The sequence below is a fragment of the Glandiceps talaboti genome, chromosome 8 (genome assembly GCF_964340395.1).
Source record: "Glandiceps talaboti chromosome 8, keGlaTala1.1, whole genome shotgun sequence".
Classification (NCBI taxonomy): domain Eukaryota; kingdom Metazoa; phylum Hemichordata; class Enteropneusta; family Spengelidae; genus Glandiceps; species Glandiceps talaboti.
In genome coordinates this window covers 17,660,229-17,791,141 of record NC_135556.1, presented here as the reverse complement: position 1 = coordinate 17,791,141, position 130,913 = coordinate 17,660,229, and the positions used below count along the sequence as shown (strand labels likewise).

At 35.0% G+C, this 130,913-nt stretch overlaps 1 protein-coding gene across 1 annotated transcript; it reads left to right on the top strand.

The window, feature by feature from the left end:
• The first annotated feature begins 72,927 nt into the window (after nt 1-72,927).
• Nucleotides 72,928-129,337, top strand: LOC144438621 (glycine receptor subunit alpha-2-like). Its single transcript, XM_078127723.1, has 8 exons — nt 72,928-73,061; nt 73,474-73,568; nt 113,217-113,284; nt 118,750-118,970; nt 119,813-119,895; nt 123,192-123,326; nt 126,269-126,621; nt 126,893-129,337. The coding sequence occupies exons 1-8, from the start codon at nt 72,979-72,981 to the stop codon at nt 127,145-127,147; spliced, it is 1,293 nt and encodes a 430-aa protein (XP_077983849.1). The 5' UTR covers nt 72,928-72,978; the 3' UTR covers nt 127,148-129,337.
• Nucleotides 129,338-130,913: the final 1,576 nt, after the last annotated feature.

Sequence of the window (130,913 nt, the reverse complement as noted above, 5' to 3'; positions counted from 1 at the left end):
TAGCTATCGCGTTTGTCCGTGTTGACATTTTGCGATCTACGGTAATGACTGACAAGAAGGGGACTGGTGAGTTTAAGATATCGATCTTAATTTAGTCGAACTGTATCATCCTACTATTAAAATCTCCTACTTTTCCTTTAGTGAATGTAATGATTTTACTTACCCAGCCATACGTTTGGTCTATCATCAGTACATTCGTCTGTTGAATAAATTGACAAGAGTGGCAATGTTAATAATATATTACTTTTTCTGATTTATTACCCTAAAACGATGACAACAACAACAACAACAACAACAACAACAACAACAACAACAACAACTACTACTACTACTACTACTACTACTACTACTACAAACAACAGCAACAGCAACAACAAGTTTTCCTATAAGTTATAATGAGACTTGTTCAACGATTTACATACCTGGCAATGGCTCTGGAGTTGGATATGTAACAGGGTCCAAAATTGCAGAAGAGAAATCAAAACGACCCAACACTGCATAATGATCGGAAAGGTCTGTTATATTCATTGCCAGTCGACAGGAATCTTGGTATGGGTAGTGATGACTTCCAAACTCGATAGGAATCTCAATCAATGGAGGGAATGGAGCAGGAGGAATTCTGAGAGGTTCTTCCCTTTGCTGAATAGGCAACGCACGCATACACACTTCAAATGGATTCTCATTCACGAATTTGATAGATTCTTGACTAGCATTGTTCGGCATCAAATGTTGGTTGCTGTAGACGACATAATCAATCCACGTCCCTCCTTCACCTGGATTGACCCTGACGTCATTGTTTTCGTAGTCAGAGGTCACATTTAGATCCCCGACAATAGCTGGCATATTTGCTTGGAGGATCTCTAACATTTGGTCCCATCTCCCTTCAGTGCCATATAGATTGGTATTCAAATCACCGGCATAGATAACTGGTTCTTCAGCTGGTATATTGTGATCTTCCATGAGCATCTGCATTTCTTTGGCTTGAAGAGCTCTTATCCTATCTCCTTCACCACCTTGAAATCCAGCCTGCAAATGAGTTCCCAGGATGTGATATATTCTTTTCTCAAAATCAACCTCTTTTTCGATTTTAGCGTACATCGCTCCCTTGTTGGACAAACTATCTGGAGAAGGTTGTACAGAGTTTTCATATACTCTTTCACCCTCTTCTACTATTGGCCATCGAGAAGCGATAAAGACACCTCCATTTTCAGCACCTTCTGTATCCCCAAGGGATGGCGGCAATGCTGGCTGAACTGGAAGAAGAGCTGTGTCTTCGCCAACTGTCTTCGTAAAATGTTCAAAACCATATTGAGTCAACATGTCGCGGAAAGATATACCATCGTAGGAAAAACATCCACCCATGAAGGCTTCATTGAACACAATAACGTCAACGTCACCATACAGGTCAAAGATTTGCTGTGGGATACGACAAGTTCGCTCATGTTGACCATTCTGGTAGTACGTATACCGAAGCTCCCAAACATTGTATGCCAACACTTTAAGAGTTGTAGCCGGCGTTGCTGGGGCTAGAATTTTGTCAGGGGAGTAACAAATAACATTCTGGCCCTTGTCTCTGCATGTGTGTGTGCTTCCGTAATCCTCCGTACAGACAACGTCTAATCCGAACATAGCACAATAGGACTCGTCCAGATCGCATTCTGACAAGGCATCACCTAAATAGGGCGAGAATTAGAATGCAAATTAAACTCTGTTGTTCAGAATCATTGCCCACATTGTGATCACATGTTTTGGGTGATGGTGGTGGGGGTGGGGTGAGGGTGGGGTGGGTGTGGTGGTGGTTCATACTGTATGCTTTAATTCATTCATGAATAAAGTTAATACAGCAATATACTCATAGTACATCTTCGAGGACGAAAAGAGATGAGAAAAGAAAGCACACATGGTATCGCAGGATAATCATAACATTTAGTTATGATAGTAGTACTTACCTAACGAAACTTGTGGTTTCCCACTTTCACACGATTGACCATCTGTAAATGGATAATGAGAAAAACTGTGATTACATACACTTTGTTTATATCTGACAGAAGATTGCTGTCAGTTAGAACTTCTGAAATACCACCTGGAATTCTTATTGTGATGAAAAGTGATCACATGTAATTGAATGAGGAATTCAGAAATTAACTTTTTATCAAAGTAAATAAGCATTCTTCTAATATTGCATACATGTAAATCCTGGTCATTCATTAATTCTAGGTGACATTAAATTAGAGAAATCTGAAGGACTTTTAATAATAATTATTCAGTATAAAATAGTATTTAGATTAAATTTGTGCTCTTAATTTAGACCAACCGATAGGGACACTGGTTTAGTTTTGGTGTACGCTATAGTCATAAATAGACTAAAACAGTATATATCTTAGTTGATTTGTGAATATAGGAAAAACAGTTTGCGGTTCCCCTTTTTGGATCGTGTCAACATTTGGCTATAAGTAGCCATGACTTGTGTAAAAAGGTAAATTGATATATTATACGGGTATTTCAATACCTTTAGTAATACACATACTGGTTTCATTAGTTCCACCCTATGCCCAATTCAGTCTAGATCCACTCCAGCCCAATTTCTAGTTCTTCCTTATTGCACATGCTCTGTTCTAATATATGTTACATATCTCAGTTTCTACGAATACTGGTTGAATAAAATCCTACGATGATTATGAAAATTGATTATGAATAATTAAAATCTGAACGCATGGCAAAAGATTACAATTATATTATAGCACGTTTGTCTCTAAGTAAATTTAAACATTGTGAAAAGTTTTGTCTCCATTAACTAAATGACATGTTTTAAATTCAACAATCGAGAATATCACGCATTTTTATCGTAATACAGAAAATGATATGACGTAGTAACGGTCACTGTAACCTATTTATCTAACTTGAAATGGGAGTCAAAGGGCACAAGGCAACCATTGAACAGAGCTTCAAATTTTGGACCTATACAGATTACAACTGAAAATTATTAAAACATCCACCCATGCGGTCTGATGACAGATATATCCAGTGTGGTAAAGTATCCATTTTACCCCCTTTCTATGAGACACTGACTAATAATTATTTGAATGTGTACAAGATGGATAGTTCAAATATCTTTTAAAAAAAAGACCATATACGCCATAACGTTAAAACTGCATCATATCAAAATAATGTGCTAATCACAACACACACTCGATATTCATGAAGTGTTATAGAGCCCCATATATCATCATATAAATATATGAAGTGTCAATTTGATGAGAAATGGGATTAGACTTACAGCATATTGCAGGTAATAGCAGACAGAGCACCGTTGCAATAAAGATTACGCACTTAGTTGTTTCCATGACCGCAAGAAATGCGCTCCAATTGTACGAGATGACTTCTTCTTGGCCCAGTGTAGCCTGGTTTAGAATGAACGTTAAACTTCACCAGATTTGTATTCATTAAATTAATTCTATTGGTGTAGAAAATCATGTGATACAAACAAGATGGCCCAATTAGTTAGACTGTAACATTTGTAATCAGTTTAACTTTTTTTCCCATGGTACAGATGGTACGGACTGACACTATGACAATATGGCTATTTAGAGCATTGTTACCGCTTGTGTTGTAACGGACACCTTAATACAAAGGTGAGATTGTCCTGGCAATATGATAAAGGTACGGAACATATCGAGATGGGACGATTGTATACGACCACTAGTGCACTGGCGACTAGACTGGTAATCACGATGAGTACACATCACAAAACAGTGTTCGAGCCTTTGACGTGACAAAGAAGTTGTGAAAGATGGAGAATTTCCTACTACCTAGAGAGTTATGGTGAGTACCCGATTTATGTACGTTTGAGATGCCATATTTCATTTAGTAGATGCTACGTACCTTTCGTAAGTGATATTAGACGAAAAGAGCTATTTTTTTTTTAGAAAATGAGGAAATGTTTACATGTGACAGATTAGTCCTTAATTTTTTCTTTCAAATTCGAGTTTCTGATCTAATATTTTTGTTCAAGTTTTATCTCGTATCTTAAGTGTGTGTACATAGCTACTTGTCATAGTTATCGTATGCAATCGACGGAAGTCACGGTGTTTCATCCTAATCTGTACACATCATTTCTTTTTGGCTATTATAAATCCTGACTAATAGACATTCACTGGCTAGAATAGGTATCATAAGTATTCGAGTACATTTCAGATCTCAAATATCCAACTTGTGTTGTCGTATTTATTAATCTTTTTTACAATATCAAATTCTCAGAGAAAAAGATGGCAAAATACTTATAGGAAATTTCTTTGTAAACAATCGATTCATGTTTGGATATTTATAGTTTATCATCAGATAGAATTGCTAATATCAATATTAAGATTAAAACAGGTGTCTGAGAGTTTACGTTCAACATGACGGTGTATTCAAACTATTGATAATTTCCATTGATAATACCTGGAAGGAATATATATTACTAGTAAATCAGTTTGAACTTGACAGGGCGAAAAAAATAGGTAATTGTGAGTGTCCGATAACATGGCCTCAGAAAAGAGGGTAGGTAAGTCGGGATTTTAGTTTTAAATTTAAATGTTTATATTTTTGAAAGATATTGCTTCGACCTAAAAACAAAGACATTTCGGTCAGAATACCCCTTCTGTGGTACTTTGGTGAAATATATAAAGACGTCACTTGGGAAATGAGAAAACAGAGCTACACGAAGTTCAGGAAGAAAAAGAACCCTACTTTTTTGTTTTAAATGTTAAATGTAAAAAAAAAAATGTTTAGGGTCGGCGGCTTAAACTTGAGTCGGTTAGGTTATCGCAAACACACATTTTTTTACTTGGCCTACTAACATATCACATTGGTGGATATTCATCTTGAGTATGTTTGCTTGCATGCATCAATATCCAGTGACACATTATATTTTTATTTCAAATTGTGGGCTGGAGGGCGTGTTTGTAAAATGACCAAGGATGGAGTCTTATGAATTAAAAACTTACTGCCATGTCATTGCGGCGATTCTATTTATTCTGTTACATTGCTATTTATTTCACTGATACAATTCTAAATTGGAAGATATCGAGACAAGTGTCTGTACTAACTATAACAAATAAAGATAAGAAATTATAATAGCTATGTTTTTCCAGTAATATTTTTACGAGTTGTTCATGAAATTTAAGGTTTTAGGGTGGCTCACCACCATGTTACCATTACAATGTAATATGCTTCTTCTCCTTTGGTCAACCCTATGTATAATATTGAATACTAGTACACTGTACAAATATAATTACCCGATAGCACGGTAACCAATACAATGTATTATCAGTTAATGTGCATTAGGTACATTTGATACAGAAGCAAGCAAACAGGGATTAGCTCGTTATCTTTTAATAGACCGAATGGATTTTGTACCACGATTATAAAGTCCGCTATTGAAGGTAAAGGGTCGTGAGAGACAACATGGCTCAATTTTGATACTTCGAGTAAAACTAAATTAAAAACGTTAAAAAGTTGATGTCATCAGTGACTTGTACGAAATTAATTTGGCAATTGGTACTTGATTACTTCAAATAATTATCTCTATATTTGTTATAACACCTATGATTGAACGAAGAAAATGTAGACTAAATAATGAAACTACCTTTTCGAAATACCATTACAATACTATATTAACATAGATTAACGTGTATAATTATTCTTACAACGTTCAGAGGATACACCGTTCTAGATCTGTTTGCATATATGTAACACAGGGCTCGTTAAAACTTAGCTTGAACCACAGACCTGGTGTGGAAGCATTCCTATCCATACCACTTTACCATTAATTACAGAAAAACTCACGTGATTAAAATGTTCAAAACGATCGAGTCTGTTACCATGATGTTGTCATTTATAAAAAATAGTCTTTTTATTGAGAGGCGAAATTGTCCCATTCGATGACACCATCAACATTCTAACAAAGGCGTCATATTGTCATTAAATTGACTGGAGTTTTATCATCATTTGGCTCAGTAAAATAAGATTGACAGGAAGACAGTAACTAGCAAAGCGACTGTGGAAAATTCCATTCCTGGAGAGGATGATACTTCTTCCGTGGCATAATCAAATGTACCGAGGACAGCATAGTGATCGGACAAATCTGTAATCGTGTTCGGTGTGTTGCATCTGTCAGAATACGGATACTGGTGGAAACCTAGTGGTTTGATACCATCCATACATACAGTGAATGCAGGTTCGTCTACATACTTGATGGATTCTTGACTTGATGTGAAGGGTAATACATGTGAGTAGCTGTACAGGACGTAGTCAATCCAACTGCCTGGTACCCAATCACGGTCTTCGTTGCAGTCCGGATCAAAGTCATTTTTATTGATATCGTTGAAACACTTATCACTTGTAACGTTGATGCTCCCTACTCTGTCAGGCAATTCGGCCTTGAGTGCTTCCAGCATGGCTTCAAGCTTTTCTTTGTCGTTACCATAAAGATTAGTATTCAAATCTCCGCCATAAATCACTGCTTCATCTTTAGGAACATTTTGTTTAAGCATCAAATTGTGCATCTCGATAGTTTGGTTCAGTCGTACTTCATTACCACCACGGTCACTATCCCCTGCCTGCAGATGAGTACCAAGTACATGGTATTTCCTTTTTTCGCCATCAACCGACTTCTCGATCTCTGCATAAATAGCTCCTTTGGCTGACATTGAGTCATCGGATGGTGCAACTTTACTGTCGTATACAACTTGATCCCAACTAATTATGGGCCAACGTGAAGCTATAAAGACGCCGCCATTCTCAACTGGGAAGACTGGAGGAGGGAGCAGACCCATGATATCTTCTCCAACAGTACCAGTGAAATACTGAAAACCATAGTATTTCATGATGTCGCGGAAAGATGCCCCATCGTTAGGAAAGCAGCCTCCCATAAAAGCTTCATTGAAGATGATAGCATCGACATCTCCATGGCGAGTAAAGATCTGAGTTAGAATTCTGCAGGTGCGTTCATGTTGACCACTTTGATAGTAGAGATATCGTAACTCATACACGTTGTAGGCAAGTACCTTAAATGTAGTGGCTGGTGTAGGATTTGATAACGTGATCTTTGGTACGGCACAGAGAATATTTCGTTCAGCTTTCACGTAACAGAAATCCCATGTCTTGTAATCCGCGGTACACACCTCTTCCAGTCCAAACATCTCACAATATGCTGCCGTTACATCACACTCACTTGTTGCATAGCCTGGAAACATAGTAAAGTGTCAAATATGATTATGGTTTTGTCATCCGAAATCATATATCATATTAGCATAAGAATTTTAATCTTTTTACTGCCAAACCCGTTTTTCAAAGGGTCAACCTGTTCATCCTCTCCATAGACAGTAGACGGACAGATATATTTTGACAGAAAAGTACAAAGTGAGAGAGAGAGAGAGAGAGAGAGAGAGAGAGAGAGAGAGAGAGAGAGAGAGAGAGAGAGAGAGAGAGAGAGACAGACAGACAGACAGACAGACAGACAGACGTCGACAGCAACAGAGACAGAGGCAGAAAGACAATGAGACTCACCTAGCCATACTTGAGGTCTGTCATCTTCACATTCAGGGCCTATAGATGAAAATATTAATTTCTCTTGCATGATTGATTGATAGATTAAAATATACCGACATATTTTGACAGTTTACTTGTTTGGTATATCAAAATTAATGTTAAAGGGTGTCCTGCTTTCCAGTTTAATACTTATAAAACAAGATTGATGTATTGTCACCAATAACACATCAGCAATATTCGGCCAATAGATAAAACACCTCATTCAAAGTTCAGTAGATAAGGCTGCGACATAAAGGCCACGATTTGCCCTTAGGCAAAGGTTGAAACATCCTTTTTATGCATGTTTTGAATAGCCAAGAGTTCATGTGAGTCCAAAGGAATTGGCCAACTTACTAGTATCACAATTGTCATCAAGATGAACAATGATAAGCAACTGATGTTAGTTCTTGATGTAGACATGATTTGAATTGGCTTCTATGTTATCATTTCTCAACCGTACGTTAGTTTGAGATTGACAAAACGCAATGGAGCGCCCGTTCTGAGTCAATAGTTGAATTCATGGTATTAAAGTGGCCATATGGATGAGGATTGGGTATTTATTTTTGTTTTTTAATTTATAAATTAATTTTACCATGGCTTCCTACTACTCCTAATCAATAAATTGTTAAATTTTTAGACTTCGTCTGTAGAAGTGACCCCAGTCTAGTTTATGTACATTGTGATACGCTGAATAAGGATTACTGCAAAGTTACTGGTTAAGCTTCCGAAGACTGGAGTAACACCATTTTGTTGCAGAAAATGGAAACCTATGATTTAACCATCACTTAAACCCTTAACATGCTAGTTTACGAAATTTCAGGGAAATATATTTTACTAATATTCTTTCTGGTCCCTATATCCCATATTAGCGCAAGTTTTAGGCTTGGACTCGTCTGCGCAAAGATTAAAAAAAAAAAAAAACTGGTGGAATATAAATACGCCAAGCTATAATTATAATATATGATGTATCCAGCTTATTGAATGTGAACACGACTTAGATTGAAATAGTTACCAATGTTATGTGTTAGTTGAACGAGTGCCAGTCTGGTATATGTTCACATGCATGACAGGTTTGCCTCAAAAGTTAGATTTTATTTATGAGATGTTTTTTTTACGTACCCGGTATTGGTTCCTGAGTTGGGTTCTGAACAGGTTGGGTAGGATTAGCGAAATCAAATACTCCCAATACAGCATAGTGATCAGCTAAATCTGTTATGTTTTTTGCTTGTCGGCAAGAGTCTTGGTAAGGATAATGGTGATGGCCAAACTCAATTGGAATCTCAATATAAGGAATAGGTATCGGACCAGGGGCTGGACCTATTTCAAAAGGCTCGTCCCTTAGTTGAATTGGTAAAGCACGCATACACGCTTCAAATGGACTATCAGCCACAAATTTGATAGACTCTTGACTACTGTTGCTAGGCATCAAATGTTGATTACTGTAAACGACATAATCAATCCATTTTCCTCCGACACCGGGGTTTTTAACATCGTTGTTCTCATTGTCAAATGTATAGTTGAGTTCACCAACAATATCTGGCATACTTGCTTCAAGTACTTCTAGCATCTGATCCCATCTCCCCTCAGTGCCGTACAAATTCGTATTCAGATCACCGGCATAGATAACTGGTTCGTCAGCTGGTATGTTTTCGTCTTGCATGAGCATCTGCATTTCTTTGGCTTGAAAAGCTCTCGCCTTATCTCCCTCACCGCCATCAAATCCAGCCTGCAGATGAGTTCCCAGGATATGGTAGATTTTCGTTTCGCTTCCAACTGTCTTTTCGATTTTGGCATACACTGCACCCTTATTAGAAATTGCATCTGGAGAAGGCGTAGCAGCATTTTCGTATATCTTTTCGTCTTCTGCCACTATCGGCCATCGGGATGCAATGAAGACTCCCCCGTTTTCTGCACCTTCCAATTGCGGAAGAGATGTGGGTAGGGGTGGGAACTGAATAGGTGGTGGAAATTGAATTGGGAGAAGGGCAGTATCCTCGCCGATTGTTTTTGTGAAATGTTCAAACCCGTATTGCTCTAGCATATCACGGAATGATATGCCGTGGTATGGGAAGCACCCTCCCATAAAAGCTTCGTTGAAAACAATAACATCCACGTCACCATATCGGTCGAAAATCTGTTGTGGGATACGACACGTACGTTCATGTTGACCGCTCTGGAAATAGGTGTAACGCAGCTCCCATACATTGTACGCTAAGACCTTGAGTATATCGACTGGAGATGTTGGAAGAAGATTCTTCTGTGGTGATTTGCATCGTACGTTTACACCTTTGCCATTACAGGTGTGAGAGGAGGTGTAGTCGAATGAACAGACATATTCTAAGCCGAACATGTCACAATACGACGCATCCAGGTTGCACTCTGTCGTTGCATCGCCTATAGAAAGATTAATAATATGGTATGCATATCAGTTACTCGTATATTTCACTAGAATAATTGATAAACGGGGGACTGCCAATCCAGACTGAGTATGCTCAGACGCGAAGAACTATAAAATCTGTAGTTATCGTAAAACCGAATCTAGATCCATCGATAGAATACGGACCTCGTACACTGGTCAGCGTATCCGTGACTAGATTATTTATGTTTACAAACAATGTAACAAGGTTGTTTACAATACTGATTGATTCATATTTATCATCACATTTCCCATGATGCAACATTCATGATATTCAAGATGGCGGGTTTGCAAGTTCCCTATTGAATATATAATTTAGACGAATTTGAAGATTCTGAATAATTTAGTGTGTCGTATATCAATTGTTTTGTACTTACCTAAATCAACATAAGGCTCTGATACAGTACACTCATCTGTAATTGAATATAGAATGACAACATATAATATGTGATATTAACTTTTTGATAGAAGTATGGGCCAAAAAAAGAAGCATTGTTTCTTATCAGGAAATATAAAGTGGTGCGACGACACGAATTTTCTTTAATTCTCAACATGGCAGTTGCTGTTCTTTTTATTTAGTAATTTATAGCAAGTGGGTATGAGGGGCAGATACCATTTGCTTGTTCATGATTAGTTCTGCATGCAGTTGTCGTCACTGAAGTAGCAATTAATGTATGGAGGGTTGTTTTTGTGTTCCCCCCTCCCCGGATCTGCAGACTGCATGAGCTGGACAAACGCACAACACACACACAAAAGATCGCCGCGAAGTATTGAAGTGATGCGCGCTGACCCGAAACAATTTTTAAGACAGGTGATATCTCATCAGAAGATAACTAAAAGGCAAAATAAAAAAAAGCCTGTAATCCGACCGACCCTAGTTTAAGCCACCGACTCTAAACATTTTAAAAACATTTTACACAAAACGATAAGAAATTCTTTGTCTCCTTGACCTTCGTGCAGGTTTGTTTTCTTTGCCTATAAATATTTCATCAAGCTATCTCACAGAAGGGGTATTCTGACGACATTTCGTTTGGTTTTGGGTCGAAGCAATATTATTTCAAAAATAAAACAATTTAAAAATATAAAATGAAATAAAATCCCAGCCTACGTGTACCTTCCCTATATTCCGAGGTCATGTTATCGGAAACACACACTTATGTTTGTCCGCCTAAACAGTTAGATCCTCGTATTTATGATATGATTAATGGGGTGCGGGTTGTCTGATTGTTAAATTGTGAGGGCAAATCGGAATAGACATTTACTCCAAATATTCAGTTAAACCGAGTACCCATTAAACTAATATGTCAGCACGTTTTCTTCCAAATTTGTTCATAGCTTAATGGTTGAGTATTTGGTCTAATGATTGGGTGTTCATCCTTGGTTCACATTCAAGTTGAGGGTAACACGAATGAGGTCGACACTTTCACTGCTGGTTCACAATTTTGCGGACACTTTTCTCAATTAATACAGTTCATAATAAATTAGGCAAAAATGACATGTTAACGAAAATAAAGATATTACTTGAGCAATGTGTCAAGATGAAGAAGGGTTTGAACAAGACGAAGAGGAATATAATAGTATACGCCCCTTCGTCACGTCCTATTGCACAAGTAACTAACGTCGGAGAACTAAAGTTGATGAACTAAAGATTGGTGTCATGCGAGATTCGTGTACAGCGCCCTCGACTCCCGGTACGTACAAGCCACATCCCTGACGAGACATGTCAAATTTCCTGGACATGTGCACGCATGTACTTTTGTTACACATGATTTTTTTAATTTTTTTTATTTGAGATGTCTACAGGATTACCCATTTACAGACACTCTGAAATTGGAAAGACTAAAATACCGATAGGGACCCACAATTATAAATCATTGAATTATATTTCACTTCAATATGCTGTGCAAGCAGTTATTGTGATTTAAAGTCTTCCCTCCTTGCATCTACATATTTACCCATCCAGTGCTATGTATATTAGTTCGTCGAAGAACGGGGAGTGAGGGTAGGGGTAGAGGGGATTGCAAACATTGTGTCGATAGCAGTAGTCTGTAAGGTACGTCGTGACGGGCGCCCTCAGTCATCAGCCAACTTCTTTCAATAAAGACCGACGCATCTTATAATTACATTCTAAAGGTAGCTTCTGTTCGCGGTAACAGTTGTGGTTGTTAAAGAAGTGGGGACTCGCAGGCTTGTAATTATCTGGTGTCCCTATAATTACAAAAGTCAAGGCGAGACGTTGAAGTTTTTGTCTTAGTGGATAGCACTTACTAGTATGTTACGGATACACGTAAATTAACGACTGACAATGATATTTGAATAAAAGATGACTGTTTTTAATGTCTTATATTTTTATCTGTTAGTTTTACCGGCAGGTAGTGGAATTGAAGATTACATTTTACACGGTTGACCCTTTGCGTTTACTTCTTCACGTATTACAGTCTAAAGCGACCCATAATCTCACACCATACCACGCCACAAACTGCTGTTGTTAATAAGGGTGAATGAGCTGAAAATCCGCACTGGAAGATGCCATGTGAACGAATCTTGCAAACCGATCGTCTGGCATACCTGGAAAGATCTTACTACTGACAAAAAAACTGACTGACTGGCTGTAGCTCAGTGGGACAATAGTAAATGTGTATGGATGTGAAGAACTGTAGGTACAATGTACACATTTGAAATGTTTTGTTTTTTTCGACTGTGTGTCACATATCCTATTAGACATCAGGGGAAAAAAAGTAAAGGCCATGTTAACGGGAACCGCGCACGCTGGTAGGAGGCGTTGAGCCACGACCTAGCCCTTGTTAGAAGTACCTTTAAATTATTGGTAACAGTATCTTTTTCCATCACGAACACTTCCTATTCTAAAGTGTATCACAAACCCTTTTAATAAAAAGACAAAATCTTGAATTCACACCGCACCAAAATGAGCATGATCTTCTTTCTTTTATGCTTTGTAATAATTCGACAAAATGTTAAACTTGGACACCATATTGTAGTATATAGCACGAACACGTCATGCGCATTGAATGGTAAAGTAGTTTATTTCAAAAAGAACAAAGTGAAAATATACGTGTAACCTTTCATTTTTAGAATAGTTTTAATAAATTATAACAAGTAACACAAAAAGTTGGAATTACCTACCACAAAGTGCTGCGCCGTAAAGGGATAAGACGACCGTAATGAGAAGACAAGAGCGATTAATCACCGCCATTGTAAATGAGAAGCTCTGATAAGCCACAGTTGTACAAGTGCTGTGAAATCTCCTCTTGACTGAAGCATAGAGACGAACCCAAATAATGCTTACGATAGACTACATTATCTGATGACACGAAAACTATGCAATCAGTAGGTCCACCATTCCACGCGATGAACGGGGATATCAATCATGGGGCAAAGGGACATTTTTGAAGGAGACTAGGACAATCAGTTGTCAATCTACAGAAATTTGCATTTTATGAAATTAGAAAAAAAAGCAGAGCACAAACAGCTGCAGAGAAACGAAAAAAAAAACTTATCTGATAACCCCTAACAAAAAAACAAACATGCAAACAGATGAAAAGAAGAACAGAAATAAGATTAAAATCCTGCGTTTCCATATTCCTAGCAACAACAACTTGTGACCAACAGGAGTCACAGTGACGTCACACTTATAGACACACATTCGACTAGGGCAGAATAGAATGACTGCCAATGCCTCAATAACGGTGAGGAATTGATAACATAGCAAATTACTTCATTTCAATCCTAATTGATTAGTTTTACAAAACAGACCAAGTCAGTTAAATTCATACTTCAATGACAAATGTAATGCTATTTGTTCAGTGTAGCAATCGATTTTGATGTATGGGTTTTATAGAACAAACCACGTCTGACTCAGTCCAATATACACTTAAAGATAACGTGGGATAGATCTTGCTGTGACATAATCGCGATAGCTTTGAATACAAAAGTCTAGCTGGTATGTCTTATCACCACAATAATTAATATATCTTGTCATTCATTTAGGTTAGAAACTTACTCAGGGTACAGTGTGGTACATGGGTCTTCAGATTAAAGTGACTCTGGCCTGTCACTAGAACTCGGACAAGAATACACTGACTTGTCAAATATGATAAGAGTGTTGTCTCACATCAGGTCATGATGTCATCCAAGCCATTTCATCAATAACTGTACATGTGTTATTATACTATAGCTATTTTAAAAAAATGAAGCATATCTCTAACGAATGCTTTCCATAGACGTCCACGAAATACGAAACTGACAGTCCATGGCATCAAGGGCAACATACACGAAGGTTATGGTCAGAGATACACAGTATGAATCTAATCGGCCATAGTAACTGCTTCTTCGGCGTACTTGAAAAAATAACACACAACCCGAGTCACTAGAAAACGAATGAACACATACGTATATATATATATATATATATATATATATATATATATATATATATATATATATATATATATATATATATATATATATATATATATATATATATATATATATATATATATATATATATATATATATATATATATATATATATATATATATATATATATGCACAAATCTACTTGATAAAACTTTGACAGTATTAATCTGTTTTCTTCGATGTTTTGGTTGTTGGTGTCTGCAATATTTACATTATACTAAAGTATTGATTTAGAAGAAGTACCGTGATATAATTTATCTGCGTCTCAGTCGTCGCAACCTTTGCCCCGCATTGATACTGTGTCCATACACGTACGCCACATTTAAATTTGTCAATCTATGTTAGTCCGTAGGACTTGAATTGACCGGGAATCCCGTCAGTATGTATTATTTCTTTCACCATACATGTGGCATGATGTGCGCCCCGAGTACTCCTTCGGCAATCTTCGGAGCAGAGACCCGAGGTCTTAGTACAAGACTAATGAACTACCTGTTCGCGTACCAAAAGAAGACAAACTGTAGTTGACTATAATACTCACAGAACACTCCATATTCAACTAATTTAAAGTCGACGTCCAAAAACTTTGCTAAACTTTGCTAGCGTATTTATCTTACAGTGCTAACAGCTGATTCGTAGATCATCTGCAATGAGTCTGTCCTTGACTACTCACGTTAGACCGCTGATTGTGTCAGGTGCAGTGAATGAGTCTTTTTTTCTGAAATGTTTCGAAAACGTGAAACAGATGTTAATAGACTATGGTGACACAGTTTTAGGTTTTATTGCTGATTAAAAAAGTGACAGTTAATATGTTCATATATATACCCTCCCACTGCAACATCTCACATAACGCTCGTCTGCTGGATCCACAAGCCTAGTGCCAAACATATCTTTGTCTCGAACGTAAAGCGTCCATTACTCCAGCATTTGCTCATAACTTGTTACATATTGTGTCATATTTGCAAACACATAGTGAGTGTTGTCTATCTTTCTGCCATTACATCACTATATTTTGCCCAACCGCCATCAGTTTCAGGAAAACTTGTTGAAGTCTTGAGCCAGATGCTATGCAAGCAAAGTTTAGGCTTGGTCTACTGTGATGATATGACGGACCCATTATGGAATGTAAAGTCACGCCATGGATAACAATGTGATCTTTGACGAGTACAATGTTCACCTCAATATCAACACAAGTTATCGAAACAAACAACAAACAAACAAACAAACAAACAAACAAACAAACAGACAGACAGACAGACACACACACAGACGAATAAACACGACCAGACTTTGTGCGTGCGCGTGTGTATATATGTGTTTGTTTGTTTGTTTGTGTGTGTGTGTCTGTGTGTGTACTTGTGCGTTTAAAATAATAACATTCTTTAATATGACTCACTTGACAGCATACGTAATACACACAGCCTGAATGTTCAAAGCGTTTGTTTGATGTCAATTTTGCAAATTATATATCTTTATTAATGAATTGATTCGTCGATGTGGAAGCTTATATTGGTAACCTCTTCAATATGATATAACGTTTTGATTTGCTGAAGTACGAGACGATGAAAGAGATATCAAGACACCATCAATTATCATCTTTATGTACTACAGTTGATCATTACAAGTATACACACTCATATTGCCCTTGATACAACTAGTTCACATACATCAATATGTAACGGTTGCCGAATTTCTAACCAATCACGGTGGTCATGGTATCTCTGCAAAACTATAGTAAGTATAAAGAGGGCGCCCTAATCTTGGCTTCGTAATTACAACCAAACTTCCAACACTAGATGGCGCTATATAAAAAAAAATCTGTACTCGGTATAAATGGATACACGAGAGATTTTTTAAAGTCCACCATAACAAATTGAAATCAAAACGGATGGGCTCAGTCTTGTCTTGAATTACGAATAATTATTTCATAGTAATCATGAAAGTTAACAACTAATTCCACAATATATTATTACCACTACAGTAAAAATAAGTTACATTATATATCATTGTTATATCAACTATTAAATAAATTTATATTTGAACAAGAAAATTAATTTTGCCAGAACGCCTTCAAATTTGAAGCACTTTTGACTAGAATTGTGTGTAAATTCTACACACCCAAATCATTCGCATTTATGACAAGAGTATAGTGAGTTAATATGAAGTCAGTTTGGTACTTTAACCTTTTCAACTAAACTGCTTAAAGTGACCTTCACAATTTAGTTGTCTCAATTTAGTTGTATCAATTTTGACATCTTTTAATAGTTCAGTGACGAATTCGTGTCGTTTTTATTCCATTAGGAATGGAGATGGATTTGACCTAAATCGGCAAAATTAAAAGACACCACTTTGAGCAAAAACATGAAGATTACTTTATTTTGAATCATCTCTTAATTCCTACCTGTGCATTAAGGTCACCCACTCGGCCTAAATCGTACATCGATTTGTGTTCCCGACTCCTTAGAATCGTACATGTTATCCTTCAGGTGGTGGATGTTGAGCTGGGTGTGGGCTGTATATTTGGCAAAATGTAAAGCCTGGATTAGTATAAATCTAATTTCTGACTGACTGACTGACTGACTGACTGATTGACTGACTGACTGATTGACTGACTGGTTGGTTGGTTGGTTGGTTGGTTGATTGACTGACTGACTGACTGACTGACGGACTAACTATCTGACTGGCTGGTTGGTTGGTTGGTTGGTTGGCTGGCTGGTTGACTGGTTGACTGACTGACTGACTGACTGACTGACTGACTGACTGAGAATTAGTTCAGTGGATTTTGCGCGTGAGAATTAGTACAGTGGTGCGTTTATTTGTGAGAATTAGTACAGTGGTGCGTTTGTTCGTGAGAATTAGTACAGTGGTATCTGTACTTGGGAATTAGTACAGTGTGGTGTTTGTATGTGAGAATAAATACAGTGGTGTACGTGTGTATGTGCGAATTAATCAGCGAATTCACCAACATTCTAGTACCGACAATGAAAGAATCATCACCAGAATTCGTGAGTTTGGTTTGCATTACGGAAAACAACGCTGGCACATTTCTTTCATAATATAGGGCGTTACACAAACACAATAAGCAAAATGTCAATGTGTCCACCTTCTTACGTGTGTGAAGGCCTTCTTAAACATGCATAGCAAAGTCCGCTGTTCAAGTGTTTCCCTTTAAGGCAGTTATTAAGGCATACTTTTATTGCATCAAAGAGTTCTACCATGTAGGTTAAATTTAAAAACCTAATTTCATAAGCATTTCGTTTCAAATTCATCATGAAGGCTTAACTTACAACAATGTATGACTTCTCCAGTTTATTGTTGAGTATTACATTTCAGAGTATTCAATAAGCTTCACTTTACAAAGTCGTATCTAGTAATAATGATTTCCTTAACTTCAATACAAAAGAGCGACATAATAAACGCAGTATAACCACTGCACTGTGCAAATATAATTTGAGAGTGCAAAATACTTTATATCAAACATAGCAGTCGAATGAATATTAGCATGTATATCGGATAACTGTAGAAATTGAGTTATTCGTCGTGTAATTTCATTAAGAAGGTAATTCAAAACGCTGGTAATACAGATGTGCTCACACTTTCATCTGTTGTTGTTGCAATTAAATTTCAGAGCGCTTAAAACTATACATTTTGTACACACATGTGTTAACTTTCTGTTTGCTCTTAGAATGTCAATTTTTTTTCTCTCTCTCTCGAAATTTTGTGAAAAAGTTGACTACCTTTAGCCTCACTGTCATTTCTTATTAGTTTATCCGATCACGTGACGGAAATAAGAGATATACTAGCATGCTGCACCGTCACTTCTATAATTTATTTACTACACAGTTGTCCCCGTGAGACCTAGCGTGGTTGATGTCACACATAACCTGAATTGGCAAGCAATATCTGAACTCGTGATAGATAAATATACAATGTGTGCATGTTTTTTAGAAATAAGCACGCTACTCGCCTTTCGGCTCGCATAGGATATATACAATGTGGGACAGTCAAGCTTACGTCACCCTGTTTTCTCTACTCGGTATTATAGCGTGCGTGGAATTCTTCCTCTCCCATTAAGTTACAGTTTCTGTATACATTTTACTGACAGCCTAGACGCAGATTATATTAACGCAGAGAGAAAAGTAACACCACCAAATCGATAAACTACTTAAAATTGGTAATCTGCAATCGGGTTTCGGTAATTTGATTCTATGTGTACTTGTAAAAGCCAGACTGTCAAAAAAAGAAGATGTGTACTGCTCATAGGTTTATATATTGATTCATGTTTGAAATGTGTTACATGTAGGTTCTCATTTGAGAGATTTGAACAAAATTAGATGGTGCAGACAAAAGTCTTTTAGAATTTCTCCTGTGATTGAAAAAACCGTAAAGACACCGAGGCTTTTGGGTTTAAAGAAAGAAAGAAAGATAAGGAAATTGTGGTCTGTTTTATCTTTTTACCCAATGCATCTATGGGATCAAAAGCGAATTCCCACACTACTCATCCACACTAAATGGCAAAAAACAATCTAGATTCCAGTGCTTGACTTCAGCTGTACTGCTGCAGGTGATGACTGTAACATAACTTCAGACATCGAGTCATATAGAGTTACTGATTCATTGAATCCTATTAAATGGAATGACTCGCTCTGAAGAGACTGCTGGAGCCATTACTAGAAACCAAGACATATACAGATAATTGAAGACAGTTTGGAAGTTTGTACATCAGCAAAAAGTTCGTACTCGATCGACTCGAAGAAGTTACTCCAATGATCACAAGGCCAACTTAAACGCAATGCATCATAGCATTCTACAAGTACGGATCATATACGACTGTAGTAGTATACAGCGTACTTTGCAAAATCACAGTATACCAAAATACCACATCATACTTTCTATTCTACCCACACCATTCCACAATTAATCGCCCACCGTATCATTTCACATATGTACCATACACAGCAAATCGTGTCATGCCATGCTGTATATTTAGTTTTCAATATAAAACCCATTTGCTTGTTTGTTTGTTTGCTTGTTTGTTTGTTTGTTTGTTTGCGTGTGTGTGTGTGTGTGTGTGTGTGTGTATGTATGTATGTATGTATGTATGTATGTATGTATGTATGTATGTATGTATGTATGTATGTATGTATGTATGTATGTATGTATGTATGTATGTGTGTGTATGTATGTATGTATGTATGTATGTATGTGTGTGTGTTTGTTTGTGTATGTATATGTAGGAGGGAGGACAATTTGTATTTAATACGTATCAATGTTGAAGTCTGGGGATGAATATTTTATGGAGGAAAAGGAAATCCAATTTTTTAAAAGTTAAAGCATCAGCCCCAGTACATAAAACTAAAATCCTCAAGCCTACATCTTAGCTATAGTATTATGATTTGTGTTTCAGTACAGCAACACATGAACAGTTGTATGCCTCAAAATTCAATGTCGCTTGACTTCCCTGACCTTTAAGTTTGAATATCTAAAATACTAAAATCTATGCCAAACTATGATATTTTAGTATCATTTTGTTTGTCCATTACGTCGTACCAGATTCGTAAGAGCTAATCAGTAAAATCTGTTAAGTCACAAGGGAGGCATTGGCGACCAACGATGTGTATAATCTGATTATGTAGTTGTTAGCTTTGACATGTACAACTCAGGTACAAGAGTATGTGGTAATGGATGTGAAAAAGTATGCTCTTATAAAAACACAAGGTTCTGTCATATGTCTATATGAATATATACATGTATGCATGAACACAGACACACACGTGCATGTATACATGTACGCACACACGCACGCACGCACATACATACATACATACATACATACATACATACATACATACATACATACATACATACAGGAACACCTCCCCTCCCTCTCTACCTACCTGCCTACCTACAGCAATTCAGAATTATGTATACTTGTATACATCAACAGATTATCACGGTTACCATAGAATTCTATCTTCATTGGGTCGTTATTTCAATACTTTGATGCTGTAGGGAACGAAAGACCCACGCTAGTTTCACATCAATATCATTTGCGACGGATAAAATATTAGCCGGGGGTGTGTAACTATGTCATTAGTTCTAAACAATGATAACATGTAAACTGCTCTAGGTAAAACTTGGATATTGCAATCTAAGAATAGATTCCGGCAAAGAACACTGCTCCGCATTACAGAACAGTGGAGATGAAAAACGTATTAGCTATCCATATCCCCCGCACTGCTTGAAGCATAATCTGAAAGTCGGAATGCATCTGTTATATCAATATGTTAAGAACTCTTTAATGTTGTAAATAACTGTTATTTCATAATATCTAAAGGCCAGGTACACACAGTCTCTGAATCTTAATCTTGGAATCATTTGGGGGGACAGGTCGAGCGTCTCTAAGAGAGAAACATGACAGTCGATCGATGCAGTAATTATAGTGATCGTTATTCTTCACAACTTTCACATTTAGAAGACGAAGACGACGACGACGACGGCGATGGCGACGACGACGATGACAACGACGACGACAACAACAACAACAACAACAACAACAACAACAACAACAATAATAATAATAATAACGACGACGACGACGGTGGGCACTTTTTTATACTCCCATAGCAAGGTTACGATACGACAGTCGGGGTATACTAATGTGAAATTCAACAATCTGATATATCTTGTCATTTAACATTCTAAATTTGAGAAATTATTATCACTGTCGATAATGAAAACATCAAATATGAAGGCTTTAATTACCCACATCTTGTAATGAACAGAGTAGACTAATTTGATACTACAAGTATTATCTAGATATCGACATGTATAAGTGCTTGATGAAAACAAGTGAAGAGATGATATCAATATTAATGGGAATGGATCATTAGAAACAACAGACAACTCCAATCAATGTGATGACAGAAAACATATACTGTCTACACTAGTTACGGCGAATTCTAAGTCATCACCGGATTCCATTAAATGTAGTACTCAGGAACACAGGCCCAAGCACTGTTCCTTCGGAGATAATGGCCGAAGTATGCGCCTGCGTGAAGTGCATGTTTGGAGTTCATACACAGCGTTCTAAAGACGTGCCCTTTCAATGTTAAATCAAATAATGAGGTCTGAGCAGTATTCCTTAATCTTGAAATGATGCCAACTTTTTTTTTATTAATCTGGGAAAGTTTTCAGTAATACAAAGAATGATTTTAAGCTTAGCTACATATTGTGTGTTTGCATTGTGGTATACGAGATATAAACAGTATCGCACAGTAACGTTGTATTTGTACTTTGTCTTTATATATACATTCCTAGTATCTTGTTGCGCAAACTAAAGTCCCTCAGCTCAGGTTAAAACAGTTTAACCTGTGTACTGTAGGTAAAAAAACTTATGTGCTTAATGCCAAGTTTATAGGTTGAATCCGGTAGGCCAATACAGCAGCCAACATTTAACTCCATGTTACACCATATGGAAGCTAATTCTTTCAAACTATACACGTAGTTAGGATTGACACGTAAAGTGAACTTACACATGTATTAATCAAGTTAAGGTTATCTCTAGTAACTCAAGACGATGTCCTGTTCAGTGTAATCCTCACGTAAGTGTTTCAGGATTGTGGTTGTAAATCAGTCGTCAATCCACTACGACTTTCGTACTTTTCCAATGGGGATATCGACAAGGGGATTTACCTCTTCAGGATCGAAAGTACGCCCATTATGTTTCTCATCAAGGGGAAAGTCAGTTTCTGATAGTGGGCCTAGTATGTTGATTCTTAGGGAATGGTCAGTTGCTACAGGAGGCGTGGGATGGTACTCCGATGGATTTTTCCATCTGACCTCATGATGGTTGTCTGAGATATGGTTGACATAAAGTACATTGTATCTGACCTTCTCTCTGTAAAGCCCCAAACATGATAACCTCCATCCATACACCACTTACATTTGAATCTATATCTCGCATTAATATACTTGAAATGACAACACCATCACATATCACAAATTAATATTTACATGCATACATCGGGTTTAAGTAATAAAACAAAGTTTAACAGCATGATAAAAGTGCAGTGTATCTGATATTGTGTCACTTTAAAAAATACTTTGTCAACTATAACTTTGACACACATAAAACGTTCATATTTTTTTCTAAATTTCTTGTTGTACGTTGGCCAATGGACAATACATGTATTCTATATGTATTAACCCACTGTTTACAATAACACTGAAGGTATTAGGCGATTTAAATTTTTTCCAAAAAAATCAGCTCATCGTTACTTTACTGTCTCAGCAGACCATTACTCGTTGTTTACATCATCAAATGCTTGGATAAACCAAGGACCCTAGTAGAGACAAGTTAGTCGGCTTTTAGGTTACATTCTCATAGTTTTTGAAAGGGGTCACTATATTGACATAGGTTATAACCCTAGATATGCGAATAAAAAGACAATGTCAATTCATTCTCGTGACCTCTTGACTTAAATGTATGGTTGACACACAGTGAGTGATATGCATGTAAATGTGAGTAGCAAACAAATTGGTCTGATATTGTGGTTCATCTTGTCAGAAGATATATAGCCCTATGTCAAGACAGAGATATCCGCTACAGTAATAAGCTTTTCACTGATGTAATAACACTAAAATGTGTCACGGACTTGTAAATTATTTTCAGACTTACTTACAGATAAAATTTGCTAGCAATCAACCACTCTCATTAATTACGACTATAAAGGCATTTAACATGATACCGTCTCGAAATTTATGTAAGACGAATCATCATAGGAATATTAATACTTCTTCACTACTTTGGAGGGAAATCGAAGAAAAAGTTCACGGTTATCGTTTCCCGTTTTGTTCGTATAAACACTACATACTATTTAGAAGACATTGGAGTTTACCATTTATTGTCGTGTAGACTCCACAGAGCTAAGTCTCGGTGTATTCCCTAGCACGACTGTCTTCTCCATTCTCTCTATTTTATTTATATTAATATGAGTTGATGTTTTCTTTTCTAGTAGCGTTAAAGGGCACAAGCTGAGTTGTATGTGTTTAGACGTAGTTTGTACTGTATATTTAAAAGATACTCGCATTAGTTTACCTACGTACTGAAACATATGTACTTAACCACCACTTGCAATTGACTGAACTCAAACCTGATATAACTAATAAATGATGACGTAATTTATCATACTTATAAAAAATGATCAGGAAATCCATAATATGCAATCAACTGTTCCAGCAATGACAGAAGACAATTATCGTAATGTTACAGATGACATTAACAAACTGGAATGTGGTTTTATGTACTAAGTATTTTTTGCTTGAGTAAAAAACTTATACACTCTGCCTGTGTCACTTTAAAACAGTACATACTATAGAAAGACAACGCGAGATTTTACCAGGTGTTTTCGTGAACACTTCACATAATCTGAGATCAACCCGTCCATGTTCTTTCTTTTCCATTCTTTTTAAGTGTAAACAGAGAACATGAATTTGCCGTATTTCATTTGTACGCTACAGGGAACATTAGATTTTGTCAAAGTTTTTTTTTGTGTGTAGTACACGATTCCTTGTCTGTGAACTACAAAGTAGACCCTAACGAATTAATACTAATTTTATCCATTTACACACGTCAATTGTTTATTCACATTTTGTTGAATCCTGAACAGCAGCTAATCTGAACATAAAAGAAAAAAGTCGTGCGGAACGCTAAAACTGACTATCAATATCTTAGTATGATAAAGGAAATTTGGTCGTATTCTTTTACAGCTTTTCTACAATTTAGACGCGTGTGTCTCATCGTAGTTCAGTCTGAGTGACAAAAGAGTAATTTCGGCCATTTCAAAGACATTTCTTCCAGTGATATATAGCCATACGTATTGCCCCCGACGTTTGAATTAATAAATTGACAGTTTCAGTAGTATCAGCGTAATCTTATCTGTGTACCGACTGTTTTTATTCCGACAAGAACGTTGTCATTCCAACGTTACCTTTATTTCCCTGTTCAATATTGCATGTCCACTAGCTCCTGACCTCGTAAGACCATCACTAATCGTCATTTGGGTTTAGTTTCTATGGTAACACATTGTCGATCGACGGTAACGATCTTGAAAATCACCGAAAAATGCGATAAATTACGGCGATAAACTTAAAATCATATTCTTTAATTATCTATCAATTAGAGGTAATGTGATATCGAACTCATCACTTTGTTATCAGCATCGATTGCTAATGCTATTGAAGTATAAACCTAAATGGACACGTTTTCTTGCAGCTATTCAGTTTAGGATTCCCAGTATCAGGGCAGATGGCAACGAGGGAAAGCAGATCTCGTATACTCTTCACGAAGAGAACAATCAAACAAGCAAAGCTGAAACTACATTTACTTTTTTTTTACTTGCAACTGTATCGACCAGTTGTAATTCATTATCTGTCTTAGATTTTTTTCCAATAGAAACAGAAACTTTGAGAGGCTGACATTAATGATTAAGAAGCAGGAAAAACACGCAAGTCGACTGATTTGTTAATTGAAAGTAGACACTGGAATCGATAGAAATGAGACTCTCTGGAGTCTATGGTTAACTACATCTATTCCCTGCACACAAACAAATACGGCAAACGAACGTATAATCCTAGTAACTTGACATACATTTTAGGATTAAGGAACTTCCTGTAAATAGCAGTTGAGCATGTCCATTTCCTTTTCTAGTACATTTACTTCAGTGACCTTTGCCCACTTTGTGAGTCTATTACGCTTTGTAGCTACCTTTACTTCAGTGACCTTTGCCCACTTTGTGAGTCTATTACGCCTTGTAGCTACCTTTAGTTCAGTGATCTTTGCCCACTTTGTGAGTCTATTTACGCCTTGTAACTACCTCGTTAACACAACTGCAAAATAATATTAGTACAATCGATAGGTTTGACGCAAGTTGCATCCAAAATTCACTCAATACGGAGGAAATACCCTCCACTGAAGAGACGTCCAATTGACTGAGCAACGGATACGTCGGAAAGTGGAATCAGCGGAACCCGATTGCTAATGTCTTGGGCTGTTTCGTTTTCACAACGTTGAGAATAAATTGATCGGTAAAAGTATCCGTTCTAAATTGACAAGTTATGTCTCTAATTCATTTAGGATGTTAAGTAGGGTTTATGAATGGATATTTCATCAGGGACAGAAATAAAGGAACTCGCCTTGTTGTGATGAGTTGCGTGTGTGTGTGAGGGACAGGGCATAACTTCGTTTTAAGTAAGAGCATACTTTTTACCGTTATCACAGACGACAATGTCAGAATAAATTGAATGATGTTGAAATCGTTTAATCGATCCATTAACAGCGGTTATCATTTCTATGTGAATGTTTCTACATTGATTTGTCTGTTCTCTATACCTTTAGTCTGAAACCTTTGCCAATAATCCATAATACTATATTTGCTGGACTGCATCCAACAGTTTTTAGCTTCAAGCGCAAACATCTGTTATACTTTCAGGGTCTACTACACTTCTAACCCAAGGGGCACACCATTTATGGACTCCTGACGTCTGGAGATACAGGTTCATTGATCAGGTTTGAAAACTTGCATTTCTGATTCAGTAAGATAAACGTGCGTACTTGGTTTAGCTTGTCATTAGATAACTCTAGCATCCATACCACGTCTCCCGATGAACTGTATGTAGAACTGTCTTGTAAAATGCAGAATAAGTCAGTGATGAAAACGCTATCAGTCGTATCTATTTACTTCTATTTTCAAATATCGTCGATATTTAGGTAGCAATAGGGAACTTGCAATTTAGACTGAGCATGCTCAGACGCAAAGGACTATGGGATTATCTGAGGTTATCGTAATACTATAATCTGGAGCTACCGATAAAATAAACCTCCCACAATGGTCAGGGTAACTATGAATTGATTATTTGTGGTTACAAACAATGTATCAACATTGTTTATAATGCTAATTGATGAGTATTTATTATCACATTTCCCATGATGCAACATTCAACATGGCGGATTTGCAAGTTCCATATTGCTTTACCAGCAACGTTTACGTTATCACTCGACTGCTTATTATCGAGTTCAGACAGACACCGTTCTTCGCAACATGCAATGCCTATGTTGAAAACGATACTGACTACATATTTATACACTATTGATTAAAGTTTTCGGGTTGATTAAAGTTCCTTTTCCTCAAACTGTCTGACAACAATTTATCATAGACATCTTTACCCAAGCCTTTCAAGGTTAGTTTCCTGGCAATAGATATACCTAATCTACAATTGCCTAAAACATCTCCGTTAAGAATCACAGGTGCAAGATGGATAACATTTTACAAAATCAATATGTCGTCTGCCTAATTTGAATAAAAGTAATATTTTGTTCACCATTCTTTAAAAATTTTTTGGATAAAAGTTAGCAAATCATCACCATCATTGTCAGTGGTTGTCTAACCATTACAGTAAATGTCTGCTAAAGCAAGGAACAAATTGTGCACTTTATACAATAGTAATAAGGAGTGAATACAATGTCACTGGGTACAACTGTATTAGAAAGAAGGCGATTTGAGTCAATGCTATCTAGATGGACGACTACAATCTAATGATTCCCAAATGAGTTTTTATATTACATGCCATCGTGCTCAAAGGATGATCTGTAACACCGACATTATATTAAGCATGTTCGTATCTATTTCAATTTCCGACATCCAAGTAATATGTTAGAATGAAATTGACCAAGTTTTCTTTCGAATTTGAAAGCGCATCATACCCTTGAATGAAATGTGCGTTATTTGTTGTTCAGACGATATCCCTCCTCCGAGATTGGCTTTTACTAATTTGATGTGTTTTCCTTTAAACTGTTTGCGCACGGAAACAAAACAAGCTTATTGCTTCTACATCAGTTATCAATACTGAACTTACATTGCAGATCTTTTAAACCCCCCCCCCCCCAGCACTCATTATGAATAATGGCTTATTCAACATAAAAACGGTGGTATTTTATATGAAAAGCTTAAAAATGACTATTATGAGTGTTTATCTATATATTCGTATCTAATGAAATTTTTAATCCCAAACATAGAATCCGACTGTTTGACTGTTGAGTACAACAAGTTCTCAAATGACACAACAATCAGAAGAATCGATCTGTAAATCTCTAAAAAGCGGTTTAGAGTATTCCCCTCTGGTAACACAGTGATAACTAAATAGAACATCTGTTTTTGACCATGTCTATTACACGGAAGGAGCAAGTCCAAAAAGAACCTTTAAAGAGCTCAGTATGATAGAGAAATGTATGTATTATTTTTGACAATCAAGGAAGCATTTGTAATACCTCAAATATTCGTGGGAAGGTATTATGGAAAACCGACATGATCAATTTATTGATTCGATTTCGCTATGCACGAATATCTATTTTGAAACAAATGTAATGATATTTCCCAGTTGTATCTGACAGTGAAGTCATATTACAGGCTATAGGCAATACATGATTGAAGCCGACTATCAAAGCGTCACTTTCACATTATGTATTCATAGGGAGTATGCGTATGAAAAGGTGTACAGAAAGTTGAGTTTATGAAAGCTAGCAATTATCATCTAAATAATATGCACACTGGCTTACATATGATGATAACACCAGTGAAGCATAAGATTACTGTGCAGACAGAATGAACCTTATCTGAATAGGCTGGTTAAGCTTTAACACGCGGTCAGCACCTCTAGATCACAATTTTCTGAAAGAAATGTCATCGAATAACTTTTTTAATCTTAGAAAATACATTGATATGCAAGGTTATAAGAGACAATATATAAATGCAGACACTTTACAAATTATGGATGCGGTCTCAAAGATCCGATAATCCTCGTTCGCAGCAAATTTAAAGTTCTCGTCAAACATATTAATTCTCTTTGAACTTCACATAATATCAGAGTGAAACTAGTCGGATTTTACTATAGGAATTATAATTGCAGTCCTGAAAGCCAAGAATGATCTGATATTTTCACTACTACAAAATGTGTCACTATTTCCTGATTTGATTCTAGCTACAACGAAATAAATCTTCAAACGTTACCAAAAGAATAACTTCACATGTTCATTGAACTGATATGTACTCAGATATACTGACCATGGGGATTTGTCTTATAGCCTGGAGTATATTCAAAATGAAGGTGAAACAATTCTGCATTGCAACGTGGTACAGAAAATATGTATTATTAAATCATGTTCAACATATAAGATAAGTCTGTCTTATTTGGGGTTATCTTTAAAAATCTCATTTTTTAAGTTATTCACAGCAACGTAAAAGGGAATTCTTCTCTTACTGACATTCTGCTAAATTCCCAGGCTGCAGAAATGGATTTAGTATTGACAATATTCTAATTCGTCAGACAGCCATGCACCAAATTCTATTTTCAATCAATTCCAAGAGGTTATGTCTAATGTAAGCGTACTCTCGAATTCGACTAACTGATGATTTTCAAAGCAAAATGACTGATTACGCAGATGGCATCAGATGTTCATTTTATTTTATGAGAAAGATTATTTACTGTCAATGAAAGGATCACCGTTGATCCTTAAGAACCGAATTCTGTATCGTACACTTAACTATTTAGCCTTTCAAAAACATATAAAACATGCCCCAAAGGTTAACAATTGAACAAAGAACTTGTGATCAATTCCAGTCCTAAAATACATCCTATCGACCATTTGATTTTGAGTATGTCCAATAAATTTATAGATGCCTTCATTGCAAGATTAACCGGGACCTTAACGTTGACAATAAATCACCAGCAATACATAAGTCTTTTTCCTAAACGACAACAGTTTAATTACATCGGCTGTAAAGATATCCGGAAGTGATATCCGTATGTTTGGCAAGTATAAGTGTAAGCGTGTGTTGGTACTGCCGTCAGTACATTTTGGCATCCCACCTGCGCGGAATGATGTAGTTCATTCTGATAAATCATTTTCGTGCTACTGGGGTTTTGATTAGGTTTGAGATAGAAGAACATTTAGAATTGAGTTTCACAGTATTACGTTATGAAATAGTCAGAGAGCTGTAACTTAATGTAATTAATCATAAATTTCCCAACCACATTTACCACCCATTGTTCATTACCACTTCCATGACCACCGTCATCGTGATATCCTACCTGCCACTAACGTACTTAGTAAATATACAGAGATTCCAGTCAATAATTAATTGAATGGAATAACTTGATTTAATTTAGTACAAAGTGAATTCATGGGCAAACAAATGGTTTTCATACTGTGCAAAATATCCGCCAGCTCACAAAAATAGATTTACCCAGTAGTTGTTGTTCATAGTGTGGTCCGTGATCGAGCAACAAGTAAACCCCTCACGATTGTTTGACTTCACAAAAACAAGCAGGACACAAACAATCTAATTACCTGTGAATATAACAACACTCATCGATATCTTAAAACAAATAAGCTACCATTGTCATGTTAAATTGGAGGTGAACAAAAAACCCAAACAGGTTTACAGAGTCAACCAAAGTCAAAGAACACAGTACACAACTGATATCTCCTTCTCAGCATTGCAATTTCAATTATTGAAACATCACACACCATCAAAACTTTGAAGCCAGACTGAAGCTTTCATCCACCCCCTGTCACATCCTCTTACATTGAATATCATGTGGAAACAAACTAACAAGGCATTTTGATACCTTTAATAGTTTCGGTATTACAGCCATGTGCCGTAGGCAATAGCTTAGATGTGTTTTATAGCAATTTCTGTACATTGCTAATGGCTACCCAAGCTGTAACCTAATCCAACGTCCGCCTAAGGGAATAAATTACGTGTAGGAACGTCATTCCTTTGAGGCACTTAACCTCCCAAGAACAACACATCAAGTTTTTAAAAACCGTGTTATATTCAACAGTAAGAGTCAACACAGGAATAATTTGCTGAAGTGTTGGGTTGCTGTCATGACCGTTGTATATCAACTAGGGAATGCACTTACACACACTAAGCATAGAACAGTTGGAAATTAGATTTGGGATACCCTCAAATTGTCTGGGTGTGAATTTTTATAGTCTGACTAAATGTTCTGATTGATTAATGATGTGGGACATTACATTTTCTTTTATCGATATTCTGGAGGGGGAAACAATTAACTAGAAAATTAAGATCATTACAAAATAGTGACATTTTTATCGTGGAAGGTAATGGCAATGAATATCAAACACAGATATTCGGTCATTAAATCGGTCAGTCAGTCATAAAATCTGTCAGTCAGTCAGTCAGTCAGTCAGTCAGTCAGTCAGTCAGTCAGTCAGTCAGTCAGATAGGCAGACAGACAGAAAGACAGACATACAGACAGACAGACAGACAGACAGACAGGCAAGCATACATACACACAGACTGACAGACTGATCGATAGACGAACTGGCGGGTGGATAGACACACACAGACTAGCAGACGGACGGACGGACAGACAGACAGACAGACAGACAGACAGACAGACAGACAGAAGTCAGTCAGTCAGTTAGTCAGTCAGTCAGTCAGTCAGTCAGTCAGTCAGTCAGTCAGTCAGTCAGTCAGAAAGACAGACAGACAGACAGACAGACAGACAGACAGAAAGACATACATACAGACAGACAGACAGACTGACAAACAGGCGGAAAACATAAGAATATAATCATGCACAAGAACAACCCTTGGAACTGCTTGAACTCCTTCAATAAGCATTTGGTGTTATGATATTAAACGTAATGTAATGTATATTTCGTTTGTTGCGAAATTGTCACTTTAAAGTAAATTGCAGAAATAGTATCACTTTACGAATGGCATGAAGTCTGTTTGAATAGTATATAGCGAAAACATACTTTACCACGCTATATGACGTGTGCCAGAAGGATTCCTTACAATACCACACTGTCAGCGATTTTGCTATTGGACTCAAGATCGTTCAAATTGTTCAAATCTCTCTCTCCCCCCCCTCTCTCTCTTTCTTTCTCTCTCTCTCTCTCTCTCTCTCTCTCTCTCTCTCTCTCGTCTATCTCTCTATCTCTCTATCATGCGATCAAAGCGTTCATGAGCACACTATTATTCATACGTACGAGCTCTTTACAGTCAATAGAATGTTACTAATGATTGTGTTCGCTGTTACTTTTGAAAGAGCTTAACTTGAGCATTATCAACAGCATAGAGAAGGCATCACCTCTTCGTGATCAAACATTGGCATTTAAAGACTATGTATGACTTGTAATGACGTTACAGAGCAGTGTGTTATGATTGTAAAACTAAAGAACTTAGCAAGAAATCGGTATTCATGATTTTACCCTTGCATGCCTTGTACATGTAGATCTTAATACGTCTACAAGACATGGAATATACATAATGATGATGGATATTTGATGTGTTACCTAATGGACACCTTTACCAGATAGGTGCACTCTCCCCTGAGGTGAATGGAGAGCATTGAACTAGTCTGGTTTTATGTGTGTTTGAAATTACCATTCAAAACAAAGCTTTAATAGATAGGTGCACCATCATCTAAGGTGACTAGAGAATATTGAACAAATCTAGTTATGTGTTATGAAATTACCCTTCAAAGTAAACCAAACAACTAATATAGTTCATTATATTGTTATACATCATATTACATGGTAATCAACTCATCTGCAGTCGCCCACGTCTCGTTGTCTGCTATCTTTCACCTGTCTATATGCTGTTGGAGGGAATAAAAACATTCTCCCAATTTCAAGCGATATGGTTTGCGAATCTTGGTTCTTAGTGACATAGCTAGTACGGTAACTGCGAGTAGCCATATATGTCATCGCCGATAAAAGAAGAATTTAGAGATGTTTTAGAACGTTTAAAAAAATGAACATCACTAATACCATCTTCAATTTTGAATGGTAAACGTATATACTTGATAACAGCTTAATGTTTAAATACACCAATTTGCCATGATTGCACCTTCACCTGGAATGTTTAACTACGAGATAGCAGTTTCCTGTAAATGCTGGAGTGTCATTGTCTCAGCTTAGTTCTCAGTATTCACATTTTCTCCCAAGGTATACATTAACGCTGTGATATCAAAACTGTTCGTTCCCTACACAGTCTGCTTTGAGAGAAATAGTAGTTATGATGATGTAAGAACATGATTGTCAATATGAACATTTGAGCAGACTTTGCTAGCGTCGTTGTGTTTTTGCAAAGTTGCTATTCTTATATTAACAAACCGACTCAAAATGACTACTCGAAATGACCTACCAAAACGTCGGTCAGAATACATAGAATACTTCCGTTTGACAGATATAGACTCTACTACTAACACAGAGCATATCATTTCTAGCCATCTCCAGGTTAGTTTGATTTTGAGTGACAGAGTCACGAAAGAAAGGGCTGGGGGCACCTGACCCGTCACATTTAAAGGGTCACTTGTTTTTGTCATGTTTAAAAATATTTACAAGGTGAGATTGTCAGACAAGGGGCCACTGGTGACGCTAATTATTTTCGATATCATCTGATTGAAGCGGAAAGATCAGAAAAAGATTCATGTAAATTTTATCCAAAACAATAATCAAATGAAATATATTGCTTGCGTGTGATGACAACAAAATAAATGAAATGTTTAGCACTACAATGCGATTTCTTTTTATCCGTCAGCTATATTTCATGACACGTTGACAATTGAAGATAATCGACTACATTAGCAAATTATCTTTATCTCTTCTAAATGTAAGCAATTACATAATTACCGTTATTGCTAAGCTTTTTCGTCATGACAAACGTGTAAGGACTGTTAAATTGTCACTTATATCGTGGAAACATAGCTCTAACAACCACTTTCGTGGACAAAAACGAATAGTGGATTGGAAATTTAGACAAGTGAATAACGCAGTATAAGGTTATTTAGTTAATGTGGTAATTGGATTGCATCAATTTACATAACCGACGTCTTCAGAAATGGTAGCAATTTAGTTGGTAACTGAATATATGTATTTGATTATGTCGCCCCGTATATGCATTATTCATACACAGTGAGCAATGAAAGCAGAAACGTTTCCCCTTTCAGGTAAAATTCGAGTCTGTCACGCAATCTGTCTCTTTATGTCGACTGTGATCTTGACAGATGTATATTTGAAAGAGAGCCATCCTGCATCACGTATATTCTTAACATCTATTACACCCATGTGTTCAACTATCACACCCAACCGTGAATGAATCATCGACAGGTAAAGAATGAGAAAATTCCAGTTAGGGGGCATTTATAGTGTAATATCAATTTCACAGAGGACGTTTTTTCGCAGTGGTGAGACCGTGGTAGTTATTGCCTAAATCACTATGAAGTACACGGAAAGGTGTTTAGCACTTCCTTTGATTCACAAAAATCGACTATTAACTCTACAAAGGTCATAACCTCAACCAATATTTGTTTATATATGTAGTATTACCGTGGAGCGTTGAATTATACCACATGTAGAATTGACAAGTGATACGAAAGGAATAATTTTGATGAAGATGTGGTTGTCTTGTCTCACGTTAGGAATCGAATGGGATTGGGGGAATGGATAGTGTCTTAGAAACAAAACAAAAATGTATTCTGGTAATAAGGCACACTTAATGTACACACACACACACACACACATATACGTATATTGAACTCATTTGAACTATGAAGCCAGTATTGTCAAATATATCAGTTATCAGATATTTACCACTTAGCTCTGTCTCTGCTTCGTAAATTATCAATGCACATCAGTAATGGACATACCATTAGGGTGTGATCAAGGTTCGTTTCAGACAAAGAAATCATTTCAACATAAATATTGTTTTGCAATACTCCGTCAAACCAAAAAATGTTTTAAAGAATTCATTTATTATACGGTCGCTACATGTGTGCAAATTTACTATGATCAATGATTGACTTGTTTAATATGTTAGTAAAATTGAAACACGCTTCTGTTGTTCATGCTTGACAGAATGTAGACGTAATTGCATTGGAAAGCAAGGTAATGTTGTTCACTAAAACACAAGCATTATGGCACGCATTTCGGAGTTAAAGTTGATTACACGCATGGCACAGTGGGCGTGGCTTAGCATGACTACTTAAATACACCGCTAGGACATAGTAGAGTGTGTGAACGTATTGCTGTGATTTTGCCTGATTGATTGGCGTGGGTATCAATGACTTGATATGAGGCTATAATGAATCGACACCAAAGACTTTCAGAGTGTGTCTAAGCAGATGTGTGAGAAAAGCCAAAGAAAGCAAGCAGATATACAGTATCGCCATAGTCACGTGTGGACAGAACAAGTCGACGTGCATGATTGTTGATAACTTCCATGATATATTTTCCACATGGCACCAACGTATCATATTCTGTTACTGCTAATGCTGTCTTTAATGCCACCAGGAATTCAGTCATACGGGTAAGTGGTTATATTTATATCTATGACATTTTTCTGATTTTCATTCAGCTCGCTATGCAATTGCATCGATATCATCATTTAATTCTCCTTTATCAAAGTTTAACATAACTACCTTGACATACAACAGCGAACCAAACGCCTCCTATACAAATCAAAACACTAAAAATAGCACTTTGAAGGCAATATACCTGACGTATAATTGTGACAACGCAAACAAACTCACAAAACAAGTCATTATTCTAATTGAATAAATGACAGAACTTGCATAGCTCATGCTATGCAACATTTCACTTTATCAAAATTATATTAAATCAAAACTTCAAAACAATTCCCATTGGTGTTTTATCAATAGTACACTATGACTGTGAAGGCTGAGTCGGTATGATATTCCTGTTAGTTCACATTAATTACACGTTACAAATAACGAACCGTGAAAGTGAAGGCTGTTAAGCGAAGCATTAAAATGAAAGGCATGATTGAGCACGAAACTATTCAGCCGTGGAGAAAATCTATAGGCCGGACAATAATCAAACTATCAAATAATAGCGATATTGCAATAGCTTCGGTCCAATATTATCATAATATGTTCAAAACACTACCCGTGTTGTCATTTTTGACAGTGTAACTAGAACCCAATCACTCCTTAGGACCACGGATCTGAGAGGTTGCAAAGTCAACGTGTTCAATTACCCATCAATCAATCAGGTTTCATCCAACTCATCGAACATATCTCTGGTGCATTATAGATTCTTTTTGATTGCGCGATTGATAGCACACTCGTCATATTACGTTTAAACACACAGATGCAATACAAACCAATGGGAATGATATCGAGGGAAGTGAAAAGGGAAATCAAAGTTTGTAACCTCCGTGTGTATTTACTCCCTAGGGTTTGGTAACATAAATCTTGTTTGCACTTAGAATGGCTCACTGATTGCCAAGTTGAACAGTGAGACCGTTGAACATATCAAATAACATACATAGTGTTCTGTGCATACAAATCAAATGTTGTCTATGCAACTGATTTTATTTTGCAATTCTCAGTGACAGATCGACTTTTCGTTAGTCTATTCTTGAAAATGTCAGTTGTAATAGTGTATTCTTCTCATTAACCATTGAAACATATCTTTACTGGTTCCATGTGACATATCATGCTCAAATTATAAGGCTTAGAACAAACTAAATGCACGCAAACACACATTATACATGCATACATACATACATACATACATGCATACATGCAATACATACATACATACATACATACATACATACATACAGAAAGACAGACATACATGCGTACATACATACATACATACATACATACATACAGACAGACAGACAGACATACATACAGAAAGACAGACAGACAGACAGACATACATGCGTACATACATACATACAGACAGACATGCACACATGCAAGCATCCATGCATGCTTATGCACGCGCACACGCGCACACACATACATACATACATACATACATACATACATACATACATACATACATACATACATACGTGCATGCATGCATACATGCATACATACATGCATACATACATACATACATACATACATACATACATACATACATACATACATACATACAACGCTTAAACATAGTATACGTATTTGTGTGAAGAACGTATTAAACACTAATATACAGAAAACTAATTTGCAACCATGAGATGCGCGCTTGAATGTAAAATAACACGGTTTTTGCACACAATTCGCAATTGGTGTAGTGCATACTTTATGTAACTGTGCATATGACAAGTCGAGGTCGCCGGAAAGCATCAGTATCGCACCAAAATAATTGCTGTAGCCGTGGTGAACGATATGTATAGTAACAATTACCATCTTAATTCACTATGAATACTTTTATACTAAATACCTTGGGGGTTGAATAACAATTTCAACAAATAAAACATTTATTACTTAGGTTGGTAATTTTAGAGAGCAAAATCAGTGCTTGAAAGCTATAACCCAGACTATATTATACCACAAGAAAGCTTTCGGACAACGATAAACCTTCGTCGTTACCACGGCAATGTGTATAGACACTTTTAATGCTTCTGGAAAGCCTTAAGCGTTAAGGTTGGTTAACATTCGGCATATATAATAAAATAATTCCTGTACACAAATGGAAGTGTTAATAACAGCAGGAGGCGAACGAATGATGCATATTCAACTTCCTATAATCGAAAGACTGAATATCGATATCTTTATGCCCTTGGCTCTATATTTTAGTGTCCATGGAACCGATGTTATCTTTTGTTTTAATTGCAATTTCAAAGATACGTAACTAAAAAGAGTTATTTTTATTGATGCATTGCGTCATACAATCAAAGAATTAATGAAAAACGTTTTGAAAGAAATGATTGCAATACAAGAATTAGACACTGCATACAAATGAATGGATCTTCACGTTTCAACATTATAGGATACATGAAATTATCTCTGGATAAAAATTAAGAGAAATAAACCAAGTGAAGAACATGTAAACAATTTGAAGACACAACAGGTTGACGGTTCATGAACCTGGGCTGATTTTTTAAGTCACCAGCTTACAGCTTATTTGGTCATACATATCTTCTCTGCTCCAGAGTGCCATTTAATGTAACTAACATTAGAAAAATACTCTATGTTTAAAATCATTACATGTGTATAACTGCTATGAAAGAGGCACACACTCTGTAATGTACAATATGGAGGTCATGCCAGGCCTTTGAAGTGAAGAGAAACGTCACCATGTCAAGTCATGCGCATAACATGACTAGAGTTAGGGCATCAACATCATATTACCATTATTACATATTAAAAGTACATTTTGAAATCGTGCAATACCAGCTCCTCATCTGCACTGCGTCGAAACAAAAGTAATTGCCAGCATGGGTACTTACATAATCAAACTGTATTTACCTATAAAGACTAAAGTGATTTATCGTTAGGTATAACTCATATCATATTAAATGTGTTTTGCATCATTTGTATGTATGTATGTATGTGTGTATGTATGTATGTATGTATGTATGTATGTATGTATGTATGTATGTATGTATGTATGTATGTATGTATGTATGCATGCATGCATGCATGCATGTATGCATGTATGTATGTATGTATGTATGTATGTATGTATGTATGCATGTATTGTGTGTATGCATGTATTGTGTGTGTGTGTATATGTATGTATGTATGTATGTATGTATGTATGCATGTATGTATGTATGCATGCATGTATGGTGTGGCTTCTCTCAACGCCAATTCAATTTTACAGTGACTTTGACTCTGTTATTGGGAAATTCTCAAAAAACCGCCTTTTTGATCTAAAAAGGTATATGGTAAAGCTACCTCCCGGCATGGTTTTTATACTGTTTTATTACCAAACAAAGTGTTAGCCAGCACTGTTGTTGCTAGAAACATGTTTTATTTCTCATATCATTTTACGAGTCAGTCAAATGTTCATATTTCCTGAACTGGATTTCATTAAAGGGAACTGTAATTAAACTTGTATAAAATGGAAATATGATAAATTTGAAAAAGGAAAAATCTCATTTGGCAGTGTATATGTGGCATATCAATGTGCTTGATGAAGAAAAAAATGATAATCTAAGCTAAAGTTGAAATATCTGTGAATTTGAAATTGTATTCATTGCTATTACAGAACAATTTTGCAGATTCCATTTTGAGGAAAAACATAAAAAACGAAGAAGAAAAGTTTAAGTTAGTTCTTCAAGACATGACTGGGCATGAGAAAACATTAATTAAAAAACTGATCAATATTTCACATAGATACCCGTTGTATTTTTTGTAATGGTGCATTTAATAAAATGAAAAGATAACAAAAATACCACTATCACAGTAGTGTTTATTCTTTACTTTCAAATTCTATAAGTAGGAAAAATACAACGTGTCATGTTAACACCAGTAAAACAGCCGACTGCCGAATGGAGTGATGTAGCGATGACTTCCTGTGGTTTTCTAAGTGATGAAAAACGCCCCCTTGTGCGCAATAATATAACACTTTCAACTGGGATTAGTGTGCATTTCGTCAACTCAAATGTGCTGCTACTAAGGATTTAAAATATGTACGTGTTTGAGATGTTCGGAATGTTATTTGGAAGGTGATTATTACAGGAAGGCGTGAGGGCAATTACGACGCTATCACTTTGTTGTACTTACTAATGGTTAGACAGCATGTGCCACAAGTATTTGCATATATATCACTTATACATCGTTTGTCCATTTTCCTTATCCACAATATATCCCATCACATTTAAGCAGTTAGATTTTCAAATGTTTCAAACGAAAAGGAAAATGTTTCATACGTTTTCGATAAACAGGTCTCATGGGTGCTGTTGTTTCAAGGTTACAGTGAACCTTGATAAGGAAGGATTTTGATTACGACTATCAGCATATGTATTAATTCATCATGATGGAACATATCAGTATGTGGTGCAACATTAAGTGACGGTAAAAGCCATCTTGCGTCATAAGCCCTGCCTTGTTATTTTTACATACTAGGTAAAAGCAAACAAAATGACTCGCCTTGTGGAATACAGACATCTCATATGGATTGCAAACCACTGTAATTCTAGCATGCATGCTGTATTGTCCTGGTCAGTGTTGTCATTCTTGATGTAATGCACAAACAAGATAATCACATACGTGTTGTGTGTGTGTGTGTGTGTGTGTGTGTGTGTGTGTGTGTGTGTGTGCGTGCGTGCGTGCATGCGTATGTCTGTCTGTCTGTCTGTCTGTCTGTGTGTGCGTGTGTGTGTGTGTATGTATGTATGTATGTATGTATGTATGTATGTATGTATATGTGTGTGTGTGTATGTATGTATGTATGTATGTATGTATGTATGTATGTATGTATGTATGTATGTATGTATGTGTGTGTGTGTTTGTGCGTATGTCTGTGTGTGTATGTGCGTGCGTGCGTGTGTGTATGTGTGTATGTATGTATGTATGTATGTATGTATGTATGTATGTATGTATGTATGTATGTGTGTGTGTGTGTGTGCGTGTGTGTGTGCGTGCGTGCGTATGTCTCTCTGTGTGTATGTGTGTGTGTATGTATGTATGTATGTATGTATGTATGTATGTATGTATGTATGTATGTATGACTTGGTTTTCTCACTTTTCTACATTAGAAAAGACAAAATGTAAACGATATCGATTATATAAACATTGAAATATATTATGTCGTTACAAACTTTTAACCTTCAAATTCATACATGCATTGCAGTTTAGTAACTACTTAAATATACTTAGAATTCCATATAGATCGTTTCGTACTGCAAGGTATGCGAGGACACGCGCATGCGCTATTAAATCGTTCAACTGCGTGTGACACTTATACCTTTTTAAAATTTGCAATCGGGTAGTTTAGAAGTCTACAATATTATAGTCAACATATAACTAGAATTGTCGTTCATTCAAGATTAGTTAGACATGCATCAACAAATGTACGTATAGAGCAGCGGAGTTCACTTCACAAATATAGTCCCATATATAGTAGTTTTTTGAACGTTTAACTTCAGCAAAACATATCTAGGAAAAGCCTTGTCAATTTGTAAATCGATATGTGTGTACAGTGCACCAGCCATCACATCTAATGAAGTGAACGGGTTTTCTAACAACATAACGTGCGTTAAGTAACTCTAAAAATGAATTAAGTTTACCAAAAATTATCATAACTTAATTGCCTGCACTTAAAAGAGTTCTATAGTCATCACAATATATGATATCAATACTACAAGCACTCATATTTTTTGTACTATATGTCAATGAATCTATGGAACAGTCAAATTTCATATAAATCATCTCATTGCATGAGGAATTTTTCATAATACCACGTAATTTATATGAAAACTGAGTTTACGATAAACTGTAGTGTGATTTTCTGCTTGTGGGAATCACAGTGGGCTTAATCGTCTAGAATGAATTGCTAATAAAATAACCAATGCAACGAAAGATTGAATTATAAATTTACAGTAGTTTTACTTTGTGTAGTTAGTTTCATGCTTATGCTTATAATTAGATATGACACCACTTTGCAGCGAGTTGTAAGTGTAACACGTTTAAAAACAGAAATACCTACACATTTGCTCTCACCATCAATCAACTCATTATTCCCTCCGTCTCCTCCCTCCCTCACGCCCTCCCTTCTTCATTCCTTTATTCACTCACTCACTCACTCCTTCACTCCATCACTCATTCACTCACTCCTTCACTCACTTCTTCACTCATTCTTTCACTCACTCACTCACTCACTCACTCACTCACTCACTCACTCACTCACTCACTCACTCACTCACTCACTCACTCACTCACTCACTCACTCACTCACTCACTCACTCACTCACTCACTCACTCAATTGATTTTTTAGGTCCGCACCGAAACATGAAATGGAACACGATTTCAACTTAAAACTACACTACTTATAGATAAAATTGACCTCCAAGTGATCAAGTACAATGTCTAATTATTGGTATTTTAAGAGTTTTGAATGAATATATTGTTGGTTGTCTGATCAAAAAAATAATACCCCAGATGCAGCAAGTGCAAGTTGCTCTTTAGGTAAATAATATCTTTAGGTGAAATCATCAACTCACATTGTCAACCCATGAAATATTGTTAACATCATAAGAAATGAGTAGTTTATGTGCAAACTGAGAGAATCCCTTGGACTATAACTAAAGAGATTCATGTACATGTCCATAAAATAAAATAAAGTAGCGATATACTAATGATAAGATGTTCCGAAATAACATATACTTAATCATTTATGTAGTATATTGATGAAGGCACCAGAAAATGCACCAGTCTTCCGTGGCTTGTGTAGCCATCTAATGTATATATACATTATATTGAATTCTGTGTTGTTGCCAATGTCATACCCTCATTCATTATGTCATTGCATGAATTTATTGATATCTTGGGATGTAATGTGATCAAAAGCAGAGATACACTTCTCTTCCTAAATAACGTTTTCAAAATAGGGTGAAGGGATTAGGTCCAGATTGTATCTGTAGTGATTTCTAATAGCTAATAGTATACCTCGTTAGTTTTGTCATGATGTTCTATTCGTCAATTCACTTGAGAAAGGTGGAGAATTTGATGTACTTTGCGACTTTATTCAAATATACATAACCACTCCTGGACAAAAAACAATCCACAAGCCATACAGATCTCGACTACAGTATTTCTTTGTGCGGGTATACAATACAATGTTTTTGAGATACAAATTCTTGTGCTTGATACACTCGCTACTAAAGTGCATATCATTCCAACGCCTGATTGCATTTTCAGATGATTTCATCGTCAAACATTCAATTGTAATGCAAGACAACATTGCTAGATTAGGTCTTTAAGAGAATGAAACTAGTAAGGCCCAATGATGTAGGAACTTGGCAAATTATTGGTTGTATGTAATGGCTATGCATTATTCATATCTTTTAGACGTCTTATGGGGTATGAGGTCGTCGTGCTTTTTGTTCTCATTAGTGTGTAAGATTCCAGCTATTCATTGACTTTCCGGCAGTAATAACCCCCTAAATACCTCATTCGAATGTTGTTAATTTGGTAAAACTCTTTCAAGTTGGTAATATACAGTTGATAACCTGGAATGTATTGACATCCTGGTTCAACTATTGATTGTTTTATCTTTTGTAGCAATCAGCTTAATATAAATTCAACTATCAACCGTTACTCTTTGTCGTAGAATTGATTAAAAATGCTTCTCCTTAAGTTTGACATCGGATGGCCCTTTAAAACCCAACTGTAATGTCAGACACCAGTGTTTAGCTTCAAACTGACGGACAGAATATTCATTACTTCATATTGTGCACTTATGCATGTCTAACAATGTCCGATTTCTTCGAATTTCTAGGATACAGTTACCTTTACCCTTCTCTGACATCTTTGATCCATTTCTATATAATACTGTTCACTTAAAGAGGAACAGATTACTTAGTTTTTTTTTGCCTGTGATTGATCGAATTCTTAACTTGGTTAATATGGATTGAATTTCTAACAGTGGTATGGACATGGTCTTTTCCACAGCAGTTACTAGAATAACATCAATTCGAACCATTGTGGAAATGTAAAATAGCTCAGTCCGACTTTAATGAAAGTGAGCCCCAAGAGATAAGAGCGTAGGAGACTCTGTACACAAAGACAAATGAATTCAACTGTGCACTTGGAAGAGACGGACGTGTCCTTGCCTTTAACCATTATCAGAGTGACAGATGAAACCATGGGATGTAAAACAAATATTTTCACCATTCAAACAATAATATTTACAGGGGTAAAATAAGCACTATTGATTCAAGAAGTTGAGTTTGATTCGTATGGGGTCATCATTAATCATCTCAAGTGTTTACGTACATTTCATTGGTTAGCTTTTAATTCAAACGAACACTTGCTATAAATGCAGGGTATTGGATGGCAATATTCTCCCATAAATACTCCTTGTAAAGTCACGTTGATTTATATATAATAACGATACGAAAGTGAAGTTTAGTATCCCCTCTCTCCTGACCTGTTGATAGAAAGTTAAAATGAATTTACTTGAAATGAAAGGTTCTGACTCTTGGTGCCGACTAAGGAATGTGACTGACGATAGAATTTCGCTCACATATTGTAATTAGTGGGTGTTAGAAAGGTTTATTCCGTTGCGACTTGAAAGACACCTCATTTACGAGTTATTCTTTTCTTTCAAAACCATTGACACTAACACTGTAACACAGACATGTAGCACCATATTTCACAAATCTTTGCTTTGTGTCAATCTCCAGTAAACAAGTACGAACACGGTTTGAATATTCACTACTTTGAAATTCGCATCTCAGCATTTCCTTCCAATGACGTTTGAATCGTTTTACAAAATCAAATCATTTATGTGTCGAGTGTTTCTTACTTCACAACTACCAGGTTGTGAGAGGAATCCGTGTTTTTATTGTTTGTTTGTTTGCTTTTAGGGGCAGGTTCCCCCAAAGTACTTCTAATACGTACACATACATATTACCGTGACTATGTTAATGTTTCATCAGTGTCTTGAACACAATCTAAAGTAATATGATAAATAGTAAGCTTATTCTTTGTTAACCTTCTGAAACAAAGTTTCCTCATTAAAATTGATTTGCCGAAACCCTGGAATGTCAGATTTGGTTTACATTGCCCAAAGCTAAAATATTTTTAGCTTATAAAGACAACACAGCCACGGACATGGGGATTTCTCTTTTGATGAGTATGCTTTTTATCAGGTTACCAAAAGCTATGGAGTTTGGTTTACAATCAGGAAAGTAACAATGCACCATAGAGATAAACACAACTAGAAACCATTTGACTAAAACGTGACACCATAGAGTTCGATAAGTCATTGTGTTATGGCAATGTTCAGGTAACAAAAATGAGCACCTTGAGGTAAAAACAATAGACAATGTAGTGATAGATAGATAGATAGATAGATAGATAGATAGATATATATATATATAGATAGATAGATAGATAGAACCGTTCTGTGCAATTTTACTCTTTACTTTTACCAATTTATGCAGAACCCATTGCACTTATCTACCAGATATATAAATTGTATCAAATGTATTTGTTACACTAATGTAGCTTATGGAGGGTTATCATTGGTCGTTAATGCTTTGTTATTACCATCATAATTTCGACAAATACAACATCTGCCTCTATCTGTCTGTCAGAATAAGCGGACAGAGAAAGATTACAGCTGGCAAATGTATACTTGAAAATACAGACTTACAGTCATACTGTAAAAAGAAATGTTGGCGTTTGAAACTGGTTAGACTGATTTACTTTTACGAGTCAAGTAATGAATAGGCTGCACTGATCAACCCGGAAAGAGTTTTTATTCAGCTGTCTAGAAAGTAAAATTATTGGGACATATCTGGTAGCAATATCCTCTCTGGATGTTAAGAAACGGAAGTACTTATCCTTTAATTACAGGGTTATTAGAGTCTCAAATAGCCTGACAATATTTGTCAGGTGTATGATTACTGTCCCTGAGCAATTGTACGACTAACGGGAAACATGATTATTATTGAATAACTTCCTTTTAGCATGTCAGGTAATGGTTATTTTCCCCTGAACAGTTCTGGAACGCCATTTGGGAATCATGACTTCTATCAAACAACTTCCTTTTAAGTATACAGCATGTTTTTGAAAACATCGACTGGACGGCTAAGAATATGTCACGGAGTAATGAGTTTCCAGTTCGTAAATGTATGAATATTTCCGGCAGAGAAGGGTCAAACAAAGTGCGATGTCTCTTAAGCCTATTAAGAAATTGTTGTTATGTGAAAGACACATTAGAATCAATTTACGAAGTAAAAAGACTTATAAAGTATGAAATATTTTAAAGGCTTGCGTTATATATTAGAAAATGAAAGGTTCCTGTCAGCCTTTGACTTGAGTTGCCATGACGTGATGGATGATACTGGTTCGTTAACTCAAAACTACAGTCAATATAGAATCTCAAAGTAGTTATCTTACAATCAGAGACAATAATTCATTGAAATCCTGACATAGTTAACTTATTTTACATTCAGTTACATAATTAATAGAAATGCATTCTGCTGCTCTCTCTATATCAGTTTATTAATATTTAAACATTTTAATGTGTAATTCTGACCTTGTCTCTAAAAAGAAGCACGATTTCCCCACTACATAAAAAGATGTTTCTGAATTCTTTTACATGACCTTTTTGCTTCGCCAGGTACATATTAAACAGTAACAAGTATCTTCCAAGTTGGTTTATTTAGCCACGAGAAATTATTCCTCTTTGAGTCTGTATAGCGGGCGACGACCAAATTGAGTGATGACGCACACAGTAAATTAAATCTTAAATTGAATTGTGAATCCATGTATATTTGCCTACGGTTAGTGACCGGTTTAGATATACCACTAACGGACTCGATCTCAACGGAGGTCTTCTTCTTCAAATAATGGGAAATGTTAACTTTGGTGTCAGGTTGCACTCCGTACTGGTATAATTACTTAATGAAGCAATACAAATATTGGAAGAGTAGGTACACACGAAAATTGAAACTCAACTTGATTACTAAAAATATACGTTCAGAGGTTAATGCATTGCTGCAATAATAGAAAGAAAAACATAATCTAAAGTGGTATCAGGAAATCTGGAGTTACTAAGTAGAGTGTCATGATGAAATTTAGGTGAGACGTACTGTTTACATTAACATCACGAAGGTATTCCTGTAGTATTTGTCTGTATGTTTACAAACTAAGTGCAAACAATGTTACTGATCATTTTAAAATTCTTTCGGTAACGTATGTAGTGTGCGTTTTGAAACAAAATAGTAAGATTTCGCTAATACTTTGTTCAATTAAGCCGAAACCCGGTGTAAAACATAAAATCAAGAAAAGGAAAATCGAGACCACCATGCCATTTTTTGAAGTTAAGGTCACACTGATCATCTCAATACAGCTATTTCAGAATCCAATATGGCCTCTAAATACTGTGCTAAGTTTATGAAAAGATTTCAAGACTCGATTTCCTCGAAAAGAAGATGACAGCATTTAGATTTATTTCAATGCCAATATTTAAAAAGTGCCATGAACGAACCTGTATCTGGCATTATTTAGAGATATTTGAACAATTTTTATTTTCAGAGAAATTTGTAGACGAACTGTATTCCATTTTAAGTATAATAATTGATTTTCAATTTTACTCCCTTGTCCGAAAGTTGAAATTTGAAAGATAAAAACAAAACGACGACAACAGCAACAACGACAGCAGCAGCAGCAACAACAACAACAACAACAACAACAACAACAACAACAACGGCAACAAAATGGTACTCTATGTTGATGATAATGACAATATTGAACAGAGTATTTTGAAAAAAACCGAAATGACTATGACTACACTTGATAATACTGGTTATTAAAGCTCACGACGGCTATTCTCTGCACTTGTAAAGTTGAAGAATGTTAGTTCAATCACGTACGGTCGACTCATGTTCTAATGGTTTCAACTCTAGTAATGGCTAGAGAAACAAAACCAAAAGCAATACTGAAGAGAGTCATACCCTTTGTTGAATCTATGGAGTTATACACTTTTCTAAATCTAGAGCGATCCAATACGATTATTCTAAGTATGTATAGCGGTTAAATCAGATCATCTGCTATACTTCCTTCTCTCTCTGACATTTGGAAAAGCAATCAGCTATGAATTCCCCTGAATCGCAATATTTGATACGCGTGAATACTTTTTCAAAGCAAAATCAGTGAATGATGCTAAATAGGGAATGATGATTACGTCGTTATACCTACTTTGCATAAAAATGAATTCGTCCAACTTGTTGTGGTGATTTTGAATAAACAATGATCACTTATCGTAGCACTCGTATCATACGTGATCATGATGTTTTCTATTATCAATTTAAATTCAAACAGACAAAAATCTCACCCACAGGACTCATAGTTGTTAAAAAGTGAAACAATCAAACCACAATAAAGACATAACATATAAAAAAGACACCTTAGAATACCACGTAAATGTACACAAAGAAGGTATTTATCACTTACTACTGAAATACAGATCTGCTATTAAAAATATGCATACACTCACTGCAATCATGCGCGTTGAGGATTGTGATCTTGATAAGAATTAATTCAAATTAGGTCCACTGTCTAGGAGCTAGCATCATAGCAAACCAGTATTATTACAAGAAAAAACATTTTTGCTTTGTTCTTTTTGGAGAAATGGCTGGGAGTTGATGTACATTTTTACTGTACTTATTTTCAAGATCCATACTGATTTCCCATCATAATGAAATATAACAATAACAATGTCACATAGTTATGGATTTATGTTGAATATATCAAGACATGTTTTCTCATATATTAATAAGCCCCATAATTACCCCATTAAATCATCTTCCTGGTTCATTAGATATGCATGGACATTTTAAAACAAAGATGTCAACCAATCTTCTAGTTAATTGCCCCTGAAATTTAGAAATCAAATTATGTCAGGCAATGAGAAAAGTCGACTCTATTTCTTGCTATTTTATAATTGCATGTGGTAATAATACCGAGTTCATTTATCATATTTACCGTTACGTTAACAGGGTTAGACTGATTTTTCAATGTAATGCAATCAAGCATGAAACCAAGGCAATTAACTGCAGACTATCTTCAAATCAGTGCAAAGTTAACTAGGAACATTGATTCAAAAAGGATATTGAAAATTAGCTGCATGAGTTGCGATTCAGGTTAACATATTTATTCAAGTGATCACAATACCGTGAAATTGTCCTTAGTCATGTCCATGTTACTATGAACACATTATTCCATACTGACAAATTTCTACGTTTGGACCTTCAAGTCCAACGCAATCCGTCTACGTATGCCAGTAAACAATTTAATCTCAGCTGAATTCCCTGCTGATTATTCTTAGACAAGTTGGAAAGGTTATTCAAGAATGCTCATAAATAATAAAACCAAGATTTATATTTTTATGATAACAAAGTCAATGTAAGCTATATAATCCTCAAGATCAACATAAATAAATACATGGACTAATTCGTCATCGTGAAAAGAAATCTTAGGTCCATTAGTTTAATTAAAAACATCACCGTGGTCTTCGTCAACAACTGATTTATATCATTTTACTAAATACTGAAACGGAAAAGGTAATGATTCATTTATTCATTAAGGATATGACAAAGTGAATTTATAAACTTTAAGTCCGGGATGAAATATTCTGAGAACTAATGTTGTAAAAACAAAACATAACGAGCTTTTTATCAAATTTTACCAAACATATTGACAATAAAATATACGTTGCCCAAAGCTGAAATAGATTCATCTTGGCTCTTATGTCTATGATTTTTAATAGAGATGTTTTTAGCTCTTTACGACATAACGTTTTATCACTTCATAAGACAACACAGCCACGGACATGGGGATTTCACTTTTTATTAGTATGATTTTTATCAGGTTACCAAAAGCTACGAAGAATTTTTTAAAACGTATGTTCAGTAATTATATAAAATGAGTGAGTGAGTGAGTGAGTGAGTGAGTGAGTGAGTGAGTGAGTGAGTGTGTGTGTGTGTGTGTGTGTGTGTGTGTGTTGGGGAGGAGTGGGGAGGAGAGGTGTTATATTCTAACAACAAATATATTAGTTAACAACCGATTAACAAGTCTGTTACTAGAGAAACCTTGAACCATATACTTCAGTAGAGTTAAACAAAGCAATCGGCAATATACAATCATTTTTAGATGAAAGCATTCAAAATCTAAGTATACATACTTCTCTGAGGGGTATCATTCAACAACCATTGATGGATTGTAAGGAAACATACTGCAATTGAAATATGACATTCAGAGTGGATATTAAATGAAAGTACCGAAACGGTTCTTTCAATTGAAAAAAGGGGTTAAGTATCTCGCATTGCAATAAAAGTTCAGTGATTTAATTTCATTTTTAAAGATGTGACTTTACTTGTCCCTAAATGCTCAGCAAACAAATAAGATGGATTTTGATTCATTACCATTGACAGTCCCATTGAGATTGTCCAAGCTACAGTGGTTATTAACCGCAACATCAATAACTTTGAACAGTTCCTGATTCTGCGTGAAAATGATGATATCACGATACTTTACAAAATCAATAAATACTACATATCTTATTAAATGCATGTTTGCTTTGACATATACAGATGAGACTGCATTTCAAGTCGCAAATATTTAGGGTTCCTATGGAAACCTTCACGTTGCATCTATTAATTCAATTTCGAGTTAAATTTGACATCTTAGTATGTCACGTGACCACGGATAATATCATCCTGAATGATTATATTAATGTTTCACAGATTTTAATATAGTCAAGTCTGATAAGTCAAACCAAAGAAATCATATTTGGTTACCTTAATTGAATACAAAGAGAGATGAGACTCTACTCTGTATAAAAGATATAGAAACTGTACATTAGAGTTGTTTTTCGTTACGAAAATGATTAGATGTGTCTAGTACTGGGTATAAAATTAGAATGTGGGGCGTCAGGAAAATGCTTCTTTAAGCAAGATAAGATATTTTAATATAGTCGATTCGTTCAGTGAAAAAGGGAGGAGTTAAATTGCAGACTCAAACAAAAATGTTCTTTTAGTCCAAATGAAATAAAAGCCTTTGGTATAAATAACAGAATACTGTTAATTAGTACAGCTCCAGGCTACCTAAAGTAGGATTACCTTACATTTTATCAATTTATCATCCCTCTGATAAATCTTGTATCTACCAGTGTTCATGAAAACCAATCATAAGTGAAATGGCTTAACAACATCGAATGAAATTGTATTTATGTCGACTTTTAATGTGCACAGACTTTCCTTGCTTTATTAAATACGATGCATTTACAGTTTAATTACTTAGCGACGTTTCCGTGTTCAGATGTATCTGTTTAACATTTGTATGTATGTATGTATGTATGTATGTATGTATGTATGTGTTGTTTTTACAATAAAGTGTGGATGCACTGTTTCCATTTATTCACGGGTCTTAAGCTTCTCCACATCATTTACTTAAAACGGGGATGGCAGACGTGTGCGATAACATGTTCAGTGTGCTATTTGATTGCATTGGTAGATTATCTCTACCAATGGAATGAGGTGATAATGATCACAATGAGACAAATCCGGGTGCTTCTGTAGAGATACATGCCCCTTTGGTGTCATTGTCTGTTACATAAAAATAACATTCATAATGCTTGTTTTCAAGCCTCCGTTTTTGTCAAATTAATCACAACATTATGGATCTTAATAATTTCAATTGTGTATCTGACGAACATGCTTCATTTATCTTTAAACATGGTTTTATTTAAAATGTATAATTCATTTGTGTCATTATTGTATCCACTCAAAAATGAAATGCTTATTGTATATCGTATTTGTGGAGTGGATTATAATGATTTGTGAGATATATCCATTATGAAATATTGTCCTCTTAGATCACAACCACTAGATGGTGCCTTATATTTGTCCATATGACTGTGAGTGTATTTCTTGAACCACGCAAAGAAGTCAACATAGTTTGATTATAGTATTGATTGAAGCAATATACACATGATTAATTTAGCCGCTTCATTTCTTTGTATATATCATTTGCCACTGTGTACCACATGTTGGTTGATTTTTCGGCGAATAAGTCATATGTATACGGGGTTCAAGTTCAATTTGTTGAGACTAAAAGTATTCACCCGCTTTCCTACATTTGGTATGAAATGAAGACTTTACACGTTTTACCTTTATTACGTTAACGAGTATAATATTCAAAGAATTGCAAATTCAAACTGTGAATTGCAAATTAATGTAAAACTTGGCCCCAAACCTTGATTAGTTTTGCGACACCACCATCCAAGTCTGTAGTGCATATATACAGTCAAATATTAAGTATGGGAAATCAAATTAAACTGTACGACTATCATACATATGAGCCATGGACCAAGCAAAGTGCTCACCGAATGTCAGTTAAGCAGACTGGTTACGACTTGTAAAAAGATGTGCCCATCGTGTTCAAAAATTGGAATACAAATTAGTTGAATCCAGTAAATTCCATAACATTGATCAGGGCCATTATCAGACATTAAAATGTTCACACTTTTAACACGAGCATACTAAAACATTCATATCGCCTAAATAAATATGAAATATGGTTGACATATTAAGTACTAATACTTTCATAATAACATTTAGTTACATCCACAATTTCTATTGCCCTTGTACTCTATGTTACAATACACAATCATGTATGTATATTACCAAAGTGTTCTTCGATGGTGGTGACTCCCTACCGTGTACCATTACAGAAATGATTGCAATATTCAGTATTGAACTTTTCAATCACTGAGGAGAATGTTTTAAATTTCTGTTGATATTAAGCGGCGTGTATTGATCTGGAAACTCTGTCACTGTCTCTGGTATTGGAATACACGGGATATACAAGGGATACAAAGGATATATTTGGGCAAGTGTGATCTGAATGCTTGAATAGTGTAATTTAAATATGATCAACACAACATGTCTCCATCTCTGTGCAAAGTTCGAAGCAAAGAGGGACCCATATGTGAAATCTACTATTTATTTTTGATTTTGCAATCTGTCGAATTGAGTATGAGTAGAATTGAATGAGTAGAATTGAACATTTACAGGAAACAAGATTGAGTCTAATTATGATACTCGTATTATATGTATATACACATAGCTTAGAGTTCCAAAGTATTTTCCCACCACTTATAAGAATAACTAACGTGTGTGCCAAACTTGGAATACTCAGATGCTATGGGATTAAACGCCGATGTAGCGTTACCGGAAATTATCTCCATTCACTAGCTTCCGCTTCCGGTCTAACGGTTCGCTGTATATAGTAGCAGCCATTTTGGATTTTTCATTACATAAATGAAAAACAGAATCATGCACATTCTATTGGATAATCTACGAGACACTTATAACTGTTGAGATGGAATAGACATCATTGATATAATTATATCATTGTAATTTGTTTATGGTTTACCCATCCATCATGTCTGTTAATGATACAATCCAAGTTTATGGGAAAGGAAGTGCAGGCTACATAAAACTATGAAGTGCTGCATATCACCATCATGTTTACAAGTAACCAATCAAAACTTGAATATGGTCACTACTGATGACAATTGCGATACACTTATGGGTATTGATAAGTTAAAGTTTAGCAATGGGCTGTGTAATTAGTTGTAGTTGTGGTGGTTGAACTAATATTGAGTGATGGGAAAGAGATCTCTCCTGTCCTGTTAGGTTTTTTTGTGGTCAAGAGTAGACTATTTGTGGTTAGGAATAACGTGATATCGATTTGATTATGTCTTCAAAATAGTACACGTCTACTTTCAGTATTCTCTTTCTTCATTGATCTGTTGTTGTCCATGATTAGACACAGCGGGTAATACGTGTTGGTCGCTATAGAATACATTCTGTTCTAAACATACAAATAATATTATTATCAAAGACAGCCATAAAAAACACATTCGGAACGAAGACAATTGTCTATTTGATAACAACTCTGAGTTTTATTGACTGTGTAAAGTATAAAAGTTGATGTGTAGTGTTAGGGACCGCGAATTAATGTAAACATTAAAATGACATACTCGGCCAGAGATAAGGTGAATAAATGTCATAATATTATATCAGATATACATAAATGTTTGTAACCAATACATCGATAATGCGATAAATGGAAGGTCGACCATTTCATGTATGATGTGAGTGACTGATGTTACACTTAGCTTGTCACCGAACAATAGTTCAACCTTTAAAAACGATGAGCCAATACGATTGCAAAGACTTGACTATAACATGATCATACCAAACAAGTATTAACAACGTTGGGGTTAAAATGATCATTTTTCTTGAAGGTAATAATGTTGGATTGACGTAACATAAAAGATCAACCGGAATGATCATATTCTTTGCAGGAATGAATACACCATGGCTGTAAGCATTGTAAACATTTGTTACCCAGACTAACTCACTTATCAATCTTTCAAACTCAAAATTTCTGATTACCAAGCAGTCAAGAAATACAACGCATTCACAAACTCATGAATCTTACCAGTAAATCAAACAATTGGTTCAGTTATTAAAACATAAATCAACTTTATTCAATACAACAACTGATCAAACGATCTTTTGGTTTATACGATCGATGTTATTATTTAAAAAATTGCCAAATGCTCAATGTTAAACACAACCAGAGTATATCTGAGTTTAGACAATACATTACACACTGATACATTCAGTTACTTTCCATTCCTCGCCTTCTCCTTCCGGAATAAGGATGATTAAAAAATGAAGGCTCATGTCCTTCCCTACATTATTCCATCAGAACAGGCATTCTAATGAAACCAAATCCACTGAATTCCCCGGGAACGATATTAGAAAGTAATCTTACAAATCGAAATGTCTACAAAAAGGCGTCACTGTTTCAATAACAAAATCTCCGAGACGTAAACTCCCATATCTCCCTACACCATTAAGATTACATTTCTTCCGATAAAACGTGCATTTATCAGTTTTGTTTAATAATACATCATTACAATTTCCTGGAAGAAAAGCTACGATGTCGTCTTGAGTGAATCGTATACATATAGCCTTCATTATCAAAGGTTTGACGAACGGAAAACGAATACGACATTGAGTTGAAGTAATCCCATGATTAATGCGCTGATGTCGCTGAATCTAGTTTGCGTGTTGTTGGTGTCCTTACCATCTGTGTTCCAATCGTCTCATGAATGCCATTACGTATTGAGGATATGTATCAGATGAATTAGAGATGCGCCCTGTCTTTGATTATATGTAGACGGTGTTGTATTGCTCATTTTATTTAACGCTTCAAATAACTTATGATTGTCTTATCCATTTATATTCCAAACAGCCGATCTTTAGAATTTTAAGTGTCCTTTTTATTTTAGACGTCTGCGGACAAACATATTAGTTTAGTTCTACCTTAAATCTTGACACTTGAAGGCGCTCGTCACACCATTCACGTGATCGAGTGGACAATCGGGATGGTATTATGATCGTATAACACCCCCCCTCCTCAGATAGTCAACCTTTTTAAAGTGACGGGTCCATTTTTAAGATGCTTTAGCGATGGTGTAAAAAGAAAATGAAGATTACTAGGTAGCAGTGTAGTGTAGTGTAGTGTAGTGTAGTGTAGTGTAGTGTAGTGTAGTGTGGCGTGAACCACTACTTCAAAGGTACATTATACATATTTTTCGATCATTCTGTATCGTCAATTCGACAGTAGTGAACCACAGAAAATTGAAAATATTAGTACATAAATATGAAACCACAACTTCTATTGCTATGCTTCTATTTCACCACTTTGAGTACAAATTGACAATACAAACTTGTGGGTAATGATACCAACAATGAACAGTATATGGGCATAATACATAACGATTCCTTGTACATATTAGATAGTATTGCCGTAACTTGTTTTACTTTGTCTAACTTTCCGCAATGATATATGGATTCCTAATGGCGCGTCTTCTTACATTCGAAACCAATTGGGGATTATGGTTCACGTAACAACACTAATTTGTACCATAAAAGTGTATTCTTTCGGAAATGATGGATTTACTCCGTGCCGAGGTATGGGAGCTGTTACAAAATAGTGACATGATTACAAGGTGTCATGAATTTCAATGAGTGATTCATATTGCATGAACGAACATGTCTGTAAGTTGGCAATGGGTGGTTTATAGCCACGTTCTGTAACATGTTGTCATATGTTATGCATTCGTAGATATATAAATATATACAAAATATAGTAACTTCTCGTCCTTTGGAGTAGAAACGTCTTCAGTTTATTTGCAAAGGAATCAATGAGAAGTAAAATATACAATCGCATTTCATTTCATTTCATGAATTTAATCACAACGTATGATCAAAATGATTTATCATTTCTGTATGTCTTCAGGATCTTTGCACGAGATATATCATTTCCATAACACCTCAAAGGAAATTAATTCTGATCTTAACTTCCAATGAACATGAGTTCTAATCATGTACTTTCATAATATTTTCCTTTACATTTGCAATATTTTCAATATCTATACTGCCCTCATTCATTAACTATATTTATTATTTTTTTACAAACTTATCCAATTTCCAATGTCGCAAAACAACGGAACACTTTTACGGCACTGTCAAAAGACTAATTACCAAAAATGAAAAATTAACATATTGTATTTAAACCTAATTTACGTGAAGTGGACAGGAGCGTCTCGAAACTTTGATGTCTTTCTGTATCATTAGTCACAATTTTCTTTGGTATTGTTAAACAGTTGTTCTAGACCGCTTAATATAAAATGCTATATTATTACATACAATAGCATACAGCACGCACGATTAGTAGTATCAGTGGGTATGCATTACCTTAATTCTCGAAAACTCACCAATCGCACTGCTCACGGTCTACTCCATATAGACATAGGTATAGAACGGTTATATATAATTTTGCGATGCCTCGTTCAATCCTCAAAAACAACCTTTATTTCTCTCAAAATTATCCAAGGAACCTGAAACTCCGTCAGAAATAGTTAAGACATGTACTACACGGAAGTTGACGATTGTATGTGATAATACTTATAATGCTGGCATGTATAGCCAGAGATTAATGCATATGACCATGATAATATCTTCGATACCTTCCCTCTGGTTACAGAAAGGCGTCTGTATGACGCGTTGCTGGTCTCCAGGCGTGCTAGGATGATACCTCTATAAGGGCTAATTGTGATTTTTGACAACGAAGGCAAACTTCTACTTAAACGTGTTTAGCCTCACACGGACAATGCTCTAGGGTCTGTCGTGAGCATTGGCTTCGTCCGCCTGTATACATGCCCTTATACGCGATTGCATGTGAAAGAAAATCTGATAATAATTTGGGGAAAAGATGAGATACAGTATATAACAGTTTACTTAATAATCATTAATATTTAATGAAAGACGAACTCATTTGTCGATAACATTTAGAATTTGCACAATAACAAATATCACAGGGTACGATTTCCATAGTAATGGTTTAATTTTACCTTAGCAATCTATGCCAAGGTCAAATTGGTTTCCTTCCTTACGTATCAATTTCATTGTATGACGGCAGATTGATGATGTTGACAGCAAATTTAGTCGCGTGTACATAAATTTAATAATCAAATTTGTCTTATTCGAATCAGAGTTGTACAAATGTGTTATTTAACAGAGTATACACGTAACACATACACGATCTTTCCGCTTAAAATATCGAGTTTGTCATTATAATTCGGTCAATATTTGTCGGAAAAAGTTCAGGTACCTCAAACAGTATAGAAAATTTGCCTGTCGAATGTGGTATAATTGTTCTCTGTTGGAATTTTATTTTCAAGGTCAAAAGCCTTTCCAATACGGAATCCATGTAATATCTGAGTGTCAATTAGTCAAGTAAACAAGTCAAATAGTAGCATACTTATCGTTCCAATCTAGCTAAAATGCAGCAATTCTTTCCATCTCACAGATTTGCATAGATATAAATCCATGCCAGGGGTAATAATTGTAAAGCGCTTTGAGCACAAAGTGGGAAAGTGCTATATAAAAACTAACATTATTATTATTATTTCAAATACAAATGAAATGTTAATTTTGGTTTCTGTTAATACACTTGGACATGGATCATGCTTTTTTCACCAAGAAGTGTCTTCATTGAAATTTCGTATGTGTCTTCATCAATGAATTTTAATTCTTTTAGTGATAACAAAAACCATTAACTTAAAGTCAAAAACAAGCAAACGTGACTAAATTGGTACAATATATTATGAACTCTAGGTGGCTAACTGTCATTATTTCACACCTTGTTCTTTGTGGAGATATATTGTCTCATAGTTTGTTATCCTGTATTCTACAAGTGTAAGATGGAAAACATAACAATTATTAGGGCTTGGAAAGGCACAGACACCGCCAGTGTTCCTAATTAACGTTCCCAAAGATTACATTGTGTTTGATATCATATATTATGATAATCTGTTATTTCTCTAAATACACCTTACATGCAAACACAAATTGTGAAGATGATGCAATAAATGATACATGAAAATATATGTTATATTCAATGATTAGGAACCAACAATCAACGCTTTGTTTCCTATTAACACTAAATGTAAGTTTTGAATTTCATCACAGTTTGGACAATGAATGAAATGAATCAACTGAAAGTGAAATATTAATGAAGAAATCAACATAAAATAATAAACATATTTATTCATCTTGGATTTAGATACAAGGTACATATTTTTGTACGATGTGCTATAGTGCAAGGCATTGGAATTAATTTGCTTAGGTACCCTATTCACACAAAATTATTGATTGCTTTACACTTAATGTTAAATGAGTGAAACACTTGTGGTATGTTGATTTATTATTATTATTATTATTATTATTATTTATTTCTTGTAAGTAAACGCGCTACACATGCGTCTCAGCGCGTTGTACAGACTGTAGTTTAAAAAAAATTGCAATAAAGTAAAGAAAATAACAACACACAAAAAGGGGCTAGGTGTAAAACTGGCCAATTAAAATAATTCACAATGTATAAAAACTGACAAGTTAAAATCAATCACTTAAAATGTTGTCTAAAAAGATATGTCTTTAAACTACGTTTAAAAATGTCAACAGTCATTATATTTACATATTTACATATTATATTGGCTTGAAGAAACAATTTGGCGTAACATGTTCTGTGGCGATGGGAAAAAAACGAAAACGAGGCTGTCACGAAATAGAGCTAATGCCAACATTGATCTTTCTCAAAGTAGATACTGCAGTATTATATACCTATCCTATTGATTCTCTTGAGGGCGATATTTTGTACACCTTTGATCGTTCAAACATGTTGTGAAATCAATACATTCTCGCTAAATGACTTATGTAGCATGTATTGCTCGGGTACACTATCACGCTAGGACAATCTACTTTAAGAAGAAATGCATGAATCAAACATCAGAACTCATTACCTTAGACCACCTGTTTAAATAAAAAGTGCTTTGGTCGTTTAATATTACTCCCGAGAACGTACGAATTGTGTGTTTTTACTTTAAATGACTACTGACCCACGATACCATAGTATCAATTTCAACGATACAACACATTAAACTTTTTGGCTAAGTGCATAGTATTTTAGTCTAAGATTACCAATAAATGGATTGGGCTCCGGCCAAAATGATTATGTTACTTTGTTAAATTACAAATCACGAAATGTATTTACATGTACTTATATTTGTTGCACTTCTTACATATATCGCAGTTCTATATCGAATATAAAAGTGAAAATGGTCAATGCCTTTTTCCTCTTTTAACCGGCTTCTTCACATCGGAAACACTACTTTGAATATAGATAGTAACATTGTTCAGACTTGTGTCAAGTTGTGAAGGTTGACGGGATGATCTGACGTCATTGCAATTGTAATCTCATAAAAGGTTCATCGCACGCTAGAGACTTGCTTACATAACAAATCATCAATCCATTATATAATTGTAATAACGGTCCAACGTTTCAGAGTCTAATTAGTGCAGACCAATTTGGTAATTTTACTTCTGTGACAATTCGTTTTAATCATTCCTGGCCTCTATCTGAACACTTCTTCTGAATTACTATCACATTTGTCTGTTCATGAAATACAAAGTTCAGCTAAGCCGGTCGTCTAGATAAATGGACGTCGATGTAGCAAAGTGTAAGTTTTATATCGGTATATAAAAACAGGGGCATCACAGACTAATATTTGGGATGATGTCCATACCAGGTGTACGTCACACGTCTTTTAAATTATTTGCATACCTGAATACAAATTACCATGCCATTTAAACGCATATTGAAACTTTTTTGTTTCAATATGTGACTTGAACATTATAGTTTCTACAAACTATTTAGTTGCAATGTTATCGTATTTGGTACTATCTAGCAAGCAATCCATTTATCTGACTATTTACTCAAGTTGCTAGGAGACACTAAGTGTATTTACCATGATAATGTGATAGTTTCGTTTGGACTACAAGTAATCATCTTTATATAGTTACTTAGTTTATCTCATTCTACTGACGACATAGATTTGACTTGAATTGTCTGATCATGACTTCATCAATGTCTGTAAATGATGACAGTGTTTGAATTCGGATGTTGATTTTAATCACTAGGTTTTATAGACAAATAACACAAACAAGTGATGCAAAAATAATAGCACGCCGTGTTTGAGAATACACAAATATAGAGAATATATTGTTCATGGTTCCAAGAATCAATAGGACAGTAGAATATAGTTACTTTGGAATGGTAAATTGGAAACGAATACGAAGTTTCAATCCGCCTACTATACGGCCCTTGATCACGCAATGGTTTAATTATTCATCGTTGATGTCTCTCTCTGGATGTTGATGTCTCTCTCTCTCTCGTTGATGTCCCCTTCGCACAAATGTAATTTTTGGTATTTCTCAGTCAAGGTCCTTCTCATAAAGGATGAGCATGAGTACCATAAATAGTTTTCCATTTGTTGATGTTCAGAGGTAAAATAGATTGATTCTTGCATTAGATTGTACGTACTACCAAAATACTTCCAGGGTTTCAAAGCAACCATCGTGTGAAATGGCTTCATTTTAGGGTTAATTTCAAAGTGAAATAACTTGCCCAGATTGGTCATATTTAATAATATGGATGTACTTAAATTGTGTCGAAATTCTAAATCTTTTGGATGTGAGTCGCACTGCTACTTTGTTATAACAAAGCGTGAGTCTGTAAATAGAAGTAAATTGTTACCGTTTATCCTTTTGCATAAAAAAAATGTTTAGGGTCGGAGGAATTAAACTAAGGTCGGTCGGGTTATCGGAAATACGCTCTCATTTTTATTTGGCCTTACTGCAGAAAGAGTTTTAATAGTGGTCCAATCATGAAATGTGACGTTACCACAGACACTCTACTTGTACCCTAGGTAACCATTTACGCCTTTATTACATAGTTTGAGTTCTCAGGGCTACTAAATTGTCATCGTTATGCCGCACAACGTAATCACCAATACTTTATCATTAAGAACGAAAACAATCTAAAGACATTATGACTGTTTGATTCGATATCATATTGCTCAGAGCATTCGAAATTGGAAACCCTTGATTATCAATAAAGTTATTTGTGTTAGTTGCAGTGAATAACATGGTTACTACTGAAGTCAATTAAAGCTTTTACTCATGAATTATTAATTAACACACAGTTGACATTCTATGTAAATGAATTCCGTTAGGTAATCGATATATATATATATATATATATATATATATATATATATATATATATATATCAAAATAGATATGTATTGACCAACTTCCACTGTGGCACCCATATCCCGTGAAATGGAATTTTAGAACTTGGAAATTGGAACTTCATAGACCTATACCGTTAGTCGTCTGATGATCGCAACAGCGTGAAACACTGAGTAACGGCTCCTGTGTATCTTACCTGATACTGTGTTATTTATACCGGTCTACGTACATTATGTATTGAATACTGTTTACTCCAGTATTGGCATATCACACACACACACACACACACACACACATACATACACACACACATACACACACACACACACTAATATATATATATATATATATATAGTTTTGGATAACTATTACGCTCTGCCACTGCGGTATAGAGCACTGTCTTAGCAGATTGATACTCACCGAGTTATATATATATATATATATATATATATATATATATATATATATATATTCATTATGTGTTGATGCCAGTGTCCATTGTATATACTTCGACCTTGTAACGAGGCCGCGATATGTTTAACATTCACGTTACTCTATGTTGCATACTTCAATAGTGACGTCATAGTTCGTCATTAGTAATTGTCGCAAGCTATATTGCAACTGGCTACCCCAAATTACACCTGAAACGTAACACGCCCAGTTGTCCAAAGGAAATTATTAATTTTAGTCGAACAAAGAAATATGCTACCATTCACCTATTAGTACTAGACGGTGCATATGCTTTCCATATAAACATGGCCACTTGGCGTGAAAACTATGAACGTGTCTTGCTTTAGACAAACACAAGGAAAAGACGTTTCACTTATGTCAAAAACATGCGGATATTTGCAGCACAAGTTAAAATAACTAAAGTGAAGTAATATAGGATGTACCTGCCTATCTCATTCATAGTACGCTAGTTACGTGTACAAACTCTCAGGAAATTGCAACCGCGAAATAGAACAGCCTACGCATGCGGACCAGCTCGTGTTTAATGTTTGTTGTCTTACACATATACAAATGTGCACTTCTTTGACAGTGCTGTAATTGTAGTGTTTCTGATCTTAAGGGATGGCGTATATGTAAAATTGGTTAATATCGGAATATGCACATAAACTGTAGATAAATTCAAGAAGGACATCAAGTCACATCTGTTTGCAAGAGCTTTCTAACTTTTTTACAATGATCTACTATTGTTCCTGTTCAGCGCCATAGAACATTACGTCATATTGGATTTCGGCGCTATACAAATTCTTGATTGATTGATGTACATGAACAAACTATATACAATGAAAGCAATACAGCAAGATTTGAATTCCTATATTCGGATAGAAATAATGGAAAATATATCTCATTTATTGGCATGTATCAGTACATATCAGAAATGCAGATAGACAGAGATTAAACACAGCTTGAAATAGCTGTACCTACATGCATCGGTTTCAGTATTTTGCCTATGTGTATTTGAGTTTGTGATATCACATTAATTTCAAAAGTAAGTGGTATACTCATATCATCGCAGATGTTTTACATTATCAGTGACGATAGCATGAATCACGTAGGCAATATTTCAACCAACCTTATCTATTACCCAGGCAAAGACAGGCACTTTGTAATTTTCAAAGACTAAGTCCCATTACTTGGCTGCTAATTGCAACTGTCAAGTCCCCTAAGAGTGCTTAAGAGTCACTAATGATTGTGCATGGCAGCGTTTCCTCTAATTAATATCTCATACAAACGAGAAAGAGTCCCACAAATAGCCGATACAAGTAAAATGTAACCATGGCTACTTACAAAACACTCTTTTTAGTATCAAATGTATCTCCCATGTTGCCTTATATAGCAGTTAGTATGAATATGATACGCACTTGTGTACTATATGATTAATGATAGTACAGTATATCATCTTTCTGACAACCATACAATTTTATAATGTATCAAAATTCTTTTCAACCTTGGCCTCGCTAAGTCTTATAAAATGTGTATTATATTTTATATCTTACACACACCCTTGCGTTGTTTGTGGATGTTAACCTTGACTGGCATAGAAAGGGTGACAGTTAAAATCATAATTGCTGCATCAAAGATATCACAAATTGATGTGATTTATGATAATGTAATAATATTAAGCGGTGATTACCTTGTTTTTGAATATTGTAGCTATCAGCAAAGATGCTGACCGCAATATATATCTTAAGCTACAGAGTTTTAGGAACTAGTTGTTGACACAATTTTCCAATCTATCGATTCGGAACTGGGCCTTTCTGACAACACCCGTTAGAAAGTTTTTTTTTTAAATTTAGGCATGCGTGTAATCTAACATATTCTAATTTGATTTTTTCCAGATTGCAAAAATGGATTCGATACCATTTCTAAGAGAAACATATAGAATACAATTTATAATGCAATAATCTTTCTGTGATATATATTTCGCTGGTGATGAGGCGGAGGTACTCTAACACTGTAACTATAATATTAATAATAAGGATATCTAAAAATAAAAGACAAGACGACATAGTCTGGCACTAGGCCTGCATAAGACGAATTGCTTATTGAGTTGTTACAGTCATTGTGTCTGTATCTGCCCTGGTTGTAATTCTTCCCATCAAATATTTCAACTGCAAGCAGTTACGTGGAGCAGAAACTAATGTGATGTATGTCTCTGTAAAGATGACCGAGCTTCAGAAATACGAGATAAGGGAATATAATAGCAAATAGTTATCTTAAGTAAATAATGTACAAATTCAATGTTCGTCATTTAGTCGTCTTAAATAAACCGATATGTATGATAGCCGCAGGAGAAGGATACATGTGTGTGATGAATGCAGTAGAGAATGATAGTGAGAAGGTTGAAATGCCATGCGACTACCCCTGTTGTTATTTGCCACGAATCAACTAGAGGTCTGTTTTATTTTTTATTGATGTCAACTGTGCATACACATCTGTCGTTGTTCAAACTCAAATTGTTTGGTAAAAACGGTTTGATACACGTTTGTGTAAAATAACACGGAGAGAGAATGACCATTTTTATTTGAAATGTTATCATGTTTACTCAAATTCGTCAATTTAATATGTTGCTTTAAAACAACGCAAAAGCCAACAGACAGTGGAAAAATAGAAACGCCCCATCTTTGAATTTGAGATGAAATTCTCGAGGATTATAGAATTATTCCTTTCTTTTACATCCATATCCTGTTGGAATTTGAAATATCCTGAAACGTTGCATGAGCATCCAAAGTAAGAATATTTCCATTACATATTAATCAACTTGTGACATATGCATTGACACACATACACATCGACAAACTGTACTTAGTTGGCGTCATGCGTCAATTGCAGTATGATTACCCCTGTGTATTAAAACTGAATGCCTTCAGCCGGGACAAAACACAACAACAACATGTTTTGATTGTTGTGCCTTCGCGCATCACCTGTTCACGAGCACATGTGTAGTGAAGTGAGAAGGAATGGTAATAGAACCTGAAACTAGCTAGCAGACGGATAGCTGAAATTATACTAAAATAAGGCAATATGTATAATGATGAAGACTCGTCTGTACAGATTAGTATTTGAAAAATATATTGGGCCAAAATACTGCTTTTAACCTAAGCCATCAGGTCTTCTTCAGGGATATTAGCATTGTTTACGTATGCTTGACTTTAAAATATTGTTTCAGACAGGCGGTAGAGTGTATCGGCTTGTATCTCAGTTTAGCGATGGTTGTAATGTTTTGATGTATATGGCTTCTTTGTTTCCCCTGACAGTTTGAAAGCTAGGATTTAAGTATTTTAATGCAGTGCAAGGTTGTTTTCTTAATCTGTAAATACAATATACGTCATGTTTTTCAACTGACGAGACTTCAAAGTCACCATGATATGATAACAAATACCACGTTCCATGATTCTCCGATCATCAATCAAAGTGCTTAAGCTGACAACGCTGTCAATCTTACCCATTATGCAAATTATTGTGAAAATATGCAATCCAAACAATTAATCATATATAAGATACATAAGTCATCAATATATCCACCGGGGTTGACACAGACACACGGTGGGACAGACAAAGCTATGCCTTTCATTGTGGTGGGTAACAATACCCAATTTCTGTCTGTTCTATTTTCATTGTATAACAATATGTGGCGAGTAATACATATTGCCACAGTACCCTTTCAAGAACAAATCCACTTCTATTGGCATCTATATATAGGTCTTCCTTTTTTCTCATTCCACAAGAGACACCTCGATGTAAATCTCTCTGGATCACACAGAGGTTATGGAAGTGGCTTATTTGTCATTAAGGAAAACTATAAATTATTACAATCCCGTGGATTATATATTTCACAAAGTTGTACTAATCCCAAATTATAATCCCATGGCTTTCAGCATTTCCTAGTAGATTTGTAATGTTTTGATGTTATCATTTGAACACGAGTATTTTGTTGTTACATTTACAATGATAGATTCCGAGATCAATTATTTCGTACCTGTTACAGTCCATGATAAATATATATTTTTACATATAACTCCAAGTTGAATATAAACACAACCCAGTGTTTTCGAAAAATGTGATTATTAGTTAAGCCTCGTGAGCAGAATTAAACGTAAATAGCAAAGGCCTTCATTTCGTAGTGCCTAGATGTGATGACCTGATGTATTTTACAACCGATGATATCAGACCTTGGACGCACAGAACCTGTTACAAATAGGGAAAGTAAGCAACTGATGAATTTGATTAATAACACTTGGCACTGAATGTATTGGAAGTACATAGACTTGTATTACATTCTACCATTTGATAAGAGCAGATTATGACCACTTTCTATAATAGGCGACGTTCACAAACAAATATCCAGTTCCCGTGGCATTACATATACACATAAAGAATCATAAACCTGTTCTTCTCAAACCATTATGTGCAATGCAGGTCTCTGCTGTGTCAAGTGTTATCAATCCAATTCATCTGTTTACTTTCCCTGTTTGTAACAGGTGTCATTCGTCAACGACCTGATGTCGGCAGTTGTACGTTCAATTGTCACCAATCATCATTTTATGAGTATACAGTGACTGAAAATTGCTTTAGACAGTTTAATAAAGGTTTTCCCTTTACAGCGAGGATACTTGCAAACTAAATGTATTTATATTTTCTCCCTTTATTTTTTCTTCTTGTCTTGTAAAGTATTGTCAATTCTAAAACATAAAAGAGAGGAAACCTACCGTTACTTATAAACGCCTTTACTAGATATTTGATATTAATTATTACGTAAAAAATATCATATCAAATCCCTTTATCTTAGTAAAAGATGGTATATTAATATGTATTCATAGAGTAAGATGCATGAATTACTATATTCATCACAATACATACCCGTACATGTAATACATAATATATATAGTGCATTGCCAGATGTTCAGAAAATTTCCAAAGTAACAAGAGTGATATCAATAATAAATGTAGATAGTATACATGCCATTTATGAAATATATTCATCAAGTAAATTTGAAGGCCTTCATGTTTTGAAAAATAATATTTCGTATTGGGAGTTTTTTATCGAACGTAATGACAATTCTGAACGCAAAGTTGTCAAGAAAAATAATAGATTACCAAGCAATCATTATTTATTCATTAACTTCAATTACGGAAGTTAATAAACATGTATTCCTGGCGGGGTTACCCTTTCAGACGTCATGTCATACAACCTTCTAGAATCACACTTCAAATATCAAACATGTGGCCACATTGGCGATGAGATTGAGAAGGGTATCTTTTCACTATGGGAGAGGCTTTAGCTGTAGTTATAACCGAGGGTATTTTGAATATGATATTTGTATTTGTTTGTTGTACATAACAGGGTGTAATCTAATAAATCTCAATTCTTACTTCGAATGTGCATTATATCCAGTTTTAATAGAATTAAAAAAAAACCCACTATAGTCTTAAAGCTTCTACGAGAACGTTCTTTTTGAAAATCGTTTGTTAGGTACAATAACATACTCGTAGGGTTGTACACCGTGAACAGTACTGCATCACTTGTTGGGTAAATATATTATTTGTATCTTTATACTCGATAAATCATATCAAATTAATTTTGGACCCGCACCCCTCAACAGCGTTCACGATTTCACCCTGTTTCTGTACTGCTTATGAATAATATTGGCCACTGATCAACTTATACATTAGGTCTAATTATTGGTCAAAACGTAAACTTGCCACTACACAAACCACAACTAATATTGACCACTAGTTACCAGATACAATGTCTGTTTATAAGTAATTGACCAATTTTTAGTACTCTTCTTTTTAGTAATCTTTGGTTATTTGTAGATGTTTCAGTTGCAGCTACAAGGTTTAAATATTCAACAATTCATTTCATGCACACTCACTGTCAGATTGGGATTGATCTACCACTAAGACATACCTAATTTGAATATCAAAGTCGGCGAATCTGTGTCTGAATAGAAAGCAGAACATGTACATAAATTTGTTTATTTTAGTAATAGCTGATATATCTCTAAGTTTCATAGCTATAGGGCAAATTATTCAATAACACGTCGCATCAATTCCTATATTTAAAACTGCTCAAGAATTCACGACAAACATGTATGCGATCATCGTTTCAGAGAGAACCCATAAGCACAGTTCGTGTTTGACACTATTTTAGTGACATTTGTTTGTAATTCGTGAGCTGTTGTGTTTACTTGATTGATTAGCTGTGTGTTAAGGTCAACATTATTCAATATGATAGCATGTCATATGCATATGAGCTTTAGGAAAGACATACATTTAGTGTCAGGACAATCAAATTTTATTCTGGTAAAAGAAAAAACGTTTCCTCTCTTTACAATACTATAACATAAAGATGATAATAACAATAAAATTCCAATAAGAGGTCAAAAGAAAAGTTATCAAAATTTTTCTGGAATTTGGGCTAATTTAGTTAGAAGGGGGAGCCTATGTATAAGAATTTAGATGCGAGCTAACTTTGGAGACTTTTACCATTCACGTATACCTTCAGGGCTAATTATCAAAATCAATCCTGCCTATCACAGGCATACTGTAGTGTTTACATATTGCAATTTCTTTTAAATCATGTTTACAAGTAATATGGAAGAAAAAAAGAAAAACTATACACAAGCATTAGTTTTGGTGCTCATGTAATTTGTACCCATCTTTGTAGTAAACAATCACTATATTACAATACTGCATAACTAAACAACTTCATTTATAGACTCATAGAACCATCAAAATTAAGCTATTACATACATATTGAAGATAATTTGTAGCCATTATGTGTGGCTAATGTCTTTTAGATCATGTTCCACCGGTGTCTATTGTATACTTAGATTATGTCTATATATAATGCAGAACCAGATAAACATACACATGCATTATTTATGGTGCTTATATCCCAAATTACTCAATGGCAGCCATATCTGTAGTGAACAATCATGATTTCCCAATTAACTCATATTGCCAGGTTCAAACTAAGTCTTTCTTTTTAGACATTGACCTTTAACCTAGGCCTGGATCTTCTGGTTCAGTTACTGAAATTCAGCAATTCCCTTCATTATCAGGGACACTTTGTAGTATTTATTTGTTGCCCCTAATTTCTTTTTAAATCATGTCTCTATTCAGTCATATTTAAGGGGTCCATGTCTTCTACGAAGACTTGTTTATTCTAGATCTCGCCTCTTGTTTGTTCAAGAAAACATACACAGACAAGACGTAAGTTTTTCTGAATTGAAACTCGAGGCACATGTGTTCTGCTTTGACAATGATTAAGTATTTTTCGCAATAAAATAAGTTTTAACGGCACAGGTTTGGGACAAATCTCTTTGGAGTAAAATTAAGTAGAACTGTGTATTTCAAACTGTCAATGCCAAATGTTTATATTGTAAGTAGTGAAAATCGTGGAACCATTCTGGGGATTAACGAAAACAATTTTTAAAAAAGAGTGTCCATGTTGATCATGCAGTTGAGTGAATACATTCCTGTGTTGTGTGTTTTATTGCTCCCTTTGGATTACGGCGAATTAAATATTCGAAAAATAACCAATTCGAATGAATTAGTGTATTAAAGGAGATTGAGTAAGCGATCTTACCAACCTAGAGTGTGTATGTGTGTATGACTGACAGTATGTATACATGTATATATATATATATATATATATATATATATATATATATATATATATATATATATATATATATATATTTATATATATACACATACACATATATATATATATATATATATATATATATATATATATATATACAAACATATATATACATATATATATATACACTCACACACACACACACAGATATATATATATATATATATATATATATATATATATATATATATATATATATATATATGTATGTATCTAGGTATGTATGTATGTATGTATGTATGTATGTATGTATGTATGTATGTATGTATATAGGTATGTAGGTATGTATCTAGGTATGTATCTATGTATATATGTATCTATGTATATATCTATGTGTACATGTGTGCGAGCATAACACTATAACTTTATTTGCGTAAAATACATATCAGAATGTAATGATAAATATTTAACCAGAGGATTGCCGCGTTTGCATTTTTACTCGCCGACGTCACGTAAAGGGAAGGCAATCATCTTTCAAGCAAACGTTAAACTATAATTGAGTCCTACTCTTAATTTGATATGCCTTGTGTGTGTGTTTGCCCGGTAAGTGTATAATGAGAGTATGTAGAGGTACTTTTGCAACTGCAGCCAAACAAAGACATTACAGCTAAAATACGCTGTCCAATGTCAGCTGACCGTGGCTTTCTTTCAACCTCACCGCAACGATTTTATTTAATACGACCAAAAAGCCGAACCCCCCCCCGCAATATTGCATTCCATTGGACGGTTTAATCGCACAGTTACCCAAGTAATTTTATTTTATGTTGGTCTGCTGATGATAAACATGAATAAATTATTTAATAGTTTTTAAACACCGGATGTCAGTTTTGTAGAATAAAATAGTTATGATCATGATAATGATGTAAACCAATTTGCTTCGGGTTCTAGCTTAAATAATTAAACTGGAGTTTAAGTTCGAATAAAGAAAACATAACACAAAAGCAGTGCTAAAGCTGCATTAGCTCTTAAAGTAAAGTATTATTTTAAAGATCAGCCAACAAACAATATTATACATCCTTTGGAAATTGTTAAAATACCAATAACTAGACACTGTGCATGTTAATTAACGATATATTATATACATAAAAAGGTACAGTAATAGTGTACTTATTTTTAGGTGCGGACCACAAAAATAAATTTGATTCGATTTTTTACCATATTATGTGTACAAGTACAACAAATAACTTTACTCACATTTGATTCAATACTATTCTGGATGTACGAGGTTATCAGTAAATCATTATATTACAAAACAGTATCGGAAAAAAAGTCTTAATTGTAGCTAGCCCAGCTGTAAGTACAATGATACGAAAACACACTGACTACACCATTATAAAGAATGTCCAAAATTACTAGTGTAGTCATATTTACTTTGCCAGATTAAAATCTGACCTTTTTACCTTACAGACAGAATCAGCTACAATCATTCACATTAATGTACACTATTCATAGCGTCTATGGTGTCAACAATAAGTGATTCGAAGTAAAAGTATGACATTCATAGATAGGGATGTGTATCTACATACTGACAATCATATTAAAACACTGTACATCTTCGTGTCCCATTCTGATATTAGCCCATGTTTTTAAATTTGTGGCATTAACAACGTCCCTGATGATTCAATTGCTTAAGGTGGCCAAACATTATAATTCATTGCCATTATCTGTCCATGCCATGATGGGAATGGACAATTAAGGCACTTAAGATTAATTCACATGGACAGATAGTATATGGCTGCTCTGTAATTGTCTTCAAAGATAATCTGTTTCTTGGCGTAGGATTCCATGTCGATATCTAGCCGTCATAATGATGTCCATTTGTCATTTTACACGCAGTGATAAATGATTACAGTATGCCGTCCACGTTTCTACAATTCATGGTGTCTTTAGTAGTAGTACGTATGTTGCGTTACATGTGTTTGTGAATTATACGGAACAAAGGAGCAAGCAGAATTTACGGAGAGCAGGCTGAGGAGAAAATAGGGATCACGAAACAATGGAGGGGGGAAGCTGGACATTCTGATGGTTTGGAAAGAGGGGGGGGGGCATGAAATATTTTGCTCTTGATTTGAACAAAATTAAAACTCAATTTTGATCGTAAACCTTACAATTGAAAAGGGTGACCACCGGTATGTATGTATGTATGTATGTATGTATGTATGTATGTATGTATGTATGTATGTATGTATGTATGTATGTATGCATGCATTATGTATGTAATGTATGTATGTATGTATGTATGTATGTATGTATGTATGTATGTATGTATGCATATCATGTACGGGGTGGTTGTTAGCAAAAGGCAAAAGCGTGTATACAATATGTACAATATTGATATTCTCTAGTCTGCTGATTAACATTGAAAGGAGGGAATGATTCATATATATGTTACTGTCTTCGCATGCCTTGATTTATTAATTTCACTTCAAGAGATATAAGCTTAATGTAGTTGGATATCTTTTTCTTTGATGCACATGCCACGCTAATATGGCCATCAAAGTTCTATTAATATCCCTTTCTGACCACACACGTTCAGTATATTTGGTGATTAAACACGGTATCTTGAATGCGAGGTTATGGTATAGCTATTACGACATTGATGTGTTTTATTCCCTATCATATCATTAATGTATAGGACGTGACCTGGGCCCGCTGTGATGACGTTTGGGAGAGATAAGCGAAGTAAGAGATGTACCAGTATAAAATATATATTTCAAAACGTGTTACTTTAAAGTTGTATTCTGTAATGTTAGACCCAGGTTTTGCTTCAAACAAAACTACACAACGGGCAAACATATATAATACAAACACACTTATTGAGAAGTAAATGTTAGTCAAAGCAGTGTAATGGAGATGACAGCGACGTTCTGCTGGTGATGTTTTCGAAATTATTATTTACCAAAAATGATGTCATTTTTATGATAATACGTCTGAATTTCTAGTTTGCTTATAGTGTCTAGCCAACATTCAATATATTTAATAAGTTGCATTAATACTCTTTTAAGACTGTTTCATTAATAAGTTACCGCCAAAACCCACACATTTAAATATTTGGTTTCTTGAACATTTACCTAGGATATATAACACGAAAATCAAGACACGATTTCCTAATCTTTGACTGACTGTACTGTAATTGTAATTGAATGAAAAAAAACCCGTTATTTGTAGAAGTGAATACAAACCCTCAGGGTCTAAATATACAATGCATAGCACGTACTGTGAGAAGAAGGTCAGCATAAAGTTTAACGCAGGACTTCAGGGCCATGGTTAAATTATTGATTTAATAATAAACGGCTACAGTTTAACCAATCTTCCTCGAATGTATTTATCTAGATACTTTTTTTTTTCTAAATGTGCGAATCAATAAATTCATAGTGCATACTTCGAAAACAAGTCTAATGTATAGGTACTCTGTTTCGGGGTAATATAATACTGATAGACAGAATGCTGCGCTGCTCGGCAAGCTATAGATTCATGGTCATGTTAAATTATGGATTTTCTCTCCTCTATTCTATCGTACAATAGTTTGACCCTCAACCGCTGTATAGTTGATACTTTGGAAAACATGAAATAAATGTAGTCTATTTCCGATTCCACTTAGAGTGAATTAATTAGTCAAGTTTGGTTTGTCTTTTTTTTTTGGTAAATCCCCCTTCCTATTTCTCATTTTATTTACATGATATATTACAAAGATTTTTGCAACGCGCGATGTATCCGGCCAATCACAGTGGAAATTATGTAGACTTTCGCCACCAGTGTTAGCATTTCATGATAAGTTGCATTTATAATTAGCCTCCATATTCGTCTAAATTTTGTGTTATACATTGAGCGATAGTAATTAATTATGTATATAATCTTAATCTATGTTTAGAAATAATTTTTTCAACAAGGAAATGAGCCTACAGGGATGGCACAAAACACGTAAGAGATTGTCATTAGGATCTTTACATTGTGTTATATTTCCTGGTCACGTGATGCCATGCAAAGTTCAAAATAGCTTTACACGTATAAAGCGGATTTGGTATGTGCGTGTTGGAGATAGCGAGACAGTCGACGAACGAGCTACATGTGTTACCCGAAGCGAATACTTAACGGGTATTCATGGATGCTTCCGTGCGTTTTCTCCTGCTTTCATTCTGGGCTACCTTGGTTTTCATTCCCAACATTACCGATGCGGCAGCAGTGTAAGTAATCGAGTCTCCGGGCTTACGTCGTCAATATATCCCTGTAACGAATGTGGAGTCTCCAACGTTGTAATGAAGGGAACTGTTGTTTACATCTGCTCCCTATTTTCAGCACCAATATATATTTAAAAACAAAAACAAATACGAGTTATGGTAGTCGGCTGGCCGTACGAATGGATGCTATAATATTGATGTTGAAAGCCAAGATTGACGTTTGAATTGATCGTTAAAACGAACTGTTTCAAACACGAAGTAAAATAGACGTGTATGGAATTTATATTACGGTACCGTTCAAAATGCACTATTGCAATATCAGTTTAACGATATCTGTACAATACAGGCTTAACACAATAAACAATGGTTTCCTATTTAAATTCATTGTGTTCAATAAATTTAATTTGCTTTGTTGTAGGATTATGAGCCAAGATGAGCAGAACCAGCGTCAGTTTTTGGATAATTTGTTCAACACCAGCAATTACGACAGTAGAATCCGACCTAATTTTAACGGTAAGTGGTAAACTGATTGTGTTGTTCACTCTCGTTCTATAATATGCGTTACAATTGTATAGAAATTAATTGTGTAACTACAATATGGTTTTTAGAAGTAAATAACGCATATTGTTTCCACCACTAATTTGAATTGCTTATTTGCGTGCAATGATGTAGTCCTGTGCAAATATAAATTCACAAGCAGAGACAAAGAAAGGACTAAGGTAAATATTTGGAATTCATTGAATACGAGCTAATGAAATTTGAATTTCGGTGCTTTTAATATTTTCCTTCCACTGTATTGATTACATTATCAAGCTCGTAAATACGAAATTGGAATCCTTGATGATATTCATGTCGGTGATGACACCAGATGTTTTTAGATATACTGTACGCCTTTTATCTCTGAACTAATTTCCTGAAAGGGGGACAAACACCTTCCTCTAGGCAGTTGACAATATATCAACTTCGCAGTCGTCCGGATATGTCCTATTACTGCTGCCACAAGAATTCAATTTTATGTCAACACGCATCTTTCAGTCAGATTGAGATGTTTCTTGACAGAGACAGTCTTATTGAAGATGCCTTCTCTGAAGGGAAACAGGGATATGCACTAAATCTATGGTTTCATGAGAAATATTGATCAAAAGGGTAATCACTTAGTAATTCCTGTAAGTGACAAATGGTTATTTGTAAAAAAAAAAATCACTGTTCTCGTGAATTATTATATCCTTCCGAATTCTAAGTTGTCAATGGTGGTCAGCTTGTTTGCGATCGGTATGTTTTGTTGAAGAGGAGTAAATTATACATGACAGTACGTACACAGGGTAAGCAATTTTACGACGTTCCCTTCTTCCGTGAGATGTATCCTAGCCACCTGCGACTAATCAGTCAATACGTGAGTCGCAGATCCATACTTTTCAAACCACATCTGGAAGTAGTTAATCTGTAAAGCATTTAATCTGGCCATGGCCATAGTCATATAATACATGTGTATTTGAACTTCCTTGAATTTTAACCAGTTTGCAATTTCGCCCATTTTGTGTTCCATGATTTGAATATAAAGTGACACGTATTTTCCAATCGTTATCTGTATTAGAATTGATCACATGGAAACTTAATCTGATTTCATTATTACTAAAAACACAATTGTGACACTTTACGGTCTATCAATTAGTAAATTAATATGTAGGAATTTAAATGTAACATAATATGATATTTGATATTTTGTGTTGTGCGACAGTAAATCAGTACTCAAAAAATGACTACAGCAAACATAAAACCCCGACTTGTTCTGCAGTTAGTGCTTTCACGCTTAGGATATAAGGAACACGGGAAGATCAATTTCAGGTTCTGTCAACAAAACAATTTCAAGTTTAAGTTCCTAATTGAAATTCCTGGTAGTAAATCATTTCATACTAATAACTTTCTCCTTGAAATATAACCCACAGAGAAAACATCAATCAATAACTCATATATATATATGAGAAAATATAATGAAAATATCAGCGAGGTTACACATTACCTTTTACGTAATGGTGATTAATGGGGTTATAATTGTTATTGAATTAGAAGCATGGAATATTTTGATGAATGGCATATTGCTGTTCAAGTAAATGGATTTAATGCTTTAACAGTTAGCTAACAAAGCAAATCAATTGTCGACCACTAAACCAATATGCAATGACGCAAACGAATCATCGCATTCTCACACTTGGTTGCTTTACAAGAGTCATTTCATGCCTAACAGAGAGATATGATTGATGAGGTGATCAAAGGTGATTAATCCAAGAAAATTGAAAACATATCACAAACAAAAAAATACACATTCATGAATCCTTAGTTGCTATAATTCCATACAAAATATATCGACGATTCGATACAAAACATATCGACGATTTCAAGATTTGAAAATATGCATTTTTTTGTCAAGATATTTGGGATACCGTACTGTTTAATTTGATATGTTACAACTCTCATATAGAACTCCACAGAGAATTAACTAAATAACCTTTCGTACGCGTACGATGGAAATTAATTAGCACATGAACTTCATTTTACGTTGCTTCTATGGCCCCTTCTATGAGCTATTCGACTCATCAAATCATTATGATTTGTGCAAGATTTAAAAACCAATTCTTGATGTTTGGAATAAAATTTGTCAGTTCGAAAAAATCCGCAAAGATTTGGCTTCGAATATAGATAGGTCAAATCTTCGGATCACATATTTCTATAATAACCTAACTCAAATTCAATCATGTATTTCATATGTATGTCATTACTGCTTGAAAATATGTGTAAGGTTTTCCCTTATGGTTAATCTGTGCCCCAATTGTATCTGATAAATTTAACAAGACACGGTGTTTGTTTTTTATGTTCTTCTTCGGCCTATAACCTTTTGTCTATTTTCTATTTGATATCGGGAAAGTTCATTGGACGTGTTTTGTAATTTGGCTGGGTAATTGATGCAAACGTTTTCTGTAGACGTTCGCGAAACTGATCATTGTTTTTCGGAAATAATTTTGTTGCTATATTTGGTACATCTAATAAGGTTTTGAATACAAAGATGATTTCACATCATTACGAATGCAGTAATCGACTTCGATAACCACTTACCATATACTTAGCTTACTGGTAATAGTACGAAGACGGGAGGTTTTGACAGAAAGTCTTCATAGTATGTACTCAACTAACCATGCACTACTTTAATCACTACTCTTGTAAGATTAACTCGCATAGAGTTCCGTTCAAATAAGCAGGAAAATTACTATGGAGGATACATGAGAGAATGAGAGAGAGGGAGAAAGAGAGACAGACAGACAGACAGACAGACAGACAGACAGACAGACAGACAGACAGACAGACAGACAGACAGACAAATAGAACGTACACATAGTTATCACAGTGGGCTTACAAATTAATCTTAGCTGTAGTTTGACGATTTCGACATCACGTAGATATTTTCTAGTTTATTATAGACTTTTAGTGTACATACATGTATGACTAAAGGAAGGAGTATTATAGCATAACCGTATGTCATAATCTGTCACAGAAAGAAGTAACGAAACATCAGTTCATTTTTTAACGTTCTGATTGCAATATGCCATATTCCCCCTGCTACTGACTAATTACTAGTGTAGACACATTGTCTGCCTTCAGGGGTTATCTGTGTCTCTGTCCAATGTTATCTTTTTTTTATTTTACGTTATTACATGTATTCATGAATTCAGAGTATTGAATGATAAAAGTTAATGAGACAGCATTGCATTACCCCTGGTAAATATTTCAAAACATTCACATGACCTAGAAACGTTGTAGCAATACCAATGTTTTGAGCACATATGGCAGGATGCTTCAGATATGTGGAAATGTAGCCACACGGACAAACTTTATCGCCAGAGTAAATGTGTATATGTTATACCGGTGTATGTGGAACCCCCATCATAATGACATATACCCTTTCCGACATACATACATACATACACGATATGTTTCTGACAAGACAACATAAAAGATAGACTTTATCAAATTGTGACCGAATCAGACTTAAATAATGCGGCTATGGTGAACTACCTGTTTGATTTAATTATAGCATGTCGAAATTTAATTTGACTGCTAGAGTTTTTAGATTGGTTGAGTTAATTTTAAGAAATGTAGTCTTTATATTGAGAACAGCAGGAGGGCTTTGTTGGAATATTAAGATAGATCAATACTTTCCTATTGACTCGATTAAAATGAGACATTTTCTAAATTACTGCTTTGAGACATTGATGAAAGCATTGCCACTTCTGCAATTGATCAAACAAGTCTTTCTTTCTAATTTAATTGCTTGAATGTTTAACGGAGGGACAACCACACACCAGAACAGTCAATGTCCTTTTCATGTTTTAATTTGATCTCAGTGACCTCAGTTTGTAAAATGCAATATTTTTAACAAAATATTTAGATATTCATTAGTTTATTTCTGATGACAACGTAATTTATCTCGTTGCCGATCAATGTTCACAAATACGGGGCAAAGGCCTTGAGGAGTGAAGCTAATTTGAAATGTCCCATGGTATGAAGACTTGCGCTACACGTTTATTAGTTTTCTACCTCCAATATCCTGGTAGTTTGTCTGGAAAATGTGTGTGTAGGTGTCTGTCTGTCTGTCTGTCTGTCTGCCTGTCTGTACATTCTTTGTATAGGCATGACGTCGGCAACGGTTGATTGATATTTCTCTATTTTTTGAATATTGTTTTGATGCACACATAGTGTCTATACTGATTTGTACTTCGAATTCTTACAACTAGAACAATAAAACCGTAAATATAGACATTTAAGATGCCAGCAAGAAGAGAATGAGGAAAGCGAACATCAACAATTCAACAAATCTGACATTACATTCTTAATCAATAGCGTTATAACGTCGTCGTGTTTACATTTTTGTCAAACATTGTATTTAGTTGGTCACCAAGGAACTGACATAAAATCACTATCCCAGCCAAACTAAGATTTCTAATATTGCTACTAATATTAATTTACAAATTTTGGTGTTTCAATTGTTTTAAATGAGTATTTATAATACCAGTGTGCTTGGATACCTTGTGTAATGACAACAATCCTGTTTTTACATTACAATTTTAGACAACCAAAGCACAATACGGTGGTCTGAGATACTATGTATACTTTGCCCTGACGTTTCTCTGCAACCGTGAAGGTTTCTCATATAACTCAAGCCTTATCAGTTTGAAAAACGGCTACCTTAGATTCTACTTCTGTAAACGTTCATCTAATAAGTACCAACTGTGCATTTCATAATCTGCAATGTCCCTGAAGAACATTCCCATGCTCTTGCTTATCACTCTTTGTAAACCTTCAAGAGAAATTTTCTTAAATATATATTCATGCTGATAAATTTAAAACACTCTGAAATGACTGGTATCATCAACAAAAACATTTGTTCATAAATTCTACTCTTCGTTCAGGCACATTTATTATCGTTCACATTGACAGAATGTGTTTATGAAGCGAAAAAATCATTATTATTTCTCTAATTCATTCTAATTTAGATTAATTTCAGAACAGTTAATAAGTGTATATAACCATTTAGCTGACGCTAACTCTATGACTGTCATCTTTGACAACATACAACATATAGCTACCCAAAACGCGCCATATAATTAGAAGTTCAAGTCTGTTTTTTTTAGTTACTTTAATGATGTTCTTGACGTCATTGTGGTATTTTTGACATGTATGTCGGTTAAGTATGATTTGATTCAAAAATTGTAGAGACACATCATGCATTAAATACACGTCTATTAAATTAAAAGTGGTTTTGTAGTTATATCTATGCCAGTTTGGCGCCCTAACTTGTTACTCTGAAGTCATGATGACCAATCTGTCAGTATTAACCAACCAATATTTCAATTCTGGATAAATCTAGCCCAAGAAACATCCATCGCAATGTCTACCAATTAACTGTAGATGTCATATTGCCCAAAGGGGGCATTTTGTAATTCGACGGTCGTCGACGTTAAAGTATTGATCCATATTCCCTGGAATCTGATTGGCAAAGCATGGATTTGCATAAATAAGAGATTTATGGCTGGTAACTAAATTATTACTTTGACCCCTGAAAGATGAATCATGGCACAAGTGTCATAATAACTAAATATATCATACATGCATCACCTTTTCAAATGGACAAATTCTGCACTGTATGTGTATTTGGTTGTTATTTATGGTATTCGGGTATTCTTATGTTATTCAAACTACTAAGAATGTTCTTGGGTCATGTCTAGCAATTGACAAAGCCGGTGTAAAAATGACATTATTGCAGAATTGTTGGTACCAAGAAATATAATAAACACCACTAACGGGTACCACGTCTCCATGTGCTTATGCTAAATAACTATGTCGACATTTATTTGCACATATAGACGTTTAAATGTGTCATTGAGTACGTCGAGTACTCTGTGCATTGACTTCAGGCTAAAACTGTACCACAATCACTTACATCGCCACTTCAAACGACGTGACATTTGCGCTAAAACTGAACCAATTTAACCTTGCCTTGCCACAAAATATGTTCGCACAAGCAGAACGTGAATGTTGTGCTTCAACTCGCCGTACTATATATAATCGAGTATGTTTACATGGACAATATTCATGCAAATCAAGTTTTGTTAACAGTGCCTCTGACTCACTTGTATTTATTTTTTGCAAATGAATTTCACCAACTACTGGCAACATCAACCGCTAATTATGATTGCTAACGATTTTGCTGTTTATGCATTGTGTTTGAAACGATACAATTAATAGCCATGCCATATATAACATTGAATGGCAACCATCTATATAAACCCTTGTGTGAACTGTACAATCGTTTCAAACGCAATGCATAAACAGCAACAAAATCGTTAACACTGAATAGCAACCACCCTATACACACTCTTGTGCGAGGGAGACGGGATTCTTATTTGACAATGATAAATAATCTGGCATGCTGCTCATTAAAAGTCAGACTTTTAAAGACATTCGATGTTTAAGACTATTTAAAATTCGTGCGATCATCAAAATTAATTACACGTCTCAGTGCACTAAATGACAGCCATTAGAAATTAGACAATCAATCGATCATGTCGCGGTATATAATTATTACGTACCACTCTGCATTCAATCAGCAATTCTAAGTACAAAATAAGGTATTTCTACAAGTACCTTGCTAAATTTCGACATGATAACCTGCCAAATTTGAGGATAATTCATCTCTCATTAATCATAATTCATACGCCGGGAACACTTGTCCCTATAAAGCTGAACTCATTTCGAAAATGTCTGTCCAAACACATGTTGTAACGTTAATGTTGACGTACAATTTACTAAATCCAACATTCACGTGTGTTTGAATGAATCTAACATTCACACATTAACTAAACCTAACGTTCACGACTGTGTAATTTGCTAAATCTAACATTCACATATAATTGACTAAGTCTAACATTCACGTATAATTGACTTAGTCTAACATTCACGTATAATTTACTAAGTCTAACGTCCATGTATGATTTACTCAACCTATTATCCAAACATAATATTATACATTCACTTATAATTTATGAAGTCTACCATGGTATTATATTACCGTTCGTATTTGGTGGTTTTCATAATTAATCTAGGACACAACAAAGCACTTCAAATTGCAAAGGGTAACATTCTCACAATCCGAAGTGTGTCTTTATTGAGGAACTTATAGTCCTTTACGAATCAGTCAGCTTGGATCATGCCCTAGCCCGGCTGCCAGTGACAGCTGAGTGGAGCTTAAGAGTTAGTTGTCCGTCGTTGTCTGTCGTCCGTCTGTCAACTTTCCTACTTTCATCTCCTCCAAAACTACTGGGCCAATTGACTTGAACTTTTTGTGTAGGTGTCATTTGATGAGTTCATATAAAGTTTGTGTAGGATAAGTTGATTGGGTCACTTTATGCAAATTAGGTCTAAAAATAGAATTTTGGGTAAAAATGCTTCAAATTTCCCCCAAAACTACTGGGCCAATGAAGTCGAAATTTGTTGTGTAGGTGTATTGGGATGAGCAGATATAAGTTATTAATATGCAAATTAGGGGTAAAAATAGACTTTTTGTAAAATGGTGACTGTATTATTAACAACAACTTTCTGTGTTAAATGTGTTCTATAGCGAAGGTGAGTCATCATATGAAACCACTAACCACTTTATTACTTTGCTAAAACAAAATTGTATAGTGGAAGAGCTGAACAACAGTACAAATTCTACACATGTTACAAAAAAAGAAGAAAATATGCAGATTGACTCTACTATTGCAAACCTTTTAAACGCGATTATTTTATAACATTCACTATCTACCTATCCTTTACTAAGGCGGTTGAAAATCCTGAGGTGAGGCCAGACTTTTAATTCAAATAGATTGCCTTTTTAAAAAAGAAAAAACACTACAAGAATTTGCGTAGATATTACGTATGTATGTATGTATGTATGTATGTATGTATGTATGTATGTATGTATGTATGTATGTATGTATGTATGTGTGTGTGTGTCATCACGTGTGTATTTATACATAATTGAACGTTAACAGATAAAGGGTACGGCGTATATTGAATACGAAGCATTAGAAGTGTGATTAATATATCTTATCTTACTTGTGTATGTAAAATGATATCAAGGAGGTATATGCAGTCGGTACTCAACGTAAGATAAGTCAGGATTATGTATTAGGTAATAACATGCCAGGCGGAGGTTATTTACGGTCGAATTGGAGATGACCTGTGACACGCTGTAATCAATATACATCTCCCTTCGAGCACAAGGTGCTTGCCAATGTCCCATAAACATGGCGTATAGTGACAGTTTTTAAGCGCGGCTACCTTTGCTTATTTACAAACAAAGAAACCGTCGCCAGACAAATGGCTTCAGTATTGATTGAAAATAATAAAACGGCGAGAATCGAATAATGAGAAGATGAAATGGAAAGGAATTATGCTGAAATGAACAATTTAAACCTACTTAGAATTAGGTCAGTATGTTGATTTATCATTCATCTAGTAGATATAATATTTATCAGGGTTTTGCTGACACAAAAAATATAATTAAGTGCGATTGTAAAATATATGGTTAGGTAAAAAGCATGATATTTCAATTGCGTTAAACTCATACATTACATTTTTCATATCATGCTTTTGTTGAATATATTAATGTAAGCTATTCTTACACGAAACTATTTTAGTCCATGTGCAGTATACATCTTTGATCGGATATTTGCATATATACATTTCTTCTTTTCCGATATCTTGGTACATTACATGTAATTACGTTTCAGTCAAGAATCGAAGTAAAGTTTGAATTGTAGGATTCTCAAGGAGCATTTAGCAAATTAATCTAAAACCGACTTTTCTGATTTAATGGCATGCTTGTCAAGGACAGGATTTAGAGGTTTAACTAAAGGTTTTTTTATAACCAATTGTCATTAATGAGGGTTATATATCTTACGCTAAGTAACATGTCTAGGAAATAACAAACAAACTATTAAACACGTAAGGGTATAAAATATATAGGTTTGCCATGAGACACAGGCTTGAGTTTTGGGCTCTTTAAATGTTACCTTAAGGCTAACCTTTAAGTAGCTCTGGCAAGGCTTCTAATCCTTAGTTCTTGACAGCGATTGCAAGAAGAATACCCATGAATCCTCAGATGTTATTAGTTCAACACCTACTCATTCGTTGTGGCCAGTGTTGAGTGGACGATGGTCGCACTACCAGCGAAGAGGTCATTGCCATTTTACTGTTTGATGTGTAATTTACAGCATGTCAACACAATTTGCGTCAATGTCAATGTCAATGTCACTGTTAATTGCAAATGTTGCTTCCATTAATCAAATGATAAAGCCAATTAGGGCAGTTTGTGAGACCAAGGATTATTGCGAATCAACCAACCAACCAAACAACCAATTCGATTGATTTTAATAGTGCTCACAGGTCCTTGGTTCATTTAGGTAATGGGAATGCTTAGGTGATAAAAGCGGGTTAACGCTTTTATTTCGTTTTCACAACAAATATACCCTATCCTTAAATCCAGTCTGCAAGCATAAAACAGCTGGTTGTTGCAACTAAATGCTTAGGAATTGATAACACGGTGAATCTAGATACTGGCAGTTGTTAATCATAGAAGGTTGTTGTCATATGACAGAAATGAAACCTATAGAAATGTAAACTGGGACATTTTGACAGACATCAGTGTTATAATATTTCATTGCGAAGAATACAAAATTCATGTCAAATATTGACATAATCGTGAATTTGTTAGTGACGAATATTTAAGAACAAAGAATTGTTTACCAACATTTGCAGATGCTATTGACTTTATTGAAAAATAGATATTTCAAGTGAAGAAAATGGAAAGCATGAATTGTTGTCGGTAAAACAATCCTTAGGAGTCAACAATTAAATTTATGCATGAGTTCCATTTAACGCTAGCCTCCCATTTTCACCCTTCCAAAACACAGAGCATGCATTGACGTTTTTGTGTTCCACTTCTCAATGATTAAATAGTTTGTAGCATTATGGCATACTCACCATCCAGTTATTTCGTCACATGGTATGACTACGTTATATGTATGAGTCGACTGCCACTTACTTCAAAACATTATTAAGTCAAATTCGAAGTGTCTGAAAAATACTGGGTATAAAGAGATTATCCTATTACAGGCAATATAATTGGTGATATTTTTCGTTCACGTTTATATATTTCATTAATAGTATTACCTTAAGGTATGTCTGGTTATTATGCAAGCCCATGTTTCATTCTACATCATATATCAGCTACATATTAAACGAATGCCTCTAGATCTGCAAATTAAAAACAGATTGCAACACATATCTGTGAACTTGGTCGATTACATATAAAATATTTATACCTTAAATAAATGTGATAGCTTTTGACTATTTCATAGAATATTCTCTCCACTCTCTCTACTATGCAGTTATTATAAACATACCACATCATGAACGCACCAGTGCAATATTCTTCAGTGATAAATCGATTAAAAGCCTGCTCCCTACTGGTCAAACATGATGATACATTACGGTAAAAATACAGACTTCGAATACATAACATTGATTGAATGAACCTCCCAATCAGCGAAATGTAGTTAACGGTGAAAGCTCTCAATTAGAAACAAACTGAAACGATGTGATATATATATATATATATATATATATATATATATATATATATATATATATATATATATATATATATATATATATATATATATATATATATCGTGTGCGTGTGTGTGCATAATTTAATCTGAAAGCAAAATGCATAGTATCATTTTTGAAATCCGCCATATGAATAACACATGTAAATACAATTTACGTTTGATAACTGACAGTTACTATGGCAACAAGGTGACAATATTAACACTTGTGGAGATTGAGTGGTAGGCCATTTACATGTTTACTCATTGTGTTACAGTTTATGAAACCCGGAATGTTTACATTTGAATTACCTCCTTGTAACCTTTTGATACATGATGTCACGCACGCCTTTCATTCCACTTTATATGTATTCTCCTAAGTACGTTTTGTTCCCCAATAGAAATTACTAATTCAGCACTCCTATGATAATACGATATATTTCGAATTCAGCTTAATGGATGATGGCTCAATATCTTCATGCTTGCTGGAAGCAAGTGAAAAGGCAGCATTTCTATGATAACCCTTCAGAAGCACATCATCGAGCACTTTGTAACTTTACTAACTTAACTAACACATGGACTGTCACACGAAGTGACCTGAATAGATAATACTAAGAATACTGTCTGTCTGATGAAGCCTCTACCATGCATTAACCGGACCTACGATGTGCTAACTTTACTCATCTCTCAAATGAATTAAGCTGTCACAAACTATGTACAGAATGCTAAAGTTTAAGAAGTTACCTATTCCCATACATCACCCGACGTAATCTAGTGTAGACTCAATCCACTTACTATTTCAAAAAGAAAAAACCACGAGATATACACAAGAGAAAACATATCGCCTAAATCAGCGATAAGACGCAGTCTGATCAACGCAATACATACCGACTGTACACTTGAATCCATGTTAAATTTGAAGTATAATTAACGTGCCCTTCACTGATCACTGAATATGACTACTTTCATGTATGAGCATTACCCCGACAAAGGTACAGATAAACCTTTGGCAGCCAATTTTAGTCCCGTACGGTTAACTCTGTATTAACAAGACTGAATACGATCAGATTGTATCAATGCCACGATATATCAAACACACAGATGAATCCTGTCATCCATAAACATTGCCCTTTGGGTCAGGTGGGAATTACAACAATATATATGAACAGAGTAACTGGTTAAAACATGTTGCTCCAAAAGTTTAGAAATGATATCCTCACAAATTTACATTAAAGAAGGTATCGTTAATCAATTCATATGATAAGAAGGATCACACATATTGCAAAGAGAGTTACTTTTAACAATTGACTATGACAAATGGAGAGAGTCTTCACTCTCCAAACCAATATTAATAGTGTACTTAACGTTGTTTGCCTCTGGAAAAAATGTACGAGCACTTGTCTAGACATTTAACGAGTAATTATCTGTAAGCTGAAACAGTGTTAATCACAATCATGTCTGAGGCATTTCACGAACGACTGCATGTGTTTAAATACACATTAAATTCGTTAAATGATTCCACCGTCAATTTGAACTGCTTGCCATTTTAAGTAGTAACACACACACACACACACACACACACACACACACACACAGATATGTTTATCACATAATTTAAGTTTTTGCACATTTTTTTTCTACAACATTGAATCGAAGTTTACGAATACTGCATCGTTTCATCGTACTAAACATTCTTCTTGGGCGTATCAAAAAATGGCGTCCAACGGCTATGCAAATTACGTAATCGCGTAACTTGTTGCAAGGTCAAACTTACGTACAGGTTATACTGTGCTGTGGTTTCTCAACCAAAATCGGTTATAACCTTGTGATGTATATGTAATATATCAACTCTGCCTTTAAAACGTAAGTAAACTGTGTCTGAATGCGACTTTCGTTCCGGCATTTTAATCATTTTCGTTCGGAATGTGTAAGTTCGGAGCTCTGAGCTCGACAGAAAATCGGAAGTAAGCTTACGTTACCGCGCGCTGCTACATACAAATTGTCATCATAATCTACATGATTTTTGCTATAGAATAATACTTATTAATCAAAAAATAAAAGTACCTCTACGTATCAGACTCATGCCACCAAAGGATATATGTAAAGTAATGTGAGCATTTACGTTTTGAAAGTACATCATTATAATGATAACTTGATCGTGGCGTACAGTTCAGAGAAAAAAGTTCGCTAGAACAGGGGTGATATGGGTTTTGATCTGCCCTGTTTGACGTCACACAGTTGAAGATTTGCACGTGTTTATGTGATAAATATATTTATACATACATACATACATACATACATACATACATACATACATACATACATACAAGGTCAAAAATCATAATTAATTGTACACAGTGAGTATGTTACTTATGATGAAAAAAGGGAAATAAACTAAGGCTCTTAAGATGATAGTAGTTTAATTGTTCAATGGCACGTGTGTTATGATTTTAAAAGACAGTAAACAATGTCTTTCTCTTTCAATTTGAAACTATAAAGTGTAAACATTATCCCATTCAAAAATGTATCATAAGAACACTGTGTTGGACACTGCACCTGTTGTTATGTTATGAATATTTACTCCACCCCCTCCCACCCACCCACACCCACCCACACACACACACACATACACACATACATACATACATACATACATACATACATACATACATACATACATACATACATACATACATACATACATACACATATACATACATACGCAAAATATACAATGAAAGTACGTAAACTGGTGTCATGCAATTAATTGACGTGCAAATTATTCAAGTGCAAAGAAAGATACAAATACTGCTTGGTTAAAATCACAACCGAATCTCGATATCAAAGGTAATTTCCAAGACGGAGTCGGAATGTACGTCACTAATATGAATCAAATGCACACTTAGCTTTTCATGGCATTTTCGCAAACATTTACACAAGAACTCATAATGCAGAAGAGTCCATTAAATACACAAAATATGCTTTAAATAGAGCGACAGCATGATTTTAGTGCTCAAAAAGAGTGTAGTGTTGAATTTGACTCACTCGATACACGAAATACCTCGTCTTATAAAAGCTTAGGTTAAACATATCAAACTAAGATATTTTTTTTTAAAATTTAAGTAATAACTAATAGTCAATGGGATACTCATATGACATAAACACGTTACTGAGAACACACCCTTATATCAAAAACTAGATGTTGACTTGTGTATTAAGTAATTGGCACCGCCAACTCGGGAGTATCACGTAGATGGAGGATGATCATGTATACAGTTAGAAGTAGAGTAACTATACATTGAAGTGTGTGGTAAGTCTTTTCTTGAAAGAAAGAAGATGTAGAAGGTAATTCAGTGATAGAGAGATGGGCTGCCGCAGGGCATTCGTATCACCAATTGTTGTGATAAAGAATGAATTCTGGAAAATTTCAATTTTTGTATGAGCGTATTTGTTTCTAGCTGACGACGAGTACACTAAGTTATTGAAAGTAGTTTGTTAGCTGCAGGGACACAATGTTCATTTTTTGTATTAGTTGGTAAGTCTAGAGGCCTTTTTCCGATTTTATAGAGTAGGCCACTCAAGAATGTCAAGCACGACTCTTCAGAGCTTTTAAATGATTTGCCTCAGTCTTAGTTCAGTGTATTTTAATACAATAGGGACTCCATCTATATTCAGAAACCTCTAGATTTAAGGTAAATTGATATTCCTCATAGATATGCGTACATTGCCATATGGTACAAAGTTACTTTTTTTAAATTTTTATTGGATGCCCAGACAAAATATCTTCACCCGTCACTGATTTCTTACCAAGATGCGGTGTCTTTGTATTTGCATTATCATTTCCCTTGTGTTAACCATAGAATGTCTATGTCTTCGTGTTTGCTTAAAGGCAGACAGTTTATGCACTTAATTAACTTTTCGAGACACCATGAAGATTGACGCCATAATGATAACCCTGATGCAATGAAGCTTTTGCGATTGCATCAACATTTATTTCCAGTACACAAGAAGTAGACAATCCATAGAGAACAAACAGGCGAACTGTTTTGTAATAATTGGAGTAAACGACAAAATGTACAAAATGTCACAGAACGTTTGACCCTAGCGTAATTTGTGGAACCAGATAATGAAATTAATGAATCTTTATTGTATTGGGTTACCCCTCGTCATGGCATAGATGGACATACATGTCTCCAAATTGTCATTAATGAACTGTATATTGTGACATGTCGGTTAAAGGTGAGCGGATGAAAATGAAATAAACTTGTCTACAATGCTAAAAATAGAGCCATATACGGGGAAATTAAAACTATGTACATAAAAAATCGCATTATATCTGATTGCAAGAAATGCTGCTGTTCGCTCATTTACAAAACATGTTGTATAAAGAACCACACTCGGTTGAGCATACTTGAATTTTGTATAAACAGTCCGGAAGCCGGGACAAGCCAGGATTACTGTACTGAAGCTAATTCGTAGAATGTAAAAGTACCGAGCGCAAAATTCAGAGCAGCTATTATTTCTTTTGGCGTTTAAAGCGATTTTCCTTAACTTGCATCATGCAATTTCATCACATTCATCAAATGTCAACCCTTGACAAAGACTTCAGTCAAAGAACAATGGAAACATAGGTTAATTTTAATTAAATCCTGGTTTAATAAACCTGGAATTCAGGTCAAATGTAATACACCTGTAACATAAGAATATTTGATATTTACAAATATGAAACTTCACAATATCTCAAAAATACTTCCTTTCTTGTCATATTCTGACTTATCTATGGATTATATTTTTTACTTAAGGAATCCTGACCTAATGGGACATTCTGGCCTTGAATCGCAACACCGTAGGCCGATTAGTTATATTCCAATACTAATTCTAATTGACGTCTATGACAGACGATAATCATTATATTTTTCATATTAATACCAATGACGTGCTAAATTAGACAAATTGCGTTAGGTATGAAACGTTTGTTTCCATAATTGTATTAGGTACATATACAATGAAATACGTACTAGTTTGGCAAATAATATGACGTGATCGTTATAGTTAAATAACCGTGGCTTTTATTTGTGATCAATGTATGGATGAGTCTCCTCAAGCAAAATTATTGATACTATGCGCAAATTGTTACTTCAGAGAGACTGTTGATATATATACATTAAGCAATTAACAGTCATTGTACAATGCATATGAAATGCCAAAGTAGTTTTAGTGGGCCTTCTCTCGACCTTTATTTGGTTTGAATGCCGCGAAACCATGGTCATGGCCTACGATTCAAGTACAAATTGAATAAAAAAATAAAATTTCATTTCGTCTGTGTACAAGTGTACAAGCTCTACGATTATTGCTATATCTACTGATGTAGTGTACATGTAGATTTTCAATCCTAGTTCGTGTGATGTCTCATTTGGACGACAAATAAGTATTCTTTGGAGACTGATGTAATAACACCTTTGATCTGGCAGTAGCTGGCTGCTTCAGGGAAATTGATAACGATACGTGTCGTATACCAGAATATTCCACAGACAGCTCTTGACTGGATTATAAAGCGGCTATCGTAAGGTCTCATTTTCCCTGCTGAAAGGATTAGTGATAACTACACAAAGATGCATAACTCCAGACAGATTAATGAATAAATTGAATAGACATCACTTCTATATATCTGTGTCGGTATGTACACTATGTTCTCGGAACATCCCCAAGGGATGAATGGTCGTTAACATGTACATGACAATGCGTGTATCAAAGTTGGCAGCTGAAAAAGGTAAACTCACAATGGTGTGCTTTGTGTTGCTGCGAACCATACACCCGCACACAACGGATATTGATTACATTTTGGAAGACTCTTTGTCCCTGATATTAAATGATATGGCGTAATCTGTGAAATAGTTGTTTTAACACGATTGGAACTATTTTGGGATAATTGGATATCAGGTAAATTTGGCAAAAACTCCTATTTAAATCATAATTGAACTTTAGTTTATCACAAATAATATAATTTCATGGTGTAGTTAGGAATTTACATTTCCAAGTTAATGGTATCAATCAAATGACAACAATAACATGGTTTTAACTCAATTTGCACAGTTGTTAAAGACATATTCTTTCAATCATCTCTTTTACTTAAAATTGCACATTGGAATATGGTAAAGTTTAAATATTCTCCTTATTTTGCATTTTTGTTAAGACCCTGTACTCAACTCTGGGTCATCTTTGTGCAGACCCTGTGGTTAGGGCCATATTTGTGCTGACCCTGTGGTCAGGGCATCTTTTTGCTTGTCCTGTAGTCAGGGTCACCATTGTGTTGGCCCTGAGGTCAGGGTCATCTTTGTGCTGACCCTGTGGTTAGGGCCATCTTTTTGCTCGTTCTGTAGTCAGGGTCACCATTGTGCTGGCCCTGAGGTCAGGGTCATCTTTGTGCTGACCCTGTGGTCAGGGCATCTTTTTGCTCGTCCTGTAGTCAGGGTCACCATTGTGTTGGCCCTGACGTCAGGGTCATCTTTGTGCTGACCCTGTGGTTAGGGCCATCTTTTTGCGCGTTCTGTAGTCATGGTCACCATTTGCTGGCCCTGAGGTCAGGGTCATCTTTATGGTGGCCCTGAGGTCAGGGCCATATGTGTGCTGACCCTGTAGTCAGGGTCACCATTGTGATGGCCCTGAGGTCAGGGTCATCTTTGTGCTGGCCCTGTGGTCTGGGCCATTGTTCTGTAGACTTGGCTATTTTCACTATCATTCAACACATTCACAATCTCTCAGGAAGAAATACTTGTCACAGATTGTTACTCTTTACATAACTTTATTTGCCCCTGCCTTATGTTTAGCATCAAAGTACAAGTAAGATAAATGTTAGAATCAATGTGTCCAAGCACTGTTGTTGTTGAGGTATAAGATTGCTACAATTTGGTCAGATTTTAAAAGGTGTCCAAGTATAACTGTAATCATAGACTGTGACGATCTCTGCTGCTTTCACACCTGTAAAATTTTAGTTATTTCACCTGTCGACAAGTGTCAAGTGTCAGAAGGTTGAAATATTTACGTCTTAGTCACAGTCACAAAATCTGCTGTACATTGGTAGAGATCCTCCCTTTCTCAGTGTGAAGTCCCAAAATAGCGCCGACTCTATCCACACAACCTAAATATTTTCCTTTCTGTCTCTCCCGCCCCAACAAAAGGGAGGTTTCCATGGGCCAGTCAATGTTCTAGAGTACCAGTTGATATAGCATGTCTCTTCTTTCTTATTAACGTTCATAAATTTACCTACTTGTGGCTTTCCTTTCAGATTATTCAGAAAAGTGGCCACAAGTACCCCTTCTTTCAGACTCTCCAAACCATGCACATTGTGAGTGCCATCCTTATCAAGTGGTGAAGCTTGACTATCCACTGTTGTGTTCGATTCACATTAAATGTGGCTTGGCCTACATGTCCTCCCAATTTATTACGACCTACAAGAGTGAGAAAAACAAAAGCAATGCATCATTATTATTTTATAGTGTGAATGAGGTTGTTATACCCTAACCTGTATTGACACATCTCTGCGTAAAGATGTCTGTACAGCACTTCACATAATATAATGGAATATATCCAATCAAATTGAATTTGAGTTTGCACAAAATAATCACCACCCTACATGGATCACAATTTCAATTAATTGCTATATATTGTTAGTTGTCCAATATAAAAATAACATCCAATTAAAACTTACTAGTGCAGATTGAATTCAACAAACATTGTGGTATAATTGCCTTCACTATCTACTTCAAAGATACTTGGCCAGCTCATGAATGAAATGTGTTCCACTGTCCATGTTCATAACAACACTAGTCTAGGAATCTTTGTTTGACTGAATCGTACTGTGTTATAACAAATGGTAAGACAGAACTGCTGCTAGAATGTATTGAGTGTTTTGGAACACCATCGATTGGATATACTGCATTATACGTCACCTATCTCCAATCTCGCATTCTGATTGGTCGAGAGCCCTGCAGATACACAGGCGTAGTTTTCACCAACAGCCGTATTTTTGCTTGTTGTACCACATGATCACTGCACGTCCCCTTGTAAACAAATCTAGCAGACAACTAGAGATCGAGCTATAACCAGCATTTCCAATGCCAAATTTGTTGTCAATCGTTCGATATTGTTTACTTACAATTTTTCACTGAAAACTTTTGTATCCTTATTTTGCTCGAAAACAAAAGATTGACAATAAGTTGTGACTGAAATACACCCTTTGGAAATAAATGTACACCTGGCTCTGTACACTCTAAAAATTAGTGTACATTTATACAATATACATACACACGTAGTTAGTTAGTTATTTAGTTACTAAGATAGTTAGCTATTTTATTCACTGTACTTTTTAGATGATGATACACAAAACCCAAGGCAATGGCACCGCTAAGGCGGCTTTCACAAAAACCTGTTGGGGGGGGGGGGGGGGGGGGGGGGGTTCGGGAGAATTTTTGTAAAACCCTAATTTTTTTTCAAGTACCCCCCCCCCCCCCGCCATATTCCAAAAATTGTCAAGTACCCCCCTGCCAAAGCCCAAAATATTACAAGTACCCCCCTACCCGAATAAATTTTCAAGTACCCCCCACCCGAATATTTTTTTTGGAATACTCTTCCTGTGCGTTAACATTCTATACCAAGTACAAAACTGTACATAATACACTTAATACCAACTTTGTCCATTATATATATAATAAATTTGTATATTGTGTGTGTGTATATATATATATATATATATACAAACACCAGTTAAAACAAAATGTTATGTTAACCAGTGCATTGCCTTTCCAAAAAACAACATATACTTGTAAATGAATTAAACTTTGAAGAACTCTTGTAAAATGCTCAGCAAACCAACTGAGTCTTTGTTTTCTGTTCAATATTGTATTAGTACATTATACTAGTAGTGTTACAGTTGAATGTCATTTTAGTTGTATTTGCAAATATTGTGTTATCTAAAGAGAGTTTTATACTGTGTTGTTCCAGTTCAGTTTCCTAAATTGGTCTAAATAACACTAAAAAAAACTCTTAATAAAATGCATTTCCATGTATCCCGTTCTTGTTTGATGTAAATTAGTTCAATATAATGTCAAAAGAAAATAAATGTATGACTCAAAAATGCCAGCCACATTTCATCTAACAGAATAGGAATCAAGTGATATATATTAGTGGTAATGATAATTAAGATGGCCCTATTATCATAGTAATTGTATATCTTAATGAACCTGGTAATACATTTACCATGTAAGAGCCTGATTATTGGACTGGTTTTGACGTTAGATTACAAAGGTGAATGCAGGATTTTAAACAAAGTCTCAGAATGTGTTTATTTAAATTTTTGATTTCCAAGTGGTAGCTCTCCTTCCAGATCTTGTGTATATAAACATGGCATTGTCATCATCATCATCACACCCAATTTCTCCTTCAACTTCATCAGAGTTGGAACTAGCTGTATCATCATTCTCACTGTCAGTGTCACTGTCATCAGATGACAAATCACTCTCACTTTCTTTAGATTGATAATAGTGGCATCTTACAGCCTCAACTTTGTCTATTTTGTGCATTCCTGCCACAGCTGGAATTTCATAGTTGGAAAGGTACTTATCAAGTTCTTTCACTTTCAATTTGGAAATGTCACCGTTTCTGAAAAGCGCATCCCAGTCATATTCATCAAATTTGTTCAGCACATTGCTCCCTTTCTTTCATTCTTTTTCTTTCCCTCATAGAGGCAAGTGTTCTCTGTTGTTCTAAATGAAGGATTGCTCCCTTTAATATCTCTTTCTTGACACAGTTTCTTGCTCAATTCGTCAAGTTTCTGAACATTTTTACTTGACACTAACGCTTTACTATACAGGTTCACTACCTCATTCCTGCCATATATCTTTAGGGTAACTTTATATTGATAGTTATGTCAAAGTTTATTTATTTATCTTTATATTTAAAGGTAATAGTATATTCATGCAAAGTTGAAAAGTATGTGCAAAAAACTTATTTTAATTTTCCTCTGTTAACTCAGCTTGTGAGATATTGTCTTCTGTTTCACATGTAGCAGACGTTGCCAATGTGCTAATTTTAGGAAATATTTAGAATGTGTTATTAAAAGTTTATATTGAAAATTATAGTCATATCTATAGGATAAAAAATACCTTGCACAGAAGTTTTTGATACTTGTCAAGTATGTTTTAGTGCAGGTGCATCTTTTACATTTTGATGGCAGGCTGAGATGAACCTTTTCCAACTTTTTTTTAACTTCCAAGAGCTGCAAATTAAAATGTTGTCTGTCATATTTGTCTGTCATTTAATACAAGTAAGCATTTACATGAAAAAGTTACATATCATTGTGATAACCACAAACCAAAACACATTCATATCACAAAGAATATTTTCAGTACAGTGTAAAGGTAATTTCACACATTAAATGAACCAAATTTCAGTAGATAGTAGTGGACATGAAAGACACTGGTATTTTCAGACAAAAAACAATCTGTACCACTCAATTCGCCCATTTCAATTTATCATTACATTAACAGTTTCTTAAAAGAAAATTAAAATTTGACTGTTTTTGTTTTTCATTTTACTAACTTGTGAGCAACTGTTGTTTGTAGCTGCTGTTTTGTTGTTGTTGTTGTTGTTGTTGTTGTTGTTGTTGTTATTATTGAAAAAGGAAAACCAACATTTTAAAAGCTTATTTTCCCATGTTTGAAAAGTCATGTCAATTTTTTCAGGTACCCCCCCCCCCCCCCACACAACCCATATATTTTCAAGTCCCCCCTCCCCCCCTAACAAGTTTTTGTGAAAGCAGCTAACATAAGTTTAACACACTAAAGTAAAAGCCGATAAGTACAGAGGGTCAACCAAAGGCAGATGGCATATAATTACTAGTATATTACATGTAACAGTTCAGACCTGGAGTCAAAAAACACTGAAAATTTAAACACTTCGGATTTACAACAGTGTATATGGACATTTTCATATATGGATGGGGGACAAGCTATAATAAGCAGTTTGAGATTACCTATGGTCGTAGGTTTTAAGAATGTCTGATGAGATTTTGACCATGGTAACAATATCCGTTTTACAGAAAAAGTCTTTTAATGAAACAAAGCTGACATCCACCATCCATACACACATATACATAGACCTGATATGTGGGCACTAGTATACATATATTACCCCCAGGGTTGTTGTGTGGTTTTTAACCTCAGTGTATCCTTATAATTAGTATCAGTTTCTATATTAATAATGCAACTTGTTGCCATTGTTCTCTCACACATCACATATGGATTATACCAGCACACACCATATCTACATGTAAATACAAACAATAGACGGGTCATGATCACATTCTAATTTGCATAAAACATAGACACCTTCGATGATATGATATCTATCCACAAACAATCATACAAATAGGCTGTTTAGCAGGCTACTTACCGTGTATTTCTCATGGACGACTTCTTTTTAGAAATCCCTAAAACACAGTCATCGATCATCGCGTCGTTTCCAAAACCTGGGTCACGTATGTTATCAGACTGTTTATGTCCTCGATGTAATCTTCACTCAAAGACCAGCTGGGCACGAAAGGAGTCTGGGTAATCAGGACTAGTCCATGTTATGAACAGGTCATTTAACTGAAAAATATATCGCTACACACACACACAAATTCTTCTCGCGTGTATATTAAAACGTATTTCATACACTTTTATTGGAATTATTCAAAAGTAGGATTCTTTCGCGAAAGCAGTTTTTAGCGATATGTCTTTGGGCAATCATTGCAGTAGACGAGTCATTCACCCTTGTTGTTCGCGTACCTAACAGAAATGGACTTTACCATTAGGTCACGCAGGGATTATGCCACTGACCTTTTCCAACACATACGGCCATGGGTACAAAGAGTTTATGTTTTTTTTTATGTTCTGACAATCGCGAGACTTAATACATTTACATGTCTTCAATGCTGTGATCGTGGTTTGTGAAATACACTGGTGGTATACCAGTATTCTCATAAGCCTTATGAAGAAGAGAGAGCGATTCATAACTATGGATAGAGTTTAACGGAGGTCGACAAACAGTCAACATGGCATGGTCAATGATGAACACTCACCAATCGTCGCTCATGGACAATTGTCTGACGAAATGCAAGGTAAGCTACCCCATTGATGGTTATATGTGTGTTTTATTTCCAGAAGATGTCGTTTGCACAATTTGAATCGATCAAAATTTAACAATTTCACAAAAGTCCTGTGTACCATGTCAGATGCAAGCTATTGTTCATTGAAGGGGTCATTTGTTAATTATGCATGTTATGTAAATTGTAATAAATGTGTTAATGTGTTCCTATTGTATTGCGATACACATGTACATTGTATGAATACGAATGTAAGGAGTGTGTGAGATACAAAATATACTGTTAGGCTGTACTTATTAACATACTGAGGCAAAGGGGTTCACTAAAATTTGGTTCAGGTGTTAAATCTCAAATATTATTTTTGTATCATTTTCATCAGAACATAAACAAACTCTATTTGACTAATGTCATCCCAATATATCTCCTTGCTGAAATTAATTTGATGACAACAAAATTAAAAACAACTGAATACCAATGCCATAGTATTTTAAGATCTGATATTTGATGTATCAGCATTAACTGTACTATTTCACAACAAAAACTTGCTGCCATCGGTAACAAGGGAAATGTATTCATAGTTTGGTTTCAATGGTCACAGTACATTTTGTGCGTTTTAGGGTGGATAAATTTTGAAGGAATGAACATTCCAGTCACATCATGATAGGGAAACATTTTCAGCATCAATTACTTTCCATATACCTGGAAATTATGGTGCTGTTCATTAATTTTTCATATTTTAAAATAAAAATACTGCATTTCCTTGGCAACTAGTCAGTGTATGAACAAAAGTATGGTGTCATGCAAAAGGTCGTCTTCTATGCTGCATTTGCTGAAAATTTGGTGCAAATTGGTCAAGAAATGCTAGAGTTATTTACAGTTTTCTTTGTCCAAATTCCATCATATTTGGTGCCATTGTCTTTCCTATTCAACTGTGATTACCCTGACCAAGACATTTCCAAATTAAATCATAAAATTTAATCATATAAAAATCTGTAACTTTTGAATGAAAGGTCCGATTGAATCAAATAAAATGCATTTTTCTTGTTTTGAAGAGATCTATCAAATGAGCCCATTTTTAATGTTGTACAAGGTATGGTTAATTTTCACCTGAAATCCCTAATTAACATATACTAAAGTAATTATAAAAAGTATGGTATTGCTTGTGATATAACCTTTTCATTTTTAGATTAACTGAACTTAAAAGGTTCAGTATAGGACTGTATTTCATGCCTTTTTTGCTACGTTTTATCAGGAGCAATACTATAACTGCATACATGAGCCTCTGGCAATCGTTGTTGCTATCTGAGTACATGGTTATAGTATTGCTCCGGATCAGAGCTATGGGTCAACTTTAGTTTTAGATATAACATACCACAAACGACTGTCGACAGTCTAGGTTCATTAGTGTTATAGGTGTCCGTGTGTGGGTGATTGCCCTAGTATTTGGTTGGACATTACTTTGGTGGGTATTGGGAAATTGTTCAAAGCAAAATAATCACACCACAGGTGTGATTTTGGCAAAAAAAAGTCATTTTTGGTCAAAAAGCATAAAATAAAAAAATACTGAGTAGATTGGTCTGACATTTAGTAGGGACTTTCTTAGTGGTGTGTAGATTAAGATGTGTTCATAACATGATGATTCAATCATTAATATGCAAATTACTAATTAGGGCTGAAATGTGGCTTAATTCCAAAAATCACTTCGCAGATTTTTCTGAAATGTAAAGGGGGTGCAATTGGGATGTATAGATGGAGAAGTGCTAAACGTATAATGATCTCACCAGCGATGTGCAAATTATGTATAAAATGTGAATTTTAGTCAAAAACTTATATCTCAGAAAGAATTTGGTCTATGAGACTGAAATATGGTGAGATATTTCTTGAAGTGTTACCCGAGCCAGGGGTAATAATTGTAAAGTGCTTTGAGCACGGCAAGCGCAATGTAAGAACCCAACATTATTATTATGTTGACACAATTGGCCCTAGCAACCATGACCATGCCCTTAGTAACAACCAATACAATGTGTGGTAGACAAGTGAGTAAACATTAAAAAAATGTATGCAAATATTCCTAACAACAATGATCACACCCTTAACAACAAACAGATGCTAGTATAGTTTTGCTATTTAAATAACATCATCTGGTAGGCAAGTCAGTAAACATTAATATGGCTGAGTATACATAAAAAAAAAACATTAAAAGTTTGCATACACCTATAGAGGTGTTGCATCTGAATGCATTTCCTTGATGTGATGATGTTACCTATTTGCCATAGCGAAAATCTTTTAATCCTAATTAGGGGCCACTTATATATGAAGTTGCGATGTTACTCTGCATCAGATAAAGTAACGCGGTTATTTGAGGCAGAGTAACTGCACTAATTGTAGTGTTCGACGTGATTTTTAGGACTTTTTTTCTGTTTTTGTACTTTCTTCATTCCGACATTTAACTGGAAGCAAATGCTACAATTCCCAAGTTGGGTGTATTTGTCTGGTAAATTACGCCTTGACTGCGAAATTTTGGGACATTTCCTAACTCCAACATTAATTATTGAGACTTCAAGACCCAAACAGTCTTCAGAGGTACCTACATTTCCTTCAAAAACAGCAACTGTAGCAATGTTTTCAGCATGGTCTCATCTATTTGGGTTAACTTTCAAACTTTGTAATGTTTGCTTCCTGTTAAACAACAGTATGAAAAAAAGCACAAAAATAGAAGAAAAAGCTCTCAAAATCACAGCAAACGCTACAATCAGCTAGCACCAGAGATAATCCTAACCCCTAACCTCAATTCAACAGTGTGACGCATGGCTCCTAACAGCTTAAATCTTTGTTTATTACTATGTTGACTTTCTTCTCTGAGAAGTCAAAAATAAATATGAGCACCATGTTTATTTCATCTTTTTGTTTCTTACAGGTAATTGTATACATGTATTATTAGTTCTCGAGGAGAAGCGACATTGCATACTGACTGATGAAGATAAAAAGACTTTAGGAATGATATGCTACAAACTATTTGCAAGAACGAACAGTGAAGATCAATGACTAATCTTGATAAAGGAAAATGTTCCAGAAGGAGTGTTCTTCTTCTTATTTTTGTACAAGACACATTGTGTGGACAATGCAAGGGAAAAGTGGAAACTACTGCTGCAACTATTTGTGAAACTTTTCGTGACTGCTGAAGACTTGATTATCTCAGGTTGATATCAAATGAAAGTGTACAATTATGATGTGTTATCAAAAGTAGGCCTCGATATACAAGGATGACTCAAGATAGACTGATGTGATGATACTACACTTATTTACTATGGTAGGATGCCATTGTATCGTGGAAACACTTAGTATTGAACATGACCATACAGGATATTTAATACGTGTAACCTACATGTTAGTGTGACCTTACTACATCCCCCTCTTTTGTTTCAAGATAGAAACTATAAAGTTATTGTCAGTGTTCACTAATACTGTTTGACTTCGGGTATATAGCTGGGAAAGTGTTTCAATTCAAATTATCACACTGCAGGCTTTCAAAAAGGCAACAACTTGAACTCAAAAACCGCTGGGTGGAATTGCCTGAAATTTGATGAAAATGTTTATAGGGTTGTATACACAATGATCGTCTGTGACACAGTGATCCTATCGGTGATGACAAGTAAAAGTAACTCTTTTTGGTCAAAATCTCAAAATTGTTTGGCTTATTTGGCTGAAATTCCACAGGGATGTTTCTGAGGACATACTTTTCAAGAGATATTAATTACTTGATGATCCCATAAGTGATATGCAAATAGGGTTAAAAATGTCATATTTTGGGTCAGTTGTTTCTCAAATATTAGGGACCTACAATTGTCTAGAAATGTTATTGTTTCATTGATCTCATTAAATTTTTTAAATTATATGGGGTACCTCACATAATGTAACCAATGTACATGTATGTCAGTGGCACTTAAAATTAATGTCTTCTTCAGTTTGCTTGGAAACATTCTCTAAGTTCTAACACTAACTGGCATATTCATATAGGTTGGTTCAAGGTAAAATGCATGTCTGTTCTTCTCATATGGATGATGCAAGTGATTTTAGTATTGAACTATACCTCTAAAACTAAGTCCTGAGATGAAATTTGGTAATGATTCTAATATTGTCATGATTCTTGATAGGCGAATGGTTAGCATGGCCGGCTTTGAGCCCCATTGCTGCCATATTTTTCTGAATGGTTAAAGTCCTTGGGCAAGAATTTTGTGTGCCTTGAGCTCTCAGGAGGAAAGGCGCATTATAAATTTGTATTATTATTATTATTATCATCATCATCATCCTCATCATCATCATCATCATCATCATCATCATCTGAAATATCAAACTAGATGAAGTATTCACTGATTTTAAATGTATATTTGAATAACAGTAAACCATGAAACTATTTTCCATTTTATGATGTGAGTGTGAATTATATTGCAACAACTGTAATAAATTCTGATTTTTAAGGACAAATTGATAAAATAATAAGTCTACGTTTTATTCTTTTCTGAGTATGGAATGGGCTGGAAACTGTGAAGGGCCAACACTGTGAACACCCTGTGAATATATGACAGGGTCATCACTGTGAAGACCCTGTGAATACTCGACAGGGCCAACATTGTGAAAACCCTGTGAATACATGACAGGGTCACCACTGTGATGACCCTTTGAATACTCGACAGGGCCAACATTGTGAAGACCCTGTGAATACATGACAGGGTCACCACTGTGATGACCCTGTGAATACTCGACAGGGCCAACATTGTGAAGACCCTGTGAATACATGACAGGGTCACCACTGTGATGACCCTGTGAATACTCGACAGGGCCAACATTGTGAAGACCCTGTGAATACATGACAGGGTCATCAATGTGATGACCCTGTGAATACTCGACAGGGCCAACATTGTGAAGACCCTGTGAATACATGACAGGGTCACCACTGTGATGACCCTGTGAATACTTGACAGGACCAACACTGTGAAGATCCTCTGAATACATGACAGGGTCATCACTGTGACGACCCTGATGTTTCGTGTTATAGCTGCAGTTTTATGAGAACTGAAATTTACAGGGATTTTTTCATCATAAACTTTGCAAAAGTTGTGTGTTAAATGTAAATTGCAAATATCTAATGTAATATTTGTGCATTAGCATACATTTGAATGGATTTGTCAGTCTCAAAATGTCAGTTGTATATAATGCATTGATATTTATCAAGTTGTTGAGGCTCTATTTGGTTTCACCGGTCAAATCCAGTGTTTAAGCCTTATTTTCTAAATATGACTGAGGAAAATTATCTGCTGTTGCTATGTATTTCAACTTTGTATCATGCTATTATCAGGCAAATTGCAATGTTGCTTGAAAACACCATTGTGTTGCATTTGCTACTAGCCCTCAGTGAGGAATTTGTCAAAGTTTGAAAATGTTACGCAGTTCAATAATTAGGATTTTTGGTAAAATTGAAGAAAGCAAGCAAAATTTGAAATATTCCCCAGCCATAATATGTGCAATCTTATAAATTACCCATAAGCTAGGCCAATTTACAAATAATAAGATGCAGTTTTACAGAAAACAAGGGGAAAACCTTATTTTTACCCAGAATTATCTGTACATATTCAGTTTTCTGATGCAATTGTTCCGAATTCACCATTATCCAATTATCCCAAAATAGTTCCAATCGTGTTTTTTGCTTTTTTGAGCTGAACGTAAAGAATTGATTGGAAGGATAGTTGATCATGCGATCGCTTGATTTCACCTCACAATATCTCCCAATTTAGAATAAGTTCCCTCTCTTAATTAAAACAAATCTGAAAAAAACACTACCTTGCTGTTATTCTGTCGTCTTTGGGTCTGGTATCTATATGTATGTTATAGTCGTCTATTCATATATTGACTTCTATCTACATTTTATTTCCAAATAACAAGTGGTAAACTCCATTGACCAAACTCTTCTTCCATCACATGTTTACGACATACATCAAACGTGCTTAGTTGCCCATTGTTTAGATTGCATTCCTCGTTGTCGTCTATTGGTATATTTTGGGGGTTAATTTTATTCACGTAATTATGTATTCCAGATGCATTGTGTTACTTAGTTGAAATAATTTGCTCCCTTAGACGCCTGTCGTTAAACGGGAGTGTTGCAATCAATGAGAAAACATCAAGCAGACACATTCAATTCAAGCTTGGCAACATTCGAACATTAACGATTAATCGCACGATTAGTTAATTTCTTCCTCTAGGTTATACAACGGTCAATTAATGGACTCATTAGAGATGTGTCAAAAGATTTGTATTTGACTTATCTCCCCTGATCACTCATAAAACTCTGCACGTGCTCTCCTTGAAGAGATGGCGAGCCGTAGGACAGGATGTCACGCATGGACTGAATCATATTTATATATTATATGTCTGTCTGTCTGTCTGTCTGTCTGTCTGTCTGTATGTCTGTCTGTCTGTCTGTCTGTCTGTCTGTCTGTCTGTGGCTGTGCATGTCTGAGTGTCCCTGTCCCTGTCCCATGTCCCTGTCCCTGTCTATGATTGTTTGTTTGTGTGTGGGTGTAAAACTGTTCCAATAAACTATATAATGATGAGTTTCTCCAAGACCTGAACGTGTTAAGTGTCATGGTATATTCAAATACACTTATACGCTTATTCAAAGTACTCTTAGTTATATTCAATTGTATGAAAGAAAGTGTTAAGTGTCTGCGAAATGCAAAATGGGAATGGTTTTGAAAGAATATTGACTATATTGATGATGTCGATGTCTGCAAAATGGAAAAGACCATGAGAAAAGTTAATTATATTTATAATCATTAGTGTATGTTTACAAATAATACACTGCGTCCAAGGACCACTTAAACCGCGAGTTTACCTATTGATGTTATCAAATTTGAAGCCGTTGATAAGCTTTGAAATATTGTTCTGTACACCTTTTGATCGACTTAGTGTGTATTTTCCATTGAAGACAATTTTCAATGAGAATGTTTCGTTTCGAGTCCATAGAGATTTATTAAATGTCAGATGTTTATCTTACTTGAGGAAATACACCTGCGAAACAATTTTAAATTACGGTAAAAAGTCATCATATTCGAGCATTTTCCTGATATGCACGAATGATATCTATTGGGTTTATTCCTATTACAGTCATTTGAAAGATGATTATGTAATCCCCTATATGGAGCAAATGCTTAAAATGCATTTAGAATATATAATAAACAGTTCTATTGACATTTTCGATGCAGTCTCTATCGACCAGAGTTTTTTTTCAGTTCGTACGATTGCTATACGCTTCAACAAACGGATTGTTAGATGTACAGTGACTGAATATCTGTACGTGATTGTTAAAATGTCACGCGCCAAACTTTAGCTTGGTTTGAGTAGAATCCATTTCGGATGAGTAAAACCAGTCACACGTGGGAAGTAAAAGATGAACGGAATGATAAACGGACAGACCAGACCTATAAACTTCCATTGCTCCTTCGGGCATGGCGATGATACGCCCGTTAATGTCAACTCGTGAACCGAATTCTAAAATGCGGTCATTCTGCATCAAGTTTTGTGATACAAGATTAAGCTGCAATGTGATTTTCGATGTAGCGTTGACGTAAAGAGGACCCGTATATTTATCCGTTGCACGTGTATCGATGAATAAGTAAAAGCAAAACACCAATTATCAGGTGTTTTTAAGTGCGATCTTTGTTACTATTTTACTTGTGTTTGTATCACATAGTACTGCAACATATTATATACAGGATACACTACATAGACATGTCTATGCATCGTGTTGCAACACTTTCGAATAAATGTGTATGCTTTTTTTACATCGTGTCTCAACTGTTTATTTTCACTATACCGAGTTATATTTTCAAACTATTTGATAAAATGTAAGTGACGAAGTTCAATACTATAACTGCGTTATAAAGTTTCTAACAGGCGACGTTTCTGAGCAATCTAATATTAATGACAGAGGAAATATAACTCTTCTAAAACGAAACTGACATTCAATATATGTTGTAATCGGATAATGACTATGTTGAAGAGAGCAGAAAGCTACAACATGGAGACGAACTAAAACAAAATATAGTAGAAGTGGGGTGAGCGATCTAAATAATTATGATGAAAAAGAAAATGAAACCCGAATAAGCCTGAACATGTGAGGTACATGCGTGAACAGTCTCTGGTTAGCAAAGACAAAATGAACGAAAGATAAAAATGAACGGACAGTAGGCGTTAGGGTGTGATAAAGATAAACCAAAACAATTAGAAGAGTTAATGTATTATTTGAAATGATTGCAATTATTGTATAAAATGTGAAGATAAATATTAAACTATACTAGCTTTGCTTGTTCGCCTTTCAACTGCCTTTTAAGCTCAATAGTATTTCTACTCAAATGTATTCAATCTACAGAATGATACGTTCTTACTTATGTATCTGACATTACCACTTCTTCAAACTTAACATAATACTACGTCATACAGTGACCACCGAATAAATGACGTCACAAGTCGATCTGTCCTCCAATATCACCATAGATATTCCAATGACAGTGAATGATAAGAAAAGACATAGCGATTTTTATAAATACAAGGAGATTTTAGCGTCATGTTTTCAGCTTCTTGACTGTCTTTCATGCGGTTTTTCTAAAGTCATTTTATCCAGATTTAATCTCAGACCAATGGAAATATGCACGTTAATATATAAGAAATTAGTGTTCCGGATAAAAATTATTCCCAATTGCCACCAATATTGGACGTAAGGAGTGAAATATTAAATAAGTAAACACCGTAACGCAACAAAAAGACATATATGAAAGTATCCAAAACATCTTGCAAATGAGAATTTCAAGGAAACAAAAAATCTCTGGGGACCATCCTTATCCGTTTTGATACATACGATATTGATGCCTTTAGTCATTAGACTGCTCTCATAGGAATAGTGTTTGTGAACATGAGATATAACACTTCTATGCCGGTACTGATAATGGCAATATTTTCTAACCAAAAAAATGATCAAATGTTATGTTGGCTCCCACTTGTAATGTTCATCGTGATCGCTGGTGATTATTTCTCTTTCCATATTTCATGTTCATCCGATAAGCGACAGCGAGGTGGTGACTAATTACATTGAAAAAAGGCTAATCGAAAGTTTCTTCCAAAGCCTTTCATAAATGTCAAGGTATCAACGTTCCATTTATGCAGTAATTTCCTTAAACAAACATCTTCTAGTAGAGTTTGCGTCTAGCGTAGACATTGACATAACGTTGCAATTGCATGCTAGTTGTAAGTATACAGTAACGCTGCCAAAGTAGTGAGGGTTTATCAGAATGTTCTTACATTGGGAAAACTATCCGCTTCCATTAATGATTCACTCTGGATAATATTTAAAATACTAGGCTGCTTCAGGAAGATTCCGACCTGATTTTAGTATCGCCATGCATAGTTTTGTAAATTTATTTTCACCATAGGTATATCAGGCTGCCATTGACCAAAACGTCAACATGAAGGAATGTATGAACGAATTAGTGCAAACCGAATGTTTTCAGCAAACTTTCACATTTAAAAGACACACTTGATACGATAAGTGAAAATTCTAAATCGTATAAACGATATATGTGTTCTGGAGAAACTTAACTTCTATGGCATCAAACAAGTTAAATTTCGTTTATGTCATCGTATATTCATTAAATACACATCAACGAATAAAATTTAAATCTTTTTTATTCTAAACTGTTAATAGTTATTATACTCACACGCTTAGTTTAATGAGCATGATTTTTTAAAATTCTTTCATGTCATTAAATTATATACAACCCGCGTAAAAACGCCAGTGCCTTTGCTTGAATGATGTGAGCTAAAGAACACAATGACAACATTAGACAAAGACAACAATACGACTGATAAAACAAAACAAAAGGGGTGCCTCTGATATAGATTCAGGTGGCTTTTATTAGTTTGTTTCTATATGTGGAAGCTATATAATGTAACAGTAACAATCTTACTCGATTGTTATACCATGTTAAACTATGATTCAACTATAATATAACCAATTTCCTTGGTATACGACTTTCACCAATATCTAAACGCAATGGCTGCTAACGACTTTCCATGTACTAATTCTTATAAATTTTATTTCATCATTAAAACCGGATTAAAATTGTATCGCAAATATGTGTACATCACAGACGCAATGCAGTTTGGCATGTGGTATATCAGAACAGAGCTTCCTTCAATTAAGATTAGTAACACGGGTTTGACACCGTTCACATAGGATTAAATTTTAATTATTTTTAAAAGCTGCCAGGAGCATTAAGTATCTCCAACTTGATACAATTTTGACGTGTCTCGACTCCGAAAAAGTGAATAGTATATGTAGTATAGTCCTTACGGAGAATAACGACAGATCGTTGATATGCTTTTCACATTTCTGTCTAAAATAAGTACATAATGTATGCGTATAGCTTTGTATCATGAAGTAAATCGTCACTGATCGAAATGGTTTACATGAAGTTCACAGCTATATCAGGCATGCGCAGATTTGATGCGAAGACTTAAAACGTTGTGGAACAACAAAGTTATGTTTTCGATCTTGTGTATTTAGTCATACAATCTGGAATTATGTAAACTGAAGTTTTGAAGTGTCGTGACCTAAACATTGAAGTACCTAAATGTACTTTAATAAACCCAACAAACACAAGTAAAATATGTCTGACATCGGAACAACCAAAACTTGAAAGAGGATAAAAATTAAGGCAAAGAGGGTAATGACAGTGTGCTAACTGGATCAATATGCAATATGTCGAATCCGGTGTACAGCATACGTGAACAGAAGCGTAAGATAAACTAAATTAAATGCAGTATAGGGATCAAAGGAAGAGAACGATATAAACATACGCGGGTGGAAATATCGAGTTGTAAACTGTGAGATGCATATATCAATATTATTGGCATTTGTCAGATAAGTCAGTGAGTGCATTGTCTGTTATGCCTAGGTCGATTGCTCTAGGGGCAGGGGCAAACAGTAAAATATGCAAACAACAACGGTTATGAGGATGTGCTGGTACAACATGTATATGGCTACAATACGATGAAGAACAATGTAGACATTCGCTACTATGAGGAGAGAAAACAAAGATCAGCTGTGTACATATGTATGAATAAACCAGTAACGAGTTCGCAAGTAACACACAAACGAGAGAGGCAACTTTCTAAAAATATAGCAAATAAAATGGTAAACAATCAGATACTTGTCACAACAGACATGATGGTACGGTTCAGGTAATAATATCAATGAGATAACAGCCAGTGAAATGTAGTGGTGCCTGACGAGCATGTTGCCCCTGACGGGAACGATAGTTTGTTTGTCATGAGTATAGTGTGCCAGTTAATGGAGTACCTGGTTGTTATGATGAATTGCCAGATTGGTTGAGTTTATTTAGCTCGATCAACAAAATATGCACAGGTTTATTTGATGGATGAAACAATTGCAGTGACTGTCGCAAGTGTCCCGGTGCAGAGTGAGACCGCGTTATATTCTATGGCACAAGCTGAGGGTGTGTCCAAAGGTGACGTTGTCTCAAAGGCAAGCAGATAGTACATGCTGATCTATAAATGCTGCGAGATGATAGCCTTTAATTCACTGGCATCATGTTGTGGCATCGAATATATATTAAATAGGGTACAAGCTGGAGATTTTAGTTGCTAATGGTTATAAAGGCTAAATAAACAGACAAATGTATATATAGAGATGGTGATATATATTGAATAACAGCAGGTAGTAAAGATAAAGTCAGTATTATGCAGTTGCTGCCTGTGAAGACAAAATGCTAGATAGTAAGAATGCAATCAATATTGTTACATTAACTTTTCATAACAAATTAACATTGAATAATTCTAAATTTCATTAAAGATATTTTGCTAAAGATTAGCCATGATTTCACATGAACAGTATCAAGAACATGATTCCGAAACCAATCTTACCAACTATATCATATTATCTATAGTATCAAAAAACACAAATAAAATAAAATATTATCTGCATATATTATTTACTGATTCAACAAATAAACGTCTATTTTTAAAAGTCTTTTTTTCGTCTTCTGTTGTTATATAGGAAGGACTGCTCATCCATACAAGTGAACAGGACATTCATACCCATATGATATGTATGTGTACTAGTCAGCTTAGTAAGGAGGGAACATTTCAACAGTAATGCGCGCGTGAATCACTTTGAAACCTCCTTAGAGTATTCATATCACGAAAGCATATTTCACAATCTATGATATTGACAAGGAAAACAAATGGTATCATTAATAACTTTACATTAACGCTAATCAAAACCTATCGAAAAAAACCTTGTAATCCAATAAATCATAGATAGCATCTAGTGCGATACTTCGGATGTAAATTTGACAAGATAAGAAAATGACAGCTCGTTATTCACGAAACTCCACTTTCATGTCTAAGATTTATTTTTATGTAACGACTTTTTATTGGTCCCTTCCCATGCTTTTCTGAGTGTACATTTAGGAAGTGTGTACTATGCAGTTCGTGCAGAGTATAAAACCAATCATGCAATGAACATTTGTCAAGTGTTGTATATACAGTTTTTTTGAACATAAATGATGTCGTGATTGTTAGTTTATTGAAGTAAGGTAAATTTCATATTTTGAAGAAAACAAATGTGTCTTTAGATGTCTGCAAATTGTGTTTTGTAAACAAATGAACACTCGCCTGGGACGCTTTCATTTTCTGAAATCATTTACATTACATTAGCTACTTACAGCATTTCTTTTGAGGTCAATGACTTTCGAAATTGCTGACATATATTTCTGAAACACGACTTTAAGTAATTACTTTTAAATATGTTCGGCATTCAAGTGCTGCCGGCTATGATTTTATGACATTTTTTAGATATATTTTCACATTACTTAAATTATCGCAAAATTGCATGTAATGTTGTGTTATTCTATATTATAACCATTGGAAATATGTATGTATGATGCCCACAAGATTTTCATTACTTTCTATTTGAATATTTCTGTACTCTTTTATGACTATGGATATCATAATAAACTTCAGCCAACGACACATTACATTGCTAAGAAATTAATAGAAAGAAAGAAAGAAAGAAAGAAAGAAAGAAAGAAAGAAAGAAAGAAAGAAAGAAAGAGACAGACAGACAGACAGACAGACAGACAGACAGACAGACAGACAGACAGACAGACAGACAGACAATATAATGTAATGCAGGTTCCTTATGTTATAGACAAATTGTGGAGTATGTTGCATACGGTTGATTCGATATATACTTGTTGAAAGCTTCAAAAAATTAGATGTAATTCTGTTGTTGAATCGCCCATTGTGGTAATAACGTTGTTGGTAAAACGGTTATTCAAATTACTTTCGTCTCCAACGCGTTGGCTAATCTCGGCATGGTCAGTGTCATAATATGGGTTAACGACAGTGTGTGAACTTAAGGGAAAATATGACTACTGGTCATAAGGACCGAAATGTAGCAAATGCTGCTGGTCCTTAAGGAAAACTACTGGTCCATATCAATGTAGTTCACGTTCACGACCTGTATCTACATCACCCCCCCCCCCACTTACAGATAAAATGATTTTGAATTTTAATATGATACAACATATCTTTTGATATACTAAAGTAAAAGATAGTACAACGAATTGTTTACTATCCACTTTTTTCATCAATCTGTTCTTACAATTGAAAATTTCCACTCACGGAGTCAAAAAATAACTTGGAAGCAAATTTTGGATTTGCAACCAAGTAATTTTTTACTCTGTGAGTAGAGATTTTCATTTGTAACTATGAACCCAGAGATTATGAATATTCACTCTCGCATAATCTTTTCCTATAGAAATACAGATCCATAGATTGTAGATAATATGGGTGAATGAATCATTAAATCTACATTATCTGCAATCTCTAAAAGATCACAGTCCTCTCCTTCCTCACTGTACAATTCACTAAACTCGGAATCATGAAATCCAATGTCAGATTCATCGTCTGTGTCAACAGCTGAATAGCTTTCCCACTCGTAGCGAACGTAGACCCACAAATTCATCATAGCAGAAAGTTTTGTCGGATAACTATCCCTCTCGTTAAAAGTTTCATACACTTAGAACAGTAGACTTTACAACATTGATTATTATATGGCGGAAAAGATGCATGCGCTGAATGCATGAAATGAGTCTGAATGTCTAAAACGTTCTGATTAGTCAAGACACAAATAATTAGAGAAATTCAACCAATCATGTGTTTGCTAACATAATTTCATAAAGTAAATGATGTATGCTACGTCATATGTAGACAAGATATCATCAACACATGTAGCGAGCTAGCTCTGTCGCTTGACTTGAACCTATGGTGAAATTGGATATGTCTTTGAATAAATGTTATGATTTACTCCAAATTCGAATTGGTCATAAGGACCGATAAGTTGTTGTAATTCTGAAAAACTGTCGGTCCGGACAGAAGGACCGGCGTTAATTTCGCACGCTGGTTACGATACATCAAATATACACTGTCCAGTTAGTTTTACCTCGTTTATCTCTTCCTAAATACGGTACGAATATTTCACAATTATATTATCCATTGACGGACAGAAGTTTTGGATCACTACTTAATGTATTAAATGTTTATATGCGGGCGCAAAAAGGCTCTTCCCAGTTCACCTATCGAGGCAGAGGCATATTAGTCACTGTCTTTGATATCCAAGTAGTATTTTCAGTAACTCAAATGACTCTATCAATGCACGCGAATAAATAAAATATCAATAGGCCATTTCTCCAAATAATTGTACAATTAAAGTTTTAAAAAAATGAGCTTGCAGTTTATGTATTACACTATCCCACTGAAAGTAATCGCTGACGAAAGCTGTATTGAAAATAAAAAATCACTGTCATCCATCCCTCGTCGTGATATGATATGATATTACGAGTTTCAAATTGGGTTATTTCAATCCCAAATGGAGTAATATCAATCAAAGACATTTATCTTCAAATCGTTTCCTGCATTGTAGTAATTTAGTCATGTAGTATTGTTTATGAGAATTCGGTTTTAGATATGTGTTCATAATACATCTAATAGTACTATCAGTTGTTTTCAGCTGTATAAAAAAAGACGTGATAGATCATCCATTGATTGTGATAAGCTGTTCATGAAGGTAGATATTTTGAGACATGTTGCACTGCTAATTGTATGTTTTATTTGGCTTATAAACATGCAAGAACACATCCTTACACGGTGGAACAATGTATGTTACCGCTATTAAAACTGAAAATAGACGTTTGATAAACATGACGTATGGTATATAACATTAGTTTAAATCATTTTACGACAGGTAACGTCTCTATTTCAGTGACAACAAGCACCCCTACAACATATGGTGTTTTAAATTGAGGTACAAGCAGTAACAATTAAGTTATACCAAAGGTCCATTATATATGTGTGCGACGTGTACAATACATCAGTTCTAAAACTAAATAAGTATACGACAAAGACTGATTTCTGATGAGTTTTTTTTTTGTACATCATACATTAAAAACCAAACATTGATAGTTCATATATCACTTGAAACTGGGATGTTTACGACACTTGTGATGTTTATTTTAATGGGTACAAAAATGATGACAGTATACATAAATATTAATCATTTTTAAACAAGCTGGTACACACACATTAATGTTGTGTTCTACTTATTTCTCTTAATCACAATAGTTAATTTCAAAGTACAGAACGATTCTTCCACCAGATGGCTATAATATGCCACTGATGGCCTGTCAACATACGTGTATTGCATGCCATTAAAGCAATTACCAATTTGAAGGATAAAACCATAAAACTCGACAGTACCTTGTAAATGAGAATACTTACCCCCGGTAAAAGCATCGGCAGAGTATAGTAAGGGTTTCTTATGAATGTTAATCAAAGTTATCTTTGACAGTTAATGCAACCATGCATATTAAAACTTAACACTTCAAGGATCTTCAAGCATTCGTCATGAGTTAATCCGAACGTAAAAGGGTCAACAGTCGTTTTTTTCTCTCGCTAATCTGTAGCGACTGTGTGTATGTATGTGTTTAAAAGTGTCGAAATGAACACGCTTCTTAGAGAACGGTTCGACAGACAGTTAACGACAGCAGATGCGAATATTTGCCCATGCGTAACAGTGATGAAAAAAAACTAAGTCGATGCACGCGAGACCTTAACAAATCAGTTAAATACAGTTTATGGTCTTGATTTTAATTCCATGTGTATGTAAATATTGAAGGATAGCCATGCAACTCTAGAATTCACAGATCTTAGTAAATAGCAGTATAATTATAAGTTGGAATGCACAAACAAATATATTGCCTGTGACAACAAAACTTCAAATCAGTGTTACGTACAATGTTATTTCTTTAGGAATCATTTGGGGAAGGAAGTTGTTATCGTATTTAAAGGAGGAAATGTGATGTAGAAACACTCAATCTTTCAAAATGTATGAATATCGTAAATACGCTAGCGCTGTGGTCAAACTTTATAATGTTAAAAATGACCTTGTCAACAAACATTTTTTTTGTGTGGCGAAAACCAGTAATACGACCGTATTCTATTTCCGTTCTTCGTATGAAGTGCGTCGTTTCTTACATCTATCTACTGTTCATATGCTCACATTCTTTATTTCAGTCTGACTTCAATCTTCGACCAGTTTCTAAGGGGCCTTTCTAAGAGGTTTGATCCGAATTTATAGAATCTTAAAACATTCTAACAAATGTCTTTTCATTGATATTGTAGGAGCCCCGGTAGAGGTTATAACCGACATGTTCATTGCCAGTATTGATACCGTACAAGAAACTACAATGGTAAGTACGTGAATAGACACACACACACACACACACACACACACACACACACACACACACACATATATATATATATATATATATATATACACCTACTTTGCACCTCAACGAGCTTTTTCAAGAAGTCAGATACGAATATCCGTAACAATTTAATAAACATGTTTGCAGGGGAAAATGTGCTTTATGACACAGCACTTACCCTTCAATGTAACATGTGCTACACTAAAATATCACCACTATCTATGGTAATGGTTGATCATACCAACAACACTTCCCAATACGTGTCACATGCTAGGTGCAATAACATCATATATAAATTGGCAGTGAAATAGACAGTAGGATACAGTATAAAGTAAATGTGTGAGTTGTAATGGAGGAGGACTATAAGTACAACGTGTCTATTAATTAGTAGAAATAACAATTGTGAAAAGAACAGTGGACGCTAATTGAAGCATTTATACCAAACCATATTTTAGTTAATACATTGAAAAAAGGAATGATATATTAGGCATAATAAAACCCAAAGTATCATTGAAACCCTAAAGCATAAAGTGTAAATTTTATTTTAATCATTCCGACGGGAAATTAATGTCTTTGACAAGCGGCAATCACACTTTGAAATTCTTTGATATTACATGGAAAATTTACGACATGTAACATAGTCCTTTTTAATTTCAATAATTATATAGTGTATTTGTAAGTTCGCATGGGGTAAACATAACATCATCAATCTTCACAGGTGTACAGAATGGGATCTCTATTTTCCGATAAAATAGTTTAATCATTTAAACCTACAACTTTACTACTGATGCTACGGTTTTAAATAAATTGTATTCGAGGGTTTTTCCAAGTTAAGGAAATATCATTGCTGAATATATATATATATATATATATATATATATATATATATATATATATATATATATATAATTATATATATATATATATATATATATATATATATATATATATATATTATGTTTCATACATATATATTAACTAGTATCCATCGAGGAAAGATATATTGTTTGAAAGAAAACATACATTCGTTAGAATTTAGAATCGCTCAGAAGAGTTTGAAGTTCCGCTTTAGGCACTTTTCGCAATTGGCATATTGCCATGAGAAATAGACATAAGCTGAGAGTGTGGATGTACGTTTTAGCCACCTAGATAGTCGTTTTAGACACCTAAATTCACGTCAAACATGTATGTGTATTGGAAGTGCAGGATAATCGCGAAAGAGTCTTGATGTTATTTCTGACACCCCATGGGAATAGCTAGATTGGGATATACAGGTATATGTTTTCGTCACACGTTGCACTTCCGTTTGCTTGGTACAGTGAAATCCTTTTATATACAACATGGTGATGAAATGCACTGATATTACCTATGGGTGCATCCTTAATGTAAAGGGTCATTTAGGGTATCAGTTTATCGCTTTAAAATATGAAAATAGAATATCATAAGATTTGCAAACGTTCGTGGATTTGTCTGATAGCATTGACATTTTAGGGAGCTTGTCTAATTGACTTTCAAAATTGACGCGTAATAGGTGTGTAATACCCATTTCGCCTTCGCAAATATTGTGCGGTATGTAAATACCTATATGTATAATTCCGGGAAAAACATATCGCCAATTTGTATCTGATAACAAAAACGCGACGTTTTTGTTTCGCGTTGGCATACGAACGTAGCATATGTGCTAGAGAGACCCCTTACATTCCTCTGGAGAAATGGCAAAGTCTGTGTAAGTCACCTTAAGTTGTCAGAAAATGAAAAAAGACCAAGTTGAACTAAAATTACATCTGCTAATGTCAGCATTACTGTCCAGTTAGGTGATGGTACAGTTAAATAATCAATACCGTTAGTTTGTTATTGTCAATCTATACAGAAACGCATCGGAAGTAAATTCTTGCGTGGGATTAGATTCGGACATATCCTCAACAATTTATGTTACACTTGGCGCATTACGGCAGCAAGCTTCCTACATGTACATCAATAAAAGAACATATAGTCAATAACTCGGATGTATTCCTCCGTCTTGCATTGCACATTCCTGTCATGCTTTTAGTTCGCAGTCATACGTAACATACATCACCTTAGAGAGACAAATCACCCTTGTCAAGTGTTCTAAGTTGTACAGACATGAAGTTGCTGTTTAGGAGACAGCGATGATAAATCGGAAAGGGTGATGGTGAACCTTATTTGCACCACTAAAATAGCTCATTTACCTGACACAATTCACTGCTCCAAATTCAGCATTCCCACATGTAAATGAATCAAGCCTAAGAGCGATTCTCATTCATGATAAGAATATATGTAGAATAACTTTTAGACTTAACCCTAGGAATTGGTACGTAACAAGTTGTAACTCAAGAGTTTCACGCTTCTGCTTACTTCATATAACTGATACGACTTGTCAGTGTACGTCGTGATTCACGTCAAAAGTTGGTGATGTAATAATTGCGTAATTACTTTCGTCAACATCTGATAATACGACAATGCAACTCTATTAGGCCATTAAAAAAAATTGTTTGGTTACGGTTACCCGTCCCCCACCTAGATTTTCACGCCGACCCTAATTTATTTTACGTATTCGAGAAAAAATAATAACATCGCGAAAATTGTAAAGTGTCGCAAGCAATAGTGGATGCGAAAAGTGACACCAACTTAAAAAGAGAATATAAATCAGTTCTTCCAATCTGTAATGGCTGTACATCTGATGAAAAGAAACCAATAACACGTGCAGAGACCATGTGGAAAGCAACACAGAAAACAACAGAAAACATACCTTCCTGAACTAGACACTCACATGTGTGTGTGTGTATATATATATATATATATATATATATATATATATATATATATATATATATATACACATTGTCCGCACCCAATAAACTCACACAATAACAACCAACACTTCCACACATACAACACCTAACCCACCGACACAGACAATAGTGATGGTATTTCTATTGTCTACACTCTATATATACAGCACACCCAGAGAGTAGGCCTCAGAATGTCTGATGATCGCACTATGCGTGAAACTCCGAGTTACAACCAAGAAAGAGTTCCAGTACTACCAAAACTATATATATATATATATATATATATATATATATATATATATATATATATATATATATATATATATATATATATAAATTGAGCGTAATCGAAACCACACAATTATTTTTTTTGTTAGGCCTTGTAACACACTATGTACACACATTTCAATGGTATCGACAATCTAAATGACTTAGTGACATTTTATTCAGAAAGCTACATGTGTTGTGTGTTACTAATCCACATGTCATAGAGCACTGTTTTCAAGTGTTATCGAGTCTTGATCGCATCGTTGATACCGAGGACAAAACTATACACGTACAATCATTTAGTAACAAATAAGATCAGTATATATTAGTAAATACTATTTAGGAAAATAAATCAGTTCCCATTTAGTTATTGATATATTGTGACGCTCTCCTCGCCACTTTGAACATTTCCCCCTAAATCTATATTAACTTAACACATTCTAGAGTACATGTTAGACAATTAACACCAAATACTATTTTGTGGAACATGTACCTATGTTCTACACAAGAGAATTTCTTCCTCACCATTTTATCAAAAGAAAAGAAGATGCTAGAGTCGTGGATGTATGTGACAACAAATTTAAAAGGACAGATTTGTCAATATTCATTGATTTTATATCGTAGGATAAATGATGTTAAACAGTCCTAACACCTTTAGGAGGTCTCGGAAATTAAAACTACATTGGCTGAATTTCTCTTGAGTATTGCATGGATTGGGAGTGTTAACAGTTCAGACTAATACTGTCCCCAAAGGTACGATCCTTTATAGAAACCAGTTGTAACATTGATTTCTGACGCAATAAAAGAAATGAAACCCGAGAACCCAAGTTTGAAGAGTCAAGCAGGGGTGCTTTATACCGTAATACATACATACATACATACATACATACATACATACATACATACATACATACATACATACTATTCTTTCCTCGGTACCTTCTATAGATAGCATCAAATGTAAAAGTTATAAATCTGGGAAGTTTGAACTTATTAGCTAGTGTCAGGCAACAAGTGCAAATGAGTAGGAGATAATATTACCTTTAGCAAAAACCTTAGTAGCGATTGACTGATATTGTTGCCAATTCAAAATTCAAATGCCTTTGGGAATGTTGGATCCAATCTGAGATGTTGCGTTTCCAAATCAGAATTAAAATCGCTTCACTTTTACGTCTTCGTCGTGAGATGGACAGACCAAGTAATATGGGGATAACCGATACATGATTGACACAGGATTACAACCTTTTACATGTATGTGCATGTCAAACTCTAACCCAAACTGATTGCTAAATGTTCAATCTTATTCCTATCTACCTATCTAAATCACAAGCACTTTAAATATGGTAGGGTTTAATACAGAAATGCATTTTCGCTTGCGCGATCTTTGTTTGATTTTCATTTCAGCTCTTTTTAAAAGTTTACACATTAGGTACTGGCTTCAAAGTAATGTTACGACAATTCTTCTATATTGTCAGCTTAAGGCGTGTGTGAAAAACTCGACTAGGTCTAGAATGCTTTAAGCTAAAGACAAGATCAAATGATATTTTAGAAGAATGATACGAGCTGTACGTAACACAAGTATATCCACAGTTGTCTACGAAGACATCACTTTTCCCGCTGTGTGTCAGTTATCAAAAATAAAACATGAACGAAAACTATATTCATTAAAGACGGATCAACACAAGACATTATTATGTTAAGTTCATTGCTAAATACTTATTCCATGCAACACAGTTCTCCGTAATTTGCACAATGCTTTAAAAGATATTAGGCAAGCATTTGACATTGAAGGTAGATGTCAAGGTCAGTATGAAGAGTTTAAATGTGTGCATAGAAGTCACGCCAAATATAATAGTACATTGAATCTTAGAAGTCAAGGTCAAGTTGCATATTTTTGGTACAAATTAAGTCTAAAACTGCATAAATTGTGTATTTTCACTTTATATAACTATCCTTTCATTGAATTTACTGGTATTTGCTTTATCATCTCAAGATACACGAGATGTACAGGTGCTAGGTGACCACTATAGGATATCGTATTTATAAGTTGTTTGAACAAAACCGATTTGAACATGACAGAGCAATGGTTGTTGATAAACGTATTGATCTCGGACAGATTGGAACCCATTTGCGTACCCTCTCTGAACGATTTGTTTCGATGTTCATGATTAGATAAGTTTACAAGTGTATGACTATCGTTTTTGACATGTTAAATTTGGCATTCCTCTTGCTTCAAAACCGACAAATGGTTGTCATTCATTACACAAATCTAAACTGCATGAAATAACATTGATTGTATTGTAACATTTGAATGGCTGTGTGACTTTGCACTGAACATTCTATGCTTTATCTTTCCATCTACAGAGTTATACCATGGACATTTTTATGCGCCAACAGTGGAACGACCCTCGTCTGTCATTCACGGAATATAATAAAACTATGACTGTTCACACAAAATTGCTCGGACTAATGTGGTTTCCGGATCTCTTCTTTGCTAACGAGAAGAGAGCATACCAACACGACGTAACAACAGACAATAAACTGTTACGATTATACCCCAACGGTGACATTCTTTATAGTGTGCGGTATGTAAGATAATCCATTAACAATATGTTTCATTCATTTACTATCCACTTTTCAAACAAGAACTCTTTTACTGATGGTGGCATATGCTGAAATGAGGTACTCATTCAAACATAGTTATCGAATGATAACAACCTTGTTAATGCCGTTACGCCAAGTTACAAAGTTTTACCGCTTTCACAAGTAGATACTGGTATACAGCTGATGAGCCCAATTGCACACGAGATAGAATTTATACGTTGTAATAGCCATTTTCATTGTCACGAGTATTGAATATACAAATTGCCCTTTACAATTTACATTGCTTTCATATAAAATGCCATGTTGCTAGTATAGTACCAGCTTCCATGATCATGTAATAATGTCATAAAGTCGTAAACGCCTGGAGGCGTACATATAGTAGCCATCTGGTAAAGTGTTGAACACTGTAAAATAATTCCCGCGTTACAGCAAATATCATATGCACAATTCACTATATAATAAAGTTGAATGTACACCTTGCTTACATATCAATAAACAAAGCTAAAATAACATAATGAAAAACCGACTTTGAGACATAGTCAGGATGGTTATGTATTACATGTTCACTTATAACTGTTTATCGTATGTATCAATTGTATTGGTATACTGCCTGTTATACAAACATATGAATATCATATGATGATAGTACTTGACGAATGTGCTAAATACACTATATCTGGTACGTTTACGCACAGTGAACTGGACACATCATTTTGTATAATTACTGAGGCCTTCAAGTCTGGTGTATGGCATATGGTTCGCCCTGAACGCTACCACACGGTTTTTAAAAAAAATAATGGTGATTGTTTGATGATTTTTTCAGACTCAGTCTAACCTTGACCTGCATGATGAACTTGCAAAAGTTTCCTATGGATCAGCAACAGTGTGGGGCTCAGCTTGAAAGTTGTGAGTAGCAATTCATTTCATTAATCAGAAGACAGACAGACAGACAGACAGACAGACAGACAGGCAGGCAGGTAGGCAGACAGGCAGCAGACAGACAGACAGACAGACAGACAGACAGACAGACAGACAGACAGACAGACAGACAGACAGACAGACAGACAGACAGACAGATAGATAGATAGACAGTAAGTAAGTAAGTACACACACATCGTATTTTAAGGTCTAAGCATCATTGATGTGGCATGTGTTAGGGATGATTTAAATGTAGTATCGCAAAAATATGCGTCAACCATTGTAAAGTAGCCATACTCAAAAATGCTACATATGCATTGAATGGCATCACACCTGCAATTGATATTAGAAATGAAAACAATGTCAGTTTGCAGTGTATAGCGCTAATTCACCGTCTGTTCATAATGTCTTCCATCAATATTTAGTATTCGTATATAACTCAACATATACATTGACTCAAAAAATTTCAACTTGGCAAGAATTTTGATGCTAAATAATAGATGCTACATGGAATTGATGTTGTCAAGCATATATAAATGTGCAGACTCGATTATTGGATTCTAGATCTACAGTTGATTTATTGCACCCTGGGGTATGTAATATTACGTTATACCGACAATCAACTATACCATTTCTCTATAGATCCAATTAAGTAATAATTATTTTTATACACATATAATTGTAACGTGGCTTTAATTTACCTTGCATCTAGTGACTTTATCCTTCATTTGCATACAGTATACTGTATTAAAGGTACAACAACAAAAATGAGTGTCCAATGGTTATGAAACTTTGGGTCCGAGGCCTAAAAATAAAAATTGTGTGGTTCCGAGTACGCTCAATTTTAGAATAGGAGGGTAGGTAGATGTTATATTTTTCATATGTGAGTGTTTAGTTCAGGTAGTTATGTTTTTCATTGTTTTGCATATGGTCTCTGTGTTATTGGTTTCTTCCCATCAGATGTACAGCCATTACAGATTGAAATAACAGTTTTATATTGTCTGTTTAAGTTGATGTCGGTTTCCGCATCCACTATTTGTCGCGAGACTTCACAATTTTCGCAATTTTATTTATTTTTTTCTCGAACACGTAAAAATGTTAAGGGTCGGCAGTGAAAAACTAGGTAGGGTTGGGTAATCGGAACCAAACAATTTTTTTGTTTATTTGACCGTCGGTTTTTCTTTCTGACGACGCGCTCCAGAATTGGCTTGGACGAAATCAAAAGAGGGAAGCCGATGAGAAAACTAATATGATCTAGGAACGGAAAGAAATTGCTCTTGTCAAGCATATTAACTACGTTACACTGTCAATTAATCCAACAATCTAATATTTCAAATACATAAATAACGGAATTAAAGTACCCTTTACAACTAAGACATTATTAATTGTCTAACAAATTTATGTTATCAACGGATGTCATATAGGAGATGTGATACTCTATAGATGCCCACTTACATCATACACAATTCTATTCAATATTAATATAATATAATTACTATGATGAATGGCACCTTTGTGGTTTCTCGTATATTCTTTTCATTAAACTTTGACAGATGGATCATGGCTGTTACATTAATTATACGACAACAATTATGACAGTATTTTTCAAGTAGTCGCAAGAGGTCGTACTTGCATAGTGTGGCCTCTAGAATCAATGGCTATTAGTGAATAAGAACTGAACATTTTTTTTTCAATGTATCCACTTTAAGTTTGGCAAGATAAAGATTCCCATACTATGGCTACCTACAAAGCAATAACCCTGAATGTATCCAGAGCATACATTTATCTGGATATTGGCCCCAGATTGAACATTATAAGTCCATTTTTCATTTATTTAAGTGAAATATTTTAATACCCTTAAATTAAGTTGCGCGAATTAACGAAATGATTTGAAATTCGTTTTTCTCTTTTGATGTATTATTTGTCATGTTTTAATTAAGCCAATACTCTAATACCAAAATCAAAATACACGCCTAAATATTACACATAAAAATAAAGCATTGCCTGTACGTGAATAGAATTTCCTAACATGATACATATACACAATACATTTTCATTTACATGTACATATCACACGATGTTTAAAAGTACTGTGCATGTGCAAATTGTCAGCAAATAACTGAGTCAAAATTATGCAGTATGAAACGTTTCATACTATAATACTATTTCTAAGAAATATGATTATTTCATTATGAAAAACGAAATCGTAGACATATTTGATATCTTCGCGCATTTAGAAGGGACTTTTCAGTCGTCAAAAAGCACGTCTGTAACAATTTTGAAGATCGATGTGATCGATTTACACGGGGAATTGACTTGTTTAGTTTGGTAATGAATGCAGGAACAATAACTACAAAATGCGTGGCAGACAGTCCTTTTACGTTCGCGATTGCCAGTCTTTTGGGAAAAGTAAGAAATCGTTGGAACTGCAACCGAATGCAGAGCAATTGTATAATTATTGAGATTGAAATATTAGATACTTTTACTGAAATTACTACTAGACATTCCGGAAGACTTGAACATATAAATTTACATGTAATGTCACCAAGTAACATTCCCATGTCAAATATCCCATTTTCAATGAACAGTCAATTCAAATGCTAGGGTGAAAAAAATGGAATTTTCCACAAGTCTTAGAGACTTCGAATTTCCAAAATTGAGTTAAATATGTATGAACATGTAAGAGAAGCACACTTATATATCAGTGAACAAAAGAACAAGTGTTGAAACTTGTCAAAACATATATTAGTTGTTAGTAAAGTGAGCAAGTCACAGCATTCACGAACCCCCTATGGCTTCTTCGTCTTGAGGACAAATGTCACTTAGGCATGGACAACTATCGAGGCCGAGTGACAAATGTGTGACAATTCCTCGAGGTCTCCTAAAGTAATAACCAAATTGCCGTATGTGACATGTGAGAGTATAAACTTGGGAATTTACATCACAAATAATAATCTCCGAGTTCGTTTATTGACAGGGAGGGATAAACTGTTAGCATGCGTATCTCTGAACCTTAACCCCGATTCATCTTTGACATCACTAACTGGAGAGTTTATCAGGGAGGCCACCAATATAATTTTCTTGTATAATATCATGACTCTTTTATGACATTCAGACATTTTCACTCAAGTAGCTGGTGACATTCACCAGCTACGTCATTGTATATTTCCATATCCATGATTACACTTCCATCAACTTTTGTTTCAAACACAATGATAATGTATGATTATCACTAATTGATGCAAAATGCAAATAACATGATAATTTGTCTGTTTCATTTTAAGATGGATTTACAACAGAAGATCTTATTTTCATGTGGCGGGAGGTAAATCCTATCCAGTTAGCTGACGATTTGGCATTACCACAATTCGATATCGTTGGTACCCGAACTATGTCTTGTATGAAGACGTACAATACAGGTACAGTGATCAGGATGAGATCGATACTTCAATGTAGGATTAAAAAAAACTAAATTCGTTTACTTAGGGGGTGAGGGTTTTGGGCCATTTCAGTTTTCATCCTACAAAAACGAATTTACTTTTAATGGATTTGTTTTTACCCTAAATACGTATATTTTCATGTATAAAAGTCGTATTGAGAAATAGAAGAATTGTTACTATTATAATAGTAAATACATGACACTAAAATAAGTAAAGTGTCATTAAAGGAACTATTTTTCCTCACCACTTACTGGCTTTGTATTCATAGTACTACAAACTAATACATACTGGTTTGAATTGATTGTGCTGTCAGAAACATTTTCAATTGTGGCCAATTTAGTTAGAAGGGGGTGGGAGGGGGGGGGAGTCTGAGCCCAAACTAAAAGAATTTGGTTTTGTATTCTACATTGAACTATTTGTCTTGCCCCTTATCTAATATTCCATGCCGTTATGATACAATAGAGGCCAGTACGATGCAATATCCTGATATCGCACCGATACAATGCAATATCCAGATACTGCACTGGTGGGGTACGATACAATATCCCGATATTACACTGGTAGGATACAATATCAAGACATTGCACTAGTTCGATGCAATATCCAGATATTGTACTGGTACGATACAATATCCAGATATTGTAATGGTACGATACAATATCCAGATATTGCACTGGTACTTATACGATACAATATCCAGATATTGTAATGGTACGATACAATATCCAGATATTGCACTGGTACGATACAATATCCAGATATTGCACTGGTACGATAGAATATCAAGATATTACACTGGTACGATACAATATCCAGATATTACACTGGCACGATGCAATATCAAAATATTACACTGGTACGATGCAATATCAAAATATTGCACTGGTACGATGCAATATCAAAATATTGCACTGGTACGATGCAATATCCAGGTATTGCACTGGTTCGATGCAATATGCAGATATTGCACTGGTGGGAGTACTATACAATATCCAGATATCGCACCGATACAATGCAATATACAGATATTGCACTGGTGGAGGTACGATACAATACCCAGATATTGCACTGGTGGGGTACGATACAATATTCAGATATTGCACTGGTGGGGTTACGATACAATATCCACATATTGCACTGGTACAATATCAAGATATTACACTAGTACGATACAATATCCAGATATTACACTGGTACGATACAATATCCAGATATTGCACTGGTACGATACAATATCCAGATATTGCACTGGTGGGGGTACGGTACAATATCCACATATTGTATTGGTTCGGTACAATACCCAGATATTGTACTGGTACGATTGAATACCCAGATATTGTGCTGGTGGGGGTACGGTACAATATCCACATATTGCATTGGTTCGGTACAATATCCAGATATTGCACTGGTACGATCATTATCCAGATATTGCACTGGTACGATCATTATCCAGATATTGTACTGGTACGATCATTATCCAGATATTGTACTGGTACGATCATTATCCAGATATTGTACTGGTACGATCATTATCCAGATATTGCATTGGTTCGGTGCAATATCCAGATATTGCACTGTTTCAATTCGATGCAGTCAGTAAAACAATGCTCTACACTAGAAAAATTCTCCAATCGGAAATTGCAGAAGCACAGAACGTGGCATATGTTAGTTTTAAGCATTGTATCCCAAATATAGCCGCAATAAATTGTAGCATTAGTTCTTCGTTTTGACCCTTTACTTGTCCCTTTTTGAGCGTTTTATTCAGATTCCGTGTTTGCACTCAAAACCAACTTTAGCTTAGATTTCAATATTCCTACACCTCACTTTCATCAGAGAGACTAAGAATATTTTCTGATCAAATTCGAGGTCTTTTGAAATTTGGAGGTCGAAAATATTAACTTTAACACCAAAGTTAGGGTCAAATATGATTCGACTTGATAATTATATGATGTGGTTTTTGATAACTTGAGAAGTTGATAAATGGAGAGAATAAAGTAGTGTACAATACATATTTTGAAAAACATACCATACTTGGGCACATGCACTAGTTATTGTTTATGAGAATGTCCAGGAAGTAAAGATCCATGGCCAACAATCAGACTTACAGAGAGATAATACTTATAACCCAGTTGTCTGTATAGTCACGTAGGATTTTAAGGCACCCAGTCTTGTGAACGAAAACAACAATTTTCGAAGGTGATATAACAATAGAGGTCATGAGGATTCAATTTACTCACCAGTCTGTTCCAGAAATCGTTGAGAAACCAAATAACTAGATTACTAGCTTATGCAAACGCCCCTCAAAGTACAGTGCCAAAGACATATTCAATGGCAAAGTTGCTGGAAACACGTGTTCCTCAGTTACAATGTGGTTAAAATGAATTGTCAATCATTGGCCTGTTGCTCACAATACCTTGCTAATTTTGTAAATACACACATGTGTTGACCACGCACAGGTGTCTGATGTCCGTTCAAAATCATAATCTTCTTGGCGGTTCTGTAGATAATGCGCGATCACTACAAATGCCATCGAGTTTATCTAGTTACGGTCGCATATAGCACAACAGTCGTCAAATTTACACGTGCGCGCCTCGCGATCGATGGGGAGTCCCATACTATGAAAAAAACCTAGTCGGTAACTAGGACTCTCAAGCACTCCTTTGTTTCTCTGAGCAAACCTTGAATTTACTTGATTTACAAAAGGTCTGTGAACTCTTAAGATATAAGCCAAATGCAACGAGCAGGTCGGAACTTGAACTCGCCGTGATTGTCATCAAAAGGCACCCAGACTTCATCTTATTATACACACGTACCTGATGACGACTAATTTTAATTACTTTCGTGTAATTTAACGATTAACGGACGGAAAAGTCATTTTAATTTTGTTACCGACTTTTCATTCTTTATCACTTTTTCCACAGGAAACTACACTTGCGTCGAGGGTAGGTTCATCTTAGCTCGTCAGATGGGATATTATATGATACAGACTTATATTCCCAGCATGCTTATCGTCATACTATCATGGGTATCATTCTGGATAAGTGCTGATTCGTCTCCAGCACGAGTAGCTCTCGGTATAACAACTGTACTCACCATGACAACGCAGAGTTCAGGCGCCAATGAGACGCTACCCAAAGTTTCTTACGTCAAAGCAATCGACATCTGGATGGCTGTCTGCTTATTATTTGTTTTCGCCGCCCTTGTGGAATTTGCTGCTGCCAATTATACATCGAGGAAAATGATAGAGGAGACACGAGCTAAAAAATTGCGACAGGTAAGATTTTTTTTAAGGTGTGATAAAATCGATAAATCTTAGAATAAATTGAAGGGCAATAGCGGAGTATATATTAAAGCAATTGTGCAAACTGTTATAATATATCATACATGTATGAAAGAATCGTTATGTCATGGCATGTGCTTACAAATGTGTTTAGGTGTGTGTTTGCATGTGTCTGTGTAGTTTGTCAGTGTCTCGGACTTCATGTACGTTTTGGTTTGTGTTTCGACGACATATAATCATTTTTATTGTAATTTTGTCATTCCAGACTAGAAAACCTAATGGTGAATCACAAACGCTGTTGGAAATGAAACAACTTAATACCTTTGTATGTTCCGAGTCTCAGCCGTCGGTATCAACAACAGTACAGGGGACGAGCGCAAAGAAAACCGAGCGAGAAAAAGGCAACGCACAGAGAATCGACCATATTTCACGACTTATTTTCCCATTGGCGTTCTTGGTTTTTAACGTTGTTTATTGGTCTATGTATATGAGTTATTATTTTCAAAGCCCAGGCCCTTAGATAGCAATATAATAAAATAGCTGTGGTTGATGTAGTGCCAGTGTGTGCAGTGTTCAATCGAAGACAACAGAGCATTTAGTAAAAAAAAAGAAAAAAGAAAGGTCTTCCCAGAGTTTGTATCGTGAGATACTAGGATGTCACGTAAAACCGTGAATTAACTTCCTCCACTATCAAGAACATATAGTTGTAAATACGTTGAGTAGAGCTTTATATCAAATTGCTATATACAGAGACTGTGATCTGACGTAGGTAGGATTCTGAGTCAACTTCCGTGGGTAGTTTCATCGATGAGGGTGCTGTCTACACATTCTATCTTATGAGTGTACTTTTGAAGACGAGAAAACTACAACAATACATCACATCACATACACTATCTGTAACGTTAGTCACAGAACGGGTGCATATAGTGAGATATCACATTCAATAAAGTGCTGCCAGCAGGAGCGAATTTTGATAATATTAGCATGTGCTAGTTAAGAGTGACATGCCCTATGTTAGTAAGTTGAAATGGGAGTCTCTTAACATGCAGCAATAAACTACTCCCATAAAACGTATATACTCAACTTGTGGCCCTCTACAGGCTTTTTTAGTCTCAACCAACATGACAATTCGAGAGTGTTTACGGAACAAAATTCCTTCCTAAATAACATTGTGGACAGATAATCTGTAAAACTGTATCTAGTAAAATTGTTCAAGTTTTTTTTCCTTCCAGCATTCTTTTCAGAAAAATGCTGACCCAGATGTATTACACGGAAACTTCACATTTTTTAAAGGTTTTTCATTTTTATTGACCTCATTGTGAGCTTTCATATAAAAAGAACCCCTAAATAAACGCGATAAGATTAGATTTCTAGTGGAACATCATGTCGAGTCGATTTATATCATTAAAGTATTCGTTATCTTGGCAACTGAAATGAAGTAATCATTACACAGTTTTAATATCCAATAGAATTGTTCAATTCATATTGTACTCAATACTAAGGAATTCTTATTTTGTAAAATCAAATGTTTAATTTCTGTTGGTATACATGTGTACCGTATAATAGTTGATAAGCTAGTTCGCGTGTTTACAGCCATACTACAGTGACATAGGACACCCTATATAAAATAGTAATGAGAACATGAATATATTGTACATTTCTACAGTATTGACCTTACTTTGCTTTGTAAACTATTAAGTTTAAAATTACTACCATTTCAACTTTAAAACCCAGAGGCAATTATCAATTTTAGAATATTACAAATAATATTCGGAAAACACCTGAAACAGTGACGAAATTAGAACAGTGTCGTTAAAATAGCTACGACTAATTACATATAGACTTCCATAGCAACGTACTGCAAGTTGTTAAAATATTATGTAGATTATATTGAAAATATTCTATCGTTATAGTATATTATTTCATCCAACCCAACGTGCTGTTGATGGACATTGATTGGGGAGATTGCCGATAAAATATAAACGAAATGATTTCACTATCTGGCCGTTGAGGGAGATCGTGAGACAAGAGTTAAGTTTACAGAATTTGTCAATCTGCGAGGAATCTCTCAGATAATGATATGATAAGTCCCGATAGCAATACGATGATGTCAACGGTATCAGGACAACTGCTCCCTGGATAATTGCCCCAGCTGTATAATTGTCCCCAAGACAATTGCACCCCCCGCCCCATGTCAACATGTACATTAATTGTTTATTTAATATATAAGCTTTCGGAGCATTTATCATGTATTCATGCATATACTGTTTGTTGCATTATTTGTATATTTCAGTCGAATGTTTTATAGACGATGTGTATTATTAGGAGATATATAAATTAATAATGATATATGAATTTTGACTGATAAAATTATAAAATTATAAAACACAGGAAATATCGAAATACACTATATAGCAATTCAGAGATGATCTCATTCTCGCAAACCAGATGTATTATTTCTTCCGCGACACTGCGAAATAAAAAGTGGACGGTGCCGTAAAAGAGGTTGTGGTTTACGACGATGAGATGGTCTATTCACTATAATGGCTTAGCGACAATTTAGTTAAATGATTACTTTACATGACTCTGAGTGGATGCAGGTCTTTGTTAATCAAATATGTTTGTCTCTGTTTCTGTAAGTGTTTGAGAATGTGAAGGTATGTTCATGAATGTTTATTTCAGTAATCCACAAAAAGTGAGTAATTAATAATCTGGACTTTAGTAATAGTTTGCATATGTAAAACTAGGAATATCGGTTTACGTTTATGTAATTCTATCATATTTATAGTCAAATGGGAAAATTAATAAATTAGAATTGAAAACCAAAATTTGATATGCATATATAGATTTTAGTATATTATATAATATTATAAACCAAGTGGTTAATATCATATACTCAATATCTATGTACTAGCACTATACGAAAAGTCAAATTTACCCACCTTTACCCAACCTTTACCCTAGGTGTGATCCACCTAACCACCATCTCTGTCCAGGGGTAGTTTGAGACGCAGTACCACTTTTGACTGTTTACAAGGCCCAGGTGAGAGATCACCGGGGGTAAATTAAGTCAAAGGTGGAACTTCGTCTCATAGTACCCACATTTACACATCTCTGCCCAAGATTTACCCCGGTAGAAAGATATGGTCAAATATGACTTTTCGCATAGTGTAGTAGTATTGTTTTGCAAATATGATTCTCGCAATAATTACATTTTTGTTCAATACAAATTAATTTTGAATTTATTAGTTATTTAGATTTTTTTTGAAAACTATTCATGTGATGAAATTCATAGAATGTATTGTTCACACACCTTTTTGAAAACTCAAATCACAGACTATTAATAATAAATTAACAAATATAGAAACATAATAGGGCATTTACAGAATATTGGTACTCTTGGTGGTTTTCAGTTCTGTGACAACATTTATGTCTTCTGTCTAGAGTGGTGTACAGAATCGCAACCATGTAGTAATACGGCGCTATACCATTAATAGAACTGAACATCTACGTGAATGTATGCATTTCATTGTGGTTTTACTAGTAAATCATAAAAAGGGGGAAAATAGAAGGATTTGTAGTAGAATTGTAGATGTAGATGTTCGTATATATTTTCAGAAAAAAATGTATGTATATATCTCTACTGTATGTATGTATGTATGTATGTATGTATGTATGTATGTATGTATGTATGGTTGTATGGTTGTTATTCAAGTATGTTATTTGTATAAAATTGAAATAAAATTGTCGAAAACGATATTGTGGAAACTACATGACTGTGTGTAATAACGGTGTTAAAATCCCATTATATGTGACAATATGTTGACAGCTGTGTTACGAGATTGCAATTTGGCTCAAATAGTACCATGATAAATATTGGAAGTAGTTTGCAATAAATTATCGATGTCTTTCTTTCATGCAATACATCATTTTTGAAACGTAAATGGAATAGTTATACTGTAACCAGTCCTTTGTTTAAAAATAATCTCTTAGAATGTGACTGCATCTCCAATTTTGATGAAACCCTCTAGATATCACCTTGAACTCTTTCACAACACTGCTACATCAGCATGGATTACCAGTCAGATTTACTCGTCCTTACGATGAAACTTTTCCCTGGCCAGTTTAAATGCAAGTAAATCATCGCCCAGTATGAAATGAAGATGCAAAACTTGTTCCAGGTATAACTACCAGGCGGATTTTAGTACTGATCATGAACCAGGCCAATCACAGGAATGATATGTGCATACTAAATATATTTGCTGATGTACACAACTCTTTTGGAA

Coding starts and splice junctions, on each gene's coding strand:
- LOC144438621 (XM_078127723.1), top strand. CDS start 72,979: ATGGATGCTTCCGTGCGTTTTCTCCTGCTTTCATTCTGGGCTACCTTG. Junction 73,062..73,473: donor ATTACCGATGCGGCAGCAGT/GTAAGTAATCGA, acceptor GCTTTGTTGTAG/GATTATGAGCCAAGATGAGC. Junction 126,622..126,892: donor GAGCTAAAAAATTGCGACAG/GTAAGATTTTTT, acceptor TTGTCATTCCAG/ACTAGAAAACCTAATGGTGA.